Source organism: Adiantum capillus-veneris, chromosome 11, assembly GCF_014529385.1.
Source record: "Adiantum capillus-veneris isolate H3 chromosome 11, ASM1452938v2, whole genome shotgun sequence".
In the NCBI taxonomy this organism is placed as follows: domain Eukaryota; kingdom Viridiplantae; phylum Streptophyta; class Polypodiopsida; order Polypodiales; family Pteridaceae; genus Adiantum; species Adiantum capillus-veneris.
This window is the reverse complement of record NC_140941.1, coordinates 83,648,381-83,792,559: the sequence shown is the minus strand read 5'-3', so window position 1 is coordinate 83,792,559 and position 144,179 is coordinate 83,648,381. Positions and strand designations below refer to the sequence as shown.

General features: G+C 43.3%; 1 protein-coding gene across 2 annotated transcripts; it reads right to left on the bottom strand.

The window, feature by feature from the left end:
• Positions 1-30,094: 30,094 nt before the first annotated feature.
• LOC147447560 (small G protein family protein / RhoGAP family protein) lies at positions 30,095-101,118 on the bottom strand. 2 transcript variants are annotated; one of them, XM_086523289.1, is made up of 10 exons: positions 100,980-101,118; positions 100,738-100,833; positions 100,174-100,484; positions 86,442-86,495; positions 86,281-86,342; positions 69,055-69,170; positions 68,896-68,973; positions 30,854-31,098; positions 30,629-30,773; positions 30,095-30,551 (listed from the first exon to the last, which is right to left on the bottom strand). In XM_086523289.1, exons 2-10 carry the CDS (start codon positions 100,790-100,792, stop codon positions 30,409-30,411), a joined length of 1,209 nt encoding a protein of 402 aa, XP_086379415.1. In that variant the 5' UTR covers positions 100,793-100,833; positions 100,980-101,118; the 3' UTR covers positions 30,095-30,408. The 2 variants fall into 2 exon arrangements, with proteins under 2 accessions (XP_086379415.1, XP_086379416.1); XM_086523290.1 differs by having other exon boundaries at positions 69,055-69,153; positions 86,324-86,342.
• Positions 101,119-144,179: the final 43,061 nt, after the last annotated feature.

Below are 144,179 nucleotides of genomic sequence, written 5' to 3'. Positions count from 1 at the left end.
TTTTAACATGGAATAAGCTTATATTTTTTTGTCTCTTTACAAGTTTTCTTTTAACTCATTGGTTATAATCTATAACAGATGATACCTATGTGTTGTTTAGTTATTAGTGTCTATCATAATGGTTAAAAATTGTATCACCTCTACTCCTTATGGGACTTACCTAACCGCATTGATAATATTGTTTATCTAGAAATGTGATTGATTTAACTATTGTAATGGCAGAAATAATTCTTGCTAGCTTATTGTAATTTTTTCACCGAACAGAGATACTAGCCTAATTGGTTAAATAGGGAATGGGACTACTTTTTAAGTGTCAAAACTCATTCTCTTAGAATGGTACTGATTTTGCAATATTGACAGCCTAATTGTTGAAAAAATATTTATTATGAAGTGGTAGTTATTGTCCAGCCTCTTTAGTTACTGATTGGTTTGGCCTTCATGGTTGGGATTGTGTTCTATGTATGACAATTGCTACATTTTGACCTTCCTACTAGGCTAACTTGGATCAGCTCTAGTGATCTTAGAAGTGTTTTTTACCAGGCTGTGATTTAGTCTACCTAAGGTTGAGCACATCAAATTGTAAGACTCTTGGGAACAACACGTGCAACTCTCCACCCAACCTTGCTATATATAGACTCATATCCTGCTAAAAATATAGCACCCTTTGACTGCATGTGAGTTCTGACCCTTGGCCTTGACCCTCGCCCTAGCCCTTGGCCTAACATTACTCCCCCCTTGGAGAAGCCTTTTTGTCCTAAAAAACAAAAGCAATAATATCTTCGTAAGAACATTAATTTTTTTCATAGTGGCATCCTTCATGGATCCAGTTGTCTCTTTAACCAAACCATGGTTCAATAGGATATTCAATGAAATCAAGAAGAACATCTTGATTTTCTACATTTTTGTCCCTTTAATCGAGTTATGGAACCGGCCTACATTCAACATAGCGTATAGACTCTATTTAGAACTCACTTGAGTATGTTAAACAAGTAATCACAACTAAGAGGTGTCTAAAAGAATACCTCTACTCATTTTCCATGAAAGTAACAAGCAAACACAACTCATCAACAAAGAATAATTCCTTGACTTGTTATCATTCTTCATTAGTAGAAAACCCACCATAACTGGTGTTCAAGGCTGAGAGCACAATCGAAACATGATGAGACTAAACTTAGTCGCAACATGCTTTGCCACATGGCAAGAAAACCCCAACTAGAGAGATAACTTTTCCAATTGGATTGCTAGGTGCTAATGTACACACTTATCATATCTTTCATCACAAGACTAGCACTTGTAAACTGCTTATCCACCTCTGGATGTACTGACAATACTGACTTGTGTTTTTCAATCGTTTTTAGATAGTCATCTAAAAATGACGGGTAAAAGTGGGTCACGATTCCATGCAACATTGATGAGTAATCAACAATGGTATGCGCACAAAGAACTTGGTTAATTGTACAAAGTTGAGTCACTTATCTATCAACATGCAAACCAATCCATGACCGCTATTAGGGATTGATACCAGGTAGACCCACAACTAAGCTCATAGAGATATTGCACATATAGTGTGCATGCCACTCCAAATCAACTATTGCTAAACAATAGGGCCCATAACACCTAGTGTGCACGCCTTTAGCAAAAACTAATCCAAACCTGCATTTTCATTACTATAAATGCCAATATGTATGGCAAATGTGATGTTCATAGCACACATCAAAGATGAGAGCAAGTAGTTCTGAGAAGGACTACATGCTTCCTATTACAATCACTTTCAAGCCATGCTAAAACGTTTGAACCGTAATAGAATGTGAAACATAAATCACATCTTAGTACAAAAAATGGAACATTTTTACTGATAGTACATAGCCTTGCTATATACATAAACAACCATTTATTAATGTTTTTTAGCTACACTTGTAACCTTAACAAGTTGTTGTAAGTACCCAAAAAATTTTGGCCACTGAAGTTGTTCTTGATACTATGTGCTCAAAGTGGTCTTCAAAATGAATGTGACTACTTGGGGACTCTATCACGACACATAATGTAAATAACAATAATGTCAATCCCAAAGACTCATATTCTCCACATGTGGGATATGTCTTAGCTAAGGAGGTCCTGAAAAATGACATCCTTCAAGTACGGTTCCAAAATTCTTGCACCTACATGACCTTGTAATGTGTCTTAAGAGAAAAATAGATAAAATAATTCTATCATATTTATCCCACTTGGAAAATTGAATCAAATCATATGCAGTATTGAAATGGAATCAAAACATAGGCTTACCTAAAGGTTGAAAATAGTGTCCATTTACTCTGGGGTGCTTCCTTGGCAATCCAAACCCCTTGGTTAAATTTTGCATGTAAACTGCTGAAATGATGACCAACTCAGTGTATCGTGTCCAATAATATTGTAATCAAGTTGTAAATTTGAACTTATTGGCTATCCCTTCGCAGATTTTGGACTGCTTTTCTTGAAAGTATTACTGTGAAGAAATCAATCAATGATCATCAACACACATGGATTGATTTGGTATTAGCTAGGTCATACCAAAATACTACTCCTATAGCCACAATCAAGGCTATATATTCCGCAAAAGACCTTTGCAAGTTGGAATTGTATTCACAGCTAGAGCCTGAAGGAATCATAGCTCTCTATGAACAAAAGAGAAGAATTGTCAACACCCCAAAAAATATAGTCATACTAAAGTTGCTTGGGTCTTCAAACAAGAGACCACTTGATCTCTTAGTCTATTCATGTCATCCCATGAATTACTTACTTGATAGCAAGGCCATGCCTACCTTCTTTCCACACAAAGCATCATTTCATGTGTATTGCCAACACCTTGTGCACAAAAATTGCTCGCTACTATAGTTATATACAATATCACAAGCAAATATATCAGCCTCAACTCTTTGTGAATAGAGTAGTTGATGTTATAGCGAAAGCATAAATCATGATTTAGTGGAATGAATTTACACTATTGGCATGCCATGCATGCATATCAGAAAAATAGTGTGATAAGCCCTTCGCTTCATGACGATATCCACAATGTGACCAAATGCCATATGTACCTTGTGCGATGTGTACTGGCATAAATACATCACAATTGGTCATTGAAAACCATAATTGTGATTTTATATCCTCTTATTGCCAAACTTGTTTACCATTATCCTTGATCCTAAGTCAATGGATAGTATCGTGACATGGAATAGAAGGATTGCTTCTTCATAGTAAGTCTATCAAAGCACTTTGCTTTGCACAACAAGAAATCTTATTCAAATGAAAATTGAAAGATAAAAAAACAAGTAGAACTTGAAATTTTCTAACCTTGTCGCCCCTCTGAGGTAGTTTTCACTTGAATCTGGCTCGTAGCCATGTCTGCTCAAAAATTTAGAGTTGTCGGATGTACAGAGCACCTCTTAGCTATTTAGAGTATTCAAGCTCCATTATGTCTCATCTCCTAGATGAACTTACATGAAGCAAGGCTTCACTTTATGGCATATTTCTTAGAAGCTTCCAAAGCTTGGAATATGCTAGTACCATACGAACTTGGGGAAACTTGGCAACATGTCTACCTGCTTTTTATTGGAGGTTGGTAAGATCCAACCCCCGAGGGCATACAAGGTACACACAAATGTCAAAGGCAAAGAGAATCAGCATTGTTGATCTTTCATAGAGGAATGGCCTTGCAGAATCATGCAGCTTATTGAGAATCATGAGATTGCCCAATATTACAACAGATAGCTCATGAAGCTTAGCTATCAAATTTCATCTAATTGTCAAACTCCGCTTGACCAAAGTAACATTTTCTTGTCAATTTGGCATTGTAGAATCCTGCAAGATGGAATAAGTTCAAACATGAAACTTAAATTTAAGGTACTTACAAATTTTATGTGACCACCACGTCGTAGAAAACGTGGTATGGTTGGCTTGTACAGAATACTGCATATGTGTAGAAGCCATGGTGCACCTTGGACCATTGTCTTGATCAAATTAAGTGCATAAACATTTTGCCTAGGAGTCATACCCGAGAAAAAAAGCAAACCCCAAACTCAAAGATGGAGAAAGAGAGACTATTGCCAATTTCTTGGGTTGCAAAAATCCGATCATGCCCAACATTTTTGTACCCATTAGAAAGTCAAGCAATAGGCCTTGCCATACTAACAATTGCCAATTATCTTTGACCTCTCTGGGTCAAGAGTTATCTCCTTGAGATACTAAAGCTGTTCTGGATAAGGGATATGTACATTTATTACTCAAGTGCTCATTACGAGCTATGGTCATTTGTGTCGGCCGTTCAATGTGTATTCATTTTGGGCATTGAAGAATCTATAAATAAATACGTGCAAGAGGGAAATGCTCACTCTTGCACGGGGGGAGATTGTACCCATTGCTTGTGTGTTTCTTCCCTCCCCTCCTCTCTTCTCTCTTGCCATGTGCCGATGTGGCACTCTGCTCTAGGAGGCGCATATGCACGTGCTCTTCTACTCTCTCACGTGCTCTATATCTATGTTGGCGTACGACTTCTATTCTGTGCTCATGGTATTAGCTACGTATGCATATTAGTCTATTTTATGGGTTGCAGTATGTTGTCTTGTTGGGTATTTTGCAGGGTCTTCCACACATCCATTTGTAGCATTGGTATCAGAACGCAACCTATGATCTTGTCTAGGACCAGCAATCGTGGACGTGAAGAATTCACCTCCCAGGAAAATAGATCTGTGCAATTATGCACCCGAGATAAGTGCACTTATCAAATTATTTTCTTTTTTTTTTCATGTCTTCTTATCCCTCCTTGATATTACTTTGTTACTTGTAAATCATGGGATATCTTAACGTTAATCCTTCATTAATTTGTAATTAGTGAAAGTGATCAAAATAAGATATAGGAATCATGATGTTTTTATATTGAGCAAAGTCTAAATACTGCTAATTTCCCAATTACCACTCGATAAATATTGGTATAACTTGTTAACACAATAGTAGGTTGCACGTGTGATTAGAGATGATTTAAAATCATGCTTCATTAAATCAAGGATGTGTATAAGACAAGAAGGGATTTGTTAAGTATGGAGCCTGATTTACCCTTGTAATTTTCTGTGGTAAAAGCGCACATTTGTAAGGCCCCCATTATGAGGAGAAGCCATCGTGCGTGAAGGAAAATCACTCACCGGAAACCAAAATTTTCACGGACAAGAATCAGGGGCAACTTTAAAGGCCTCGGGGGCGAAGGCCCCCGAGACTTTTTTTTCGCCCGAATATTATGATCGGACGGCGGCCGAAAAGTGGTTGGAAAACAACCCGTCGGTTGGCCGGTAGTCAATGGCCGATGGCCGGTGGTCGGAAGTCGATGGCCGGTGGCCAGTGGCCGAATTCAATGGCCGGTGGCCGAATTCAAAAGCGGACTTGTCTTCTCAAGGGCGGCCACACATGGGCGGATTGGAGGGTCCGATTTGGACTTATTCGCACAAGGGCGGCTACACATGGCTGTCTCTCATAAGAGAGGGCAGCCCTTTTGGCCTATAAAAGGAGGCCATTTCTACACACATTTCATAGTGTGAAGTTGATGCAACAAGGTGAGTGTGAGGTGGTGAGAGTGAAGCAAGGCGGGAGCTCCATTAAGGGTATAATCCCTTTGTAAACTACTTCTTGTTTTGAAGTACTAAAGCCATTGAGTGGCTGCTTTCCCGTGGACGTAGCCCACATTGGGTGAACCACGTATATCGTGTGTACTCTCTCTCTCTCTCTCTCTACTCTATAATCTCGTGTATATAAATCTGTCTCTCTCCATTAAGTAATCTACTCAATTATCTATTTAGCTACGTCTTATTTCCTAACAACTGGTATCAGAGCAAGGTTTGCTCGTAGCTAAATTATCTCAAGGAAAGGATTCCTTGAATTGAGTGGGAGTTATGGCGGAGGAAGGGAAGCTCAAGATTGAGAAGTTCAACGGCAAAAACTACCAACATTGACAGATGCAGATTGAAGACTATCTCTACCAGAAGGACCTCTATTTGCCACTAGGCGGTCTTGCGAAGAAGCCCGCAACAATGGCAGATGAAGCATGGATTGTCCTTGATCGAAAGGCACTGGGAACAATCCGGTTAATCTTGGCGTCAACGGTGGCCTTCAATGTTTCGGAGATGAAGACCACGAAGGACTTGATGAAGTCACTTGACGACTTCTACGAGAAACCATCGGCATCCAATAAGGTATTTCTTATGAAGCGCTTGTTCAATCTAAAGATGGCAGAGAATGGTTCAGTTGCAGAACACCTAAATGACTTTAACACAAACATAAGTCAACTTCGATCAGTGAAAATCAATTTCGATGACGAAGTGCGAGCTCTCCTTATACTATCATCTCTACTGGATAGTTGGGACAGCCTTGTGATGGATGTAAGTAATTCTATCTCTGGCACAAATACTCTTAAGTTTGATGATGTTGTGGGTGTTCTCCTAAGCGAGGAAATGCGAAGGAGAAGCACAGGAGAATCATCAAGTGCTGCACTATCAGTGGAAACAAGAGGAAGGCATAAGGAGAGGTTCAAAAACCAAAAGGGTCGTGATCGCTCAAGGCGGAGCAAGTCACGCACAAAGTCAGTTCTTGAATGTTGGAACTGCGGCAAGAAGGGCCACGTCAAGAAGGATTGCTGGTCCAAGAAGAAGAAGGAGACAGAGTCTCAAGACAACAAGCCAACATCGGAGGCCAATGTGGCAGTTAAAGTAGAGCAAGATGCTCTAATTCTCTCATTAGACAATGTGTCTAATTCTTGGATAGTAGATTTCGGGGCTTCATTCCATGCGACACCACACAAGCAACATTTCCAAGACTACACCAAAGGTAATTTTGGGTATGTATACTTGGGAGATGATGAAGCTTGTGAGATTGTCGGCAAAGGTACAGTTTCTGTCAAAACTGCTAACGGAAATGAATGGAAGCTTAAATATGTTAGGCATGTTCCTTCTCTTCGCAAAAATTTGATCTCTACAGGACAATTGGACGATGAAGGTCACAACATTGCATTCGGAAACGAACGGTGGAAGATCTCAAAGGGATCTTTGGTGGTTGCCAAGGGTGAAAGTCGGTACACTTTACTTGTGTACTGTTGGCACGCAACCTTCAGCTTGTGCAGCAACTACAGAAGTTGACAGTGCGGTGTGGCACTACCGACTTGGGCATATGAGTGCCAAAGGAATGCAAATCCTTCAAACAAAGAAGCTTCTACCAGGTTTGAAAGAAGTGGACTTAGAGTTCTGTGAAGATTGTGTTTATGGTAAACAAAAGAGGGTAAAATTTCAAAAATTAGGAAATGAAAGAAAAAATAAAAAACTTGAGTTGGTTCATTCTGATGTTTGGGGTCCTGCAAGTACACCATCACTTGGTGGCTCATTGTACTATGTAACATTCATAGACGATGCGACTAGAAAAACATGGGTTTATGTCATGAAGAATAAATCCGATGTATTTTCCATATTTCAAAGGTGGAAAGCCTTTGTGGAGAATGAAACAGGTACCAAGGTTAAATGCCTTAGATCCGACAATGGAGGCGAATATTACATCCAAGCTTTTGAAAGCTTTTGTGCTAGCAATGGCATTCGGAGGCAAAGGACAACCCCAAGGACACCTCAACAAAATGGGATTTCGGAAAGGATGAACAGGACAATCATGGAACGAGCACGAAGCATGCGGCTACATGCAGGCCTACCGCTTGAGCTTTGGGCGGAAGCTGTAAGTACGTTTGTGTACTTAATCAATCGGTCACCCTCAACGGCATTGGATGGGGGAGGTCCAGAAGAGGCATGGACAGGTAAACCGGTGAATTATGCATTTCTCAAAGTGTTTGGGTGTGAGGCTTTCATGCACATAGATAGAAGCCTAAGATCAAAGTTAGATGCAAAGTCCAAAAAGTGTTTCTTCATTGGCTATGGAGAAGGAGACTTTGGGTATCGCCTATGGAATCTTGAAGATGATAAAATCTTAAGGAGTAGGGATGTAATTTTTAACGAACAAAATATGTACAAAGATTACTTGGAAAGAAAAAAAACAAAAGAAACAGGTGATGAGTACATGGAGCTTGAGGACGGTGAAGACTCAAGGACTGCAAACGGTGACAATGAGCAACAACGTCAACCAAATGAGGAGCCTCAACCTATTCCCCGAAGATCTACAAGAGAAAGTAGACCTCCAGAAAGGTTTGTTCCTTCCTTCAACCATCTCTTGATCTCAGATTCTGGAGAGCCGGAATCATATGAAGAAGCTATGCAACATGAATCCAAAGAAGAATGGGCGAAGAGCATGCAAGTGGAGATTGACTCACTACATCGCAACCAAACATGGGAGTTGGTTGAGTTGCCTAAAGGTACGCGGGCACTTCAAAACAAATGGGTGTACAAGCTAAAGGAAGAAGAAGGTGGGAAGAAAAGGTACAAGTCTAGGCTTGTGGTAAAAGGTTTTTCTCAAAAGAAAGGTATTGACTTCAATGAAATATTTTCTCCTGTTGTAAAAATGAACTCAATTAGGCTTGTCTTAAGCCTTGTGGCTTCTCATGATCTAAATCTTGAGCAAATGGATGTAAATACGGCATTCCCTCACGGTGACTTAGAGGAGGAAATCTACATGCTTCAACCAAAGGGGTATGAAGTAAAAGGTAAGGAGAAAATGGTTTGCAGATTAAAGAAGAGCTTGTATGGTTTAAAGCAAGCATCAAGACAATGGTACTTGAATTTTGATCGATGGATGGTGGATCATGGATTCACAAGATGCAACTCGGATCACTACGTCTACACGGAGAATTTGGGAGATGGGAAATTCATCATCCTAATGTTGTATGTTGATGACATGTTGATTGCAAGTGCTAACATGCAGGACATCAAAGACCTAAAAGAGGAGCTGTCCAAATCTTTTTCAATGAAAGATTTAGGTGCTGCAAAAAGGATACTTGGTATGAAAATATCAAGGGACAGGACGAAGAAGACAATAAAGCTATCTCAAGAAGATACTAGAAAGGTTTGCAATGCAAAATGCAAAACCAGTTTCTACACCTTTGGCTGGTCATTTTAAACTAACGAAGGATATGTGTCCAAAGACACAAGAGGAGATAGCCTATATGTCTAAAGTTCCATATGCTGCAGCGGTAGGTTCTCTAATGTATGCTATGGTCTGGACAAGGCCAGACATTGCACATGCAGTGGGAGTTGTGAGTAGGTTCATGGACAACCCAGGTAAAGAGCATTGGCAAGCTGTGAAGTGGATACTTAGGTATCTAAAAGAGACAACAACAAATGCTTTGTATTTTGGAGGAACTGATATTTTTCTAGAAGGGTATGCTGATGCAGATATGGCAGGTGACAAAGATACTCGAAGGAGAACTACTGGCTATGTGTTCACGGTTGGAGGCACAGCAGTAAGCTGGGCTTCAAAGCTGCAGAAAGTGGTTTCACTTTCTACCACGGAAGCACAGTATGTAGCAATGACTTTCTTAGAAGAGCTTGGATGCAAACAAGACAATTGTGTCTTGTACAGTGATAGCCAAAGCGCTATCCATCTTGCGAAGAACTCAGCCTTTCATTCAAGGACAAAGCACATTGAGGTGAGATATCACTTCATACGCACTCTTTTGGAAGAGGGACAACTAAAGCTAGGAAAGGTGCATACAAGTGAAAATCCTGCAGACATGTTTACAAAGGTGGTCACCAAGGAGAAAGTTGAGCTTTTGCTCATCTTCAGTCGGCATTCAAGGATAAGAAGCCAGAATGGAAAGCAGTCACAGGTTTGGTTTGGAGATCAGTCTCCAAGTGGGAGATTGTTAAGTATGGAGCCTGATTTACCCTTGTAATTTTCTGTGGTAAAAGCGCACATTTGTAAGGCCCCCATTATGAGGAGAGGCCATCGTGCGTGAAGGAAAATCACTCACCGGAAACCAAAATTTTCACGGACAAGAATCAGGGGCAACTTTAAAGGCCTTGGGGGCGAAGGCCCCCGAGACTTTTTTTTTGCCGGAATATTATGGCCGGACGGCGGCCGGAAAGTGGTTGGAAAACAACCCGTCGGTTGGCCGGTAGTCAATGGCCGATGGCCGGTGGTCGGAAGTCGATGGCCGGTGGCCAGTGGCCGAATTCAATGGCCGGTGGCCGAATTCAAAAGCGGACTTGTCTTCTCAAGGGCGGCCACACATGGGCGGATTGGAGGGTCCGATTTGGACTTATTCGCACAAGGGCGGCTACACATGGCTGTCTCTCATAAGAGAGGGCAGCCCTTTTGGCCTATAAAAGGAGGCCATTTCTACACACATTTCATAGTGTGAAGTTGATGCAACAAGGTGAGTGTGAGGTGGTGAGAGTGAAGCAAGGCGGGAGCTCCATTAAGGGTATAATCCCTTTGTAAACTACTTCTTGTTTTGAAGTACTAAAGCCATTGAGTGGCTGCTTTCCCGTGGACGTAGCCCACATTGGGTGAACCACGTATATCGTGTGTACTCTCTCTCTCTCTCTCTCTCTCTCTCTCTCTCTCTCTCTCTCTCTCTCTCTCTCTCTCTCTCTCTCTCTCTCTCTCTACTCTATAATCTCGTGTATATAAATCTGTCTCTCTCCATTAAGTAATCTACTCAATTATCTATTTAGCTACGTCTTATTTCCTAACAACTGGTATCAGAGAAAGGTTTGCTCGTAGCTAAATTATCTCAAGGAAAGGATTCTTTGAATTGAGTGGGAGTTATGGCGGAGGAAGGGAAGCTCAAGATTGAGAAGTTCAACGGCAAAAACTACCAACATTGAAAGATGCAGATTGAAGACTATCTCTACCAGAAGGACCTCTATTTGCCACTAGGCGGTCTTGCGAAGAAGCCCGCAACAATGGCAGATGAAGCATGGATTGTCCTTGATCGAAAGGCACTGGGAACAATCCGGTTAATCTTGGCGTCAACGGTGGCCTTCAATGTTTCGGAGATGAAGACCACGAAGGACTTGATGAAGTCACTTGACGACTTCTACGAGAAACCATCGGCATCCAATAAGGTATTTCTTATGAAGCGCTTGTTCAATCTAAAGATGGCAGAGAATGGTTCAGTTGCAGAACACCTAAATGACTTTAACACAAACATAAGTCAACTTCGATTAGTGAAAATCAATTTCGATGACGAAGTGTGAGCTCTCCTTATACTATCATCTCTACCGGATAGTTGGGACAGCCTTGTGATGGCTGTAAGTAATTCTATCTCTGGCACAAATACTCTTAAGTTTGATGATGTTGTGGGTGTTCTCCTAAGCGAGGAAATGCGAAGGAGAAGCACAGGAGAATCATCAAGTGCTGCACTATCAGTGGAAACAAGAGGAAGGCATAAGGAGAGGTTCAAAAACCAAAAGGGTCGTGATCGCTCAAGGCGGAGCAAGTCACGCACAAAGTCAGTTCTTGAATGTTGGAACTGCGGCAAGAAGGGCCACGTCAAGAAGGATTGCTGGTCCAAGAAGAAGAAGGAGACAGAGTCTCAAGACAACAAGCCAACATCTGAGGCCAATGTGGCAGGTAAAGTAGAGCAAGATGCTCTAATTCTCTCATTAGATAATGTGTCTAATTCTTGGATAGTAGATTCCGGGGCTTCATTCCATGCGACACCACACAAGCAACATTTCCAAGACTACACCAAAGGTAATTTTGGGTATGTATACTTGGGAGATGATGAAGCTTGTGAGATTGTCGGCAAAGGTACAGTTTCTGTCAAAACTGCTAACGGAAATGAATGGAAGCTTAAATATGTTAGGCATGTTCCTTCTCTTCGCAAAAATTTGATCTCTACAGAACAATTGGACGATGAAGGTCACAACATTGCATTCGGAAACAAACGGTGGAAGACAACCGTTCGGTTGGCCGGTGGCCGGTAGTCAATGGCCGGTGGCCGGTGGTCGGAAGTCAATGGCCGGTGGCCGGTGGCCAAATTCAAAAGCGGACTTGTCTTCTGAAGGGCGGCCACACATGGGCGGATTGGAGGGTCCGATTTGGACTTATTCGCACAAGGGTGGCTACACATGGCTGTCTCTCATAAGAGAGGGTAGCCCTTTTGGCCTATAAAAGCAGGACATTTCTACACACATTTCATAGTGTGAAGTTGATGCAACAAGGTGAGTGTGAGGTGGTGAGAGTGAAGCAAGGCAGGAGCTCCATTAAGGGTATAATCCCTTTGTAAACTACTTCTTGTTTTGAAGTACTAAAGCCATTGAGTGGCTGCTTTCCCGTGGACGTAGCCCACATTGGGTGAACCACGTATATCGTGTGTACTCTATCTCTCTCTCTCTCTACTCTATAATCTTGTGTATATAAATCTGACTCTCTCCATTAAGTAATCTACTCAATTATCTATTTAGCTACGTCTTATTTCCTAACAGGATTATTTATATTGAAAGAGGCTTAGTTAATTTTTGCGGTAGAAGAATAGGAATCATCACAAATTTAACACTTTTAGAATCACTCCCCAAAGACTTCAAAGGCACTCTTCGACTAGTGTTCATCTCAAGGCCGATACTCACAAGAGAATGGGGCTAATCATTCTATAGAACATTATCGCTCACGACTATCGGCGGTGGCGGACATAATCCCACTCAATGAAGTGACATAGGGCAACAACCACTTTTCCCACCCGTCTTGAGGCTTCTGTAGTGTGGGCATACACCCCACTAATAATAAAAAAAACCAATTCATCCGCTAGCAAGGCCCAATACAGTTGAGAGGCGGTAGTGAGATAGTATGCTGCATATGGCAGAGGCACTAGATGATGACAGCATGAGATTGATGGGTAGCAGCAATGTGTACAACACAAGATCGATCGGCCAAGCATGTATGGCATGAGATTGATGGGTGCACCAACAACATGTACATCACCAGCTTGGAAAAATGACAGTGTAGGAGAAACAAAAACTATAGGCATAGTAGCAATGACATCATGAGCCACCACCAGAGAACACATGTAGTCCCACGATGATGGCTTAAGCAGTCACACCTACATTGGGAGGCACCTCCATGCCACTGACCTTTCCCCTACCCATCACCTCTGTTGCATGCAATAACGGCTAAAAGGAAATTGGAAAAACCACACCCCCCTTCGATCACTATCGCTCCCACCCAAATGCCGAGTTCTTCACCCACCCACTGCCCACATGCAAAGGGTGGCAGTACTCTCTCTCTCTCTCTCTCTCTCTCTCTCTCTCTCTCTCTCTCTCTCTCTCTCTCTCTCTCTCTCTCTCTCTCTCTCTCTCTCTCTCTCTCTCTCTCTCTCTCTATCTATCTATCTATCTCTCTTGCTATGGATGCGAACCAACCCCATGCACTCTCTTTTTGCAATGCCAACTAATGGCCATGGATGGTATCTGCGGCACACCACAAAAGACTCTTAGTTGTCCATTCAACCCACCTTCAGATTGTGACGCCCACCAAGAAGCCCATCTTGCCCTAGCCCAATCAACCTTCATTCACTCTCTCTCCCATTAGCCGCCATGCACCTTTTGCGGCTATAGTCACTTAATGAGGAACAGCAGTGAGCCTGCCTCTCTCATTTTCATCACCTAACAACCACACACACATGCTTCTAGTTGCATGGTGTGCATACCAACCACACACACACTTGCTTTCACCCACTCTCTCTCCCTTTGCACTTAGCACCGTCTACCTCACTCTCCTTCTCAACTAGAGACACCATTACATGCCGCCCTTGCGTTTTTCTCTATTCTCGGTCCTCAATAGCCATCCAGCCACCACTGCTGCAAGCAGAGACGTGGACAAGCCTGCAAAGTATACCAATAATATGCTACATACAACAAAATACCCAAATTTTCATAAGTGGCAATTGCACATACACTGCACAAATCTGAAAGATAGAGAGGGTGAGAGAGAGGAACATGCATGTGCAAGTGCACCTCCTAAAAGAGAGTGCTACACAGGCACGGCAAGAGAGAAGAGAGGAGGAGGGAGAAGAATCGATGTAGACACTGGGTACAATCTCCCCTCTGCAAGAGTGACCATTTTTCTCTTGCACTTATTTGATTTGTAGATTTTCTGAATGGTCAAAGTGAGTACAAACTGGCTGGCCGGTCATAAATGGCCAAAGCTCATAAAAGAGCACTTGAATAATAGAATGTATATATATATATATATATATATATATATATATATATATTGGTTTGCATAGGTCTAGATCGGTCAAGCCTCTTTCCATGTGTTAGCTGTAATAAATAGTAAAATATCAATTCCATAACATACCTCTCCGTTGGAAAGTAGTTGTCCTCAATAGAAAAGATAAGAAATCTATGTCAAGAATAGCACATAGTAAAAGAAAAAAATTTATGTAACGAAACAACATTGCTCATGTCTACCAGCATCCACATACTACCTATTCTAGTGTCCCATACCACTAGAATAAGTAGTATATGTTATGCCCTGATGAATCAGGATATTATTGGTCACAACAATCAAGAGGCATAAACGGTTTTCATGCTTAAATGACTAAGTTCTTGAAGTGTTCAATTCAAACATGATATCTTAAGTAGCACAAAAGATACATGTCAAGATCCTCCACATGTGGCCCTCATGATGTGCTTGCCATCTTCTTCTTCTTCATTACTATGCTATTATGCTATGCTAAGCAAGAAGAGTGATGATAAGTGAGGAACTATTTCTTTCTCCTATGGATGATTCTTCTTCCTCTTCCCTACCCTCATTCCCCGCTAGCTCTCTCCACCTTCGAATGTGTTTGAGGCCTTGGGACTGAGGCTTGGGATAGTTAATGCTTTTTGCAAATTTTATGTTATGCTCATGATGCATGAAGCTTTCCATCTTCATAGCATCACCAAGGTCACAAGGTACACAAAGATTGTATTGTGCCCAGTCTCTCTTGATGGGAGAATCTATTATACAAAAATCTTTTGGAGGGGAGACCGGCTCCAAATAAATCCGGTCCTCAACTATTGTCATGTTTCTCTAATACTCTCTCTCTCTTGCAAAAGTAATATGCATGCCAAGTTAATTAAGTACTATGTTTATGTTGCTACCATCAATTATGTTCACCCTCTATGTTCTCAAAGTGATCTCACAAAAATGCTCCCTCTGATTCTCTTAATTCCGCTATCCTCAAAGTTCATAGGCCATTTCCATTACATTGGTATCAAAGCATTTGGTTTCTCTTTTCTTGCTTGATAAGAAAGGTCCTTAAGTAGCCTATTAATGGTTGATTTTGTTAATTATATTGGGTAAGTGGGACTGGGATCTATTATCGGATTTGTTGAGTCCACTATGTGGGATATGTTGCACACCTCTGGAGCTTTTTAGACTTGCCTACGGCTTTACCATTATTGAGCCATAAGAAGTCCAAAAGGAGCTATCCCTTGGCAATTCTACTATGCTAGACCCACTCCACTACTCTCTATAATTTACCAATTTGAGCCGTGGGTGTAGATACTTAAGTGCTTATTTTCAAAGGCTAAGAGGAGTAGCAACTAAGGTTTTGAAGTGCCAAAGAATACACTAAGTAAACACATAAGTATAACTAGCATGGCTGGCAATAACCAAGAGAGTAAAATGAACATTGATACTTTGATTTTTCACATGAAGGTGCTAATGATGATGCCCCCATGTTTATCAATTATCTTGTTACTAGGTTGCATTAAGCTATGGGCAACCCTACTTTGCAAGCCAAAGTTACCCAACAACTTCGTTCTTATGGAATTTCCCTTCCTGTCCAAGAGGAGAGAGAGTTTAGGAGGCCTCTTGATGAGACTCCTGAAAGAAGACTCTCTTCCATAAGACAGGAGGAATCCAAAGAACGAGAAAGAAGCAAATCCCTAAGCTCCTTTGAAGATGTGGCTCCGTGAAGACAGCGGTTTAGACTTTCGCCAACTCCTCCCAAGAGGAAACGGTCAACCCTTAGTTCTTCTCCTCGTCATTTTGAAAGGGAAGAGAGGGAACAAAGGAAGAAAAATGCAAGAAAGAGGTCGTCCTCTTCTCCTTCTTCTTCACCTTCTTCCTATTTTGACAAGAGCAATAGTTATTCTCCTAGAAATACAAGAGTAGAGGACATTGCAAAACTTACCCTGCATAGCGAAGGTCCCAAAAGCTCAAGAAATTCAAAGATAGAGGAAAGAATCTCTTTTCTCACCTATGATGGCACCTTTGGTGCCACCAAAAAAGTATTGGCCTTCATCCAACAATTTGATGTGGCCTTTGGAGACGAAGGCTTCACAGAGTCCTCCAAGCTACTCCATGTAGCTATGCACTCCTAGACGTCTGCTCGTCAATGGTGGGGTGGCCTTCATGGTAACAGCAGCAAGGCCCCAAAGACATGAAAAACTCTACGAGTTTCCATCATGAAGCAATTCCTTGCAAGCAATGTAAAGGACAAAGTGCTTACCAAATGGCAGAACTTGAAATTTCTCTTCAATGAGTCTATCCACAAATGTAGAAAAGTTTTGGGATTTACATCTCAAAGCTACAATCTTTCAAAGGAAAGACTTTGCCGAACAAAAGCAACAATTTTGTGCGGGATTACCTAAACAAATGGCCAAGTATGTCAACTCACAACGGCCTAGCACTATCACCAAAGTCATCCACCACACTATGGTTGCTTCAAGGATCAATTTTCAACAAGGGGCGGGAAGAAATTTCAAGCCCATGGAAAACAAGGATCGAAATAAAGCTAAAGGAAAGAGCAATACACAAAACTCTTCCCAAGGCAATACCAACACCAACAACAACAAGGCCAAGAAGAAAGGAGCTTACAAAGGTAAAAATAAGCTCTCTCCCGAAGAATTAGAGGCCTTTCGTAAACAACGTAAATTCTTTAAGTGTGGAGAGCAAGGACATGGTTATCATTCTTGCCCCAAAAGAAATGTATGCAATGACACTCCTAGAGCTTCCATGGTTGAAGGTCCAAAAGAGAATACTCATTGCAAAGGCTCATCCCTCTCCTATGCCTGGGGAAAGGTAAGGGAACATGATTCACTTATTCTCTTTGACCCTGGCTCTACTCACTACTTCATATCAATGGAGTTGGCCACTAAGTTGGGCATTCAAGCTTTTGAGATGGGAGATACTGTAACTACCGAAGCAGCTTTCAAGGGAGAGCAAGCCTCCGTTACTCCCTTGATTCTAAAGTTGAGGCTTCATGTCCAAAGCTACATCAACAAAGAAGACTTTTTTATCTCTTTTCTCCAACATAAGGATGTTATCCTAGGGGCACCATGGTTCAACCGCATGGCTGCCAACATGAAGCTCCCTGAAAAGGAGAATTTATTTCACCTACAGGTAAAATAGCATGTACATAGATTCTCAACAAGTCAGGGAACGCCATATCCCTGGTAAATACGCCTGCTAAGTCAATGAAAAGCTCTATTTTTGTGTATATGATTTTTCTTAGAGAATCTGTAAATGACTCTAATACTTTCATAAGTAGAAATAAAGGGAATCAAGAGGAATGGATTCCAAGATGTTTTCATTGATGACATCCCTAGGAGCTACCACCAAAATGAGGGGATGATGACCATGCAATAGAGCTTCTACTAACAAGCTCACCACCTAATAAACCTCCTTATTGAGTTTCACAAGCTCAACAAGAGGAGATCATGAGGCAAGTGCATGAATTGGTGGAAAAAGTGATGGTGAGTCCTAGCTCCTCTCCATTTTGTTCACCAGTACTGCAAAAGAAGATGGCACATATCACATGTGTGTCGACTATAGAGCACTAAATAGGATCACTATTATAAAAAAAAGATTTCCCATAGAAGATCTATTTGATAAGTTACAAGTTTTGGCCTGACAAATGCTCTAGCCTCATTCAAAATCACGATGGACAAAAATCTTCAGGCCATTCAAATTCTCATGAGGAGTACAAGTGACACCTCCAGGTAATCTTTCAAGTTGTGAGAGAGAATAAGCTTTTCATTAATCAAAAGAACAGTGATTTTTTTCCTACAAGAGATTCAATATTCAGATCACATTATCTCTCAAGATGGTATCCGTATGGATCCATCAAAGTTGGAGGTAATAAAAGCATGGCCTAATGCAAGGAATCTACATGAGCTAAGAAGCTTTATTGGTATGTGTGCATACTATAGACGCTTCATAGCAAAAATTTCTCAAATAGCAAGACCAATACATGATTTAACAAAGAAGAACGTTAAGTATTAATGGTCTGCTAAGGAGAAAAATGCTTTTAACAAGCTCAAAGAGAAGCTTACCTCTCAACCAATCCTCATGCTTCTGGATCTCTCAATGACATTTGAGGTCCAATGTGATGCTTGTGGTGATTGCCTTGGATCAATCTTGCTTCAAGAAGGGCATGCCATAGCATATGAGAGTTGAAGGCTCAATATGAATGAACGGGTCTTAGGCATTTATGAGAAAGACCTTTTAGTTTTTCTACATGCCCTAGACACATGGAAGCACTATCTCTTGGGGGGAACCATTCATCCTTCACAAAGACTCAAGAACTGCATAACGAAAACCAAGCTCTCCGACAAAGAAATGAGGTGGGAAAATTTTGTTTCTCAATTTAAATTTCATATTGCTCACATTGATGGCAAGCACAATCAAGTGATCGATGCACTTTCACGACGGCCAAGGGTAAATGTGGTGTCTATAGCAACTCAATGATCTACCTTTTATGATAGATGAGTATGCTACTGGCCGAGACTTTAAGTAGGTAATTACAGTGTTTGCACTAGGGAAGAAAAAAGAACCATTCACCTTGAAGGATGGTTATCTTCCAAACGGCAATAGGCTATGTGTTACTCACCCATACAATAAAAAAGTCATGTTTGAATCCCATGCTTCTCCTTATGTGGGGCAAAGAGGGATTCCATCATCTACTCTTCAAGGAGTAGAAATGTATTTCTATTGGTCTACCATGAAAAGTAAACATATAAGAGTATGTTTCAAAATGCGTGGTATACCAAAAATTAAAATTTGATTGAGGAAAGCAACTTGGATTGTTTCAGTTGACAGGCTTAGCAAATAAATACACTCTATGCCTGTCAAAAAGACTATTAAGGCACATCAAATGGTAACCCTCTTTAGAACTCAAATTTTCAAGTATCATGGCTTGCCAACATCCATAGTGTCAGACAAAGATCCTAAATAACCAGTAATATCTAAAAGGGTCTCTTTGAGAATCTAGGAAGTAGATTGAATTTCTCTTTCGGCCTATCATCCACAATGGATGACCAAAGTGAAATAACTAATCTAACGATTCTTGAATCTACTAAAAGCCTATGTAATGGAAGTAGATCAATGTTCTCAATAAGAGAAGTACCTACCTCTTATAGAGTATGCGTACAATGACATTGTACATACTTCTATGGGGAAAGCACCTTTCGGGGTTAAAGAGGGAAGATCCAAAAGTCCCTTACTACTTAAAGTACATGGGAAGATCTTCGCTCTGCTAATGAATATAGCCGAGACTCACAAGAATCTATTCCAAAGATATCCATCTCAAAGAAAAGGCAAAAAGGGATGTTGTTAATAAGCACAGAAAGGCCTTAGCCTTTAAGAAAAATGATTGGGTCTTGCTAAAGTTTCTCAAGGCTCATCTAAGGCATACTACGGGCAAGAATCATACAGGCCACCAAGAGTATTATTCTAAACTAGCAAAAAGATATTGTGGTCCTTTTTAAATTCTTAAGTCAATCGATGAGATGGCTTATCAATTAAAGTTGCCCAACCATTGGCTCATTCACAATGTTAACCATGTGAGCCTACTCAACATTACAAAGGAGAGCCACAAAAAGAACCAATAATTGAGGACCCCCCAAAGTTCAAAGTTCAAGAAGAGGTGTTGCAGTCCGAATCGATTCTTCAACATGAAGACAAGGTACTAAGAAACGGTTAGATTATCCAATGATACCTTGTTATGTTTAAGAATTATCATTTTAAAGATGCTAGATGGATGGAAGGAACCTAGCTTAAGGATAATATGAACATTATCAATGCTTACAATGCTAAATTAGAGTAAGCAAATGAAAATGCATTTTAAATGAACAACATGTTTGTCTTATAATATTCATTCTCTTTCTTTTATTGTGCACAAAATTTAAGAATTATGGATACTTAGGATCATGTTTGTGGTGACGACGTCTCCCAAACACCACCTAGAATTTGTCACTCTACTTTGGAAGTATGATATGACTAAAGAGCATACATGCTTGCGTCAGCTATGTCTCTCGAGCACAAAATGGATTAGTCATCCATTCTGAAATGATGTCGTAGGGTAAAAAAGTGACCCTCTACCCGCTAAAAAACATGGACTAATGACTAGGTTTTATCTTCTCTACCTCATAGTCGAGAACTACTATGATTTTAAGAGAGAGGTAATGTCATAAAATATAATATCTAACTTTACTAAATGATTTTCTCATATGAGACTGATCATTTAATATGGGAATATAAAAGGGGAACAAGAGTTAGCACATAGAGCTTATAGACCTATCTCAACAGGGGACCAAAAGGGGAAATAGTTGCATTTCAATAGGGGTCCAAAAGGAGACAGTCTACCAAAGAGGAATGTGCAATAAGTGCTTCTAGATACCGGGTAAGGGCCCAAGAGGAGAGATGGTTACATCTCAATAGGGGTCCAAAACGAGGTAGTCTATCAAAGAGCAACATGCATCTAATGGAGCTTACAAGACCTTAGGGTTAGCTTCATTAAAGACCTCCAAAAGTTAGTGTTTAAAAGTCCTTTGACAACCTTAGGCAAGCTAGGGATGACCTTGAGGTGGGAATCCTACCCAAACATGAGGTGCTTGTTGGCTTGCTAACTAAAGTGCTTAAAGTATTTGTGGGAACCTTGCCCAAGCTTGAGGTGATTCTCGTGTTTAAATGACTACGGTTCTTGAAGTGTTAAATTCAAAGATAAACTCTCAAGAGGCATAAACGGTTTCCATGCTTAAATGACTAAGTGCTTGAAGTATTCAATTCAAACATGACATCTTAAGAAGCACAAAAGACACATGTCAAAATCCTCCACATGTGGCCCTCATGATGTGCTTGAATCTTATTGGATAGTCTTTAACGGGGTCCAATGAGAATTTAGATGCATTAAAATAAATATTTAAGTTCTTTCTATCAAAGAGGACACATATTCAAATGATATAATTAAATAATACGAGAGAGAGAGGGGGGGGGGTGGACCAAGCATGAGAGGGGGTATACTCTCCCACATACACTCTCTCTCTCTCTCTCTCTCTCTCTCTCTCTCTCTCTCTCTCTCTCTCTCTCTCTCTCTCTCTCTCTCATTGTGGGAAGTGCAAAGTGCAAGTGCAAAATACCAAAGACAACATACTGCAACCCATAAAACAAACTAATCTGCATACCTTGAAAATACCGCAAGCACAGAATAGAAGTTGTAAGCCAACAGAGAGATATAGAGCGTATGAGAGAGTAGAAGAGCATATGCAGATGTGCCTCCTAGAGCAGAGTGCCACACAAGCATGGCAAGAGAGAAGAGAGGAGGGGAGGGAAGAAACACACAAGCACTGGGTACAATCTCCCCCCGTGCAAGAGTGAGCATTTCCCTCTTGCACGTATTTTATTTATAAATTCTTCAATGATCAAAATGAATACACATTGGCCGACCGACACAAATGACCATAGCTCGTACTGAGCACTTGAGTAATAAATGTACATATCCCTTATCCATAACATACTCCAGGGTTGAGAAAGCAACTGCCCTCAGTTGCGAGGTACATAATTGGTGGAGTTGAGTGAGAGGTACAAGATGCTAGGTACATGCCTGCATAGCACTATGAGTAAGTGAAAACCAAAAGAGTGAAAATGATTAGTAGGAAGCAATTCAAAAGTGGAAAAATGTGTAGCATGTGTATGGTGTGATGGGAGTGCATAAAACGAAGTAAATGTGCATAGGGACGGAGTGCAACATTGGTCAAAAATGTTGTTCCAAATAGACCATCAGCTGTCACCCTTCCACCTTGTCATAGCAAACCATCATATCCTTTCATATCAATCCATACCAAATGTGTTGGTCCAATCCCACATATAATGTAACCACGTAGAGTCTTGTTGTACCAAGCGTAGGTACTCTAGTACACATTTATTGAAATCCATAATTTTCCATAACATTATTGCAAAGCAAAGAGTCCTACCTCACTAGGCGTAGGCACTCTAGTACACATGTCAATAACCATAAGTTTCCATAACAAGGTGTGGAGCAGAGAGTCCTACCCTCTTTAGGTGTAGGAGCTCTAACATGTGTAGAAATTTTTCCATTCCCATTCAGTCTAACCGATAAGATCCTTACCATAACAATGTGAAGTCGCGGAGCGGAGCGTAGATCGACTCACACACACCACACACACACACACAGATACACAAAAAGCTTACACAGTACGCAGAGAAGTCGTTTGAAGGGTTATCTCCCAAACCTTATTATCCATAAAAGTATAGTGAGTATATACAAAGAGTTAGTAATAAGTGAGTTAGGCGGGCGGCCGGCCATATCCATATAAGAGGCCAATTGGGCTTTAATCCCAACAACCTCCCACTTAAAGTCCAATGTGGAACTTTAAGTAACCGTAAATCTATGAACATAAATGTACAAAGATTTACATGGCTGCCATCTATCCAATGCCCAATAACTCATGACAATGCACAAAGCCCTCTCCTGGAAGTCCCTTTGTGAGTAGATCAACAAGATTGTCCTTGGTGTGGATCTTCAGCAGTTGTATCTCCTTGTCTTCAAGTACTTCCCTAATGAAGTGATATTTCACATCAATATGCTTAGTCTTCGAATGGAACACTCGATTCTTTGCCAATTGTATAGCACTTTGACTATCACAATATAACTCTCGCATATCTACTTTGATTCTCAAGTCTGCTACAAATCATTAGCAAATCTTCATCACTATCTTCCTCTTCAACACTGGTAGAGCCTTTGTCATAAGTCGACTATGTCTTATACTTGTAATTGATGCTTGAATCTTCTTTATCACCCTCTGCTTCTGGATGAAAGTGACTCTCTCTGGTCTTCAAGTCAAGCACTATTTTTCCACCAGTCTCTCCATTTGGAAAGGTAAAACCCCCCTTTTCCCAATCTTGCTTGGCCCCAATTGCCAGCATCACGACCTCCCTAAGATGACTGGATAAGACTTTTCACCTACTTTCATCACAAAGAAATCAATGAGGCATTCAATTCCCATAAATTTTACCTTTACTTCATGGGCCACTCTCAAACATCGAGCTTTGTCATGATTGGCCATCCTCATCTAAACATTGGATTTGACCACAACCTTGATATTGGCCAATATCCTTCATAACAGACTCACTTAGCACACAAACTTGGGCACCACCATCAATATAGGCCTACACCTGCTTCTTTCTTTCAATCAAAACATCCACCACTAAAAGCACATCAATTGGACTCCCCACCTTTAAGGCTCAATTCTGTATCACATGCACAATACCTCTTACATGTGGAAGCCTCGTGCTAACACTGGTAGACCACTGTCTCCTCAATTTGGGGTTCAATGCAAGCAATTGCCCAACAGTGATATTAGTCTTTTTATTTTGAACATCACTCACCAGAACATACTCTGGGTGACAACACCCCAACTAGAAGTCCGTTTGTCTAATCTTCAGGCGCCGCCTTCTCTGGCTGCTCTTTGCCTTCATTCACTTTCTCTTTGCCCTTCCTCGACCTAGTTTCTCGTTCCGTCTCGGTCTCCCTTTTTCCTCTTTCCCTTTTGTTTGTCATAACATCAACCTTATGCTTGTCAACTATTAACTCTAGGCACTTCATCATTACTTGGTGGAGCCGGCGGTACCTAGTTTTTGACTATCACTTGCTCCCTTTGACCATTGAACTGTGCTTTTCCTCTACCTTGATCAAATAGAGATTACATGCCGCCTCTTTTCCTTGGTGGATGAGGGTATTCTGGAGCATAGTGTCTATCTTCTCCGTAGTTATAACACATGCCAGTGGCAATTGCTTGGACATGCCTCTTCCAGCTCTTGGCTATCCTCCTCTGTCCATTACACTAAAAAAAAGCTCTTGTATTTGCTCATTTAAATATTGAATAGTACATACCCATTTTTGAGGAATCTCTACCACTCCCCAATTTGCTTGATTCCTTCCCTCGAACTTGGAAGCGGATTGGGAGCCATCACCTCGTATCCCAATGCACCTTGCTACCACTCCCCAATTTTCTTGATTCCTTCCCTCGGACTTGGAAGCGGATTGGGAGCCATCACCTCGTATCCCAATGCGCCTTGCTCATTTGAAAGTTTTATGTTCTCACCTCTAACAATTTGTTTCCTGAAGTATTGCTTCATCTCAAGCCGAGAAGGCGGATCAGGAAGTGGGTGCTTGAGTTGCAAGAGTTGGAGTTTGAGGTCAACATTGATCACACAAGTCACCATTTGGCAAATATTTTGGTCAACAACGAAGCATATTTTCCGATCTATCCAAGAGTGGTGAAGGAAGCTATTGCACATGAGCTGGATTTAAAGGAAACTTTCACTATGTGTTTTGACAGTGCTTATAGGAGAGTTGTGCAGAATGCAGGTGGAGGTGTGATCATCTAGGATCCCCAAGGTACGATAATTTCTCTACTTTGGTGGGAGAACATTTGATGACATATGGTCACGATGGTGGGTTGTGGAGAGTCCTCTACAAAGAGGAAATTGGCATGTTACTAGAGCAACATCATGAGGAGAGCTGACATCAAGGAAAAGACTCAGCAAAGATCATGTATTGTTTCATATTTTGAGAGGTGGTTTTTGGTGGCCTTCTATTGTACGAGATGTGCACTATTGGTGCAAGATGTGCCACTAACATCAAGCAATGGATATGTGTGTGGGTGTGTGTGTGTGTGTGTGTGTGTGTGTGTGTGTGTGTGTCCTATTCTCTCTCTCTCTCTCTCTCTCTCTCTCTCTCTCTCTCTCTCTCTCTCTCTCTCTCTCTCTCTCTCTCTCTCTCTCTCAATCAAGATCAAGATCAAGTGGGAGCTAACCGTTGACTTGAGCTTGAGCTAAGTCCTCTCTCTCCCTCTCCCTCAAGCTCAAACTCAAATAGACACTTATCTAGGGATTTCATTACCGTGATCATAAACACGCAAACATGTTAATAACATCGAGTGATCACTTTTTAAAACACATGATCACATTAAATAGTCATGTGACCTTCCTATTAACCTACAAAAACCACCCAAATCGGTAGTCTCACCGAGGTTTTTCATAGCTTGGCAAGCTTGCTAACATGTTTTTGCCATATCCAAGTGGGTGTGCCACGAAAAAATAATAGCTTGGTAGGCTTTTGTTGGGTTATCATATCACCATTCATCGGCTTAAATGTGATCACTTAAAGTGTAACTATATGAATATGATAATAACACATGGTAATAGCAAAAACATTCGGCCTGTGACCATGTGATTATTAAATCATGGCGCTTAGTACCCACTTGAGCCTGAACTGAGAGAGAGAGAGAGGGGGCCGGGGGGGGGGGGGGGGGGGGGGGGGGGGGGGGGGGGGTAAAGAGAGAGATGGATAACAAAATTAAAAAAAAGATCTCTTCCAAAAGCTTGCTCCTAAAGCTCCAATCGCCTCATGAGAGAGCATTTTCAATCAAATATAGCATTTAGAAAATATCCAAAAAAAGCTTGCGGAAAAAGCTTGCTCCATTCCAATCCCCAAATTAGACAAGTGCATCAAAACTTACGCAACCTAGTGCAAATGTCTCCAAATAAAGTTTTTTCCCCTTAAAAATTGGAAAACCTACACGCAAATTTTTTTAGACGTAATTTAAAGGTTTTTACACTAAGGTTCTCTAAACTTTGTATGTTTTCTTACCTTAATCACATGGTGGAGGAAGAGAGAAATGTCATATGGTTGCCTTCTTGTATGTTTCTTTTATGCTTCCCCTCTATGTGGCCCCTCTCTCTCTCTCTTTGTCATACACCCTGAACATGCTTTTTCAAATTTGTGAGTGTCCCAATTCTTGACTGCCACCATCTTATCCTCATGTGAAACTTGAAGGTCTCCATGTCACAACCCTTGTGTCCCAATTCTAGACTGCCACCACTAGCTTATCCTCATGTGAAACTTAAAGGTCTCCATGTCATAGCCCTAGTGTCCCTTCTTGGTAGACTAGGGGTGTCCCCTCTCTCTCTCTTTGTCATACACCTTGAACATGATTTTTGAAAGTTGTGTCCCAATTCTATGTTGCCACCAACTTATCCTCATGTGAAACTTGAAGGTCTCCATGCCACAGCCCTAGTGTCCCTTCCATTTACTTCTTGTACAACATGCTAGGTCTTCCCCAACAGAGTGTCCCAATTATATATTGCCACCAACTTATCCTAACGTGAAACTTGAAGGTCTCCATGCCACAGCCATAGTGTCCCTTCCATTTACTTCTTGTACAACATGCTAGGTCTTCCCCAATAGAGTGTCCCAATTATATATTGCCACCAACTAATCCTCATGTGAAACTTGAAGGTCTTCATGCCACAGCCCTAGTGTCCCTTCCATTTACTTCTTCTACAACATGCTAGGGTCCCTAGTAGTGTTTCTCTTTTAGGCAATTGGGAATCGATGCGGATTGGTCTCAAGTCACAAAAAAGCAATGTAGTAGAGTCCAATACATCAACCTTGTTGTTTGGCTTCTTTAGTTGGAGCGTATGTTGGCTTCCCTTGTAGTAGCTCCATTGTTGGATATCTTCACCTTTCATTACACTGCTCACCCAATGGTTATCCCTATGGTTTGTAATCATTAAATATTCCAAACACCCCCCGATTTTACCTTGTAATTTTCCTTTTGGGATTGTTGGCACGCCCCAAAGGAGTGAGGCCTTAGTGATGCCTCCCCTTTTTATAATGAAGAAGGAGAGGTTATTTTTTTAAAATGCACTATGTTTTGATTGGCTCGAAGAAACTCCTTGCAAGGACAAGCACATATATGCACATGTGTTGAATTATGGAAAGGAGACATGTAAATCATCTATTCTAAGATCACCTATATAATATATATACAAAGTTAGTGACTAGACCGTGGTATTCACTTGGTGATGTCCACTCATTAAATACATAACCTATGTGGCAACAGAAATGCTTTCCACCCTAACGTAACAGTCAATATTCAACCTCCCTATCTAATGCAGCAGACCAAGCACTTGTGGTGCTGCCCTACTGCACCCCCTTTATCTCTCCACCCAATAGATACTCTACAGTGATGTGACAACCACATTGGGTGGCAACTTGAGCTATTGCTTGGTCTTGAGTCATTGCTCAAATTTGGTACCCACCTGCCGCATCTTTGCTCTCCGCCATCTAGCAATCCATGTTGTGTGAGTTCAATGGCATGCTCGTCTACAGCGTAGCCTTGATTGTAGCCTACAAAACAAGCTTTCACATGCACTATCTTTGCAGCTCATGCTCTCCCCCATCTAGCAGCCCATGCATTTTGAGTTCAAAGGCACGTTCGTAGTCAGAGTAGCCTTGCTTGTACCTACAAAACACGCTTAGGTTTGTGGCTGCCCATGAGTCAAAGTTATGGTTGTGCTCATATATTTCGCCTACCCCAAAGGGCTGAGGCCTTAGTGATGGTTACCTTTTTTGCTAATCGAAAAGAAGAGGTCGTTTTTGTAAAAATACAAAATTTTTTATTGATTGAAAAAAATAGAAGATACTCATTCACTAAAACAAGCAAATTCACATGACAATTGAATCATGAGAAAAAACAATAATGCACAATGTTATGTGCAAGAGCAGCCAATCTTATATTCCGTCCTCCCTCTAGTTTCCAAACCTTTGTACAAATGATAGCCTTGTGTGCATACATTCGTCAGTCCTCTCAACACCCCATGGAACCATTGGGTTGCTACCTATTGTCTCTCTATGGTTCAATCAAAGAAGGAGATATACATACTCATATTGCAAATGCATGTGTAGTTTAGTGACTACACTAGCACGCATGTACTTTTGTATGTAAACCGTTGAGTGTTTGTGCAAAGAATGATTCATTTTCTGTTAGTTTTGGTCATACATTGTGTTCTATGTCAAACCACGGAAACATGGTGTTTCAAACTTCGAACTAATATCGAACATGTTGAAAATTTTATGTGTTCTTGCTTTAGATGGCTCATTTGATAGCTGCCTCATTGTTGGTGTCTTTGAACCAAATAGATGGAAGACTTAGATCATATTTTTCAAGCATTGAATATTATGTTAAACACTTTAAATGAAGGCCAATATGATACATTTATTTCTTCTTTTGAATAGCTCTAATCTCCACACAAAGCAATAGCTTAAGTGTGTAATGATGAGAATATACACCAAGACATTTACACTACAAACAAGGGTATGTAAGCACCTAATGCCAACATGATTGTGATAGTACCTATGGGGTTTTGATCCATGTTCTTTAGTTTTAGCTACAATTCTATGCATATTCTTAGTGTTGAATTTGCCAAAAAAATACTATTAGATTACCACCATATCATACCATATTAGCATACCAGTACTAAAAGGTGTTCCTAATGGTTTCAAAAAATTTAAAAGGTCAAAAACTCAAAGATAACAAAAAATTCAAAAAAACTTAGGTTCAGTGTAATCCCACCTACAAACCTACAAGGCAAAGTATTATTGATATGATTTCACGACCTTACATAGCGCAAGGAAAATCTACCTACATAGTGCAAAGAGTAGGAAATGCTACAAGAACGGTAAGTAATGGAGAAGAAATGCACTCGACCACTTATTTTATATGGAGATGAAAAGTATTTTGACTTTCCATTTTAATGGGGCTTTTCGTTTCCTAATACTTACCCTTCACTTATGCATCTGAAATGTTTTGAAAGAATTCTTACTTTTCTGAGATCGGGGGGCCCTACTGTAAAGAAATTCAAATTCTTGAATTTCTTTACTAGATGTCGCCCCAATATAACCCCCCCCCCCCCCCCCCCCCCCCCCCCCCCCAACACACACACACACAAATCCACGCCAAGCCTCGAGACAAACTTGGTGGAGCTTTCTACACATGACATAGAATTGACGGGCCTCTCAACACCCCCAAGCTCCAATGAGACCTACGAGCCCGCTTCCCCCTCCACCTCACTCGCCCCACCTACGCATGCCCCCTACTTGCTCATCCCAAGCTCCCTCTACCTATCCCCGAGTGTGTGTGTGTGTGTGTGTGTGTGTTTGTGTGTGTGTGTGTGCGAGAGAGAGAGAGAGAGAGAGAGAGAGAGAGAGAGAGAGAGAGAGAGGATTGCACTCCCCACCGGCTCAACAACTCGACTCTTTATATAGAGGGATAAGTTGAGAGCTGCCCGCCGCCTCCTACTTTCCAACAAGAGAGTTCCGAGAGCGTTTGAGACACAACGAGATGTCCTTCTGCTAGAGAGAGAGAGAGAGAGAGAGAGAGAGAGAGAGAGAGAGAGAGAGAGCCGTAAGACTCTGGATTTTCACGATTTGATTGAAATCGACCAAACATACCACCATTTCTTAAAAATAAAAAATTATTGCAAAACATTTAATATACTAGTAGACATCATATCCTAATTTTTTTGTACATAGATCTCATGGCCTTGTAGAGCGATGGAGGTGTAGTGCATTCTCTTGCTATCAAATGCTCTCTAGATGTCACCACATTCATGCTTCCGGACTCCTATATTTTTTATTATATATGACTTGTTATGTTTCATGTAAAGGAATCAATTGGTTTTACTGGTTGAAAGGATTTCATAAAGCAACATTTGACACAACTACCTACATGGATGTGTAATTACATTTTGTAATAGCTTCAGTTAGCTACATGGATCTATAATCAGATTTTGTAATGGGCACAAGGCCCCATTACCTTGCCCTAACTTTGGCAATATTTTGCCAAAGATGTTCCTTTGTTTGCAAAAGTTACTTGCCCCTAGTTTCTTTCTCTTCCAATTTGAAAACCCATGTCTTAGAAATACAAAAACAATTTGACTTTCTTAGGTAAGAGTTCATATTGGTTTACTTCGTTACTATATGCACTTTTATGTAGGCAAGCCTCGCGATTTTATCATGTGTTGTACCATGAAAGCTATTGAGAGAGAGAGAGAGTCAAAAAAGGAATAAGCTCACCCAATGCAAAGGCAACCATGTCAGCACTCCAAAAAAAAAAAAAGCAGTATATACTATTCATGTACATTACAATATGCTATACTGCACCTTGCACCCAAATCCCATGAACAAATTTTCTATGAAACACTAGCTGCCAGCTTGCAATGGGAGGTGATGCTCATCAGGTGAAAAAATGTGACTTTTTTTTGTTTCTTATTTTACAAACTATACCGCTTTATCTAAGTGAGATGGGCTTTAGACTCTAACATATGCTTAAAAATACAAGCTCCACAACACCGAGAGGAGGAAGAGGAAAATGCGCCACGTTACTCTCCTGACTCATCCCATATAGCCTCTGTTGGCTCAGCAAAAATGACTTTCTGCTGCTCAATAAGGCACTGCACAGCCTCAATGATTGCAAAATCAGCCATCATTGGTTCATCATCCAAAGGTATAACACTGTCCACATCTGGAAGAGAAAAGCTTTGATTATGAGGTCAGAAAATATTGGAAGCAACCTGCACAGAAGCAAGTCATTGAATTTACCTCGAATATCAGAGTTTTGAACACGAGAGGCGCTTAACGACCTGCCATCATGTGAGATGTGCGGCTGATAATCAGCATGAGGACCAATCTTTTGCTTCCACAAAAGGTAAGGAGCAAGTTCAAAAGCTAAATTGTGGGCATCCATCTACAGCCAATGGATAATTAAGTTATGAGACAGATTACATTTCTTGAAAATCAAAGGGAGTAAGATAGAAGATTCAAGACCTTATTCAGTGCCGATTTTTGAGAAACCCGCAGAAGAAGTAATGTTATACACTCTAGAGTAGAATAGTGTGCATAAGGAATAGTCCTCAAAAGATCTGCAAGCTGCTGAACATTGCCTCTGGCTTCTTTGATCTCATTGTACACAGGATAAGTAAGTAGAGGCTCTGGAAGCATCTGGAGGTACCGTTTCAGTAACGCTGCGACATCTAGCGGACTGGTCCCTTCAGGAATTACTGTATTCCAATCTGATAACATCAAGATACAAACACTTATACTCGGCCACGTAAAATCCCCTCAACCTTTCCAGCATAAAGTGAAAACAATCAAACATATCCAACATGCTCATTTGCATAGTGGGGATAATGGAAATAGTAAAATTCCATTAATGTCGAGAAAAGGCCGGGATTAGTGTACAAAGACCACTTTGTCTCTCCGCATCATTGATAAACAACTTATACAAATGTGTGTGCCACATGCAAAATTTTGAATGTCCCATGCACATACTAGCATCCTATAGATGTATAAGTATGTTCAACTAGAGCCTGCGACAACGCGGGCAGCCCCTGTGAGCTGAGACCTGCTGTGTCTATCCCCTCACACCCCAACTAAAAAAGTCGCCTATCCACTCACAACCCAATCCATTGGATCTACCCTTTGCAACTCAGCATGCGCAGTTTCTTGCAGCTACCTTACACAACTCAGCCACACCTCCATTCCATTTTGTCTGTAGCCAGCCCGTTAATATCTCAGCCTATAGGGCCTTTGCCCCTCAGCCAGTAGCAGCCCTAGGCCTTACCCTCGCCCTTCAGCCAATAGCAGCGGTAGCCCTTCCTCACCCTTTACACGATAGCAGTCACAGCCACCTTATCCCTCTCACTTTTACAGTTCACCACCAGATTGGGATAGCTCACAGCAAGGTTGGCAGCAATAATCAGGTTCACTTCTGTTGGTGAATACCGGTCAGCAAGGCCAAGATTCGGATGTTCTTCTGCTGCATTTGCTCCATCTATTGAGCGTGCGCCCGGTTGGCTCACTCTTGCATTCATTCATGACGAGTTATCCACTATTCACTGCTTCACAAGTACTCAACATGACAAGGTATCCACTAGCCGCTGCTTCACATGAGAATTCTCATTACTGGTGGTCATTACCCCGGGATATTGTAATAACTCTGTGGTGTGGCATTCATGGACAGAAGAGTACAGTTGGCAGCTGTATAACACGGATATTTACGGAAAAAGCTGACATGGCAGTGAGCTTTTTGGGCAGAGGGAGGTACTTCTAGGAGTCATTACTCACAGGCAGTCACGGATTGCTTCTTGGCGTTTGGTACCACCGAAGAAGAGGGCCTTTCTAGCTGGACTAGAGCAGGATTTATATTAGTTGTTTTTAAGTCGGGATTCAGGCGAAGCATGGCGACCTTTCCATGAGCACTCTCCCCCACCAGTCATCACTTCTACGGAGGTATGGGGTCAGTATGCATCATCCCTCTACACAGTCTCAAGGCAGCCACCTCTTCCAGATCCACCAGAGCCATGCCCAAACACATGTGCTTTCTTTACCGCCGAGATGGTAAAGAAAGCCATTGACAGAATGAAGACCAGGAGAGCATATGATCACGATGGCCTGATAGCAGAGCATTCTATACATGACAGAGATCTGCTTACAGAACTTCTAGCAATGATGTTCAAATGGGCCAGGTGCCAGGGCCTATCTGATACTTGGGAGTTTTTCCACTATCGTACCTATTTTCAAGTCAGGGGACCCTATGGAGCCTCGGAACTACCGTGTTATCATGATTGGACACACATTGGCATGGTTGTATGCATCCATCCTTGAGCAAGAGTTGAGTAGATGGGCGGAGAGAGAGGGTGTACGGGCAGCACGACAGGCAGGTTTCAAGAGAGGTTTCACTACTCTTGATCATATTCTGACACTCAGCCATTGTTGAGGAGGGGAGATCATGTGGGAGACGGCTCTATTGTTGCTTTGTGGATTTCCGCAAAGCCTTCGACACAATGCCCAGAGCTAGATTGATGCGCAAACTGAAGGAGAGGGGAGACGGCTCTATAGTTGCCTTGTGGATTTCCGCAAAGCCTTCGACACAGTGCCCACAGCTAGATTGATGCGCAAACTGCAGGAGATGGGAGTACCCAAAGAGTTGATTTGGGGGATCATGGCTCTATACAAGTCAGTAGTGGGACGTGTACACACTCCAAAGGGGATTTCTGATTTGGTTCACTCCAGTATTGGGGTGAAACAGGGCTGCCCGCTATCTCCTAACTTTTTGGCATGTATGTGGATGAGGTTGCTGACTACATCAAGAGGGATGGAGACAGAGGAGCACAGTTGGCAGGGACATGGATCCCACTATTGTTATATGCTGATGATATTGTGTTGATTTCTAACTCCCCGGAGGGGATGCAACGTCATTTAGATGCTTTGTACACATTTGCCCACGATACCCAAGGTTATGGTGTTTAACACCACACCACAGTGGGCTTGGAGGTCAACACCCACTTTTACATATGGCCAGGAGATGGTGGAGCATACAAATGCATACACCTATCTTGGAGTAGTCTTCAGCGGACAGGTGTTTTCATTGAGGAGAGCAGCAGAAACAAGATTGATGAGAGCTTATGCAACCTTGGGGGGGTTGGAGAAGATGTGTTCGCAGGTTTAGTTTCAAGAACCTCGAACAAAGTTGTGGCTTTTTGACACTCTAGTGGCTTCAGCTATGCTATACGGGGTTCAGATATGGAAACCCTTAGTGGACCACCATGGCAGATTTGGTAGCACTGATGGATGGAGATGAATGGAGAGGCCTCGAGTCTCTATGATCTCTCAGTTGTTTCGGGCTAAGGCGTCAGTGCCACATGAGATATTCGAGCCAAGCTAGCTGCCCCCCCTCTCGTGGTCGAGGCCCTTACTAGATCAGTATCCTTCATGCATAATTTATGGGACCTTCCCAAAGATAGATATGCTCGACTAGCCCTTGAGTCATCTCGACAGCTAGCGCCAGGGGGGCACAGCATGCTGGTATGGGAAAATGACATCATGGTTTCAGTCACATGGCTTCAGCATGGATAGACTGCCTCCACTCCTTGGATGCACCCTCCCTATCTCTCGGACAGAGATCACTAGACTCATACATCACGATTTGATTCAGCTAGATACCAAGAGCACATGGATACAGCCGACACAGAAGTTGGGAACGAAGATGGCTTTCTATAGAGAGCATCTTCTCCAACTAACAGAAGATGGATATGTGATCAGACCGGCCTATATGGACACTCATTTATCCTATGGGATACGATGTGCTATTGGTCAGATGCGCACATCATCTCACCAGCTAGAGATTGAGACTGGCAGATTTAGGAGAGTACCAGCAGAGGCCAGTATATGCCAGTTGTGTCATTTAGAGCCAAAGTCAGAGTTACACCACATTGTCATTGGCCGGTATACTATGAGATACGAGGCCGCTTTCATTGTCTATTCAGAGAGGGCTTTGGACCATTGGCTAGAGTCATGAGATATCAAGATCGGAGATGCCTCAGGTTGTTTTTGCTAGAGCTGCGTAGACACAGGGAGAGTCTCTTGAAGACATTAGGCAATGGGAGACATTCACAGAGGGAGATTACTGACTTCTTTAGAGCAAGGGCTCAGCAACCAGATGAGCATGCTCCAGAGCAGACTTCACATCCCACTTATACCAGAGGTATATTAGTTGACAGAGCCATTGAGCTCGAGAGAGCTAGAAGCCCACATCTACGATGGCGACCATGACATCGACGGAAGCTCCATCAGAGGATCAGGACTATTCTAGCACGACATGCGAGACGTCGAGTACGACTATTTACAGAGGTGGACATTGACGAAGCTCTTCAGCGACCGATGTAGTACTTTCTCCGACAACGCTCGATGTCGGGCATCCTCGGGCACTGATGATGATGATGATGATGATGTTTTTAGTCTTTCGTTGTACTTCACTTTATTCACTTTATTTTATTTTTGTACCCAGACATTGGATTAGATCCACCAAGATTGTATCAGTTTGGTCTCATAGGTCATTTTGGCCTTTTGAAGACATTTAATATAACATTTCATTTCTCTCAAACTCGGCACATTTGTTAAAGAGGTCATGTCAGTAATCAAAGAGAACGAAAGGGTCGAGGGCATACAGAACCTAATCAGAATAGGTGGGCTTCCCTTAGGCTCGGATAGGGAAAACATTTCCCTAGAGCTTGAAGATGATTATTTATTGGAAACAGATGTTCTTAAAGCACAGCTGAGCAAGGTCGTACCTTTCGTGAACCTAGGGGGACTCACTTTCATTGTATTCATAGGCACACAGGCAAAGGTATCATGCTATGGAAAATCTAAGAAAATAGCAGTCATGAAGTAGACAAGGTCCCTCCAGGGGACAAGGGTATGGATAGCTGATGAACTTACCCCATTGTAGCTTAAGAATAGGCCCATAGAGCTGGCCAAAGTCAAAGAAGCAAGAAAGAATAGCAAATGGGCAGTGTACAGAGGCGGGAAAGCAATCATGGGAGATTTCCACACCCCACCCCCAGAAAGGGGACAATCCACCTCCTACTTAGATCTATAACTATTTTCACACCCCCCGCCCCCCACATCCAATGTAATGTAATGTAAACTCTTACGAGTCATTAGAGTTCCAAAGAAGACACTACCCCCTCTTTTGATTACTATTATGATCTTCCTTTTATCAACACCAGAAGTGGAATGTAACGAGTCATCTTTGTTTGCCCCATGGGTCGAGTTCGGCCTCCCGTGGACGTTAATAGATCTCCCCGTGCGCAAGAAAAAGAGGCTGATTCTATTACTGGAAAATCTCCAAGAACACCCAAATGGTGACTATTCTAAGAGCAAGTGTCACAAGCTTGGGCACCCCAGAGACGAGAATCTGACATCACACACAAGAGAATCACTTAAAATACTTCACAACTGTAAAATCACAGTTCAATTTGGTCGACACAGCCCAACATAGTTCTGTGTCCAGAGGTGTTGGCCCCAAAACCTCGCGCCCCTTTCGCTATTTCTTTATTATATTATGCTTGAGCAAAGTTACAACACTCGAGGTGTCACCAGCGTGTGACTACTATCTATCCTTTTTGTTGATTTCTTTCTTATTATTTATTCATTTTCACTTTTTGGAAACACCCTCTGGAAATCTAACTGCCCTGCATTGCATAGCTAGTGTGGAACTGTCTAGAGGGAGTCCAGGCCTGAGGGCAAGAGAGCACTAAGGTTGGACAAAGACTATGGTTAGCCAAAGTGGGGTCATTGACTAGCCAAAGTGGAATCCTTTGCTACAGAGGCTACATTTCAGTTTTGGGTGTGGCTGCAGTGTACAAAGGGGGTCAGATGACCTAGAAAGATACAATGGCAGCATCTCCTAAAATTTAGGGAACTGCTATTTTGGGACCTGAAAATGTGTTTGCGTCATTACCTCCGGAATGACAAGGAGAACATTTTCTTACTCTGCCGTGAAGTCAACTGGGCAACCGGTTGGGAGATTTTTAGGCGGCAACCCCGAAACGGAAAAATGCTTGTAAATGCGCCAAGTGGCACATTCTGGTGCACTTTCCTCATGCAAGAGAAGGTGGCGCTGAATTTTAAGCTGGGAGAGGCTCATTTTCAGATTTTGTCACAGGTTAAGAGCTATGGAGTGCTTGCTTTCCCTCCTATGTACAGTGCGGTGCCAGGAGTGATGCCCTGCACGCTACGCACTGCTCTCTCTCTCCCCTATGGCAGTATGTTATGCCCCTCTAGTGGGCTTTTCAATTGACCAATGTACAGTTGTGTGGGTTCATGCGCGATTGCCAAGGCAAGAGCCTCTTGCACAGGTACTGGATTAGCTAGCGGCTAATCCCCCGTAGGTACAAGTGATTCGGAGAGGTTTCACGTGTAAAATCTCGTCCGATTCAAAGGGCAAGTAGCCCTATAGGTGCGGGAGCTCGAAGACTTGCTACGGATGCGACCGGCACGCAAAACGGAGCCCGAAACAACGAATTACAGCCTGCTGTGTATTTTTGCAGGTTTGGGGTTTTGGCCCTAAACGGACCCTAATACCCCTAAGAGGTTCGGGGACGCGAGGGGACCACTGTACAAGTGATCTGGCGCATTTTCGGGGCAGAAAACAGAGAATTCAGCGTGCTGCAGATTCTCGCCAGGTTTTGCAAAGTGTCCGTATGCGTCGGGAAAGTCATCCAATGCGTGGGAATATTGACTGTGAAAGTTCCTAGTACAGTTATGCTGCCGAAATCGGACCAAAAAAATTGAAATTCAGCCAAGGTTGTGCGGGGCAGCTTGTAGGGAACCACAACATTTATTCCCTCTTTTAAAGAATAAAGAAATACCGAAAGGGGCGCCTATTTAGGGGCCAATCTGGTGTCGGTCTTCTCATACAGGTGCAATCTAGCAGCCTGTATCCCTTTCCCCTTTTGTTGTGTCTTGAAAGTACAGGTAAAGTGGGCAACAAATTAAATGGGTGAAAGCAAATAAGGTTTAAGTCTAAGGTCTACCGCCCTTTTTGGATTAAACAGGCCGGTTTCATGGTTCCATCGACGGGATTAAATCAAATTTTCCCATAGAAGTGAGCCTTGGTCAGTTTGGGCTTGAAGACGCAGGGGATCATAGACCAGACACAGGAATTGCAATTATTGCTGACCGACTAGATGATTCTTCACAGGGTCAACAGACACATGAAGTGGGTGAGTCTTCAAGACCACCACAGACGGATGATGATATATTCAGGACCCACTTGGCTACTACTGTGGCTATGTTCACACAAGTAATGCAGAATCCAAGGTTTTTAGCCTTTCTACAACCTCCTCTTCCGTCTCAGCAAGTTGGGTCACTGATCGTATTCAGAAGCCTGTTAAGGCTCGAGCACAGGTGATTCATACTGCACAGTCAATGGAAACACCTGTGCACTTGACGGAGAACATGCAGTCTCCACAACCTATGCCTAAGGTGCAAGAACAGGTGGCTGAAATGCCAGTCTTTCAAGATGTGCCAGTTCAGCCAGCCACCTTTCAACAGCCTATAGCTGGTTCTAATGGGCAGGGAAGCAACCTACAGGCTATGCAACAAGTCTTCCCACCACCTTCAGTACATCTTGGCTATTTTGGAGGTGGATCGGTATTCCAGAGCATGGCTGGTCATGCACCTGGAAATCAGTTTTACACGCCAGGAACAGTGTTCGGGGGTGCTCAAACGATGATGCCTAATCCCATGTATGGTGTCACGGGCATGCTACCAGGGTTTCAAAGCACTCAGGGCCAATTTGGGATGCCACAGGCAAATTTTGGTATGGCTGGAATTAAAAATCAGCAACCAAATATGGCATTTCTAGGTCAACTAAATTGCGGTCAGTGAACACAAATGAACCCTAACAGTGTTCCCATGTTTCAGTCACTTCCATATGACAATTTAACGCCGCTGGAGAGGCCAACTCCGTACAAAAAAGGTGACAAATGTGTGACATTCACGACCTTTACAGGGTTTGATGACAGGAAGAAGGCTCTCTCATTCCTCCAGCAGTTTGACAAGGCCTATGCAAGGGAAACTTTACAGAGGCTTCAAAGGTCCGTAAGGCAGCCACTTTCTTGACAGGGAATGCGGGACAATGGTGGACAACTTTATTGCTGCAAGGGCAAGCTCCGTCCACATGGATTTACTTCAAGCAGATTTTTGTAGCAGCATGGTTATCTGATGACTTTGAAGCAGATGTCATGACAAAATGGCACCAGCTTAATGCTGCTACTTGCAAGAATCGGGATGACTACAATCGAAAGTTTTGGAAAGCTCTATTCCAGTAACTTCCTATAGGTTTGTGCCATTGACAGAACAGATTGAAAAATATTGTTGTGGCCTATCCAAAGGATTGAGAAAGTACTGCACGAAGACCAAAGTCACTACTTTGACGCAGCTCATCGAGGTAGCAAACACTGGCAATGGTTTTCTCAAGGGAGAAGATTGTGAATTTAATACTGGCGTCAAGGAAGGATCAGCCAAGAAAAATTCAGCGAAGAAGTACGTTCCCAATGAGGTTCCTAAAGGGACTCAGGAGCCAGCCAACACAGGGAAAGGCAAAGCTAAAGCTGGATCAGAAAAGGGACCAGCAAAGAAATGGAACAGACGTTTTCCTCACAAGTCGGAAGAGCAAAAGAAGGTCCTGAGGTCAGAAAACAAATGCTTCATCTGTGAGCAACCTGGCCACATTGCTTACAATTGTCCTACAAAGAAAAGGCCAGCTGATTCTGAAGACAAGGAGGACAGGAAAGGAAAGAAGCCCATGGCTGGTCTAGTGCCAGATATGGTGGACGACAAGCCAAATTCAGATGCAAGTGAGCTTTGCAGAGCATGGGGAAAGGTCAGGGATCAAACAGTGCTTATCTTCTTTGATCCAAGTGCCAAAGCCAACTTCATTTCCCCATAATTGGCTTCAAAGTTGGGAATCAGACCTGAAGAGATGGGGTATACAGCAGAGGCAGGTTTGGAATGTCCTGGCCATACAGAGGCTGTGACACCCATCATCGGAAAGTTGCGCCTACATATCCAGTCCTATGTAGATGCTGAAGAATTTTACATCATGCCACTGGACGGATGTGGTGTGTTGTTAGGTATTCCTTGGTTATTTCGTGTACAAGGAATTATGGATGCCTACAACAAAAAGATCACTGTACAGAGCAGGGGAAAGACTCACATTCTGGATGTAAAGCTTAAAGGGGAGTCTATTCCCACTGTATCAGCTTCTGCTATTACTTCTATAATAAAAAAGCATCTTTCTGCATACTTGGTTTTTGCACGTGAAGTGTCAGATTGTGATGAATCAAATTTATCTCTGTTAGATAAAGAAAGGTCAATGTTTTTACAACAGTATAGTGACTGTTTTTCCGATTCATTACCGTCTCAATTACCGCCAGAGAGACCCGAGGACCATGCGATAGATTTGGTGCCAGGCAGTAGCCCACCAAATAAGCCTCCGTACAAGGTTAGTGCGGCTCAGCAGAAAGAGATAATGAGCCAAGTACAGGAGCTATTAGAAAAGGGGCTGATTCAGCCCATTTCATCTCCATTCTGTTCTCCAGTGTTGTTGGTGCAGAAAAAGGATGGCTCATGGCGTATGTGCATCGACTACTGTGCACTGAACAAGAATACCATCAAGAATAGGTTCCCTATACCTAGAATTGATGATATTCTGGACAAATTAGAAGGAGCAGCTATGTTTAGCAAGATAGATCTAAAGAGTGGGTACCATGAGATCCGCATTAGATCAAAGGATGTGCACAAGACTGCTTTTAGAACAACGTTTGGCCTTTACGAATTTTTAGTGATGCCCTTTGGTCTCACAAATGCTCCTGCTACGTTTAATAGGATGATGGACAGAATTTTCCGTCCACACCAGCAGTTTGTTGGTACATTCTTTGATGACATGATAGTCTACTCAAAGAATGAAGAGGAGCATAGGCATCACTTGGCCATTGTGTTCAAAGAGCTACGCAGCCATAGGTTGCTCATCAATGCAAAGAAAAGTGAATTTTTCGTGAAAGAGATTCACTTTCTGGGACACATTGTCTCAAAGGATAGTGTCAAAATGGACCCTGCTAAAGTTGAAACGATCACGTCATGGCCAGATTTGAAGACGGTGCACGATGTCTAAAGCTTCTTGGGACTATGCTCCTATTACAGAAGGTTTATCCGAAATTTCGCTGAGATTGCTTCACCTTTACATGCTCTTCAAAAGAAGGCAGTCACCTTTAGATGGACACAGAAAGAGATTTCAGATTTTAATCTCTTAAAGGAAAAGATGACTTCAGATCCAGTCATTGTGTTGCCAGATCTTAGGAAGTCATTTGTGGTCCAGTGTGATGCCTGTGGTAGTAGCATTGGTGCAGTGCTAATGTAAGATGGTAGGGTAGTAGCCTATGAGAGCAGAATTTCGCAAGGGCCAGAGATGACCATGCAGGTCTATGAGAAAGAGTTACTAGCTGTGATTCATGCGCTCTTAAGTTGGAAACACTACCTGCTAGGTGCAGATTTCGTTGTTCAAACGGACCATCAGACCTTGCGATACTTCTTGACACAGACAAAGTTATCTGAGAAGCACATGCGATGGGCAAATATCTTGTCCATGTTCCATTTTCAGATTGTGCATGTGGAAGGCAAGAAGAACGTTGTGGTTGATGCCTTGTCAAGGAAGCCACAAATTTCAGCTATGTCAATTCCTTATCATCATGAACTTGATGATATGAGGGAACAATATGCAAATGATGAAGATTTTGCAAGGGTCTTCGAGCAGCTAATGGATGGACAACGTCATGAACACTATCTTCTCAAAGGTGGGTTCATGATGATGCATGGCAGATTGTGTGTCACAAAGCCATTGCGACGCAAAGTTATGGAAGAGAGTCATGTCCCACCGTATGCAGGGCATCGTGGTATCGATGCTACAGTTAAAGCGGTTGAGACATTCTTCTACTGGCCTACACTAAGAAGAGATGTGGATGCCTTTGTGCGAGAATGCCTAATATGCCAAAAGATCAAGTTTGACAGGCAAAAGGCACCAGGGCTATTGCAACCACTACCTATTCCAGATAAACCATGGGAAAGTATTGCTATGGACTTTATCTTTGATCTTCCAAGACGCAAACAGGAAACGATGGTATTTGGACCATCATTTGCAGATTCAGCAAGCAGGCTCATTTTATTCCTGTCAGGAAGAAGATAAAGCCAGATCAGATGGCACGCTTGTTTATGAGCAATATTTTCGAGTATCATGGCATGCCACAGTCGATTGTTAGCGACCGTGATCCACGCATGACAAGTTTGTTCTGGAGAGGCTTGTTTGAGAATATGGGCACGACGCTCAAATTCTCTTCATCATTTCATCCTCAAACAGATGGGCAGTCAGAAGACGCAAATTCTATTGTCCTAGATCTGTTGAAGTGCTATGTGTCAGAGCATAAAGGAAAGTGGGAGCAGTATTTGCCATTGGTGGAGTATGCATACAATAATATAGTGCATTCATCAACTAGCAAGGCACCTTTTGAGATAGTTGAAGGTGGCAAGAAAGTTCCTCCCATACTGCATACAAAGGACAAGATATTTGAAGCAGACAAGTATGTTCAGGACATGGATGAAATGTATAAGAAGGTCAAAGTGGCCTTAGAAAAGAGTCAGGAAAAGCAAAAGAAAGCAACTGATCGTCACCGTCGTGAAGTGGTATTTTCACTTGGTGATTGGGTGGTGCTTCTACGCTTTGAAAAGGCAAGGTTAAAGAAGATGAAGGGCAAGGAAAGACTGTTTCCAAAGCTCAGCATGCGTTACTATGGACCTTTTCAAGTATGCGACATAATCAATGATGTTGCATATAGGCTGAAATTGCCTGAGAGTTGGAAGATTCACAATGCGTTTCATGTGAGTCTTCTCAGACTCTATGTGGGTGATGTGCCAGAGGATATGCCAGCTGAAGATCAACCGGAAGTCGAGGAACTTGACGAGATCTTGGTCCTGGAACAGATTTTGGCACATAAAGAAAGAAAAGTGAAAGGCAAGGTTGCTAGGCGTTACTTGGTAAAGTTCAGAAACTATCCACCAATGGATGCTAAGTGGATGGAAGAAGGTGAACTTGCAGAGTCACCAACTGTGTTATCACTTTACCTTGAAGCCTTCGATTTGCAACCTACCTTGACCCCTTGAGTTTCAAAGCTACATGGATTGTCAGTGTGACAATGGCTTCTGAAAGAAATGATGTACATGTTATTTAAAGTGAGCTTAAATGAAGTACATGTTACATGAATGTTAGAGGTGTACAGATTGTCAGTTTGGCAATTGCTCTTATGGAAAGTCCAAAAGTTTGGTTAGTGCTATAGAAGTGAGTATTTCTTGTCAATTTGTCAATACAGTAATTGCTTCTATTAAAGGGTACATGTGTAACTACATTCTTTAACTGTCAGTTTGGGTATGCTCGAAAGTGTTACTGGATCCAAACGTGTACTAAAAGATAGTGGCAAAATGCGTAGCTACCATTTTGTCATTGGAAAATTAATGACTCAAAGCGATGGCAGAGTGTGAAGCTACCACTATGTCATTGGGACAGGGTTCACACGCAGACAATACATGTGTCGACGAGGTGCTGAATACACCAGGGTTGACAATGAGCATGTATGTGTCGTACATGTGTCGACAGGTGTTGAATACACCAGTGTTGACTGTGAGCACGTACGACATAGAAGCAAACGAGGACGTTTGAGATTTCAAGAGGGGGGTATGTCACCAGCGTGTGACTACTATCTATCCTTTTTGTTGATTTCTTTCTTATTATTTATTCATTTTCACTTTTTGGAAACACCCTCTGGAAATCTAACTGCCCTGCATTGCATAGCTAGTGTGGAACTGTCCAGAGGGAGTCCAGGCCTGAGGGCAAGAGAGCACTAAGGTTGGACAAAGACTATGGTTAGCCAAAGTGGAGTCATTGACTAGCCAAAGTGGAATCCTTTGCTACAGAGGCTACATTTCAGTTTTGGGTGTGGCTGCAGTGTACAAAGGGGGTCAGATGACCTAGAAAGATACAATGGCAGCATCTCCTAAAATTTAGGGAACTGCTATTTTGGGACCTGAAAATGTGTTTGCGTCATTACCTCCGGATTGACAAGGAGAACATTTTCTTACTCTGCCGTGAAGTCAACTGGGCAACCGGTTGGGAGATTTTTAGGCGGCAACCCCGAAACGGGAAAATGCTTGTAAATGCGCCAAGTGGCACATTTTGGTGCACTTTCCTCATGCAAGAGAAGGTGGCGCTGAATTTTAAGCTGGGAGAGGCTCATTTTCAGATTTTGTCACAGGTTAAGAGCTATGGAGTGCTCGCTTTCCCTCCTATGTACAGTGCGGTGCCAGGAGTGATGCCCTGCACGCTACGCACTGCTCTCTCTCTCTCCCCTATGGCAGTATGTTATGCCCCTCTAGTAGGCTTTTCAATTGACCAATGTACAGTTGTGTGGGTTCATGCGCGATTGCCAAGGCAAGAGCCTCTTGCACAGGTACTGGATTAGCTAGCGGCTAATCCCCCGCAGGTACAGGTGATTCGGAGAGGTTTCACGTGCAAAATCTCATCCGATTCAAAGGGCGAGTAGCCCTACAGGTGCGGGAGCTCGAGGACTTGCTACGGATGCGACCGCCACGCAAAACAGAGCCCGAAACAGTGAATCACAGCCTGCTGTGTTTTTTTGCAGGTTTAGGGTTTTGGCCCTAAACGGACCCTAATACCCCCAGGAGCTTCGGGGACGCGAGGGGACCGCTGTACAGGTGATCTGGCACATTTTCGGAGCAGAAAACAGAGAATTCAGCGTGCTGCAGATTCTCGCCAGGTTTTGCAAAATGTCCGTATGCATCGGGAAAGTCATCCAATGCGTGGGAATACTGATTGTGAAAGTTCCTAGTACAGTTATGCTGCCAAAATCGGGCCAGAACAGTTGAAATTCAGCCAAGGTTGTGCGGGGCAGCTTATAGGGAACCACAACGTTTATTCCCACTTTTAAAGAATAAAGAAATACCGAAAGGGGTGCCTATTTAGGGGCCAATCTGGTGTCGGTCTTCTCATACAGGTGCAATCTAGCATCCTGTATCCCTTACCCCTTTTGTTGTGTCTTGAAAGTACAGGTAAAGTGGGCGACAAATTAAATGGGTGAAAGCAAATAAGGTTTAAGTCTAAGGTCTACCGCCCTTTTTGGATTAAACAGGCCGGTTACACGAGGGGTCCTCTGCTCTCAGACTCAACGTCCACATGCTTTGAAGAGTGAGGACCCTTGGGCTTATTTATTCTTACAAGAAATGTCCAAAAGCAAAGCCCCAAAAGCTTCCAAACTTAAAAGCAAAAAGTCCCAGAAACATCTGGTCAAAAGTCTGGCAGAAAAAGCACTCAACACAATTTACGAAAATCCGTACAAGCTGCCACATGAGCACCTGTCAGCACAAAGGCAAGAAATCCGTACTATTCTGTCCACATAAGCAGTCAGCACAAATCCAAGAAATCCGTACTGTTTTGTCCACGTCAGTAGTCAACGCAAATCCAAGAAATCAGTAACATTGCCACGTGGCACTGTCAACGTGAAATTCGGGCTGCCTGCCCGTACAGTATTTTGCCACGTCATCAACTTTGTCCACGGGTGGTCATGCCACATTACCATTTTGTGACACACCCACCTCTTGAAAGAATTGTAATCGCCCTCGATTACATCTACAAAATCAGACACAAGCCATAAACCAATTCAGTAGATATCGACTCTAAGTACCAACACACTAGACGACACAAATCCAGCACTTGTACAAAGACGACAGTCACATCACATTCAGATTATATAACATAGAGTCTAGGACCGTGATTCCTAGCAATGTATTTAGCAATCGCATCTAGATCCGCACAGGATGTAACAGACTTGGACACTCCAAGTTAAGAATCTACCGCGACAGCACCAAATAACCACTTCAAAACAATTCACAGTTCACAATTTATTCGACACTGGCCCGGCGGAGTTCCGTGCCTAGAGATATTGGCCCCAAAGACTGGCGCCCCTTTTGGTATTTCTTTTTATATTAATCTGAGTTCAAAGTACAAGAGTGCGGGCAGGCGCTCACACTCAGACTCTGCGTCCAGATGCTCTAAGTTGTGAGAGGCCTGCTCACATATTTAAAGGTACAAGGGATGCCAAAAGTAGAGCCCACAAAAGCTTCAAAAGCTGCTTTGAAAAATAAAACAGAAGGGCTTTTTGTCCCCTCTCTCTCAGCCCTTGCCTAAATAAAGCAAAAAGGGTTCTGTCTCTCTTTCTCAGCCATTGCGTAGAAAAAGCAATGCCAAAAATCTGTCCAAAAGTTGATTTGCCGCAGCTTGATTTTCCGCAATATGCGTCGCTTTTTGCGGACGTCCGTACTGCAGCCACGTGGCAAGTTCTCTGCGAATTCCGAGACTACTGTACCATGTCAGCATTTTCGGCAGCCACGCCAGAATTAGGGTTAGGGTTTTCAGCCTTTTACGGTTAGGGTTTTTGCAATCTTTTAGGGTTAGGGTTTCACTGCAACGTCATCACTTTGTGACATACCCCTCTTTTGAAAGCATTGTAATCGCCCTCAATTACGCCTACAAAACAGACAGAGGCCATAAACCGTCTTAGCAGACACTGACTGTTAGTACCTACGTACTAGGAACACACATCTAGCACATGTACCAATCGACAGTCACATGACACCACATCACATGACATTCAACATTCATTCGGATCTTAGACCATGATTTATCGGCAATGTAGCTAGCAATCGCATCTAGATCCAGTCGGGACCTCATCGATGCCCGATTGACTAACCCCTATTGCAACCATCTCTATTCGAGATCAATTAGACCAAAATGCTACAGCCATTTCATCTATCAGTTCCTGCACTTAAAAACAAGTCAAGAACAAATCAGTTTCATATTCAGGAATTCCATTTCATAGTCATACAGCAGAATATTGTCAGCTCTCAGTATCCCTGAAGCTCAAAGAGACATTAATGACTCTAGTATTCTAAAATCAAGGCATCTGTTGACAAACGAGCGCAGTAACTCCCCTCTTGTGCATCCCACTGCACCAGATCTGCGGCCAAGCTGAATTCTGGGTTCCCTTTGGAGTAGACTATGCTAAACCAAAAGCTTCGAGGTAAAGTTTCACAATCTGAGGAGTATCTGCTAGGTCCTCCTCCTCCATCCACTTCGCATCCAATGCAGGATAGTTCTTGAATTTAACCAAGAACCGCCTTCGTACTTTACCCTTATTCTTTGTGTCTTTATGTGCTAAAATATGTTCAGGAACAAGGATCTCCTCGTTTTCTTCCACTTCGGGTTGCTCATCGGGCTCCCCATCATCAGGCACATCACCTTTAAAAGGTTTCAAGAGACTCGCATGAAATGCATTGTAAACCCTCCAAGTGTCAGGCAATTTCAGTCGGAAGGAGACATCGTTGATCTTTTCAGAGATCTGGAAAGGTCCGTAGTATCTCATACTAAGCTTTGGAAAAAGCCTCTCCTTTCCCTTTTTCTTTCTCAGGCGAGCCTTCTCAAAACGTAAGAGTACCCAATCATCCTCCTTCAATTTCAAATCGTGACGATGGCGATCCGCTGCCTTCTTTTGTCGTTCTTGCGATTTCTGCAAAGCCTCGGGGACCTTGGCAAAAGTTGCGTCCAAGTCACGCGTATACTCATCAACTTCAAAAATCTTATCTTTCGTGCTTAGGAAGGGTGGAACCCTCGTAGCACCTTCAACAATCTCAAATGGCGCCTTCCCCGTCGAAGAGTGTATCGTGTTATTGTAGGCAAATTCCACCAAAGGTGGATACTTTTCCCATTGAGTCTTCTGATCCGAGATATAAGACTTCAATAAATCTAAAACCACTGAATTGGCAATATCAGATTGCCCATCAGTCTGCGGGTGGAACGATGACGAGAACTACAACCGCGTGCCAGTGTTCTCCCAAATTGCCTTCCAAAACAAACTCGTAAATCTGGGGTCCCTATCGGAGACAATCGTCTCAAGCATGCCATGTAATCTGAAAATCTGGGCCACAAACAGTCTCGCTAAGTGATCCGGCTTGACTGTTGTCACGTGACACATCCAACCATATGTGTCCATGGACAAGCTACAGCATGATCAGGGTTCGGTCAGTCCAGTCAATCTAGATTAGAAGTGATCTGGCACTTTTGTGAGTCTATTCGTAGACTGTGCATGCCCAGTTACCTAGCATAGATGCATATCCTCCGGTTGCACACGGCATGATCATCAATATTCCCTTCAGAATCCATTAGATTCAGTCAGGGGAATTTTCCAGTGCATTTAGCCTATTTTCCTATTTTTGGTTATTTTCACTTATTATTTTTAAGTGACTTTCCAACAAAAGTAGGTAGGGCAATTTTGCTAAGTTAATATATAAGCAAACCCAAGTTAGCAGTAATTGGCAGAAGAGGCAACAGGAGCTTCCCGCTCAACAGGCAACTTCTCAGCAGTACCCCCCCTCTCAGCACCCCTAGCGTTTTCAACCCTAGGCCATCCTCTCCCATCTCTTGGCGTTTTCCTTCCACAGTAGAGCCTCGCCATCAAGCACTCTTCTTGGCGTATTTCTTGCGACCAATAGCCCCCATCATTAGCGTTTTTGACATCAGCAACATCAGCGTTTTGACTCATAGTTTTCAGCCAAGAGCAGCAATTTACTAACGCTATCACTGCTGCACACTTCAGCGTTTTTCCGGCATTGGATAGACCTGCTGTCCAGCGTTTTTCAGCATAGGATATTGCCCTAAAAACGCAGCCAAAAGTGCAGATCTTCAGCGTTTTTCACCTTCAGCAGGAACCCCAACAAATGCCATCATTCTCAGCCATAAGGACAGCAGTACAACAGTCGACTTCAGCCCCGAAACAGTCCATGAAATTCAGCCAATAGAAGATCACAGATTTCAGCCTAAGTCGTCGTCGTCATCACCGTCGTCGTCGTCGGCAGAGTTCCATTGCATACGCATTGTACACCTTTGTGCAATCAAAGTAGACCACTCTCGCTGACGAGAGTGGGGCCTTCCGAGGAGGGTTTTACAACCTCTCGGGTGTCGTATCTCTTTTCTCTCCTTCTCTCAGTCTCATTCACTTGCACGCACAATATCCACTCACTTTGTTCGTGATCATAGCACTCCATAAGACGGAAGGCTCTCTCCTTCCCTAAGAACTAAAAGGAACCTTGAGCAATAAGGATCACTAATCTTGAGGAAATACAACATTCATTCCGCTGCACCTAACATTGGTATCAGAGCTTTGGAAGTGTTCTGCATTACTCAAGGAAAGAACCACAAGAACCACAAGAATTTTTTTTGCTTGTTGCAAGTGCACAAACCCAAGTTCGCTTGGGCGTGTCGATTCCTAATCGTGTTTTGTTGAAGAGTGATAGGAATCCCAAGAAAGAAGGGCTTGTCCAGCCTCCCCTTGTGTCTCTTTTCACTCATTGAGAACGGACCATGCACTTAGCAACCGGCCAATCGACGTGAGGTGGGAAAAAGCAACCTTGGTGTGAGCGCAAGGCCGCCAAGGCGTACGCCCGCGGAAAGGAGTAGAACTCAGGTGAAGAGAAGATTCTTCTTAGACACGGTTTGCAAGCGAAAGAAAACCTCAAGAACCTCAAGAACCCAAGAACCCAAGTTCCTCGTGAACTTAAGAACCCAAGACCTGCAAGAACCCAAGACCTGCAAGAACCCAAGTTCCTCGTGAACTTAAGAACCCAAGACCACAAGAACCCATGACTTCAGTGGATGGTCATCACTCAAAGCGGAATGGATACTTCGCTTGGAGGTGATGAGTTTGAGAGAGGCGAAGAAGAATTTTCTCCACCGGGAGGTTTTTCCGACCCTCCCCCTTCCCCATCTACGTCAAGGATTGCACTAACTCCTAGGAGTTGAAGCAATTGTTTAAGGAAAGACAGTTAGAACGCGAAGAAAGAAAAGCAGAAAGGAAGGGCTACGAAGAACGAAGGGCAGCCATAGATCGTGAATACGAAGAAGGAATGGCAGCCATAGAGCGTCAGTACGACTTGGAAGAAAAAGAAAGTCAAGCCAAATTTGATCGCGAGAACAAAGCAAGACAAGCAGAATTTGATCGCGAGAACAAAGCAAGAATGCAAGAGATGTTGCGACTCTTTTCTCAAGCGAAGGTACAGATGCAAGAGATTCAGGAGAAGGAGACTCTCTCAGTCTCTTCTTCTCCAAAGCATGATACACAGGATTTGCATGATGATAAGCATGATGTTTTGGATGATTATGAGAAGCATGATGATGATTTGATTGACAATGATAAGCATGATAATGATGAGCATGATGATTTGAATGACAATGATTTGCATGATCAAGATGTGATTTCTCACAAGCATGATGATTTGCATGATCAAGATGTGATTTCTCACAAGCATGATGAGTTGCATGAAGATGATGTGATTGTTCACAAGGATGATGTATTAGTGGATGCTTTTTCTAGCGAAGCTAACCTCGTTGTAAATTCGATCAATCACGATGATCTGATCTTGGCTTTCGAGTCGAGGTCCAAAGAACCCCCACAGGACGATTCAATCATTCAGGACGAACCGATCTTGGCTCTCGAGCCTTGGTCCAAAGAACCCTCACAGAAAGTATTGTGTGTTCGCATGATTGATATGCACGCATTGTTCGAGTGTTTCATTCGTGACAGTTTCCTGTATTTTAGTCAGCATCGTTATGTGATCCCTTTTACTAGGCATGACATATTGTATGTTGAGAACATTTCTATCATGAATGCTCACGAATGTATGCGGATTGCTCATGAAAAGCTGAAAAGTTTGTATGTACGGAAGTCACATTCCATGTCTCTTCCTTGGCATGACACAGTTTCCGAACGAGCACATGATTGTATGAGCACCACGCATGGGCATGTCCATTGGGATTTGCCACAGTTGATTGATTTCAATCAAACAGAAAAGATTCGAGCGCATTGTTTGCATGTGTTTGATGAACGGGTTGTCACTCCGTCTCTATGTTCATCTACATTGAATACACGGTCTTTAGAGAAGACAAGATTTTTTTCCTTCACTTTACATGGAATGGGTATGTTCATGGTTTTGTGTTGGAAATGGTTTCAGGAATTTTCAGCCATGGAGATTCTTGAAGACGAAAGAAGCAGGTCTCTAGACAAAGTTGAAGCAAGGAAGGAGATTCAGAAGATTTTGTGTCACTTTCGCCACGGCCCAAAGAAGCAAGCGTTGCAGACCTTTATGAAGTTCAAGTACCGCACGACCCACACATCAGAGTGGGCCGGCGAAGAGTCCCTTCCAGGATTCCGGATGCTATTGGCGATCTCCCTCGACGCCATACAGTTTGGTACCAATACCTCACTTTGAAAAGGAGGGGATGTCATGTGACACATCCAACCCTATGTGTCCGTGGACAAGCTACAACATGATCAGGATTCAGTCAGTCCAGTCAGTTTAGATTAGAAGTGATCTGGCACTTTTGTGAGTCTATTCGTAGACCGTGCATGCCCAGTTACTTGGCATAGATGCATATCCTCCGGTTGCACACGACATGATCATCAATATTCCCTTCAGAATCAATCAGATTCAATCGGGGGAATTTTCCAGTGCATTTAGCCTATTTTCCTATTTTTGGTTATTTTCACTTATTATTTTTAAGTGACTTTCCAACAACAGTAGGTAGGGCAATTTTGCTAAGTTAATATATAAGCAAACCCAAGTTAGCAATAATTGGCAGAAGAGGCAGCAGGAGCTTCCCGCTCAACAGGCAACTTCTCAGCAGTACCCCCCCTCTCAGCACCCCTAGCGTTTTCAACCCTAGGCCATCCTCTCCCATCTCTTGGCGTTTTCCTTCCCTAGTAGAGCCTCGCCATCAAGCACTCCTCCTTGGCGTATTTCCCGCGACCAATAGCCCCCATCATTAGCGTTTTTGACATCAGCAACATCAGCGTTTTGACTCATAGTTTTCAGCCAAGAGCAGCAATTTACTAACGCTATCACTGCTGCACACTTCAGCGTTTTTCCGGCATTGGATAGACCTGCTGTCCAGCGTTTTCCAACATAGGATATTGCCCTAAAAACGCAGCCAAAAGTGCAGATCTTCAGCGTTTTTCACCTTCAGCAGGAACCCCAACAAATGCCATCATTCTCAGCCATAAGGACAGCAGTACAACAGTCGACTTCAGCCCCGAAACAGTCCATGAAATTCAGCCAATAGAAGATCACAGATTTCAGCCTAAGTCGTCGTCGTCATCACCGTCGTTGTCGTCGGCAGAGTTCCATTGCATACGCATTGTACACCTTTGTGCAATCAAAGTAGACCACTCTCGCTGACGAGAGTGGGGCCTTCGGAGGAGGGTTTTACAACCTCTCGGGTGTCGTATCTCTTTTCTCTCCTTCTCTCAGTCTCATTCACTTGCACGCACAATATCCACTCACTTTGTTCGTGATCATAGCACTCCATAAGACGGAAGGCTCTCTCCTTCCCTAAGAACTAAAAGGAACCTTGAGCAATAAGGATCACTAAACTTGAGGAAATACAACATTCATTCCGTTGCACCTTACAACTGTTTTCTTCACTGGAATGAAATGAGCCTTTTTTTTTAAATCTGTCAATAACAGTCTAGATACCATCGTAGCCTGTTTGCTAAATCTGTCAATAACAGTCCAGATACCATCATGACCACTCTCTGTTCTCGCGAGATAAAAAATGAAATCTATTGCAATACTTTCCCATCGGCGGGTGGGTATGGGCAAAGGCTGTAACAATCCCTGTGCTTTATGCCTATCAAACTTGACCTTCTGGCATACCAAGCAACTGCGCACAAACTCTTCCACATCTTCTTGAGTCTCGGCCAAAAGAAATATCTCTCTACCCCTTTCATGGTGGTAGCAATGCCGCCATGACCCGTAAAAGGTGGACAGTGGCATTCAATCATAACCTTTTCCCTCAACGGTTGTGTAACGCACAATATGGTTTTCCTCATCAAGTAGCGATTCCTAATGGAATATCCCGCTACTGTCTCCCCATCCCGTATCTGTGAGAAAACGTCAGCAGAATCTAGATCTGTGGCATACTGGTCGACCATATCCTCGAAGCTCCTATGATTTATCGCGGAAATAGCCAAAACCAACGGTTTCCGAAACAAAGCATCTGCCACCACATTCTTTTGTCCCTGAACATGGACAATTTGGAAGTGAAACTGTGACAAGATGTTCGCCCACCGCATCTGCTTTTCCGATAGCTGCTTCTGTGACAAGAAGTAGTGTAAACTCTGATGGTCTGTAAAGACAGTAAAATCCGCTCTGAGTAGGTAATGCCGCCACTGAGTAAGAGCATGGATAACAGCCAAAAGCTCTTTCTCATAAATTTGTGCTGTCATTTCCGGCCTTGAGAACAATCGGCTCTCGTAAGCAATGACATGGCCTTCTTGCATTAAGACCGCACCGAGACTATGACAACAAGCATCACAATATACTTCAAATGACTTCTGCAAGTCCGGCAAAGTCAAAACTGGTCCCGTAGTCAATTTCTCTTTCAAAGTCTGAAAGGCAATCACCTCTGTGGGTCCCCACGAGAAAGGGACTCCTTTCTGTGCCAAGATATACAAAGGGAAGAAACCTCTGCAAACGTTCAAATGAACCGCCTGTAATACGAACACAGTCTCAAGAAGCTTCTAACTTCATGGACATTCTTCAAATCAGGCCAATCACGGATAGTCTCTATCTTGGCCGGATCCATCTGCACTCCTGCTACTGCTGAGACAATGTGTCCCAAAAAGTGTATCTCTAGTAGGAAAAATACACTTTTCTTTGCATTAATTAATAACTTGTGATTTCGTAATGCCTGAAAGACCTGATGCAAATGATCTCTATGTTCTGCCTCATTCTCAAAGAAAACAATGATATTGTCAAAGAAAGTGCCAACAAATAGCCTGTACTCTCAAAAAATCATGTCCATCATCCGGTTAAATGTCGCAGGAGCATTGGTTAAGCCAAAAGGCATCACCAAATACTCAAATAACCAAAAGTTGTCCGAAAGGTTGTCTTATAGACGTCTCCCGGCGCGATTTGGATCTGATGATATCCACTTTTTAAATCAATCAGCACGAGGATCCCTGTAATCTGTCGAGTATATCATCGATCCTACGAATTGGAAATCTGTTCTTGATGGTGATTTTGTTGAGAGCTCTATAATCGATGCAGATTCTCGAAGATCCGTCTTTCTTCAAAACCAACAACACTAGAGAGCAATACGGTGAAGTACAAGGCTGGACAAGACCCTTTTCCAAGAGGTCTTTCACTTGGTTCATAATCTCTTCGTTATGTGCTCGGCTCACACGGTAAGGTGGCTGGTTCGGTGGTGTGCTTCCAGGAATCAGATCAATGGTATGATCTTCAGGACGAACAGGTGGTAACTCGCCTGGTAGGCCCTCTGAGAAGCAATTGGCATGAGAGTGGAGAAAATCTTGGCGTTCTTTATCAAGTTTAGACATATTTGTCCTATCCTCATCACTCAACTCTTTTATAAAGATCGAGTAAACAAACAGACTAGATTTCATTAATTTAGAAATGGCCGAACCGATACAATAGGGACAGACTCGCCCTTCAGTTTAATGTCAAGTACAATGGTTATGCCCTTCTCTATAGTCAAAGTCGCTTTCCTCGCCCGATAGTCGACCACGGCGTTGTTCTTGTGGTACCAGGGAATTCCCAAGAGAACATCACAACCTTCCAAAGGCATTATGTAAAAGTCCTCATGCCCCAAATATCCCTGACAATGCAACCAAAGTTTGCCAATAAAAGGTGTAATGGCTACGTCCCTGCCGGGCGCCGCTAGAACTGCCTCCACAAGTGGTCCCATCCGATCGGGAGTGAAATGAAGTTGGCCTTGGCTCCTCCATCAAAGAAGATCAGGGCCTCTTGGTCTTTCACTTTGCCCCAAGCTCGGCAAAGTTCTGTACTCTCGTCCAACGTGCTGGATCCGGTCGCCACGCAATCTGGAACCAATCCTGTTTTCATCTTGCCTTTTCTTCCACGTTCCTCAGCTGCTCTTGAACTCTCAGGCCTTTCGTCGTCCTTATTGTTTTGTTCTTTTTGTGCCTTTTTAGGGCACTTCGCGGAGATATGTCCACGTTCCCCACATCCAAAGCACTTCCCCTCCCTGATGAAGCGAGCTCTCTCCTGAGGAGCAAGCTTGGGTCGTGCATCTTTCTTTTCTGAGTTCCTCTTTCTCTTTCTACCTTCATTTGTCGAAGTCTGTTCAGCTCTTTGTGTCATGATCTCATCGGTGGGGTAAGTCAGACTGCCAGAGTGGATAGCAAAACCCCGTTTCCCATGACTCGTCAAGTCCTTAATAGAAGCTGACTTCTGTTCCAAGCAGTGATCTCGGATCTCTATAGGTAGACCCAAGGTAAACCGCTCAATCTGTTCCTTGAACGAGATCTTCTTAAATGAAGAGGCGGGTAGAAAAGAGCTCCAAAATCTCTCGCAATAAGCGTCCACTGTATCTTTCTTGGTCATCCGAAGATGGTTCCAAGCAATTCGTATATCACGTTCATACTCTCGAGTCAACCAAGAAGAAATAAAAAGCCTCTTGAATTCCAGCCATTTAACTAGCGCAGTCTTGCTTAATAGAAGCGTTGACCACCAAGTTCAAGCATTCCCCTTAAAGTAAGAGGCAACTCTCTCGAATCTTAGAGTGCTCTGAGTAATGTCCTCTTGCAAAAGCGATGTCAAACTGTTGTACAAAAGACAGCCTTCGAAGCATCTCTATATCCCAAAAACGTGTCAAATTTAATTGACTGTCCACCTTCTTTAAAATCTCGGACTTTCTTGCTTTTGTCTTCCAGAAAGTCATACTGGTTGGTTTTGTAAAAATTCTTCTTCTTTGCATAAAAGTTGCTCTCATCAGAGTCTGAACTGGCTGTAGACGAGTCCTCTGTAGAACTGTCACTCACTGGGCTAGATTTAAACTTCTTTGCCTTTTTCTTGCCCTTTCCGAAGCGTTGTTTCTTGCTTCGCTTTTTGCCTTTTCGGTCTTCTTCGCTCGAGTCAGATGAGCTAGAAGAACTGTCAGAAGAAGAAGAAGAAGAAGAAGAATTGGGTACTCCTTCAAATCGAACACGCTTCTTCTGTTTCTTTGCCTTTTGAAATGTCGACTGACGACCCAAATAACCCGGGAAGTCAGTGCCTTTCTTCTGCTTTTTGCTGTGCTTTTTAGCTTTGTTCTGCGCGTCAAAAAGCTGTGCAATGCGTGCATCAACCACCTCTTCTAATTCCTTCTCTGAATACTTCTTGTGAGCAGAAGGTTTCTTGAGAGTGGGTTTTGGGGGTGGTGTTGTGGTTTTCTACCACTGCGCATGCACTTCCTAGAAAGAAGTCTCGCTCATATATTTTGCAAATTTTGGGTCCTTCGCAAAATTGAGCATCATCTTTGTTGCATCACCGATCAATTGACGACGCTCCATCTCTCGACGCTCTGCCTGAGTAGGCCGAGGCAGGCCATACTCCATGCCGGAATCTTCGTTGTGATCCCTTCCCGCATCTCCGGATGCAAAGGAAGACAACTGATCTTTGCCTGAAGCCATAGGTGCCGCGGAAAAAAAATTGGGATCGGATTTCCCATAGAAGAGAAATCGGCCGTGCTCTGATACCACTGTAACAGACTTGGACACTCCAAGTCAAGAATCTACCGCAACAGCACCAAATAACCACTTCAAAACAATTCACAGTTCACAATTTATTCGACACTGGCCAGGCAGAGTTCCATGCCTAGAGATATTGGCCCCAAAGACTGACGCCCCTTTCGGTATTTCTTTTTATATTAAAGTGAGTTCAAAGTACAAGAGTGCGGGCAGGCGCTCACACTCACTCTGCGTCCAGATGCTCTGACTTGTGAGAGGCCTGCTCACATATTTAAAGGTAAAAGGGATGCCAAAAGCAAAGCCCACAAAAGCTTCAAAAGCTGAAATTTTAAAAGCTTTGAAAAATAAAGCAAAAGGGCTTTTTTCCCCTCTCTCTCAGCCCTTGCCTAAATAAAGCAAAAAGGGTTCTGTCTCTCTTTCTCAACCATTGCGTAGAAAAAGCAATGCCAAAGATCTGTCCAAAAGCTGATCTGCCACAGCTTGATTTTTCGCAATATGCGCCGCTTTCTGCGGGCGTCCGTACTTCTGCCACGTGGCAGGTTCTTCGCGAATTCCGGAATTGCTATATGGCCAGCCACGTCAGCATTTTCCGCAGCCACGCCAAAATTAGGATTAGGGTTTGCAGCCTTTTAGGGTTAGGGTTTCTACAAGCTTTTAGGGTTAGGGTTTCACTGCCACGTCATCACTTCGTGACACAGGACCTCACTCATGTCGGATTTATTAATCTCATATTGCGATCACATCCATAGAGTTCGTTCTAATCTAGGACCATGATTCCTGGCAACGTATTTAGTGATTGCATCTGGATCCATTCCGAATCTCACTGATGTTGGATTAACCAATCCCATATTGCGATCATGTCCATAGATTTCCGAGACTGCAGTCATTTGGTCAATCATTCCATCTGCACTCAAGCACTTCCGTGTGTGAGTAATCATTTCCGGGGATCCCAATCCATCACTAAGTTCATACTAAACAGAGTGGTTCAATCAGTTCTAGCTGTGTGGCCATCTCATCCTGCAAGAACTCTTGATGCGCTCACGACAATTCCATTGAATCAGTCGTGATTCACGATTCGATATCAGGTTCATTCGGGAGCTGTCACTGCTCACAAATCATCATCATCTCATTCTTAATCCTGTTATCTGTTCGCAAATAGCAGGATCTTACATTAGTTTCATTCAAAATTCATGATACTTATCGGGTTCATTCTAGAGAGGTCATTGCTCCCAATTCGTCATCCATTATCATCGATTTCACATGTTATCCCACATCATCTCTTTCTTAATCCTGTTATCTATTCGCAAATAGAAGGATCTTACATTAGTTTTATTCAAAATTCATGATACTTAACGGGTTCATTCTAGAGCGGTCATTGCTCCCAATTGGTCATCCATTATCTGCACACATCTAGCAAGTTCTTCCAAAGAACATTAATCTCATACATAAATCATCTTGGGAAATTCTTATTTCAAAGTTCTTCATTCACACACTTAGTTCATACTGAACACTTTTTCGATCATCTAGTCATCTCATCCGTCTAGAAGTCTTGATGCACCTAGATCTTTGTGTAGCCATCTCATTCCGCAGGAACTCTTGATGCGCTCACCACAGTATCCAGTCATCTCATTCATCTTGATGCACTAGAATCATCATCACTCGTTCAAAGTTCACGATTCTTATCTTAAATCGACGGACCCACTCTTGAGCTTCCATCGCTCCCGATCTCACCATCTCATCCTCGATTTCACCTCCAAAACAGGCAAGGAGATGGCTCACCTCATTGCAAAAGAGTGGATGTCCAGCTACATGCTTCCCAATCCATACAGATGCGAGTTTCTTGCTCCTATTTCCGGTTATCTATCACAAACAACCAAATTGTCAGTACATCAGTATCCCTTTCAGCTCTCCAGTATTTGGTTCATCTTCTAGTCAACAGTTCTGTTCCAACTCTTCCTGCGAGTAAAGCTTCGGCTTTTCTGCATTCATCTGTCCTTTGAGCTTTCCACCCCGTCCTAAGAGGAGACTCAATGGTCTCACTCCATCTCGAGTGAATCTCATCAATCGGATAATTCTTCAGGTGTTTCGCAAATCTCTGGTTTTTGGGGTACTTGATCAATCTTTTCACACGTGTCAACCTACACTTGACTCTTGTGCTTCGCTCTGACAAACTTCTCCGTCGAAAAAAAAAATGACCAAATCTTCAGTCTTTTCTTCAGTTCCTGCGTCAGATTTCAACTTTTCTTTGCCCTTCGCTAAGAGGTGTTATCTCGTCAGATTCTCCACGAGAACCCATGTGTAATATGGGATTCGTTTTTGCTTATGCCCTGTAAGACACAGCAATGAAAACGGGAGCGGCATGAGGGTGGGAGTGGCTAATAAGTCCGGGGTCAGGACACGAAGATTCTTCGATAACAATTTCCAAGGTTGTGCCCAAGTGCCCTGTCTGCTCTTTGATAGGACCGGTATGCTTTGAGAAAAGCACACGCCTCATGCTCTAATACCACTGTCACAAGCTTGGGGACCCCAAAGACAAGAATCCGATACAACACACGAGAAAATCACTTAAAATACTTCACAACTTTAAAATCACAGTTCAATTTGGTCGACACAACCCGGCGTAGTTCCGTGCCCAGAGGTGTTGGCCCCAAAACCTGGCGCCCCTTTCGGTATTTCTTTATTATATTAATGCTTGAGCAAAGTGACAACACCCGAGAGGTCCTCTGCTCTGAGACTCATTGTCCAGATTCTCTGAAGAGTGAGGCCCCTTGGGCTTATTTATTCTTACAAGGGATGGCCAAAAGCAGACCCCCAAAAGCTTCCAAACTTAAAAGCAAAAGTCCCAAAAACATCTAGTCAAAAATCTACCAGAAAAAGCACTCAACGCAATTTACAAAAATCCGTACAGGCTCCCACATCTGCACTTGTCAGCACAAATCCAGAAATCCGTACTGTTCTGGCCACGTCAGCTAAATGGAGAGAGGATGGCGGTAGCCTCTAACAGATAGACACTTCGACCAAAAGCCCATTCAGCAACTGTAACTCAAGAACCAAACACACCAAAAGCCACCAACTGTGAAGAAGACAGTGAGCAGCTACGCAAAGCTCGGAGACGTGCAAAGCCCACCAACTAGTAAAATCTGACAACAAAAGGTAATGGAGGAACAGAAGGGAGAGAGAAGTTGGGGACGAAGGTGAGGGTGAAGAGGCAACTGACATCACCAAGAGACTTTGGAAGGTTTGCACAAGGTGGGTAACAAGGCACTGCACCCAAGCAGACAGGGAGCTTTCATCCCGAAGAGCGAGCAGTCCACTTGTTGAAGGTGGCTTCTGAAGACCATAATTGAAGAGGGATCTCCAAGGAGACAATGCAGGAGGCTATGAAAATTGCATCCAAGTGAAAACCGTCCGAAGAATCCTGAGAGAGCGAGGAGAGAGAAGAGTAGGTTTCCGACCACAAAACAAGCCACAACCAGCAAGTCACAATAGCAAGCAAAGCCAAAATAACAAAACCCATGTGTACAAATGTAACAGACTTGGACACTCCAAGTCGAGAATCTACTACGACAGCACAAATAACCACTTCAAAACAATTCACAGTTCACAATTGATTCGACACTGGCTCGACGAAGTTCCGTGCCTAAAGATATTGGCCCCAAAGACTAGCGCCCCTTTCGGTATTTCTTTTTTGTATTAATCTGTGTTCAAAGTACAAGAGTGCGGGCAGGCGCTCACACTCACCCAGATGCTCTAAGTTATGAGAGGTCTTGCCTGCATATTTAAAGGGATGCCAAAAGCAGAGCCCCAAAAGCTTCCCATAAAAAACTGTCCCAAAAATAGGCTTACAAATTTTAAAGCATCTATAAAATTTAAAGCTCTTTCTCTCTCTCCAGCTTGCGTAAAATAAAGCAAAGGTCTCTCACTATCTTTTGCGTAGCCAAAACGCAAGTAAGGCTTCCGTAAAAGCTCCACGCAAAAGCACTGCCACTAGCCGTACGGAATCCCGCGTTCTGCGCCGCATTTTGCGGGCTGTCCGTACACAGTAGGGCCACGTCAATTTTTTTCCGCAGGCTGCAGCCACATCAGCAATTCCAGCGTGTGTGTGTGTCTAGTAGGCAGGCCACGTCACCAATTTGTGACATTCCCCCCTCTTGAAAGCATTGTAATCACCCTCGATTACGCCTGCAAAACAGGCAAAAGCCATATACTGCCTTAGCAGGCACTGACTGTTAGTACCTAGGCACTAGGAACACACATCTAGCACATGTACCAATTGACAGTCACATCACAGGACATCACATGACAAATCACATTTGGGGGGGGGGGGGGGGGGGGGGGGGGGGGGGGGTGGAGCCGAAGCTCTCTCAATGGGACGCTGACTTTGTTTTCACTACACAAGGGAGAAAAAGGGTTTTGGATTCGGATGATAATTCTTCAAATCCGGAAAAGTTTTTGAAGCTGGAAGCGACTTTTGGTGATGGGGACAATGGGCCCTACCCATTCAGCAAGCTAGATATTGGGTATACTATCTGCTTGACTTGGTTCTTCTTTTTCACTACAGAAGGGAGGAAAAGGGCTTTGGATTCAGATCCGAATCCAAAGAAACCGACAAAGGTTTTGAAGCCAGAGGCGACTTTTGGTGATGGGAACAATGGGACCCACCCCTTCAGCAAGCTATTGGGTATACTATCTGCTTGAATTGGGTTTTCTTTAACATTCATTCAGATCTTAGACCATGATTTATCGGCAATGCAATTAGCAATCGCATCTAGATCCACTCAGGACCTCATAGATGCCAGATTGACTAACCCCTATTGCAACCATGTCTGTTCAAGATCATTCAGACTAAAATGCTGCAGTCATTTCCTCCATCAGTTCCTACACTTACAAACAAGTCAAGAACAAATCAGTTTCATATTTGGGAATTCCATTTCATAAAGTCATACAGCAGAATATTGTAGCTCTCAGTATCCCTGAAGCTCAAAGAGACATCAGTGACTCTAGTATTCTAATAATCAAGGCATCTGTTAAAGGAGCGGAGTAACTCCCCTCTTATGCATCCCACTGCACCATATCTGCGGCGGCCAAGCTGAATTTTGGGTTCCATTTGGAATAGACTACTAAACCAAAAGCTTCAAGGTAAAGTTTCACAATCTAAGGAGTATCTGCTAGGTCCTCCTCCATCCACTCCGCATCCAATGCGCGATAGCTCTTGAATTTAACCAAGAACTGCCTTCTTACTTTACCCTTATTCTTTTTGTCCTTAAGTGCCAAAATCTGTTCAGGAACAAGGATCTTCTCGCTTTCTTCCACTTCGGGTTGCTCATCGAGCTCCCCATCTTCAAGCACATCACCTTTGAAAGGTTTCAAGAGACTCACATGAAATGCATTGGGAATCCTCCAAGTGTCAGGCAATTTCAATCGGAAGGAAACATCATTGATCTTTTTGGAGATCTGGAAAGGTCTGTAGTATCGCATACTAAGCTTTGGAAAAAGCCTCTCCTTTCCCTTCTTCTTTCTCAGGCGTGCCTTCTCAAAACGTAAGAGCACCCAATCATCCTCCTTCAATTTCAAATCACGACGATGGCGATCCGCTGCCTTTTCTGTCTTTCCTGAGATTTTTGCAAAGCCTCGCGGACCTTGGCAAAAGCCATGTCTAAGTCGCGCGTATACTCATCAGCTTCAAAAATCTTATATTTTGTGCTTAGGAAGGGTGGAACCTTCGTAGCACCTTCAACATTCTCAAATGGCGCCTATCGTGTTGTTGTATGCAAATTCCACCAAAGGTAGATACTTTTCCCATTGAGTCTGCTGACTCGAGATATAAGCCTTCAATAAATCTAAAACCACTGAATTGGCAATCTCAGATTGCCCGTCAGTCTGCGGGTGAAAAGATGACGAGAATTGCAACCGCGTGCCAATGTTCTCCCAAATTGCCTTCCAAAACAAACTCGTAAATCTGGGGTCCTTGTCGGAGACAATCGTGCCATGTAATCTCAAAATCTGGGCCACAAACAGTCTCGCTAAGTGATCCGGCTTGACTGTTTTCTTCACTGGAATGAAATGAGCTTGCTTGCTTAATCCGTCAATAACGGTCCAGATAACATCGTTACCACTCTATGTTCTCGGAAGATCAAAAATGAAATCCATTGCTATACTTTCCAAGGGGTGGGTGGGTATGGGCAAAGGCTGTAACAACCTCTGTGCTTTATGCCTGTCAAACTTGACCTTCTGGCATACCAAGCATCTGCGCACAAACTCGTCCACATCCTTCTTGAGTCTCGGCCAAAAGAAGTATCTCTCTACCCCTTTCATGGTGGTAGCAATGCCGCAGTGACCCGTAAAAGACGGGCACCACGCGCCAATAGAAAAGAACAGACTGAACAGACTTTTAGCACTTCAATAACAACTGAACTAAGAGAGAGAGAGAGAGAGAGAGAGAGAGAGAGAGAGACGACACGCGACACGGAGTGGCGGAATTCCACCCCAAAGAGTATTGGCCCCAAACCTTGGCGCCCCTTTCGGTATTTCTTTATATTGCATCAACACAGTACAAGCAAAGTATTCCAGACTCTGCACATTCTCCAGGAAGCATGCCAGAGAATGAACCCTTAGCACATATTTAAAGGCCCTAGGCCCCAAAAGCAGTTTACAGTGAAAAGCCTTCAAACTCAAAAGCTTCTGGTCCCAAAAGCAATGCCAAAAGCTGCCAGCGTAATTTAAGGAAATCCGTGCAGCTGCCACGTCATCAATCAGTGCAAAACACGAAAATCCGTACAATCTGCCACGTCATCATGCCAACGCAATTTTCAGAAATCTCCAACATCATCAGTTTTTGCGTGTGGATCTTGCTTTATTTTAGTTTGTTTATGTCATTGGCGGGTTCCCCATAAGTTGGTAGGACTTCTTCTTCTGTTACTTGTTCTTCTTAGGGTTTAGGCCCCTCGGCTGGCATCTGCAAGTTGGCTCCTTCAAGGCTTTGACACGTCAACAGTTTGTTACATCTCCCCTTCTTGAAAGAGAGTAATCGTGCGCGATTACAGAATATCTGCAAAACAACTCAAGTTAGCTCAAAAATTTCCGAGGATCATTCCGAGGGACAATCAATTTGCTCTTTTTGTTAAGGAGTTAGCTTCTTGGGACTGTGTTCGTATTATAGGCGGTTCATTAGAAAGTTTGCAGAGGTTGCCTCCCCTTTGCATATCTTGACACAGAAAGGAGTCCCTTTCTCGAGGGGACCCACAGAGGTGACTGCCTTTCAGACTTTGAAAGAGAAGAAATTGACTACGGGACCAGTTTTGACTTTGCCGGACTTGCAGAAGTCATTTGAAATATATTGTGATGCTTGTGGTTGTAGTCTGGGTGCGGTCTTAATGCAAGAAGGCCATGTCACTGCTTACAAGAGCCAATTGTTCTCTAGGCTGGAATTGACAGCCCAGATTTATGAAAAAGAGCTTTTGACGGTTATCCATGCTCTTACTCAGTGGCGGCACTACCTACTCGGAGCGGATTTTACTGTCTTTACAGGCCATCAGAGTTTCGCTACTTTTTGTCACAGAAGCAGCTATGGGAAAAGCAGATGCTGTGGGCGAACATCTTGTTACAGTTTCACTTCAAGATTGTCCATGTGCAGGGACAGAAGAATTTGGCGGCAGATGCTTTGTCTCAAAAGCCGTTGGTTCTGGCTATTTCCGTGATCCATCATAGGAGCTTCGAGGATATGGTCGATCAGTATGCCACAGATATAGATTTTGCAGACATTTTCACACGGATACGGGATGGGGAGACAGTAGCGGGATATTTCATTCGGGATGGCTACTTGATGAGGAAAACCATGTTCTGCATTACACAGCCGTTGAGGGAAAAGGTTATGACTGAATGCCACTGTCCACCATTTACGGGTCACCGCGGCATTGCTACCACCATGAAAGGGGTAGAGAGATGCTTCTCTTGGCCGAGACTCAGGAAGGACGTGGACGAGTTTGTGCGCAGTTGCTTGGTATGCCAGAAGGTCAAGTTTGACAGGCATAAAGCACAGGGATTGTTGCAGCCTTTGCCCATACCCACCCGCCCCTGGGAAAGTATTGCAATGGATTTCATTTTTGATCTCCCGAGAACACAGAGTGGTCACGATGGTATTTGGACTGTTATTGACAGATTTAGCAAGCAGGCTCATTTCATTCCAGTGAAAAAACCAGTCAAGCCGGATCACTTAGCGAGACGGTTTGTGGCCCAGATTTTCACATTACATGGCATGCCTGAGACGATTGTCTCCGACAGAGACCCAAGATTCATGAGTTTGTTTTGGAAGGCAATTTGGGAGAACATCGGCACGCGGTTGCAGTTCTTGTCATCTTTCCACCCGCAGACTGACGGGCAATCTGAGATTGTCAATTCAGTGGTTTTAGATTTATTGAAGTCTTACATCTCAGATCAGACACTCAATGGGAAAAGTATCTACCTTTGGTGGAATTTGCCTACAACAACAAGATGCACTCTTCGACGAGGAAGGCGCCATTTGAGATTATTGAAGGTGCTATGAAGGTTCCACCCTTCGTAAGCACGAAAGATAAGATTTTTGAAGCTGATGAGTACACGCGCGACTTGGACACAGCTTTTGGCAAGGTCCGCGAGGCTTTGCAGAAATCTCAGGAAAGAGAGAAAAAGGCAGCAGATCACCATCGTCGCGATTTGAAATTGAAGGAGAATGATTGGGTGCTCTTACTTTTTGAGAAGGCACCCCTGAGAAAGAAGAAGGGAAAGGAGAGGCTTTTTCCAAAGCTTAGTATGCGATACTATGGACCTTTCCACATCTCCGAAAAGATCAATGATGTCTCCTTCTGACTGAAACTGCCTGACACTTGGAGGATTCACAATGCATTTCAAGTGAGTCTCTTGAAACCTTTTAAAGGTGATATGCCTAAAGATGGGGAGCCTGATGAGCGACCCGAAGTGGAAGAAAACGAGGAGATCCTTGTTCCTGAACAGATTTTGGCACATAAGGACAGAAAGAATAAGGTTAAAGTGAGAAGGCGGTTCTTGGTTAAATTCAAGAACTATCCTGCATTCGATGCAAAGTGGATGGAGGAGGAGGACCTAGCAGATACTCCTTAGATTGTGAAACTTTACCTTGAAGTTTTTGGTTTAGCATAGTCTACTCCAAATGGAACCCCGAATTCAGCTTGGCCGGAGATCTGGTGCAGTGGGTTGCACAAGAGGGGAGTTACTCCGCTCCTTTGTCAACAAATGCCTCGATTTTAGAATACTAGAGTCACCGATGTCTCTTTGAGCTTCAGAGATACCGAGAGCTGACAGTATTCTATTGTATGACTTTATGAAATGGAATTCCTGAATATGAAACTGATTTGTTCTTGACTTGTTTTCAAGTGTAGGAACTGATAGACGAAATGACTGCAGCATTTTGATCTGAATGATCTCGAATAGACATGGTTGCAATAGGGGTTAGTCAATCGGGCATCTATGAGGTTTTTGAGTGGATCTAGATGCGATTGCTAACTGCATTGCCGATAAATCATGGTCTAAGATCCGAATGAATGTTGAATGTGATTTGTCATGTGATGTCCTGTGATGTCCTGTTATGTGACTGTCAATTGGTACATGTGCTAGATGTGTGTTCCTAGTGCATAGGTACTAACAGTCAGTGTCTGCTCAGGCATTTTATGGCCTCTGTCCGTTTTGCGGACATAATCGAGGGCGATTACAATGCTTTCAAGAGGGGGGTATGTCACAAATGGGTGACGTGGATGCTGCTGGTACACACACATACCCGCCTTGGCTGCTCAGTGCACGCTCACAGACACCCTTCTTGGCCAAATGCTGGCGTGGTAGATTCGGCAGAATATGACGTGGCTGCAGGGTACGGACACGCCCGCAACTGCGGAAAACCTGACACGTGGCAGGGTTGTACGCACAGCTTTTGGGTCAGCTTTTGCTACATACAAGTTGAAGGCTGAAAGTTACACAAAGCTTGCTTTTATTTTACGCAATTTTAAAGAGAGAGGGAGAACTCTTTTGCTTTATTTTTTAGGCTCAAGAGAGAGAGAACTTGAGAGAGAAAAGCACAAGCCTTTAATTTCAGTTTTTGGGGCAGCTTTTTATGGGAAGCTTTTGGGCCTCTGCTTTTGGCATCCCTTCTACTCTTTAAATAAGCAGGCAGGGCCTCATAACTCAGAGCATCTAGACGCAGAGTCTGAGTGTGAGTGCCTACCCGCACTCTTGTACTTGGAACACAGATTAATACAAAAAGAAATACCAAAAGGGGTGTTAGTCTCTGGGGCCAATATCTCAGGCACGGAACTCCGCCAGGCGAGTGTCAAATCAATTGTGAACTGTGAACTGTTTTGAAGTGGTTATTTGTGCTGTCGCGGTAGATTCTTGACTTGGGAGTGTCCAAGTCTGTTACACTCTTCCCATCAGTGGGGATGGCTCCAATGCCAGAAGCTACTTGTATGTGGATGATGTCGCCATTAATACATTTGACTTGATCTTGCATGCACCAGCTGACCCGAGGCGACCCCTTCCAGGGCACAATAAATCGATCTAAATCCCAACGGTTGATATTCGGAGAACATGTAAGTCTTGACCATTGAAATCTCTCCAGGAGGTCAACGTCCCTTGCTAGGGCACAGGAGATTAGCAATAGGACGTCGATGACGCCAACCAGGGCACAAGAAGAGGAAAGTGGCGCAGGGAAGGCGGTTGAGGGAGGATAGAGCGGTTACGCTTGAGGGTTTGCAGAGCGTATTGAAGAAAGCGAATCTAGACTGGAGAGAGAGAGAGAGAGAGAGAGAGAGAGAGAGAGAGAGAGAGAGAGAGAGAGAGAGAGAGAGGTGCTTCTGCAGTCACGACAGGTTGATAGGATCAGTGGTTGAGGACGCAAGTGTGGGTGCAGCAGGGTTGGGAAAGTTAAAGGGGAGAGGCAAGGTGTATGCATGACAGAGAGCCCCCAAATGATGGGTGATCATGAGTAGCACAGAGAAGGCCGATGGGGTGACCGAGGCCAGAGGTTGATGGTAGAGTTCCATGAGCAGCGCCGCAACACCTGAAGCTTGGGTATGTTTGAGGGCGCATGCAAAGCAGTGAGCAGGTGTATAAAATATAGTAGGTTCCCGCATATCAAGGCCGAGCTGGAGCTTCACAGCCTCACAGGCTGCCCTTCAAGACCTGCAAATCAAGGCCAAGCTGGAGCTTTGCAGGCTGCCCTTCAAGAAGTTAGCGCTCACTTCAAGGGCCGGTCAAGGGGAGGTGGTCGAGTGGAGAAAGTGGCCCAAGTGGGGAGCAAAGGAGGGGTGAGGCTGTGTGGCTGGATGCATTTACAGAACGTGGAGCCTCACTCCTGTCCTTTTAATATAGATATAGATATGGATATAGATATAGATATAGATGTCACACTGAGCGCAGGCCAAGAAAGCGAACCAAAATAGGGAAGTTAGTCTCCTCGGTGGTTGCATCAACTGCAAAATCGGAACCATGGGGCCACCGCCAAAAGTAAACCGGCGAAGCACCCAAGGCCATTGGGCCCATTTAAAGCACTTTGGCCACCACCTCTGGGCCCTCGAACTCATGATAATATTCCCAGACAAGAATCTACAAACAGATGATAGCCTGCACCAAATCCCCAACTTCCTCTCTGCTGGGGTGTGTACCTACAATCCTGCAAGTGACTGCTTTTGTCTGGAGCCGGTCGACCCCAGCTACTAGGCTCACTTTCTCTTCCAGCGACAAAGAAAGCCAAACAGTGGGCTCAGCAGGGGCAGGCAGGGGGATTCCATCAGAGTTCCTCCGAGGCAGAGAGGCTGAGTTCATCCATCCAAAACTGCTGCTGCTGTTGCTGCAAGTGGTGCAAATGTGTCTGAGAGAAGAGTGCAGCATGGGCGTGCATGTGAGATTTAAAGAGTAAGCGAAGACGGGGGCTGAGAAGCAGGCGCACAGTTGGGGTGGGGTGCTGCAATGAGCGGCTGTTATTCTAAGCCTTATGAACAAGTTCAGAAAAATGTCCAACCCCCCTTGTTGACGGTTGAGAAGCTGCACAGTGCACATACAAACAAAACTAAAGGCAGGAAACCTCTAAAGGAAAGCTGAGACACCTATGGTCACTATGCATGGATCTGCAAAGTTTCACACATCACTTCAAATAGAGAGAAGCCTGTCTGCTGCCTCTTCTATAACATGCTTTTAGCCCTCCACATGCTGCACCCTGACACAAACATGACAGTCATCTCAATTATTCAATGTAGAAGGTACTCTTAAAACAAGTTCATCCACCAAGTACACAAGCTCATCTACAGCCTGTTGTTAATGCCTACAGTTTGTTCTAAAAACAATATATAGGAAAACTAAATGTGCAAAACCCTTTATTTCTAAAATTTGACAGGGAGTATCAGTCATTTCACAACTACCTCTGCCTCAGTATTTTCTCAAAACGGCGCTCTACAGCTATGTAGTAGAAACCAAGGATGCTTAAGTTTCAACTTGTCACTTGCAATTTTCTCCTACTTTAGAGTTATCAATAAGTAGCCCTAGTGGCAGCAGTAGTAATAGCTCTGGAAATCTCTGCAGGCCTTCACAGACAAGAAGAGAGGCATGCACTTATTGATCAAGAAAAGGTACTGCCAAATAACAGTGATTCTAAAGAGAATGTTTTCCACCTTCCTCGATTTCCATTGGCATGGCGGCTTACTTTTTGAGTCCATAAAACTACTGCACTAGGTTCTGTTTGTTGTCTTTGAGGACAAGAGAATATAGCTTAAAAAGGCACAAGACACCAATAAGAATATGACTTGCCTTCCTCAAAGCAATATCTGAGATTCTGCACCACATGTTGATTCCCATGGGACTTGAATATATTTTCTGTACTAAGGCCTGCAAAGATGATAATTTGGAGTAGTTAGTTAGACCAAAGCATAATACTGCATCACAGGCATTCGAAACTGATGTCTGTACCTGATGTAGTTATATAATCAACACAATTGATTACTATTTGGGGCACAGCTCTTGAACTTCTTTGTCTTTGTACAAGAGACTCCAGTGGGATCCCGAACACTGCAACAAATATACAACTGGATATGCATGAGTTGCACAAAAGCTTCATCAATGTCTCCACAAGTCCTAAGACTTGGCATGGTTAAAAATTCCAATCATGTGTATTGTTGGTCCATAATCTGAATAATATTCTTTAGGAATTTTGCTCATTAAGTTTTGAGTTTTTTTATTTAATATCGTGTTCAGATGTCAAACTCAACATGAACCAGCAGCCAAGAATGTGTCTATTCTACTCATTGGCACGTCTAGTAGCTGATACCAACATAAACTCTGGCAAGGATTCTTGTTAGTCCCTCACCGGATCCACCTTGCACACATGACATGACGCAAGCCAAACTCACACCTAGACACACGTAGTGAGCGGACATCGGGCTCACCTCCCAGCCATAGAGCCTGTACGGGCTCACCCCTGAGCCTGGGAGCCTGTAGCCAAGCGGGCTAGCCTCTGCCACAAGGACCAGTCTCCCATACCACCAAGCCCACACCAGTGCGGGTGTGCGGAAAGGGTTACCAAGGGCCAAGAGTCCACGCGTGGTGATCACACCAGATGTGTCGCAAATGAAACTCAATTCCTATTTATAGGACTTCATAACCTAAGGGCCATGTTCACACTGGCTGGACATACTGTACGTGCCCATCTTGATGTCTGGGGACGTAACACTTCCCCCCTTATTTTTAATTGTTGTTTTCAGCGATATCCTTGGTTATAAAACCGGGAAAGCGATTCTTTAATGATCTGGAGGACTCCCAAGTGGATTGGGATTCACGATGGTGTGTCCACTTGATTAAATATTCGGGATACGAAGACGTGTGAGACTTGCGGACCCTTTGATCGAGAACTGATTCGGGTTCAAGTGGAATATCTTGCAAGTTCAGGACTTCCTCAGGAGGAATCACTAAGTCATCCTGCTCCGACCGTTCTTTCAGATGGCCCACGTGGAACATAGGATGAACAGCAAGGTCGGAAGGCAAGTCCAGCTTGTGAGACACCCCACTTATCTTCTTTGTGATCTGAAATGCACCACAATAGCAAGAAGATAATTTCGAGCATGGACCAGTTTGGATAGTTTTGAAATCCTTTGGTACCCTAAGGTATGCCCACATGCCCTTCTGGAGTTCGCGGGGTAGTCGATGCAGATTAGCGTAAAAAGTGCGGTCTTTATGCTCTCTTTTGCAATCTAATGCATTTTTTGCATATCCTGTAAGAAATAGGCTACTGATAGCATCTTGATCCCCTTGAACCCGGTGGCGATTGGTGGTTTCAGCTCATAAACATACATAAGCATAAACAAGCTATAGCTAGTAGCCGAGTTCTTTGTACTGTTACAAGCAAACTCAATCTGTGGGAGATAACATTCCCAATTAGATTGACGTCAAGAGACATATACTTGTAGCATGTCCTCCATAGTTTGATTTGTGCGTTCAGTCTGTCCATCAGTTTCAGGATGATCTAAGGACGACATGCACAGATGAGTCTCCAAATTCTGGAACGTGTAGGGATAAATCGCGCCATCTTCGTGAGTCGATCGACAACGACCCAAATGGCATTGTGACCACAGTTGGTTCAAGGTAACCCAGCTACAAACCATAGAAATGCTTTGTCCATTTGCTATCGGGAATTTGCAAAGGATATGATAATCCTACACATTTTTGACGTTCAACTTTGTTGAGCTATCATTGCACGCATTCCCGCACATACTTTTCAACAAAAGCTTTCATGTGCGGCCAATAAAAATACTGGCCAACCAAGGCCAAAGTATATTGTATGCTAGGGTCACCTGCACTTGGCGCATCATGACACTCGAATAAAATCTACTTGCGGATAGTAGATATCCTCATTAACGGGAAAACACTTTGCTTGAAAAGTAATCCATTACTTCTTCGCTATCTTTCTCTCCGTAGCCAACTCAAGGGCAACCGGATCACCATAGCTTTTCAGGCTACATGTTCTTTCTCGAACTCGTTGCCAAATTGCACCAAGCTGACAATCATTTTGGCAACGCCCCTTGAGAGAAAGATAGAAGTCAATTGAAATTTCAGCAAATGAAAGAATATTTACCTCAGAGATCCTACTAACAGCATCGGCTACCATATTGGTAGCACCCTTGCGGTAGCGTCTCTCGAAATCAAACTCTTGCATGAGTTTGGCCCACCTTGCCTTTCGACCACGAAGGTTGGGCTGATCACAAAGATATTTCAAAGAATGATGGTCCATCCATACCACAAAGTGGGCACCAAAAACGTGATGGCGCCAAACCTTCAAGGCATGAATGACCGCCAACCATTCCTTCTCTTGTGTGAAATAATGTGTCCACGTTTGTGAGCTTGCGACTCTCAAATGCTACAAGCCGCTCATCCTGGCGCAGAGTCTGAGAGCAAAGGACCCTCTGGAGTTGTACTTTGCAATGAGCAATAATATAAAAAAGAAAGGGGCGCCAGTCTTTGGGGCGAGTGCATCTGGGCGCCGAACTCCGCCGTGTCCTCTCTCTCTCTCTCTCTCTCTCTCTCTCTCTCTCTCTCTCTCTCTCTCTCTCTCTCCTTTCTCAGTGATTTTGCAGTTTCTGTTTATGTGTTGCTATTGAAATCTTGCTTGGAGTGTCCAAGGTTATTACAGTAATATCAAAGCCCAGAAAGATTCTTCTACAGAGGATCCGATTGCTTCTCCAATACACATGAGTTCTCACGGAGAATCCGACAAAGCCAACACCTCTCACTGGGAAGGCGAAGCAAAGTTGAAGCCTGGCTCGGGAACTGAAGAAAACAATGAAAATTTGGGCAAATTTTCGTTGGGGCCAAAGCGGAGTACAAACGTCAAATGCAAGTTGATCAAGTACTCCAAAGACCCGAAATTTGCGAAACGCTTGATGAATTACCCGATTGATGAGATTCGCTTGAGATGGAAGGAAGCTGAAAGGACAGATGAGTGCACAAAGGCCGAACTGTACTCCCAAAAAAAGCTGGACAGAGCTCTTGAAAAGCAGATGAACCAGATAATGTAAGGCTTGAAGCACTCTCGGAAGAAGAGGAAATCGGCGGATTTTCTCGGTTATTTGGCTCTGAAGTCTACTTTTGAGGTGGAAAGCAGATCCAAGAAGCGTGCTCATTTAGAGGATGGCCTTGATTTCTCTTTGTCTTCAAAGAGCTCCGACAATTCGTCGTCCTCTGGTTCCAATGAGGATGAGAAAAGGAGGAAGAAGCGGAGAAAAAGCAAGAAAAGCAGATTACTGAAAAAGTCTAGAAGGCATGGGAGGCCATCTAGCAGTTCGGAGAAGGAGAGCTCGTCCTCTTTTCATCGAGCCCTTGAGTTTAGGCACCTATGACGTAGGTAAAACTCAAGAGACTTTTCACGTCAACTTGGATATCAGAGGAATATGAAGAAGATGTCATCACGACTTGGCATCATCTATGGATGACTAAGAAAGACATGTTGGATGACTACTCCCAGAGGTTTTGGGATACTTATTTGGCAATGTCCTCATTTTGGAAGATTACTTTGAGGGACCAAATTGAGCGGTTTTGTTTTGGTTTGCCGAAAGAGATTTAAGAGTGTTGTTTGGAACAGAAGTCTGACTCTATTCAGAGACTTATGGGACATGCTAAGCAAGGACTTGGAATGCATGCCGGCTCATTGACTTATCTTACGAACAGGACAATATCCACCTCAACATGGCAAGAGTCTTCCAGTGCAGAGAATGAATCAGGGGAACCGGATGACAACTCATCACAGGATAACAAAGAAGTAAGGAAATCAGATGGTAGCGCATCTGAGGGTTCCAATGAACTAAGGGAACTAGATGCAAGTTCATTCGAGGATTCCATAGTAGAAAGGGGATCCGATGATAGTGCGTCTCAGGGTTCCAACGATTGAGACTAACATGCCAGCAGACAAGGGAGGCTAGCAAGCCTACCCACAGGTCCCAAGGCACAAGGGAAGAAAGTAAAGGGAATCAGCTAATGGATCCATACTTACATGGGACGGCGGGTCGGGGTCAGGGACGGGGACGAGGACGGGGACAAGACGGCAAAAGTCAGGAAACAGGGACGGGGTCGGAACGGCAAAAAAAAGAGAGTTTTTTTGGCATTTTTTGACTTACGCACGTGCCACACACACAGAGCATCACTTTGACCACAAATTTACACTAAATAGACCAAAGAACACGAGTCATATAGGCGGAAATGTGCTAATAAAACATCGATGGATACAAAATGAGAAGTGCATGCCACAAGGGCTCAAGAGTCAAAAAGCCTAAAGGACTTAGGACAAGCCTCAAGGATAACAAAAAGTACAAAGGGCTATGTAGTAGGTAGAGTCGTAGACTCAAGAGTCTAGACTCGAGAGTGATCAATGATAATCAAACTCCATAAGTGCTCGCCTGCTGAATCTCCATATCGTCGTCGTAGTCGAGGTCGTCAGCGACGTATGAGGCCTCAGGAGGCTCACATTGAGGCTCGAAGTCCTCCTCTAGCTCCTCCAAAAGTGTATCGGCCATAGATGGATTCTCTTGTGCCATCTCCCACTCAGTGAAGGGATCTGCCTTGTGTGTGACGCTCTTGGCAAGCATGCGCAAGTTGGCGCTCACAAACACCAAATCATTGGCCCTCTCAACCCCAAGGCGATTCCTCTTCTTAGAGGCAATGTGGCTGTACACACTCCATAGTTTCTCCAAGCAACTAGTGGTACATGCTTGGCTAAGGACACGAACAACCAAGCGCTGCAAATGTGGGCCATCTCCTCCATAGTCCTCCCACCACAAAACCGAGCCAATCTTGTTGCGATCAAGCTGTGCATCTACACATCCATAGGAGCCCTTCTTTTGCCTGTAGTTGAGTAGCTCATCTCTAATCTTGCACCTAGTGTCACTGCTAGGCTCAAGGCGCTCCAATGCAAGCCGCCATTCTTTGCTCACCTCCTTGTCGGTCTCTTGACGCCTTCCCTGAAACTCAGGGTCAAGCACATAAGCTGCCGCATGAAGTGGAGAGCAGTATCCATTCCACCTCGACTCACACAAGCCATGAATCTCTGCATACTGAACAGGGTCAGGCACGAGCTTCTCAAGTGCCTCTATCGTCCGATCCATGGCTTCGTAGACTTTGCCAATGCATGGCTGCAAGCCATCCACAACTCGAAGTAGGTGTAGAATAGGCTTGACCATGGCGTCAAGAGTCTTCACCTCCTCCCACCAAGCGATGTCGTCGGCCCATTCTCGGCATTTCAATCTTGTTGCTGATGTAAAGTCCGGCATGGCCTGAAATCATCACGGAGAAAGAGGCCCCTTAAGGCTCCGCCACATGTAGACAAGCGGCCTAGCATAAGCCAATTGAATGCAAATCTTGTCTCTGAATATTTGAGCAAGGACAAGTGGCTCCTCTTTGAGAATTCATGGCGCACTTTTTGATGGTTGAGCACAAAGGAGACAATTCGAGAGGCGTCACCAATGGTGGGTGAAATCCATGACAAGTTCCCTATGTCCTTGAGGAGGTTATTGAGGCAATGCGCCATGCAAAATGTGACATGGATGCTGGGATATATGCCCACAATGATAGCCCCGACTGCCCTATTTGACGCCTCTCCATCTGCAACCATACAAAGGACATTCTCCGGGCCGGTGATCTCTATGGTGCTTGTCCACTCCGCAGCAAGCATCTCCGCGGCCTTGCCACTATCGGATGCATCATGTGACTCCACAAAGTACGTCTCCCCCCGAGAGTAGGCCACCACTCCGTGGATGGACCGCTTGCGGTGTCGCTCCATCCATCTACAAGGAGAGAGACGCCATTGGTCTCCCACAAATCCTTTGTTGCTTGGGCCGCTTGCTCCACGGCAAGCTTCTCTTTGTCAAGGAGGGTGGTGCGAAGCCTCTCCGATGAAGGTGGCACATAAGATGAGCCATATTCCCCTATTTTCGTAACCAAGGTTCGAAAGTATGGAGACCTATCCACACAAAATAGAGCATGTTGTGTTAGTATGGAGAATCGAGAGTCGAGAAGTTAGAACCCATTATGAATACAAAATGGAAGATTGCAATGTGCATATGCCAAGGGAAACTCACCGCGAAGCATGGAAGGCAATGTGATCGTGGAAGAAGAATCGGGCAACCGACCTATCCACCTCTTCCTCCAATTTAGGATTCCAATTTTCATTGAGGGTGCTTTGGCGATGCGGAACGGAAGAGGACGGTGTAGATGCATTTGTCGTGAAGGCTCGAGAGATGTCGTCAAGGTTGGCTTCCCTTTGCTCTCGCGGTGTCGCCGTGGCGGAGGGATCAACGGCAACAAAACGGCCCCTCTTGGCCGCTTCCGCGACCTCATACACCATGAGCTTCTCAAGAAGATCCAACCTCTTCTCGGGAGTTACTCGAGGGCAAAACTTCACCTCGTGACCGGATTCATGAAGAAGATGGGCTCGCACTTTGTTTGAACCACCCGTTCTCTTGTACGGGCATAGCTTGCATGTCCATGGTCTTGCACCGCCACCTTTGCCACGCGTACTAAAGTCGACTTCATCCCACCACGACCATGTTTGCACGGCGGGCCTTCTTCGAGAAGAGCCGGCTTGAGAAGTGGAGTTGGCTTGAGATGACATGATGGTGGAGAGACTCGAGAGAGTAGAGCTTAGAAGTTAGAGGAGTTAGAGGAGAGCTTGTGTGGAGAGAGAGTAGAGGAGAGCTTCAAAGTGGGTAGAAGAGGGAGAGAGTGGAGACTCAAGGGTAGAGTGTAGAGTGTAGAAGGCTTAGAAGCCTCTAGAAGGTAGACCGTAGACCGCGTACGGCGCGTAGTCGTAGAGCTTAAGTAGAGAGGAGAGCTTGAGGGAATAAGAGGCCCAAAGGGGCTTTTATAGCCTCCCAAGGGCCACAACCCCCCCCCCCCCCCCCCCCCCCCCCCCAAAAATATGGTCGTTGGCTGCAACTGGCCGTTTTAAACGGTCAGTTTTTTCAAAATTTGATTTTTTTTAGCCCGCCTGAAAAAATCCGTTCCCAGCCATTCCCTGCCGTCCTCGGTCCGGCAGCCTGCAACCCCTCCGTCCGGCCGAAAATCCATCCGTCCCATTGCGTCCCCGGCCCAGTTAACGGGCGTCCCCCGTCCCCTGTAACTATGAATAGATCAGAGAATTCTACAAATACATATTGAGGTGCCAAGGAAAGGGAGACCGGTAGGTCTACCAACAGGTCACAGGGCACAAGAAAAGAACAGAAAGCTAAGCTACGTCCACCGAATAATTTGGTCAAGGGTACATTTTGGCTCTCGATGCAAAGAGGATAGAGGAGGAGAACCTTGGAAGTTCTCTTCAGAGAGAGCTGCACCTTGAAGCTTTTGGGCTATTAAAAGTGTCTATGCCAAAAGTTACCGATGAATCAGCAGGTTGAATCTGGTGCGGTGTGGATTGCACAAGAGGGGAGCCACTCCATTCCTTTGTCATAAATTGCCTAGATTAAATAAAGTCACTAATCTCTCTTTGAGATTTTAGGGATACTGACGAGTTAGTATTTTGCGGAATGACTTTATGAACAGATGTGCACTGAATTGGAAATTTTCTTAAGTGAATTGAAAACATATGCTCTTTCAAGTGTGTATTGTTAGAAACAAGTAGAGAAAGATGAAATGTCTGCAGCATTTTGTCTAATGAATGATTTGAACTTAGTGCATCTAGACATCTGTTAGAGATCAGCAATATCTGGATGTGATGGCTAAGTGAATGAAATCTGAATGAGAGTCTAGTGCATCAAGATGTTTATCCGAATGAGATGATTGGATACTGTTGTGAGTGCATAAAGAGTTCCAAAAGGATGAGATGGTTGCACAGTGATTTGGGTGCATCAAGAGTTCTGGACGGAATGAGATGGTTAATTGAAATACTGTGTTCAGTGTGAACTAAGTGTCTGAATTTGTGAATTGCATGTTATGTGTGAGGACAGTCATGGCCATGGTTTGCTCGATTGAAATGTGAAATGACACGATATGAATCTAAAAGTAATGAGATTTAGTAGATCAAGACATCTGTGAAAAGGTCAGCGCGGTCTAGATGTGATTGCTAAATAGGTTACAATGATCAGGATTTGTATCGAAGACCCTCGATAGAGTGATTGTGCAGTGATTGATGTCTTAGTAGAAGTGCTAGATTGGTGTAGTTTGGTGCATGAGTACATAGAATCATTGTCTACTGAAGAAAGTTTTGTCCTTTGACTGTTTTTGCAGGTGTAATCGCGGGCGATTACAATTCTTTCAAGAGGGGGGAATGTCACAAAGTGATGACATGGCATACCCAACTGTAAGACAAAAGGTAAAGTGGATAAGAGAAATTGAACCAACCAATTTATAGAACTTCTGAGCACCGGCCGCCTAACTCTAAAAATCCCAAAGCTTGCAAGCTAGAGCTGATTTCCATAAAACACGCTAGCATGCTGATGTGGCAACCAATATGGACGATGCCATGGCAGTACTGTACGGATTTTCGCAAATTATGCTAATAAAGAAATACCGAAAGGGGCGCCAGTCTTTGGGACCACTGCATCTCAGCAAGGAAATCCGTCGTGCCGTTTCGAGACTCTCTCTCTCTCTCTCTCTCTCTCTCTCTCTCTCTCTCTCTCTCTCTCTCTCTCTCTCTCTCTCTCTCTCTCTCTCTCTCTCTCTCAACTGTAACAGACTTGGACACTTCAGGTCGAGAATCTACCGCGACAGCACGAATAACCACTTCAAAACAGTTCACAGTTCACAATTGATTCGACACTGGCCCGGCGGAGATCCGTGCCAAGAGATATTGGCCCCAAAGTCTGGCGCCCCTTTCGGTATTTCTTTTTATATTAATTTGTGTTCAAAGTACAACAGTGCGGGCAGGCGCTCACACTCAGACTCTACGTCCAGATGCTCTGAGTTGTGAGTGGCCAGCCCGCTTATTTAAAGGTTATATGGGATGCCAAAAACAGAGCCCAAAAGCTGTTAAACTCAAAAGCCTTAAAAGTTTCTTGAAAAATGAAGCAAGGTTCTTCCTCTCTCTTGCTTATAAAAATAAAGCAAAAGGGTTCTCCTTCTCTCTCTTTCACTTTTCGTAAATTAAAGCAGTATCCAAAAACTGTCCAAAAAGCAAATCTGCCGCAGCTTTTAGCTTCCGCAATTTTCGCCGCGATTTGCGGGCTGCCACGTCAGCAAGCGTACGGAATTTGCCATGTCAGCAGTCAGCCACTTCAATCCGTAGCCAACAGAGGAAGTATATGTCTGTGTGTTGTGGCACGCCACGTCACGAGTTTGTGACATACCCCCCTCTTGAAAGTATTGTAATCGCCCTCGATTCCACCTGCAAAACAGACAAAAGCCATAAACTGTCTTAGCAAACACTGACTGTTAGTACCTACGCACTAGGAACAAACATCTAGCACATGTACCCATCGACAATCACACCACACGACATCATGGGACATCACTTGACATCACATGACAAATCACATTCAACATTCATTCGGATCTTAGACCATAATTTATCGGCATTGTAGTTAGCAATCGCATCTAGATCCACTCAGGATCTCATAGATGCCCGATTGACTAACCCCTATTGCAACCATGTCTATTCAAGATCATTTAGACCAAAATGCTGCAGCCATTTCGTCTATCAGTTCCTGCACTTAAAAACACGTCAAGAAAAAATCAGTTTCATACTCGGGAATTCCATTTTATAAAGTCATACAGCAGAATATTGTCAGCTCTCAGTATCCCTAAAGCTCAAAGAGACATCAGTGACTCTAGTATTCTAATAATCAAGGCATCTGTTGACAAAGGAGTGGAGTAACTCCCCTCTTGTGCATCCCACTGCACCAAATCTGCGGCCAAGCTGAATTCTGGGTTCCATTTGGAATAGACTATGCTAAACCAAAAGCTTCAAGGTAAAGTTTCACAATCTAAGGAGTATCTGCTAGGTCCTCCTCCTCCATCCACTCCGCATCCAATGCACGATAGCTCTTGAATTTAACCAAGAACTGCCTTCTTACTTTACCCTTATTCTTTTTGTCCTTAAGTGCCAAAATCTGTTCAGGAACAAGGATCTTCTCGCTTTCTTCCACTTCGGGTTGCTCATCGGGCTCCCCATCTTCAGGCACGTCACCTTTGAAAGGTTTCAAGAGACTCACATGAAACGCATTGTGAATCCTCAAGTGTCAGGCAGTTTCAGTCGCAAGCAGACATCATTGATCTTTTCGGAGATCTGGAAAGGTCCGTAGTATCGCATACTAAGCTTTGGAAAAAGCCTCTCCTTTCCCTTCTTCTTTCTCAGGCGTGCCTTCTCAAAACGTAAGAGCACCCAATCATCCTCCTTCAATTTCAAATCGCGATGATCGAGATCCGCTGCCTTTTTCTGTCTTTCCTGAGATTTCTGCAAAGCCTCGCGGACCTTGGCAAAAGCCGTGTCTAAGTTGCGCGTATACTCATCAGCTTCAAAAATCTTATCTTTTGTGCTTAGGAAGGGTGGAACCTTCACAGCACCTTCAATAATCTCAAATGGCGCCTTCCTCGTCGAAGAGTGCATCTTGTTGTTGTAGGCAAATTCCACCAAAGGTAGATACTTTTCCCATTGAGTGTCTGATCTGAGATGTAAGACTTCAATAAATCTAAAACCACTGAATTGACAATCTCAGATTGCCCGTCAGTCTGCGGGTGGAAAGATGACAAGAACTGCAACCGCGTGCCGATGTTCTCCCAAATTGCCTTCCAAAACAAACTCATGAATCTGGGGCCCCTGTTGGAGACAATCGTCTCGGGCATGCCATGTAATCTGAAAATCTGGGCCACAAACAGTCTCGCTAAGTGATCCGGGTTGACTGTTTTCTTCACTGGAATGAAATGAGCCTGCTTGCTAAATCTGTCAATAACAGTCCAAATACCATCGTGCCTACTCTGTGTTCTCTGGAGATCAAAAATGAAATCCAGTGCAATACTTTCCCAGGGGCGGGTGGGTATGGGCAAAGGCTGTCACAATCCCTGTTCTTTATGCCTGTCATACTTGACCTTCTGGCATACCAAGCACCTGCGCACAAACTTGTCCCACATCCTTCTTGAGTGTCACGTGACACATCCGACCTATGTGTCAGTGGACAAGCTATAGCATGACCAAGGTTCAGTTCAGTCAAGTCAATCTAGAATAGGAAGTGATATGGCACTTTTGTGAATCTGTTCGCAGACAGTGCATGTCCAGACACGTAGAGTAGATGCATATCCTCCGGTTGCACACAGCATGATCATCAGCATTCCAATCAGAATCCATCAGGGGAATTTTGTAGTGCATTAAACCTATTTTCCCTATTTTTGACATTTTTCACTTATTTATTAAGTGACTTTTGTTGGGAACTAGGTAGGGCAATTTGACTAAGTAGATATATAAGCAACCTAAGGCTAGCACTATTTGACAGAAGAAGGAGAGCAACAGGCACCCACTGCAGCAAGCCCTCTAGAGAACCTTCTCAGCAAGAACAACCCCCCCATAGCCTGGCGTTTTCAGCAACAGACCTCTCTCACCATCAGCCCTCCACTTAGCATTTTTCCAGCCCCTGCAATTGGCGATTCAGCAGTAGCATACCAACGTTTTGACCAACCAGATCAGCGTTATTACAGCCTGCAGATCAGCGTTTACAGCCATACAGATCAGCGTTTTTACAGCCATACAGATCAGCGTTTTCAGCCCCCTATAGATCAGCGTTTCCAGCCTTTCGGATCAGGGTCTCTCGGCAGTAAAACCAGCAGCAAGCAGCGATTTCAGCAAGCTATTTAGCAAGCGAAACAGCAGCATGTCCAGCGTTTTGGCTATCAGCATGCAGCGTTTTTGAAGGACAGCGTTTTCAGCATACGAGGTCACAGATAGCGTCATCGTCATCTTCACCGTCGTCCTCGCAGCGCACAGTTTTCAGCCATAGCCTCACTTAGACTTGCATCAGCACTTGTACTAGATTGTGCAATCAATAGCATAGACCACTCTCGCCATCGAGAGTGGGGCCCTTGGAGGAGGGTTTTACAACATCTCTGGTGTCGTATTCTCTTCTCCCTCTCTCTCTCAGTCTCAGCACCTTCACACACAGTGTCTATTCACTTTGTTTGTGATCACTTGCACTCTCTCATTAAGGCACGGAAGGCTCTCCCTTCCCTAAGATTAAAGGAACCTTGAGCATAGTTCGGAGCACTCATCTTGAGCAAAGTTCAACATTCACTTCCGCTGCACCTTACATTGGTATCAGAGCTTTGGCAGTGTTCTGTATCACTCAAGGAAAGAACCACAGATTTTTTTTGCTTGTTGTGGTCGCACGTAACCCAAGACCTTTTGGGTGTGTCAATTCCTAATCGTGTTTTTGAAGAGTGACAGGAAACCCAAGAAAGAAGGGCTTGTTCAACCTCCCCTTGTGCCTCTTTTCACTCATTGAGAACGGATCGTGCCAATCGACGTGAGGTGGGAAAAAGCAACCTTGGTGTGAGCGCAAGGCCGCCAAGGGGTGCGCCCGCGGAAAAGAGCAGAACTCGGGTGAAGAGAAGATCCTTCTCTAACGCAGATTGCAAGCGAAAAAAGAACCTCAAGAACTCAAGAACCTCGAGAACCCAAGAACGTCAAGACCCTCAAGAACCTCAAGAACCTCAAGACCCTCAAGAACCCAAGATCCACAAGAACCCAAGTTCCTCGTGAACTTAAGAACCAAAGATCATAGTGTATAGTGTATGGTCATCGCCCAAAGCGGAATGGATACTTCGCATGGAGGTGATGGGCATGAAAGTAGTGAAGAAGAATTTCCTCACCATGGAGGTTTTCCTGACCCTCCCCCTTCGCCATCTACGCCAGGGATTGCACCAAACCCTATAGAGGCCTTGGTCAAGACGATGATGGATATGATGGCACAACAACAAGAAGCGAATCGCATTGCGATGGCTCAACAAGAAGCGCAACGCATTACCTTGGAGCGTGAGCGCCAAGAACGACAGGCAGCCTCCGAGGAACGGATGATTCGCGAGCGTGAACAAGCGCACTTGGTGGACAAGGAACGAAAAGAAAGAAAAGCAGAAACAAAGGCAGCTTTGGAGTGTGAGTGCGATGATGCGCGCTTGGCGGCCGAAGAAAGACGAGCGGCCTTGGAGGCCGATCGTGAGGCACAGAGAACTACGTACGCAAGAATTGGTTCGACAGGTTCTCGCCTCAAAGTCAGAGCCAGCAAAAGATGTTGGTAGTTCATCAAGTGGCGCAAGCCGAGATTCGGACTCCAACAACCCAATCACAGAGAAGTTGACTTTCAGTAAGTATGATGGTAAGATGGATGCCACGGTTATTCATTCTTGGTTGCATAAATTTAATGCTTATTTTGCGACAACTAAGAAGACAGGAAATAGCAAAGTTTTGACGACAGCTATGTACCTTGCCGGTGATGCCATCAATTGGTACCACGCATGGCAAGAGGCACAGTTAGCCGCACACCTAGAGGAAGCCGACGAATTCATGCCCTTTCCTTCAATTGGGCCGATTTCCAAGACAAGCTCAAGGCACGGTTTATGCCACCTCAGTATCTCGCACGATTGAAGGACGATTGGCGCGATCTCAAGCAAAATGGTACGCCAGTTATGTCTTTCTCTAATCGTGTTTTGCAGCTCAGCACTCAATTACACGAATCGGATGCGGAGCGCAAGGAGGCATTCCTTTATGGATTCGACAAGTATATCAAGTATGATGTCAAGGTGCTCGATCCAATGATCTCAACAAGGCAGTAGCGATTGCTCTCGCATAGGAGATGAAGCACGACAAGGGAAAGCCTAAGGAACACAAGACTTCCACAAGTACCTCTCAGACTTCTCAGAACCCTCCAGAACAGTATGAGCGGTAAGAATGGTAACTCTTCTAACCAATCTTCCAATAGTCTCTCAAAAAAGAACTCTCAAAATGAACCCAAGGATAAAGCTAACACAATTGCTAAACCTAAGCTCACTCCATATGAAAAGGTAGAACAAGGAATTTTAGGAGGATACATCACGTCGGAAGAGCAAAGCACTTATTCTAAGGAAGGTCCTTGTTTTCATTGTCACACTAAGGGTCACATAAAAAGAACATGTCCTAAGCTTGACTCTAATGAATCTAAAGAATCCACAGAACCCACTTCCTCTGTCAATGCAATAAATGACAACACGAGTGTGCCCCAAGTTTCTCATGACCCTCCCATTGATGAGTCTCTCATTAAATGTTATGGTCATATGATTTATTGTTATGGTCATATGACGGGGCAGCGTGTAACAAACTGCTGACGTGTCAAAGCCTAAAGAATGGAGCCAACTTACAGATGCCGGCCGAGGGGCCTAAACCCTAAGAAGAACAAGTACTGAAGAAGAAGCCCTACCAACTTATGGGGACCCGTCCAATGGGGCCCCAAGTGACATAAAGAATTAAAATAAAGCAGGACTCACACACACACACAAGAATTGCGAAGCAGGCAGATGGCGTGACAAATTTCCGAAAATCACGTTGGCTAATGACGTGGCATGCTATACGGATTTCCGCGTTTTGCGCTGACTGCTGACGTGGCAAGCTGTACGGATTTCCGTGATTTACGCTGGTAGCTTTTTGGCTTTGCTTTTGGACCAGATGCTTTTGAGTTTGAAGGCTTTTTACTTTGAACTGCTTTTGGGGATTAGGGCCTTTAAACATGAGGTTAGGGCTCATTCTCTGGCATGCTTCCTGGAGAAGGTGCAGAGTCTCGAGTACCGGCTTGTACTGTGTTGATGCAATATAAAGAAATATTGAAAGGGGCGCCAAGGTTTAGGGCCAATACTCTCTAGGGTGGAATTCCGCCACTCCGTGTCGCGTGTCGTCTCTCTCTTTCATTTCAGTTGTTCTTTAAGTGCTAAAAGTCATTGAAGTGCTAAAAGACTATTCAGTTTGTTCTTTTCTATTGGCACGTGGTGCCCGTCTTGTGACATAGCGTTTTGTCATATTGTTTGACCCAGGCAGTATGCAGGATGTGATTAGTCTCTCTTGTGGAGAGAGCCCACCTAGAGATTAGTCAGAAATCTCCTCTTGAGGTCTCTGGCTTCGCTCCTGGTATAGACTCTCTCATCACGAAGGAGTGCCTTGATGTGTTGTTTCAACAAGCTGCTTTCCGTAGAAAATTTTTCGTCTCTCCTCTCTCAGGATGTGATATGATTTTGGGCATTTGATGGTTTCGTGAGCATAACCCTCTCATTGATTGGGTGGAAAATACGTTCACTTTCAATGCCAAAAGTGACTCTCCCCTTGTCATTCGTGGAGAGCAAGTTGTTCATTCTCCATCTATCATTTTCTAATGTGCAGGCGAAGATTGAATGGATTCAGGAGAAGGAGACTCTCTCAATCTCTTCGTCTCCATAGCATGACCCACAAGATTTGCATGATGATAAGCATGATGATTTGAATGACAATGACAAGCATGATGATTTGCATGATGATCACGATGTGATTTCTCACAAGCATGATGGTTTGTGTGATCAAGACGTGATTGTTCACAAGGATGATGGTTTAGTTGATGCTTTGTCTAGCAAAGCTAACCTCGTTGCAGATTCGATAAATCACGAAGAATCGATCTTGGCTTTCGAGTCGGATCCACAGCACCCCCCCAAGCAGATTCGATCAAACACGAGAACCGATCTTGGCTCTTGAGCCTAGGTCCAAAGAACCCCACAAGAAGTACTATGTGTTCGAATGATTAGTCAGCACGCATTGTACGAGTGTTTCATTCGTGATCGTTTCCTGTATTTTAGTCAATGTCTTTATGTGATCCCTTTTCTTGGGCATGACATATTGTACGTTGAGCACGTTTCTCTCATGGATGAGCACGGATGTATGCGGATTTCTCAAGAAAAGATGAACTGTTTGCATTCAAGGAAGTCACATTCCATGTCTCTTCCTTGGCATGACACATTCGTAGCAAGAGCACAAGAAAGTATGAGCACCAAGCATGTTGTGAATTGCCACAGTTTATTGATTTAGATCAGAAGAGAGATTCGATCTCATTGTTTGCGTGTGTGTGGTGAACGGTTTGGCACTCCGTCTCTTTGTTCATCTCCATTGCATGCACAGTCTTTAGAAAAGAGTTTTTCCAATCACTTTACATGGAATAGGTATGTTCATGTTTTTGTGTTGGAAGTGGTTTCAAGAATTTTCAGCCTCGGAGATTCTTGAAGAAGGAAGAAGCATGACTATCGACAAAGTTCAAGCATTGAAAGAGCTACAGAAGCCTTTGTGTCGCAACAAGAACATCGGAAGCTGGGTCAAAACCATGGCGCCACGAGCCCTGACCGCTCGGATGGCCAGTGCGCTCATCGAGATGACTTTGGCAACCATCTCGGGAGTCTCGAACTTGATCTGTGGGTATCCCCGCCCGAGAAGCTGTATGTCAATGATCTTTCCCACCTCTGCAAGGAGACGGGCCTGAAGTAGGTCACACACCTCGCCTCTACTAGGTCGACTGCCAATGATCTTGCAGATGACATAGGTGGCCTAAAGACGCTCCACCTCTGCTACAAGGCTCGCTTGCTCTGTTGGCGACATAGCAAGTCGGATGGTGGGCTCGACGGGGTCGGGCGAGGGAGCTTCATCTCAGTCCGTCTGGGGTGGAGCACGAGCTTCCATCTGTGTCTCCTACGGGCGAAGAGGAGGAAACGTACTCCTACTGGAACGAGCACGCCGAGCGAGTCCGAGGAATTGCTGAAAAGCCCCACACGGGAAGACGAAGCGAGGGGGGGATAGGGCTGCCGGGGTGGGCTGGGCTGCGGGCAGCGAAGTGAGGCAGCAGGCAGCAAAGAGGGGGGGAGGGCAGCAAGGCGGCGTGGCCAGGAGGAGGGGGAAGCGCTGTGAGGCGGCGGGCAGGGAGAGGCGCGCAAGCATTACAGCAGCAGCGAGCTCATGAGGATGACCTAAATTTTTCTTCGTCTTCAAACTTCAGAATGTTTTAAAGAGCCCAATCCCAGAAATACAGGTATGGATGCAGCAGTTGGCAAATTTCAAGGTGCAATCATATCACAGGTCACTCTCTCACAAGCTTGGCTACCAACAGCAAGCTCGAAAGTACAAGAAGTTCATATTACTGCTTCAGACTTTTGCATTCAAGTTTTCATGACTCAATTAGTCATCTAAAAATGTGATGCACCTACACAATCATACGGAGGAAATCATCTTCAGAGAAATAACGCTCACCATTTGTCCCTGACTGTCCCTGTACGAGCCAAAAAAAAAAGAAAATAAACATGTCAACCTTTGCAGACATATACACTGCATGTGCCTTCAATACACCAGTAAGCTACATCTTAAATACCTTTTGCCATTTTTCAAGCATAATTCTGCTCTTTTGGGCTGCACGCTTTGCAACCTGTTCACATGAGTAAATCCAAATTTCTTCAGATATACAATATCAATTTACATAGACAACAATTTTATAGAACCCCCTCACTTAAATTCTATTCATACTTCTCTTCTTTTGTTTACCATTGCTCTGCCTCTCTCTGTCTCCCTTTGTCTATCTGTTTGCGTGCACAAGAGAGGGAGAGAAACAAGAGCCTTTAGTAGAGGCTTGGGTCAAGACAAAGAAACGAACTGCCCTCTTGTTGCAAGGGCGCTCCATGGGCACGTCTCTCTCTCTCTCTCTCTCTCTCTCTCTCTCTCTCTCTCTCTCTCTCTCTCTCTCTCTCTCTCTCTCTCTCTCTCAAACTGTGGATGATCAATGACAACGTTGTATGTACATCAAGGTGGAAACTGGGAAGAATGATGGGCATAATGCCAGGTAATCATGCCTCTATCCATACTGAAAAGAATTGTATTACGCGCCCATAGTCGAAGAAAGTGATGCCGTCTCCTCTCTGCTGCCCTAGAGAGGCCTGCTGGAGAATCCCATTGGCTGCGCAAGGTATGCAAAACTGCAGCCAAAGTAGCCGTCACATGGGAAGGACGACCACCCTGAACCAGAGCACAGCGAGCCTTCCATATAATCCACAATACTATGTTGCATATCGTAGCAAATAGAATATCACGAGGCTGTATGTCAAACCCATGTACTAAAGCACGCACCATGTCCAGTGTGCCCCGTCTGTATCCCAAGGTTGTCAACAAAAATACTAGATCTGTGGAAGATCCCTCATACATGGTATGTGAGCCCGGATGTCGCAAAAGCCAGGTGACGGCCCCCTACGTCACAAAACCCTCCTGAATCCAAGTCTACAAAAAAGGCAGCAAACAGCACGCCATACATAATGTGCATGTGGGCAGATCCAGAAACAATGGTGGGGCGTCTCCCCCACCTGTGTCAAACAACAATGACAAGCGGGATCATGTCGTGCCCGAGCAGCCCCCATCCCAAGTAGGAGATCTGCATGCGCTACGGCTGACATGAAGACTCCAAATGCATGACCAATACTGATACATGAATGCATGAGAGAGCTTCTGCTCCAACCAATATTGTAGCTGGCGTGGCTGATGACGGACAGTCTAGTGGCGAAAAATGATATCTCTGCCAATGCGCGCACTGTACTCAAAAAATGACACCGTCTCCTATGCAATATGTCCCGGCCACATCCACTCTCCCAGATCCCAAACAAGTTGTGCCAGTGGTAAACCTTCCCAAACCCACAACCTCCATAACGCTGCCTCCTTTGAAGAAAATACAGGGTCTACACATAAGCGCTAGCCAAACGCACCTACCACTCAAACTGGCTCATAATGCAAATCAGGCTGCTCATTCAAAGGAAAAGAGCCCTGAAATGTCAGGCGCATGTGCCCTCCACTATGTCCTTGATCTGCAAGTGAGAAGACAAGAGTGCCTCTGCGCACCAAGCGTGGATGTATGTCATCATCAGAAAAAGCCCACCAGCTCTCTCTCTCTCTCTCTCTCAAAGATCATCTCTATAAATCTGAGTACAAAAGAACCCAGGAGATGCTAGAAATAGCCTGTCCTCAAGGTGGGGTATGGGATGAATGCGGGATGAACCACCATGGTGGGGAATAATGCCACTGAATTTGACCTCTGACAAAAATGAAAAACGTCTGGGAGTGAGCCCATCGTCTGAGAAAAAGAAACCTGCACTCCCTAGCTGCCCTCAAGAAACCCACTTCTAAATCCCACTGGCTACGTAGAGTGTGGATAATATCCACCCAAATGTCTGCGAGGATGTCCACAGTAAAGGATGGTGCAGCACTGACAACAAAATGGCAACGAGCTCGCCAAACATTCCACAATGGAATGGCAACTAGCATGCAAAACACCTCATCTTGGAAGCGAGGAGCATTATGTTGTGCATCCCCTCTAAGTATCATACTCAAGGTACCCATAAGATACCCTGAGGCTGTCCGCATGGAACCCGTATCTGTCGCAGCAACTCAAAAAACAAATGACTTCCGAGGACAATGCGTCAAGCACAAGACTACTCCCCATGTAAGATAGCCAAACTAGACCCCTGCTCTAGAAAGAAGTAATGCAAGAGCTCTCCAAACAAGGAGTGATGTGAAGCATCGTGGTTGGGAGTCTCCACAATCCTACCTGTACAGCATATACAGAGAGGATCGAAGCCCATCTGAGCAATCCAAGAGCCATCTAGAAGACCACCATGAGTAAGCAGCCAATGGAATAAGGAACCCTCCGTGCCACTCACAAAGCCCACAATGCAGATCAAAACTGATCTATAAAAGCATGTGATAAACCTGCATGTAACCACTATCTCTGTTGTTTGGACATCCAAGACTTCTCACCCACAAGTAATGTGCAACCTATCCTGACAAAATACTCAAAAAAGGATGTCCTTGTACATTCAACAGCCACTGCCACTGCCACTGCCACTCACCAAGTTCTGTCACAAAGTGATGACGTGGCTACCGACAGCAGAAACCTTAATTTCTGCCAGAAACCCTAAAATTCCTGCAAACCCTAATTTCTGCCAGAAACCCTAATTTTGCAAAAACCCTAATTTCTGGAAACCCTAATCCTAAATGCTGGCTGGAAACCCTAAAAGCAGGCGGCCATGCCACATGGCAGCAGTGTACGGATATTTCCGGAAATCACGGAGGTGAAAAAAAAAACTTTTTTTTTTTTTGAGCAACGCTTTTGCAGATTTTTGGCTACGCAAATGGCCAAGGAGAAAGAGAGAGAATGATCTGCTTTATTTTTAAAACCCTAAAGAGGGTTTGAGAGAGAGATATAGATTCTACTTCTGTTCTGAAGCTTTTGGGGCTCTACTTTTGGGCATCCCTTGTAACCTTTTTATTAGTGGTTTAGGGCTCGCTTCTCAGAACATCTGGACGCAGAGTCTGAGAGTGAAACCCTAACCGCTCTCTTGTACTTTGATGATTGATTAATACATAAAGAAATACCGAAAGGGGCGCCAGTCTTTGGGGCCAATATCTCTAGGCACGGAACTCCGTAGGGCCAGTGCAAATCTATTGTGATCTATGAATTGTTTTGAAGTGGTTATTTGGTGCTGTCGCGATTGATTCTTGACTTGGAGTGTCCAAGTCTGTTACAGTGGTATCAGAGCACGGTCGATTTCTCTTCTACGGGAAATCCGATCCCCAATTTTTTTTTCCGCGGCACCTATGGCTTCACGCGAGGATCAGTCGACTCCCTCTGCATCTGGAGATGCGGGCAGGGATCACAACGAAGATTCCGGCAGAGTATGGCCCGCCTCGGCCTACAGAGGCAGAGCAAAGAGAGATGAAGCATCGTCAATTGATCGGCGATGCAACAAAGATGATGCTCACTTTTGCGAAGGATCCGAAATTGGCAAAACATATGAGCGAGACTTCTTTCCAGGAAGTGCATGCACAGTGGCAGAAAACCACTACACCACCCCTGAAACCCGCTCTCAAGAAACCTTCTGATCACAAACAGTATTCAGAGAAGGAATTACAAGAGGTGGTTGATGCACGGATTGCTCAGCTTTTTGACGCGCAGAAGAAAGCCAAAAAGCACGGCAAAAAGCAGAAGAAAGGCACTAACTTCCCGGGATATTTGGGTCGTCAGTCGACATTTGACAAGGCAAAGAAACTGAAGAAGCGTGTTCGGTTTAAGGGAGTACCCAGTTCTTGTTCTTCTGACAGTCCTTCTAGCTCTTCAGATTCGAGTGAAGAAGACAAAAAAGGTAAAAAGCGAAGCAAGAAACAAAGCTTCGGAAAGGGCAAGAAAAAGGCAAAGAAGGCTAAATCTTGCCCGGAGACTGACAGTTCTACTGAGGACTCGTCTACAGACAGCTAGATTCCGATGACGGAAACTTTTATGCGAACAAGAAAAATTTTTACAAAGCCAATCAGTATGACTTTCTCAAAGATAAAAGCAAGAAAGTCTGAGAGTTTAAGGAAGGTGGCCACTCGATCAAGTTTGATACTTTTTCAGGATACTCAAATGCTTCGAAGGCTTTGTCTTTTATACAGCAATTTGACATTGCTTTCGCAGGAGGACGCTATTCAGAGCACTCCAAGATTCGGAGAGCTACCTCTTACTTTAAGGGGAATGCTCGTACTTGGTGGTCCACGCTTCTTTTAAACAAGACTGCGCCAGTTAAATGGCTGAAATTTAAAAAGCTTTTTATTTCTTCTTGGTTGACGCAAGAATATGAACGAGATATACGAGCTGCTTGGAACCATCTTCGGATGACCAAGAAAGATACAATCAATGCTTACTGTGAAAGATTCTGGAGCTCTTTTCTACCCGCCTCTTCATTCAAGAAGATCTCGTTCAGAGAACACATTGAGCGGTTCACCTTGGGTCTACCTACAGAGATCCGAGATCACTGCTTGGAGCAGAAGTCAGCTTCTATTCAGGAGTTGATGAGTCATGCAAAGCGGGGCTTTGCCATTCACTTTGGCAGTCTGACCTACCCCACAGATGAGAACATGACACAACGAGCCGAACAGACTTCTGGGAATGAAAGTAGAAAGAAAAAGAGCAACCCAGAGAAAAAGGATGCACGACCCAAGCTTACTCCTCAGGAGCGAGCTCGATTCATCAAGGAGGGGAAGTGCTTTGGATGCGGGGAACATGGACATATCTCCGCGAAGTGCCCTAAAAAGGCACAGAAAGAACAGAATGATAAAGACGACGACAGGCTTGAGAGTTCGAGAGCAGCTAATGAAAGTGGCAGAAAAGGCAGATAGAAAAGCAAAACTGGTACCATATGGCGTGGGACCTGCACCGAATCAAATGAATGGAAGTACGAACTTTGCCGCTTTTTGGGGCAAAGTGTAGAATCAGGAAGCTCTTTTGAAGGAGCCAGGGCCAACTTCTTTTCACTTGGAATTGGCGGCTCGATTTGGAATTACGCCCGACAGACTGACGCCACAGGCAGAGGTAGTTCGACTATCACCCGGATGGGATGTTGCCATTACACCGAGCATTGGCAAACTTCGTTTGCAATGACAGGGGTGTTCAGGGCACACGAGTGACGTTCTACTCAGGATCCCTTGGTACCACAAGAACTACGCCGTGGTTGACTACCGGGCCGAGAAAGCGACTTTGATAAATGAAGGGCTCAGAGATTGTACTTGATGAACTTCAGTTTCTTTACTCATGCTTCTGGGAGAGAACTGAACGATGGATAAAGGTTGAATGTGTTTTGACCTTATCAAAAGAACACCAAGATTTTTCTCCACACTCATGCCGATTGCTTTTCAGAGGGCCTGAAGATCAGACCATTGACCTGATGCCTGGAAGCACGCCACTGAACCAGCCACCTTACTGTGTGAGCCGAGTACAGAATGAAAGATTATGAATCCAGTGACAGACCTCTTGGAAAAGAGTCTTGTCCAGCATAGTACTTCACCGTATTGCTCTCCACTGTTGTTGGATTTGAAGAAAGACGGATCTTGGAGAATGTGCATCAATTATAGAAGCTCTCAACAAAATCACCATCAAGAACAGATTTCCGATTCCTAGGATCGATGATATACTTGACAGGTTACAGGGATCCTCGTGCTTTAGCATGATTGATATGAAGAGTGCATAGCATCAGATCCGAATCGCGACGGGAGACATCTACAAGACAGCCTTCCGGACTACCTTTTGGATTATTTGAGTTTTTGGTGATGCCTTTTGGCTTAACCAATGCTCCTGCGACATTTAACCGAATGGTGGACAGGATTTTTCGAGAGTACAGGCTATTTGTTGGCACTTTCTTTGATGATATCATTGTTTTCTCCAAGAATGAGGCAGAACACAGAGATCATCTGCTTCAGAGATACACTTTTTTTTTGGGACACTTTGTCTCAGCAACAGGAGTGCAAATGGATCCGGCCAAGATAGACACTATCCGTGATTGGCCCGATTTGAAGAAAGTCCATGAAGTTGGAAGCTTCTTGGGACTGTGTTCGCACTACAAACGGTTCATTCGAAAGTTTGCAGAGGTTGCTTCCCCTTCTCATATCTTGATACAGAAAGGAGTCCCTTTCTCGTGGGGATCCACAGAGGTGACTACCTTTTAGACATTGAAAGAGAAATTGACTACGGGACCAATTTTGACTTTGCCGGACTTGCAGAAGTCATTTAAGTATATTGTGATGCTTGTGGTCGTAGTCTGGGTGCGGTCTTGATGCAAGATGGCCATGTCATTGCTTATGAGAGCCGATTGTTCTCTAGGCCGGAGATGACAGCACAGATATATGAGAAAGAGCTTTTGGCGGTTATCCATGCTCTTACTCAGTGGCGGCATTACCTACTCGAAGCGGATTTTACTGTCTTTACAGACCATCAGAGTTTGCACTACTTCTTGTCACAGAAGCAGCTTTCGGAAAAGCAGATGCGGTGGGCGAACATCTTGTCACAATTTCACTTCCAGATTGTCCATGTGCAGGGACAGAAGAATGTGCTGGCAAATGCTTTGTCTCGGAAGCCATTGGTTTTGGCTATTTCCGCGATGCATCATAGGAGCTTCGAGGATATGGTCAATCAGTATGTCACAGATACAGATTTTGCAGATTTTATTTTTTTTTCACACGGATACGGGATGGGGCGATAGTAGCAGGATACTCCGTTCGAGAAGGCTATTTGATGAGAAAAACCATGTTGTGCGTTACACAGCCGTTGAGGGAAAAGGTTATGACTGAATGCCACTGTCCACCTTTTACGGGTCACCGCGGCATTGCTACCACCATGAAAGGGGTAGAGAGATACTTCTTTTGGCCGAGACTCAAAAAGGATGTGGAAGAGTTGTGCGCAGTATGCCAGAAGGTCAGTTTGACAGGCATAAGGCACACGGATTGTTACAGCCTTTACCCATACCCACCCACCCCTGGGAAAGTATTGCAATGGATTTCATTTGTGATCTCCCGAGAACACAGAATGATCACGATGATTTTCCGATTACATGGCACGTTTGAGACGATTGTCTCCGACAGAGACCCTAGATTTATGAGTTTGTTTTGGAAGGCAATTTGAGAGAAGATTGGCACGCGGTTGCAGTTCTAGTCATCGTTCCACTTGCAAACTGACGGGCAATCTGAGATTGCCAATTCAATGGTTTTAGATTCATTGAAGTCTTGTATCTTGGATCAGAAGACTCAATGGGAAAAGAACGTACCTTTGGTGGAATTTGCCTACAATAACAAGATACACTCTTCGACGGGGAAGACGCCATTTGAGATTGTTGGAAGTGCTGCGAAGGTTCCATCCTTCTTGAGCACGAAAGATTAGATATTTGAAGCGGATGAATATTCGCGAGATTTGGATACGGGTTTTGCCAAGGTTCGCGAGACTTTGCAGAAGTCTCAAGAACGACAGAAAAAGGCAACGGATCGCCATCATTGCGACTTGAAATTGGAGGAGGATGATTGGGTGCTCTTATGTTTTGAGAAGGCACACCTAAGAAAGAAAAAGGGAAAGGAGAGGCTCTTTCCAAAGCTTAGTATGCGATACTACGGACCTTTCCAGATTACTGAAAAGATAAATGATGTCTCCTTCCGATTGAAACTGCCAGATACTTGGAGGATTCACAATGCATTCCATGTGGGTCTCTTGAAACCTTTTAAGGGTGATGTGCCTGATGATAGGGAGCCTGATGAGCAACCCGAAGTGGAAGAAAACGAGGAGACCCTTGTTCCTGAACAGATTTTGGCACATAGGGATACGAAGAAAGGTAAAGTCCAAAGGCGGTTCCTGGTTAAGTTCAAGAACTTTCCTGCATTTGATGCGAAGTGGATGGAGGAGGAGGACCTAGCAGATACTCCTCGGATTGTAAAACTTTACCTCGATGCTTTGGTTTAGCATAGTCTACTCCAAACGGAACCCAGAAATTCAGCTTGGCCGGAGATCTCGTGCAGTGGGATGCACGAGAGTGGAGTTACTCTGCTCCTTTGCCAACAGACGCCTTGATTTTGATACTAAAGTCACTGATGTCTCTTTGAGCTTCAGAGATACTGAGAGCTGACAGTATTCTGCTGGATGACTTTATGAAATGGAATTCCTGATTATGATACTGATTTGTTCTTGACTTCTCTTAAGTGCAGGAACTAATAGACAAAATGACTGCAACATTTTGGTCTGATTGATCTCGAATAGACATGGTTGCAACAGGGGTTAGTCAATCCGACATCGATGAGGTCCTGATTGGACCTAGATGTGATTGCTAGCTACATTGCCGATAAATCATGGTCTAAGATCCGAATGAATGTTGAATGTCATGTGATGTCCTGTGATGTCGTGTGATGTGACTGTCAGTTGGTACATGTGCTAGATGTGTGTTCCTAGTATGTAGGTACTAACAGTCAGTGTCTGCTAAGACGGTTCATGGCTTTTGTCGGTTGGTACATGTGCTAGATGTGTGTTCCTAGTACGTAGGTACTAACAATCAGTGTCTGCTAAGACAGTTCATGGCTTTTGTCGGTTTTGCAGGCGTAATCGCGGTCGATTACAATGCTTTCAAGAAGGGGGTATGTCACAAAGTGATGACGTGGCTACTGACAGCAGAAACCCTAATTTCTGTCAGAAACCCTAAAATTCCTGCAAACCCTAATTTCTGCCAAAAACCCTAATTTTGCAGAAACCCTAATTTCTGGCAACCCTAATCCTAAATGCTGGCTGGAAACCCTAAAAGCAGGCGGCCATGCCACGTGGCAACAGTGTACGGAAATCACGGAGGTGGAAAAAAAAAACTTTTTTTTTTTTTTTTGAACGACGCTTTTGCAGATTTTTTGGCTACGCAAATGGCCAAGGAGAAAGAGAGAGAATGATCTACATTATTTTTAAAACCCTAAAGAGGGTTTGAGAGAGAAATATAGATTCTGCTTTTGTTCTGAAGCTTTTGGGGCTCTGCTTTTGGGCATCCCTTGTAACCTTTTTATTAGAGGTTTAGGGCTCACTTCTCAGAACATCTGGACGCAGAGTCTGAGAGTGAAACCCTAACCGCTCTCTTGTACTTTGATGATTGATTACTACATAAAGAATACCGAAAGGGGCGCCAGTCTATGGGGCCAATATCTCTAGGCACGGAACTCCGCCGGGCCAGTGCAAATCTATTGTGATCTATGAATTGTTTTGAAGTGGTTATTTGGTGTTGTCGCGATTGATTCTTGACTTGGAGTGTCCAAGTCTGTTACAAGTTCCCTATATAATTGGAGATAAAGGATGACCCTCCCAAATCCAAAGCCTCCAAGAGGTAGTCTCCTTTGCAGAGAGATGAGAATCCACGCATCACTTTCTAGCACAAGCTCGGCATCTGGTGCCTTGCCAGTCCTGTATCCTCTCCATTCCCACCAGATTTCAGCCATATATCACTGCTGTTTTCTCTGTTTTCAGCCCACTGTGGGTTGCTACATTGATTCCCCACCCTCCCCAGACCCTCTGCACCGCTCCGGACCCTGCCGGGAGCGTACGAGCACGCTGAAAATCGCTTGTGTTTTGGGTGGACAGCAGCCTCTTGGCTTGTGTTTTTCACAGAGGATGAAGTTACCTCCTGCCAAGACACCATCCAGTGGTGGTCCATGCGGTCTTTGAGTGACTACTGCAATACACGATATCTTCGACATCGGCTTGATCATCTACAGGCGTACGATCCTTGGGAGATCCATTCATTCCAGCCATCATTCGGCGGTTGTGCACTCCAGAGGGGGTGCTGACTTGTGGTTTGTTTTGGACACACCTATGCACTCATCAGAGGAGTTCACACGAGATATGGCCATGCTCATGGCATATGGGATTCCGACATTCCCAGAGAAGACACCACCATCTTGGGTGGACAGACACTTACCACTTGACCTCGACACGTCAGATCACTTGCTTACACAGGAGCATCTACATGGACTTAAGGAGAGGATCTTGGATCTCTTCTTGAATAGGTTCATTGCTTGGATCTACAGACTAAAGTGGGACTTCAGTGCTTTGGACTCTCTTGGAGAGTTTACCCGCGAGATGCGGGAGATCAGGCATCATCATGCGACTACATTCAGAGTCACCGGGAGCTTTGGCTTGGATGGTAGTGCAGTTGCTCTTTTACACTCCTGATCATTTGGATTGCTACCTTCACGTTTGCTTACACTCACCTTTCGTAACCTTACAGCAGACTTATCCCCCAACCTGGGCAGTAGGCCACTCCCAGCTCATTCACACTAAGAGCCACATCGAGTCGCGGTTTGGTGGCGTTGTTGGCGTGGATTCTGTTTTGGTTGACACTGGAGAATTGGAGGCAGGACATATAGGCAAGACGGCACAGACAGATTGGTCTAGCCTTTCCTCTTCTCAGAGGTTTTTCACAACACAGACTATTTAATCTTGCTTCCCTACTTCTACAGGATGATTACGGTGCAGACAGCTTGGTCTGACAACACCTCTTCTCAGAGGCCCTTCACAGCGCAGACTGTTGAGTCTGGTTTTCCCCTCATCTTGGATTACCCTACCTACTGACAGACACCATCCGGTGATGGTCCATGTGGTCTATTGGTGACTGCTGCAACTTACGGTAGCTTTTACAGTGCAGACTACTTAGTCTGGCTTTCCTTGTTTCGGAGGATGTTTACGGCGCAAATTGCTACATCTGGCCTTCTTGGAGTTTTACACAGCTTAGCCACCTGGCCACACTGGGTTACAGGTTCATGCATTGACAAGCTTCTGGTCATTCTCATGACGGTTCGTGGGCTTCCCTATTTTCTCCAGATAGTTTGACTACAGACACCACAGATCCTATTGGGCAGGACATTTGCAGGTCTATTGGCACTTCTTTTACGAGATCAGGTTGTTTTCACACTCAGTTTGGGACCTTCGCGCAATATTTTCACCCTGTATCGGCGGAGTACAGCAGTTCACTACACTACTCGTGACGGCACTTTACCATGGAGATTTCTTGGCGGTCGTGACACCCGAGACTACTGCTACACTTGCGGAGTTCACCAAAGTATTGTCCTTCAACGGACATTGTAGCAGACATCATTTGCCTCACATCTTCGGCTTCATGCGGTTTGTTCAGCATCAAGTGCTGAGAGGGGGTGTTAGACTTACACCACTCTGCTGCTTCATAGGTCTAGGGCATGCATGTAAGGCTAGTGTGCCTTCGGGCTGGCCACCCTTTGCATATGCATTTAGATTGCATTGTCCGGGCAGCCGGCCACCCACCTTGTTCGGGCGCCCTCATATTTCATTTATTTATTGTTAGGTCGTGGGGGATTTTTCCAGGCATTGCCCTATCCTCACTTCCATCATTTGATGTACTGAGAAGTCTTGTGGTTGATGGTAGTCATGGAGGGCTGATCGCCCCCTCCTCTCTCTCTCTCTCTCTCTCTCTCTCTCTCTCTCTCTCTCTCTCTCTCTCTCTCTCTCTCTCTCTCTCTCTCTCTCTCTCTCATCAATGTCCCATCGTGATCGCCAAAATGGAATTAGTTGGTCACCTCTAATAGCTATTCCAAGTTGGAGAGTGAGTTAGTCAATCTAATCAGACAATCAAACTTTAGACTAAGACTTCAGATAGCATATGATCAGACAAAGATGGAACTGGAAACAGAAGGCAAGAGACTGGAACTAGAACTAGAATATATTTAGATACTGAATGTATACAATTGGAATCAGATACAGCAACGAGAGCCAAATAATGCTCAGAGCGAATGCCAAAAGAGTACACAAGAGTGACATTAGACTCCGGAATAACTAGCCCACAAAATGAAGTAATGGGCCCTATTTATAGATGCCCGACTGGGCCTCCGATTGGCTATGTGTTGTACAATTACTACGATAACTATATCCGGTAACTGCCAGTTCCTACCGACTATGCTGGAATCCAACTAGAGTTTGTTCCCACCCTCTACAATCTACCTGTCTACATTGAGAGATCTCTCTCCATTATGTTCTCTATTAGTTCTAAGAAAGGAACCATCAATAATGCAGAGCATCATTCACTAACACAAAAACACAAAAAGAATTGTGATTGTGTGATTACTCAATTCGGTCTCGTCTCGCAATCCCACAACCTTTGAGACCACATATATAAACTTTACACATGTGACTCAAAACATCATATATGTATCTCCAAACTCTTTTGGTGCAGCCCGCACGATCCTCAAGAAAATACTGTGCAGCTTTCGAGGACAAGCATCCCATAACCATAGTAACAGGGGACGGAGGGGACGGACCCTAGGGACGGGGGACGCCCATTTCCGGGACGGGGACGAGTGGGGACGGAGGGGGACGGACGGGAAAAGACCTACCAAGTGGGAATGCACGCAAAACGTCCCGGGGACGGCAGGGGACGGCAGGGAACGGCAGGGGACGGAGGGGACGACAGGGGACGGGAGGGGATGGGAGGGGACTTTTTTTAAAATTTGAAAACCTGATCATTTCTAGAGGCTAGTTTCTCTCCAATAGCCATATGTTTGAACTTCAAAGCACCCCAATGGCTATAAAAGCCACCCTTTGGGCCCTCATTTCTCGATGTTTTATTAGCACATTTGCGTCTATATGACTCATGTTCTTTGGTCTATTTAGTGTAAATTAGTGGTCAAAGTGATGCTCTATGTATGTGGCATGTGTATAGGTAAAAAAATTCCAAAAAAACTCTTTTTTTTTTTTTGCCGTCCCGACCTCCGTCCCCGTTTCCTGACTTTTGCCGTCCCGTCCCCGTTCCCGTCCCCGTTCCCAACCCCGATCCCGACCCGCCGTCCCATGTAACTATGCCCATAACACCATCCCATGTATATGAGCTGATTTGGATGGAGGGTGTCACAATGGGATGACGTGGCATGATTGTACTGACCGAATGAGGAAAGCATTGGTTGCTTGAGTGCCAGACCGGAAGAGGAAACAAAAACGGGGTAAAAATTCCGGAAGCTGGCGTGGCAGTACAATGGCGGTTGTATATCGACAGCATCATCTCTAAATTAGAGGATGCAAGGACTTAAAAATGACGATAAAAACGTACGCCCGAGAACTTTAGCAAGGTAATCCTGTTTGTAGATGCACAGTTCATTGTCTTTAGCGCAATGAGCATGTAATCCCCCAACCCCTCCATCATAAGGAGGAGAAACCTACATACGCAGCCCTTCCCACTGTACCAGCCCTTGTCGACCTTGACTACTCCAGAGTCTAAGCACATCATGTGGAGAAATGCAAATTACAGCAGGAAGTACCGCTTACTTAGGGGCTCCTGTACAAGGATGGATAGTAATCATAGTAGCCATGAAGTTTTGAAATGTTACATGTGAATGAGTTTCGAAATGGTTTCACTAGATTAAGAAACACTACCTCAGAAGTTTCATCATCAAATATGAGTGACACGCAATAAATATGAATGTGCAAAGTTCACTTATATAATGCCTTGATGCAAAGATTTATAAAGACTAGGAGTCCAAAACTCACCTTGAGTTGAAAACCCAATAAGTGTGTAAGACAGTGTGACAGAGACTAGTAAGAAGCATTCACTTTTGAAACGTTTTGAGAGTAGTTTTGAAACGTTAGAAACGTTTCGTAAGTTTCTTCATCTAATAAATGAATTTCTTGGCAACTACGATAGTAATACAGTGATACTTTATGACCTCAATGAACCAAGAACGACGTATACTTTGAGATGAAATTCCATATCAGTTGGTATCCACCGCACCTGCTCAACTCTTGTCCTTCCCACTGCCACTTTTTCTTTTGTTTCCAGTAAACTCCTCTTCAAAAGCACACTCGTCGATGCTGCCGCTGATATCAGACGCTCTTGCATTGTCTCATCTTGAGAGTAACCTTTCTGTACATTGTGTTGCCTGGTCTGCTGCAACAGAGACCATCGCGATCTCATAGCAATTCCAGCTCGTTCGGCAACGTCCGCAGCGAGCTCAGCCACTTCAGCTACACCAGTTCCTGCATCTTTCGCAACATCCCCAACAAAAATGCCCGCTGTCTGTGTTGCATTTCTAAGTTTAATACCTGCAGGAACAAACTCTCAATACCAGATGCAGCTAAAGTAATATGGGAGGAATTGTGTGAGCATGAATTATGTCAAACTGCTTGTCCTGAAATGATGCATGTCTGTTAAAATGGCTAGCTAAGTGCATGCGACGCAATGCATATAAGCCGCACATGATCTACATCCCGCGGATGCAGACTTGAAATTTCATGGATAGAGAACCTGTCAGTGATGCACGAACTACTCCAGTAAACGAAGAAAGATTATACTCACTGGAGAGTGCAAAAAAGCCACTAGCCCTGTCCCTCCATTCGGCTTTTGTGGCCATGCCTAATTACACGAGCTTCAGTGGGTGTGGGCAATTGTTATCTGCAGACAAAAGTAGAAAACAGCCCGATCTTGGAAGCGTAATTGGAGGCTCTCTCTCTCTCTCTCTCTCTCTCTCTCTCTCTCTCTCTCGCACAAACACATGCACAAATAAGACGCAGATCAACGTAAAGAAAATTTGGGCTGACCTCCAAGGTAGCAGAGCTAAAGAAGAAGGAAACCAGCATTCATGATCAAGAAGGCGCACTATCGCCGAAGGGCTTTGACAGAAATCCAATGCCCCGCGCACGAGAGATGCAATCTGATTTCCTTGTAGTAAAACCTCAAGTATGCAACGTATTAAGGTTGACACTTCGATTTTAACGGCTTCAATTTTACACGGGTGACGGCACATTTTAGAGCGTTTCTAGGAATCTCGATCTCTTAATGCGGCCACTTGGCACCTTGCTATAGGTCAGCTTCGATCTCCTGCATGAATGCTAACTAGAAGTGCACGAAAAGCGCTAGTACAAAGTGGAGAGAGAGAAAGAGTAAGAAAGGGAGAGGACCATCTGACCATAGTAAATAAAGATTCCTTAACAAAAGGAGAGGACCAAAGTAGTTAAGATTCCATAAGAGAGAGAGAGAGAGGACAAGTAGGGGTACCAACTGGTGGAAAATCAAGAAATCTCTCATTGTTCGCCTTGGGGCATAAAGAAACGTGAGAGAAGATCACGCAATTGGGTGTGTGGGGGGGGGGGGGGGGGGGGGGGGGGGGGGGGGGGGGGGGAGGCGGGAGGGGGGGGAGGCGTGGTGGAGGAGGGGAGGGCGGTGTAGAAGTCCTGCAAGCGGGAGGCGGAGTAGGGGAAGCCAAAAAAAAAAAGAAGTTTAAAGAGTTTGCCTCTTAGGAGATGAGCGCGATTGCGCTTGTGGCCTACACCATTTCACATTGGATGGATCACCGATGAGCGCGAGTTGATCCTGGTCACCTATTTTGTTAACAAGCAGGGAGCGCTCTAGATTGGAGATGAGGCTGAGGAGGAATATAAGAAGATTCCTACTAATCTAAATTGAAGGGAGTCAGTAGGAGCCAAAAGTAGTTAAGATTACATAAAAACTAATTTTGAATCGATTGAAATCAATTGAAACTTTTATCACAAATACACCCTTCTTGGTTTTTTGAAAAATGATTAGTACGAATACCCTGTACTAAATCATGAGAGAGAGAGAGAGAGAGTGTGTGTGTTTGTGTGTGTGTGTGTGTGTGTGTGTGTGTGTGTGTGTGTGTGTGTGTGTGTGTGTGTGTGTGTGTGTGTGTGTGTGTGTGTGTGTGTGTGAGAGAGAGAGAGAGAGAGAGAGAGAGAGAGAGAAAGAGAGTGTGTATGTGTGTGTGTGTGTCTTGTCTTACTTTTTAAGTAACTACTATGATGAGTGGTTCAATGGTTGTGTGTGAGAGAGAGTAAAACCTTGCATCTTAAGAAACCACTATTGAAACAATCACATGGACTATGAGATCAACACAAGCTTCAAAGAATGGGGGGAGATGCAAAAAAAAAAGGTTCTTATGGGGTGACGCAGTACTGAGACAACGATTGCAAAATGTCTCACATAGTCGATTGGTTTTTATTTACAATCTTCCTCTCCTTGCAAACATAGACAACAAAAAAACAAAGAAATGATGATTAAGTTTCTATACTTTGTTTATTAGCTGTTTGACTATTGGCCACACTTATGCATGTTTTACACAACAAGCAAGTAGACAGCTCAATGTTAAAAGTCGGTGCAAGAGGAGGTGGCACTATACTCCCCTATTAACAATCATAGAAAGGTGCTCCCTTCTTTCCATTAGCAGGGGGGCTCTTAGTGGTAGGAGTCGGTTTTGTTTCTAATGTTGGAAGCAAGTAGATCAAAAGATTCATACGATACTTGGGTAGAATTTTAACATTTGATGTCGAAATTTTATTTCGTAAATTTGTCTTGTAAGAGTATTGATTACAAAGGAGCTCCCATTTTGTCAGTTTTGAGGGGCTACTAACCAAGTTAGCACGGCATCAACAGTAGTATTATACTCTCATCGGTCATCTAGTTGTCTACTTCCTCTTGCTATGCATAGCAATAACTCAACCACCTTCTAAGTAGGTGGTAGTCTCCATGCACTCTAGCACCCACCATCTTGTCTCTTTCCTCTTGATATTGTAGCAAAAACTCTACCACCTTCTAGGCAAGTTCCTTTTCAATGAACAACATGTGATTACAATTGAACAACAAGAACGATTTATGTTGGGAGAGCATTAATAGACTTGACAAGCACAAATGGCTTAGGAGTCAACTTGGAGGATTCTACAACCAAAGAGTTTTCCTAGCATTCTCTAGCTTAGAAATGCAAGATCGATGAGCCCCAATTTTCCAGGCAAGGTGGCAACATCCTAGGGAACCTTGGAGTGTGCCAGTTGACCATCTCTACTAGACCATATACGCTTCATAACAAGCGGCAAACAAGCAACTAAATCTAGCATATGCAAAAGCTGAGAAGATTGTAAGCTCTAATGTACCATAGCATTTGTCAAAAGTGCTAACCACCACAATCCTTGTTATGAAGGAGAGACGTGCCAAGCTTGAGTGTTAAAGCTCAAGAGGAGGAGGGCGATTGGCTCATAGATGGCATCAGATTGAGCCCTACCTAGCAGCCTAAGCAATACACTGGCATCTTAGAGGGATCCAACAAAAATCATCTCTCGAATTCCAATCAAGAGTGGGTGACCATTTATGCAAGTGACGGCCTATTCTTGTTGTAATGGGAATGGCCTATTAACTTTGAGAGTAGCGGAAATTAGAGAAGTAATTTTATGAAATTACTTTGTGAGCATAGCGGGTGAACTTAATTGATGGTAGCAACATAAACATAGCATTTAGTTAACTTGGCATGAACAATACTTTGCAAGAGAGAGAGTTTAAAGAACATGACAACAATTGAGGACTAGATTTATGTGGAGTTGGTCCCCCCTCCAATAGGCATTTGTATTATAGTTTCTCCCATCAAGAGAGACTTGTTATAAAACAATCTTTGTGTTCCTTGTGACCTAAGTGATGCAATGAAGATGGAAAGCTTCATGCATCACGAGCATAACATAAACTTTGTGGAAAGCATTAACTATCCCAAGCCTCAGTCCCAAGACCTCAAACACCTTCGAAGGTGGAGAGAGCTAGCAGGGAATGAGGGTAGGGAAAATGAAGAAGAAACATTTCATAGGAGAAAGAATTAGTTCCTCACTTATCATCACTCTTCTTGCTAGCATACATAATAGCATAGTAATGAAGATGGAGAAGATGTCAAGCTTAAGCATTGAAGCATGGCTCTTGGTTGGATTTGCATTCAATAGCCAAGAGTGCTGGTGTAGACTCTCAACCTCTCTACTTGCTTGGAGAAGGAGAGGGAGCTCTTACACTTTGCACAATACACAATGAGAGTGTGTGAGTGTGTGTACCCTCAAGCAACCCCCTAGCTTGCTTTGGTCAACCCCCCCTTGTAGCTCATGCTTGATTCTCATTGGACCCCTCCCGGCCTAGCCAATCACAAGCAAGGGCATATCAAGCAACAAGGGTAGCCTTGGAACAAGTGTCCTGTCAGGACAAGGGCAAGGCCGGACTAGACAAGGGCAAGGCCGGGCTAGGCAGTGCGGAAAGGGAGTCCAACTAGGGATTAGGGCTAGGAGCTTGCTATATAGTGGGAAGTTGGGAGGTGGACTCCAAGGCACTAGTTCCCCTAGTCTTACACTGGTACCAAGAGCCAAGTTCCTATAATTTGGGAAAAAGGAAGGCGTGGTGCTTTTTAGCCACACAAGGCCCTTGCATGAATTGTATGCCGTGGTCGAAACCGTAGAGCTTATCTCTTGCTAAGGGACGACGACGAAGTTGAACTTCGTGTGCAGGCGGGCTTGGCAAGGGGAGCCGCCGGGTGAAGCATCACCAAAACGGCCGCGCGCATGCTCAACAGGAGCACACCGGGCTGCTAGTCAGCATTCGACGCAGGGCCGAAGCCCACCTCGCATCACATCGACCCTCCTCAACTTTCTCATGCTCTCGTGCGCTGCCTGCTCACGGCTATGGCGTTTTGAAGTTCTGTTCACATATAAACGCCAAAGGCCAAGGGCCTTAGGACTTAAATTTGATATTAAGGGTGATACACACCCCGCAACGAGCAACAAGCTCCGACCCCCAAATTTCGTGAGCACATACTCGAGTTGGATCGAAACGGGGCCGACAAGTACACGGCAAGTACATAAATTACCTACATGCTGGCTGCAGAAAATCATCAATTCGATAAAGCTTCTCAAGGGGATTCATTGGCGACGGTATTTCTCAAATTAATTGCGGTCGAAAGCAATACCACTCACACTCGATTCGGCTACAACGTGTTCAAATAGAGTACCTGCATGGCTGAAATTTCGGATCAATTTCGACTTGGACAATCGACATAATTAGCAAGGCTAATTAACCTTTGTGGTGGATCCTACATCTACAGGACATCTTCTCGACATCAGGTATTTTTCTTGCTATTCCTTCCACTGCACTGTGTCGCCATGGATTCCGATATCAATATGACTTTTGATTTCGAGCATAATACGCCAGATCCTGTCCGTGATGGCTTGGGGCCGGATGCTCTCACGGAGAGTGCCTGCGACGCTACGACGGGTGACGACGCTTATGAACTACTTGATATTCAAGAATTTCGTGCACTTCAGACACACATACAGTCATGGAAGGAAATTTTGCATCCTTAAATGAAAATTTCAATAAATTATCCACGTTAGTGATACAATTAATGCAACAGCGGTCCAAGGGTCCTGTTGACATGCACATGCATGAGCACGTTGCTACACAGGGGCAAGGCCCTTCTGATCAGGGACAAGGTCCATATGCCGATGCTTTGCACACTCTCACTGCAAAAGAGGTGGATGAGTTGTTGAAAAACACCAAACCACCGACTTTTAAGGGAGAAGACCGAGATCGCAACAAGGATGTAGTGAATATCTTTCTCAACAAGTGGGATGGAATTCACGCCTTACGACGTACTCCGAACGCAGTCAGAGCAATGCAAACAAGTTTAACTCTGGAAGGCAAGGCCTACAAATGGTGGATGTCTCTCAAGGAGAAGAATATCATACCACAGAGTTGGGCAGCTTTTGAAACTATGTTTCGCAAAGAATTCTTGCTTACAAATGAGGCAGATCGGAATTGGACGGCTTGGGACACGTGTTCCATGTGTCAATATCCATCATTACTTGAATATATATCTTACTATCAGGATGTTATCCTCAAGTTGGAAGGCCTCAACACCTTTCAACAAGTACGTGGGTTTATCCGTGGTCTGACGCCAGAGCTTAAGAAGTACGTCAAGACTCAAAACCCTAAAACACTTGAGGAAGCCATAGTGAAAGCACATACATATTCACGATGATCTAGATGAAAAGAAATCACATCATAATCACGTGCCTGCTAATACACATGGTAATACACGCACACAGTACGGGCACAATAAAAGGAAATTTATAGTAGCCAATTCAGAAGCATCTAAAAAACCCAAGGGGTCCAGAGGTCCTCTCTCTCCTGAGGACTTTGATAAAGCTAAGAAAGAGAAATTATGTTTTCAATGTTTAGGAAGCGGTCATGGCAGAAAGGATTGTCCCAAGGGAAATCTGCTGCTCATGGCAAGGAGAAAGCTCTAGAGTCTTCCTCACGATTCTCTACAGTGGAAGTAACACACACCGAGGTGGTGCATGAATGTTGTCTCACAGCTTCCATGTGGCAACAGACCTTCGGACCACATGAGTTAATACATATGCACGGATCTTTGCAAGGGCACAAGGTGCACATCTTGGTAGATGACGGTGCTACTCACAATTTTATCAATTATGGATTGGTGAAAAAACTCAAATTGCCTCAAACTCTGAGTACCCACCGCTACAAGGTAGCAATGATGAATGGACATGATGTCGAAATCTGGGATACTCAAGTCTGAGCTGTTCAATTGGAAGTACAAGGCTACTCCACATCCTTGGATTTTCAGGTTATGAACATGGAGAGGACAGACGTGGTCATTGGTAGGGGATGGTTGCATAGCCTAGGACCATCATTGAAGCGTAGCTATGAGCACAACAACTTGATGTTCGACTCCCATGGCACACATGTGTTGTTGTTAGGAGAGAAGGATGTGCCTTCTTTACCATTGATATGTACAACTGAGCTTATGCAGCTCGTTTTTTATAATGAAATAGATCAAGTTTTATTGTGTTACTCACTGTCTCATTTTCTCTCTAACATTGAATCTGTTCAAATATTCCTCAACGCCGCATGCTTCTCTCTCATCCCTTCCACCAATGGCTACTTCCCAATAAGCAAAAGTTGCTAGTGAGTTAAAAAATTTATTATAGGAATTTCACGATGTTTTTACTAATGATTTGCCACTAGGATTACCGCCGACACAATCGGTGCAACATAGCATCGATGTGGTTGCAGGCAGTAAACCGCCCTATCACATGAGTTACTCTGAAGCTACTAAGGTGGAACGTCAGCTTACTCACTACCTTAGCAAAGGGTTTATACAACCCAGTTCTTCACCATGGGCTTCCCTATCCTATTAGTGAAGAAAAAAGACAGCAGTATGTGCATGTGCGTAGACTACCGTGACTTAATTACAGTTACTGTTAAGAACAAGTATCCATTGTCACACGTGGATGAGTTGTTCGACAAACTCACTCATGCTCGTATTTTTATGAAAATAGACTTGCGGTCACGTTATCACCAAGTCCGTATTCGACTTGCTGATATACCCAAAACTACATTCCGAACAAGGTTTGGACACTACGAGTTTTTGGTTATGCCTTTTGGGTTAACCAATGTGCCCGCGACATTCATGACACTTATGGATAGTGTCTTGAAGCCGTATTTGGGCAAATGTGTCATCGTTTTTCTCGATGACATTCTAGTATACAGTGCTTCTGAAGAAGAATACTTACAAGATCTGAGGCAGGTGTTCAAATTGTTACGAACAAATAAATTATATGCCAAGGAATCTAAGTGTGATTTTCTGAAAGAAGAAATTCACTATCTTAGGCATGTTATTTCAGCTACGGGCCTACATATGGATCAATCCAAAGTGGATACAAATACGACAGTGGCCTTCTCCTAAAAATCTGAAAGAATTACAGTTTTTTAAAGGATTTGCAAGTTTTTATCAACGGTTCGTTAAAAACTACACTAATATTGTTGTTCCCATGACGGACCAACTGAAAGGCAAAGGAAAAGCTTTTCAGTGGGGACCCGCTCAACAGCATAGTTTCAATACGCTCAAGGATGCATTAGCTATAGCTCCAATACTAGCTATTGTAGATCCTTTGAAACCATTTGTTTTGGAAACGGATGCAAGTGACCGTGCTATTAGAGCAGTCCTGTTACAAGACAAGCGGCCAATTGCATTTGAAAGCAAGAAGCTTGATGCAACACAGCAGAACTACTTTACTTATGAACGCAAACTCTATGTAATAGTGTCTGCCTTAAAAACATGGTGACATTCTTTGTATGGTGTTCAGTTTGAGATTGTGTTTGACCATGAAAGCATCAAATGGTTTACACAAAAAACTGATTTGAAGGGTCGGAAAGCTAGGTGGACTGAGATTCTTTAGGAATATGACGCCAAGCTCTGGTATTGTAAAGGACGATACAATGTGGTGGCTGATGCTCTAAGTCGTATGCCGGAGATCAATTCTCTCTTGTTCAGGAAACTTCATAGTGAATTTTTGGATTCTCTAAAGGGCAAATATGAGCATGATGAGGCATATTCCAAAGTGTGGAGCCATGTACAAATGAGGGATCCTTCTCACTCCAATGATGGTAGTGTAGCGTTAACCGCCACACATAGTTCTCCTCTGTTGAGTGATGAACTACAACGATGGAAGCGTTTCACCATCGACATGGGTACCTACTCCATAAGGGGTGAGTTTGTGTATCGACGGACACAGACATTTGGTGCCAAATGAATGTCATGATAGTCCAAGTGCAGGGCACCCGGGTATTAGAAATACTTACTCTCTCGTACGACGACAGTTTTACTGGCCAGGTTTACATAGCTTTGTTCAAGATTATGTCTTGCATTGCCAAAAATGTCAAGTTAACAAAGCAGAGTGCTTGAAAGCAGGAGGACTCTTACATCCTTTGGAGATTCCCAATGGTAAATGGGAAAGTATCTCTATGGATTTTATTGTGCGTTTATCAACCACTGTACGAGGTCATGACTCGGTATGGGTGGCCGTAGACCTGTTGACTAAACTATGTAAGTTTATTCCAACCAAATCAACGATTAAAACTCCAGAACTAGCCAAGTTATTTGTAGACAACCTATACAAGTTGTATGGTTTGCCAAGTAACATTGTCAGTGATCGTGATTCCAAGTTTAACAGTCATTTTTGGAGGGTTGTGTTCAAACGATTGGGTACACAACTAAACCTCAGTACAACCGATCATCCAGAAATAGATGGTCAGACTGAACGAGTTAACCAAGTGCTAGAGGATATGCTACGCGCATACATTAGCAAGAAACAATCAGACTGGGAAGAATATTTACCTATTCTCGAGTTTGCCTACAATAATGCTAAGCATGTCACGACTTGATTTAGTCCTTTCATGCTCACGTATGGTTTTCAACCTAGGTCACCTATTACGATAGGGTTGGCAATCGAAAAACTCCAACGGTTAAGGATTTTCTCCAAGACCACATGGATATGCTGAAACTCGCTCGTCAAAATGTTCGACAAGTGCAAGATCGGTATAAGAAGTACGCTGATGAGAAACGTCGGCAAGTTACGTTTGAGAAAGGGGAGGAAGTATTTTTACATGTGCTAGAACATTCAGAAAGTCTGAAAACTGGGCCAACACCTAAATTATCTCCATAATATTGTGGACCTTTCAAAATACTCAAGCGTGTAGGTGATTGTGCCTACAAATTATTGCTATCTACACATTCTCGTATTCGTCCGATGTTTCATGTAAGCCGTTTACGTAAGCGGTTACATGGGAACGACAATGTCATTGGCCAACAAATTTTGGTTGATTTCGTTGAACCTCCTACCTTACCGCATGAACTTGAACGCATTCTCACTATCATGATTTACGTACGCATCATCATGTATGTCAGCAAGCCTTAATCAAGTGGAAAGATCGACCTGAGGAAGGTGCCACTTGGGAAAACATTAGTGTTCTTAAGAAGAAGTTTCCCACTTTTGTTTTCGAGGATAAAAACTCTTCTTTAAGGGGGGAGTAATGTCAGAACAAGGGCAAGGCTGCACTAGACAAGGGCAAAGGCAGTGTGGAAAGGAAGTCCAACTAGAGCAACGGGCTAGGAGCTTGCTATATAGTGGGAGGTTGGGAGGTGGACTCCAAGGCACTAGTTCCCCTAGTCTTACATGTCCCCCTTTCCCCTTTGAGAGAGAAGACTTGATAAATGCTAAAACAATCAATTAAATCCACTAAAATATCACTGGACCCCTTTGAAGGCCAACCAATAGGCTTTAGGCACACCATGAGGGTAACCTAGCTAGGGGCTTGACATGTGTCCTACTTGCCTCTTGGGCAAGGGGTGCCCTTTGGGAGAGAGAGAGTGGTCAAGCAACCATCCCTCCTTCTTGCATAGCTCGGCCCCTCCTTGTAGGGATTTGGTTTGACTTTTGTGACACCTCAAGCCCCTCAACCTATTCTCACCACAAGCTTGGCCCTTAAGCCCCTCAAGCTTGGGCTGGGTTTCCACCTCAAGCACAACCCTAGCTTACCTAAGGTCAAACAACTTTTAACACTAACTATTGGAGGTCTTCAATGAAGCTAACCCTAAAGTATTTAAGCTCCATTGGTTAGCCTTGCTCTTTGACAGACCATCTCTCATTTGGGCCCCTTTACCATTGGCCTCGTGTTGAGATAGATCTATAAGCACATGTCTATATCCTAACCCTTGTTCCCGTTTATTCTCCCACATTAAATGATCAGTTTAATATGAGAAAATCATTTGGGTTGGTTAGATATTAGATTATGACATTACCTCTCTCTTGAAATCATAGTCGTCCTCGACTATGAGGTAAAAGAGATAAAGCCTTAGTCATTAGTCAATCTTGCTTAGCGGGTAGAGGACCTTTCCAAGATGGACGACTAATCCATTTGGTGCTTGGGAGGCATAGCTACCGCAAGCATGTCTGCTCTTTAGACCATTTCATTCTCCCAAGTAGAGTAACAAATCCTACTTGGTGTTTGAGAGACGTCGTCATCACAAACATGATTCTAAGCATGCGTACTATTTAAATTTGTGCACAATGAAAAGAGAACTAGTCTTATAAGATAAAAACATTGGTCATTTAAAAGAAATTTGTACATTTGCTTACTCTAATGTAGCATTGTAAGCATTGAAAAAGTTCATACTATCCTTAAGCTATATTCTTTGCATCCATCTAGCATCTTCAAAAGGATAATTTTTGAACTTAATAAGATACCGTCGGATAATCTTACCATGTTGTAGTAGCTTGTCTCCATGCCGAAGGATAGCTTCGGGTTGTAGCACCTCTTCTTGGTCTTCAACTTTGGGAGGGTCTTCAATAATTGGTTCCCTTGGTGGTTCTCCTTTGTAGGGCTTAAGTAGGATCACATGAAAAGCATTGTGTATGAGGGAATGGTACGTTTGGGCAACTTGAGTTGGTAAGTCATCTCATTGATGGGCTTCTGTAAAGGACCATAATATCTTTTTGCTAGCTTAGCATAATACTTTTGATGGCCCGTACAATGTTTGCCTGTCGTTTGCCTCAATCAAGCCTTAGGAAACTTAAGTAAGACCCAATCATTTTCTTTGAACGTTAAAGCCCTTCCATGGTTGTCAGCAACAGCTTTTTGCCTTGGGTTAGAGATGGATATAGCCTCCTGAATCTTTTGAAAAGATTCTTGTAGGTCACGACTATACTCATCGGCAACAGCGAAGATCTTTCCATGTACTTTAAGTAGCAAGGGACTTTTAGGTATTCCCTCAATTATAGAAGGTGCTTTTCTCGTAGAAGTATGTACAGTATTATTGTAGGCATACTCTACAAGAGGTAAGTACTTTTCCCATTGTGAGAATTGATCTACTTCTTAACATAAATCTTTAGTAGATTGAGTAACATAAGGTTGGCTATCTCACTTTGGCCATCCGTTTGTGGGTGATAGGTTGAAGAGAAATTCAATCTTATTCCTAGATTTTCAAAGAGACCTTTCCAGAAGTTACTGGTCATTCTAGGATCTCTATCTAACATGATGGAAGTTGGTAATCCATGGTGTTTTAAAATATGTGATATGAAGAGAGTTTCCATTTGGTGTGGCTTAATAGTCTTTTTGACAGGAATAAAGTGTGCTTGCTTGCTAAACCTGTCGACTATCGTCCATATTTCCATATTCCCATGGATAGACTTGGGTAATCTAAAGATTAAATCCATGGATATACTCTCCCATGGTGAATTTGGAATAGGCAATGACTGGAGTAATCTAGGTTGCTTCCCTCTATCATACTTGGTCTTTTGGCATACTACACATTTTGAAACATAGTCTTGTATCTCCACTTTCATGGTAGGCCAATAGAAGTATGTTTCTACTCCTTGAAGAGTAGGTTGAATGCCTCTATGACCTGCATAGGGAGGAGCATGGGACTCACAAAGGGAGTGGGTAACACATAGCCTATTGTTGTGGAGAAGATAACCATCCTCCAAGGTGAATGGTTTCTCTTTCTTCCCCAAAGCAAGGGATGACATTATGTCTCTATAGTCAGGGTCAGTAGAATACTCATCTACAATAGAAGATAGATCATTGTGAATAGCTATATACACCGCATTAGCTTTTGGTCGTGTAAAAGTGCATCAACCAATTGATTGTGCTTACCAGCAATGTGATCAATATGGAAATTAAATTGTGAAAGAAAATTGCCCACCTCATTTGTTTGTCGGAAAGCTTGATTTGCATCATGAAGTACTTGATACTTGGGTGGTCGGTTTGTAAAATAAATGGAGTCCCCAATAAATAATGCTTCCATGTGTCTAGGGCATGTAGAACAGCTAAAATCTTTTTCTCATAAATGCCTAAGACACGTTCATCTGTATCGAGCCTTTGGCTCTCATATGCTATGGCATGCCCTTCTTAAAGCAAAACTGCCCCAAGGCAATCACCACAAGCATCACATTAGACCTCAAATGGCTTTGAGAGATCCGGAAGCATGAGAACTGGTTGGGAGGTAAGCTTCTCTTTGAGCTTGTCAAAAGAATTTTGCTCCTTAGCAGTCCATAAATACTTAATGTTCTTCTTAGTTAAGTCATGTAGTGGTCCTGCTATTTGAGAAAATCTTGCTATGAAGCGTCTATAGTATGCACACATACCAATAAAGCTTCTCAGCTGATGTAGATTCCTTGGATTACACCATGCTTTTATTACTTCTAACTTCGATGGATCCATACGAATACCATCTTGAGAGATAATATGACCTATGTATAGAATCTCTTGAAGGAAAAATTTGCTTTTCTTTTGGTTGAGAAAAGCTTGTTCTCCCTCAGTGCTTGAAAAATCAATTGGAGATATTGCTTATGTTCCTCCACCGACTTGGAGTAGATGTTGATATCATCAAAGAACACTCCAATGAATTTGCAGTAGGGTCAAAATATTTTCTCCATTAAATGATTGAACGTAGCTGGTGCGTTAGTCAAGCCAAAAGGCATGACTAGATATTCATAAAGACCAAACGTTGTGCAAAACGCGGTCTTTAGGATATCTTCATCCACTATCCTTATTTAAAGATATCCACTTTTGAGGTCAATCCTACTGAAGTAGGTAGAGCCTTGTAGTTTATCAAACATATCTTCCACTCGAGGCATGGGAAATCTATTTTTGATAGTGATATGGTTTAGTGCTCGATAGTCCACACACATATGGTATGTACCATCTTTCTTTTGCACTAAAAGGACTAGAGAACAAAAGGGAGAGGAGCTAGGCCTCACCATCCCTTTGTCAACTAATTATTGTACTTGCCTCATGAACTCCTCTTGTTGAGCTTGAGAAACTCGATAAGGAGGCTTGTTAGGCGGTGAGCTTCCTGGTAGGAGCTCAATTCGATGGTCATCATCCCCTCGTTTTGGAGGTAAGTCCATAGGGATATCATCGATGAACACATCTTGGAATCCTTTTAGAAAATTTGACAAGTCCAACTCTTCTTGATTCCTACCATTTACATTTGATGAAACATTAGGACCTTTTGGGGACTCTTTGACAAAAATCATGTACGCAGAAACTGAGCTCTTCATTGATTTATCAAAAGCAAGAGGATTTACAAGTGGTATAGTATGACCACACTCACTAGCATCTATATACATGTTCTTTCCCCTGTAGATGAAGTAGTTTTCCTTTCAGGGAACTTCATGTTGGCAGCCACGCGATCAAACCATGGCGCCCCTAAGATAGCATCCTCATGTTGGAGAGGAGAGATGAAAAAGTCTTCTTTGTCGACATAGCTTTGGACATGAAGCCTCAACTTACCAATCAAGGGAGTAACAGAGGTTTGTTGTTACTTGAAAGCTGTGTCGGCCATTACAATATCTCCCATCTTGAAAGCTTGAATGCCCAACTTGGTGGCCAACTTTGTTGATATGAAGTTGTGAGTAGAGCTAGGGTCAAACAGAATGAAGGCATCATGCTCTCTTACCTTTCCCCAAGCATAGGAGAGAGATGATCCTTTGCAATGAGCTTCCTCTTTTCGAGCTTTGATGGTGGAAGCCCTAGGAGTCTCATTGCGAGCATTTTTCTTGGGGCAAGAACGATAACCATGTCCTTGCTCCCCACACTTAAAACACTTATGGTCCTTGAAAAAAGCTTTAAGCTCTTTAGGAGGGAGTTTGTTTTTGCCTTTGTAAACTCCCTTCTCCCTGGACCAATAGTTGTTGTTGTTGTTGGAAGCGCCTTGGGAAGAATTTTGGGCATTGGTTTTCCTCCTTGCATAATTTTTATCTTTGTTTTCCATGGGCTTGACATTCCGTCTAGCCCCTTGTTGGAAATTGATGCATGAAGCAACCATGGTGTGATTGATTACTTCAATGATAGAACCAACCCGTTGAGAGTTGACGTATTCGGCCATCTCTTCAGGTAATCCTGCATAGAATTGCTGCTTTTGCTCGGCAAAGTCTATCTTTTGGAAGACAATAGCCTTGAGATGTAAATCCAAAAACTTGTCTACGTATTTGTGGATAGACTCATGTGAGAGAAGCTTCAAACTGCACCATTCGATGAGCACTTTGCATCGCTTGCAAAGAATTGCTTTATGATGGAAACTCGTAGAGTTTTCCATGTCTTTGGGGCTTTGCGGTTTCCATGAAGGCTAGCCCACCATTGACGAGCCAATTTTTGGAAGTGCATAGCTACATGGTGTAGCTTGGAGGACTTCGTGAAGCTCTTGTCTCCAAAGGCCGCATCAAATTGCTTGATGAAGGCCAATACTTTGTCGATGGCACCAAAGGTGCTATCATAGGTGAGAAAAGAGATACTCTTTTCTCCCTCTTTGAAATTCTTAAGCTTTTGTGACCTTCGCCATGCAGTGTATGGTTTGTGATGTCCTCCCCTCTTGTATTCTCTAGGAGAATAGCCGTAACTTTTGTCAAAAGAGGAGGAAGGTGAAGAAGAAGGAGAAGAGGATGACCTCTTTCTTGTGTTTTTCTTCCTTTGTTTCCTCTCTTACCTTTCAAAAATAATGAGGAGAAGGATTGTGTGTTGATGTTTTCCTCTTGGGAGGAGTTGGCGATCGTCTACACCGTCGTCTACATGGAGCCACATCTTCAGAGGAACTCCATCTCCTCCAAGCTTGTTGAGAAGTGGAGAGCCTACACCAATACTCTTGGCTATGGAATGCAAATCCAACCAAGAGCCATGCTTCAATGCTTAAGATTGCCATCTTCTTCATCTTCATTACTATGCTATTATGCTATGCTAAGCAAGAAGAGTTTTGATAAGTGAGGAACTATTTCTTTCTCCTATGGATGATTCTTCTTCCTCTTCCCTACCCTCATTCCCCGCTAGCTCTCTCCACCTTCGAAGGTGTTTGAGGCCTTGGGATTGAGGCTTGGGATAGTTATTGCTTTTTGCAAGTTTTATGTTATGCTCGTGATGCATGAAGCTTTCCATCTTCATAGCATCACCAAGGTCACAAGGTACACAAAGATTGTGTTGTACCAAGTCTCTCTTGATGTGAGAATCTATAATACAAACGCCTTATGGAGGGGGAACCGACTCCAAGTAAATCCGGTCCTCAACTATTGTCATGTTCTCTACTACTCTCTCTCTTGCAAAAGTATTGTTCATGCCAAGTTAATTAAGTACTATGTTTATGTTGCTATCATCAATTAAGTTCACCCTCTATGTTCTCAAAGTGATCTCACAAAAATTCTCTCTCTAATTCTCTTAATTCCGCTATTCTCAAAATTCATAGGCCATTTCCATTACAATTTGCATGTTATTTTGTGTAAAATACTGAATCTGTAATTTGTCGATGTGCTGTCTAAATTGGTGGATCTGCCAGGAAACTGGTGCTACCTAAATTGGTGAATCCTCACTAGGATTAGCATTTACACACTGCCTAAACCGACGAATCTATGTGCTTGTGACCAATGGACTAGACAAGACATAAAGGAGAAAAATATTTACTATATTTTTGACAACAATGTGCAGTATATCAGAGTCCTTACAAATTGCTATTCATGAATCCAAAATACCTGAGCTGATGTGAGTAGCTAGAGAGCTTAATGACAAATCATTTGCAAAAAAATGTCATTCAATGTAAGTAGGAGCCATCATGTGTGAGAAGTGTTTGATTTCATAGCGTATAAGATAATATAGACAAACAAAATATAAAAAAGAATTAGTGATGTATGTGTTGTACATGCCTGGAGGATAGACACTTTTTGAAAATACATGTATTGGTGGGTGCGTAGAAAGAGAGTTGCATTGTCTCTTTGAATGGTATTGGTAGACACATCTGGTAGTGTGGCACAATCTTGCATGAGAGAGTGAGTATATTCATGACTATGTAGTAAGGTATAGATTAGTTTAGATATTTGATTGATAAGAAGCACGAAAGATATCATTGAATCTGGTAGAACATGGCTAGTGTTTGATCACTCAAGCTTTTAAAATGAATTTGCAAAATGAAATAAGGAGATGACTTATCTGACTGCATCACATTATGATATGCATCAGTTTTATTTTATTTTTATTTTTATTTAAGTTTATGTTATGGATAAGGGATATGTACATTTATTACACAAGTTCTCATTACAAGCTATGGTCATTTGTGTCGGCCGGCCAATGTGTATTCATTTTGAGAATTGAAGAATCTATAAATAAAATACCTGCAAGAGGGAAATGCTCACTCTTGCACGGTGGGGAGATTGTACCCAGTGCTTGTGTGTTTCTTCTCTCCCCTCCTCTCTTCTATATTGCCATTCTGGTGTGGCACTCCGCTCTAGGAGGTGCATTTGCACGTGCTTTTTTGCTCTCTCACGTGCTCTATATCTCTCTGTTGGCATACCACTTCTATAATGTGCTCACGGTATTTACCAAGTATGCAGATTAGCCCATTTTATGGGTTGTAGTATGTTGTCTTTGGTATTTCGCAGGGTCTTCCCCTGGTTAGTAAGCACTTTCTATGTGATATTAGATGGTTAACTTGTGTGACGCCTAACCTTCACAACTCTCATTATCCTCTGCACTTTGTACTAACAAGCTTCATACATGAGCAACCCTATTTTCCCTCTAGTGATTTGAACTTTATCCCAGCACACTAGTTGAGACATTGTACATTGTGTTGGGATTAAAGCCCAAGTGGCCTCTTATACGGATATGGCCGGCCGGCCGCCTAACTCACTTATTACTAACTCTTTGTATATACTCACTTCTACTTTTGTGGATAATAAGGTTTGGGAGATAACCCTTCAAACAACTTCTCTGCGTACTGTGTAAGCTCTCTGTGTATCTGTGTGTGTGTGTGTGTGAGTCGATCTACGCTCCGCTCCATGACTTCAATTGGTATCAGAGTGAGGTGCAGTGCGGTTTTGCGTAATCGCGCGTGCGCGCACTTTTCAGGTAGATTCTGGATCCGGAGCTTGGAAATTCACACTCGGCGTTCCGGGAGTATTTCCAGCAGGTGACCTGCAGTTTTATCCCCCTTTTGAAGATGTTTATGTCCTTAGAATTTCGTTCTGAGTAGTACATCAGAAGATAGGTTTCAGCCGCAAAGAAACCCGTCTTGTGTAGATTGGCAAGCAGGAGGTGGTCGGCATCGACATACATCACTCATTAATCTTCAAAGCATCATCTATAGACCAGGTACACATATATATCATCAGATATATATATTGCAGTCTGCATTGCTACTTCTTGTGCTTGCCAGGTTCCAGGGGAGGTGTGGCCATACGACGGCTTGACACCACTGGCATGTATTGCAGATTGATGTACTGTGATTGTGGGTATGCTAGTTGTGAGTCACGCTAGCAGACAGACCGCCACAGCGGTCATAGGACAGTGATTGGTCTATTGTAGGATGTATGCTAGTTCTGGGCAGTTTGCTGAGTCATCTGAGATGGTTGTGTGTGAGGTTTTTTGAAGCCAAGCATTGGGGGCTGGGTTACCCAGTGTGAGGTGGATTAGGTTTCTGGAGTTCCCCTCTACACGCATCCTCTTCGGTGACTTTTATCCCATAGGATGTATGACTTTGTGTAGAAACTCGATTGCATCTTATGCGTCAGGCCGTTGAGGCATTGTTCAAGGTTTAGTCTTGAGACAGATAGAGGTTCTGTGATCGCCCAGACAGGAGACAGTGTATGCTTAGAGGACAACATATTACAGAGATTTTTAGATTTGTCACTGGTCAGCTATTTATGATTGTTTTTGAGCTATCTTTTGGTTCCCAGAGCTCATTTTATAGGGGAGACTCTGTCAAAATTTTTCAAAATACTGACAGTTCTTGAGGAGAGGTGTTCAGCTTGTTGTTTACAGCTTGTTTATTGTGTACAGAGGCCAATTTACAGGGGAAACTCTGCCGGATTTTTCCCAAAAGTAAACAGTTTGGAAGATATGGCATCTTCTCAAAGTGAGACTCTTTACAACATAAGAAGCTGGATGGCACAAACTTTCCATTCTGGAAGAAGCAGATTTGGTAGGTTTTGGTGCAGAAAAAAACAAGTGAAGCCACTGAAGCTCAAAAGGGAGAGACCAGAAGGTATGGCTGAAGATGAGTGGGAAGAGCTTGACGAGTTAGCTTGTTCCACAATCATGCTGACACTGGTAGAAAATGTTTACTTCAACGTAGCAGAAGAGACTACAGCGTATGGCGTATGGAAAAAGCTATGTGGTATGTACGAGAAACAAAGTGCCGCTTCTCATATTTACTGGCTCAAGAAATTGGTGGATTTGAAGATGAAGGAAGGGACAGCCATGTCGAATCATCTCAATGAATTTCACACAATTTCAGCCAGTTAACATCACAGGAGATAGTCTTTCCAGATTTAGTGAAGGCTATGTTTCTCTTAATCACTTTGCCAGACAGCTGGGATACTTTTTGTACAACGTTAAGTAATTCTGTCGTGCCAGAAGGTCTTACAAGTGGCAATGTAGAAGGCAGCTTGCTCACAGAGGAAGTGAACAGGAAGAACATTGACAAAGGCAAAGGCAATAGTGCTTTGGTCGTTCGAGGGAGACAACAGTCTAAAGAGAACAAGGGTAAAAAGGTACAAAACCGAAGTAAGTCTCGTGACTCGAAGTCAAAGGATGACATAGAATGCTACCATTGTGGCAAGAAGGGTCACATGAAGCGAGAATGTACGAAGTGGAAACAAGAAAAAGGCAAAACAAAGAGTTATGAGCAAGATGAAAAGAAGAGTTCAGTGAAGATTGAAGAGGTGAATGTCACAGGATCTGGTTCAGACAGTGATTTTGGTATAGCAGCTGGTGACATCTTCCTCATAAGAAATCTTGATTCTGTTTTCTTGACTACAGAGGATGGACATGCTATGAGTGATTGGATTATCGACTCAAGGGCATCTTTACATGCTTCTCCGCACAAAGAGTGGTTTACATCATATGTGACTACTAAAGATTATGTCAGACTTGGCAATGAGCAGGTTTGTGACATACTTGGAGTGGGAGATGTGCAGTTGAAGTTTCAGAATGGCTCTTCTTTATGGCTCAAGAATGTCAGACATGTTCCAGCAATCCGAAAGAGCTTGATCAGTACATGGAAGTTGGATGATGCGGGTTATGTGACAGTTTTTGGGAACAACGCTTGGAAGATCTCCAAAGGTTCGATGTCTGTAGCACATGGCAGCAAGTCAGGAACTCTGTACACTTTACATGTTTCAGAGGTTAAAAACCATGCAATTAATGTGATTGAGCAGCCAAGTGTGTCACTGTGGCATCGTAGGCTGGGACATATGTCAAAAAGAGGAATGGAAATACTTTCTCATTATGATTATTTGCCTGGCTTTTCATTTCAAGATTTCGAGTTTTGTGAGCATTGTGTTTATGGTAAGCAAACACAGGAACCGCACAGATCAAAGAGGAATCGTAGGGACGAATGGTTAGCTCTTGTGCACAGTGATCTATGCGGACCAATGCCTAGTTTGTCACTAGGGGGAGCGACGTACTTTTGTACATTCATAGATGACTATTCTCGCAAAGTATGGGTTTACTTCTTGAAGCACAAGGATGAGGTGCTCAAGGTCTTTAAGACATTCTTGCAGCTTGTGGAGAATCATAGTGGTTAGAAGCTGAAGTGCTTGAGAACTGACAATGGTGGAGAGTACGTTTCCAAAGCTTTTCAAGAATTTTGTGAAGCAAAAGAGATTAAGCGAGAACTTACTGCACCATATAATCCTTCACAGAATGGGGTTGCAGAACATATGAATAGGACCATACAAGAGAAGGTCAGAAGCATGTTGTCAAATGCTGAGTTGCCTGATGGATTTTGGGCGGAAGCAGTGGCTACAGCAGTCCATTTGATCAACAGGTCTCCTAGTAGGGTTCTGGATAAGAGTGAAGTGGCCGAGATGCTATGGACAAGCAAGGCACCTTCATATAAGCATCTCAGAGTCTTTGGTTGTGAAGCTTATAGCCATATTCCTAAGGAGTTCATGAATAAATTAGAACCAAAGAGCAAGAAGTGTATATTTCTTGGCTACGGAGAATCAGGAGAGATGGGTTATCGGCTTTGAGATCCTGAGTCCAGAAAAGTTATTCATAGCAATGATGTGCATTTCAATGAAGCAAGTTTCACGCTAAGCCAAAGAAGACAGAGGAGATAAGAAGAGTTGTCTTTAGGGAAGATGGACCTAGTGCTAGCACATCAAGACAGCATGGTCAGGCTTAGGAACAGCCTATAGTGGCTAGAGAGGCAGAATCAGTTGTGGTGAGACGTTATGAGTGTGTCTCCAAACCACCTGATCGTTATGTGCCATCTCTAAATTATGTCATGCTCACAGATTGCGGAGAACCATCTTGTTACAAGGAAGCATTACAAGTGATTGACTCGAAAAAATGGCAGTTGGCCATGCAGTCAGAGATGACAGCTCTGCATAAAAACCAGACATGGAAGCTAGTTAAATTACCACAACGAAAAAAGGCTCTACCTTGTAAATGGGTTTATAGGTATAAGATCACCGCTCATGATAGTCAGCCAAAGTACAAAGCAAGGCTTGTTGCCAAGGGCTTTAGGCAAGAACAAGGCATTGGCTTTGATGAAGTCTTCTCTCCAGTGGTCAAGATGACTACATTGAGATGCTTTCTTGCATTGGTTGCCATATTGGATTTGGTGTTGCACCAAATGGATGTGAAGATAACGTTCTTGCATGGTGATTTAGATGTGGAAATTTACATGCAGCAGCCAGAAGGGTTTGTTGAGAAAGGCAAGGAAGATTTGGCATGCTAGTTGTTAAAGAGTCTTTATGGCTTAAAACAATCACCGAGGGCATGGTACCATAAGTTCCACAAGTTTATGCTTTCTCAAGGCTACAAACGTAGTGAGTTCGATCACTGTCTATATACAAAGAAGGCTAAGGATGGCAGTTGGCTGATCCTTATTTTGTATGTGGATGACATGTTGATTGCTGGCAAACACTTGGAAGAAATTCAGCTTTGAAGTCAAAGATGGAAAAATCGTTTGACATGAAAGACATGGGTGAGGCAAGTCATATACTTGGTATACGCATTGAGAGAGACAGATCAAAGAAGTTGATTTGGTTATCTCAAACAGAGTATATTGACAAGGTTTTGCAACGTTTCAATATGGAGAAGGGAAAGGCATTGAGTGTTCCATTGCCACCATATGTGAAACTTAGCAAACAAGATTCTCCTGTGTCTGAGGAAGAAAAGGCTGAAATGGATAAGATTCCATATGCGTCTGCAGTGGGTAGTTTGATGTATGCAATGATTGCTACACGTCCGGATATTGCATTTGCAGTGGGAGTGGTTAGCAGATATATGTCAAATCCCGGCAAGAAACATTGGGAGGCAGTGAAAGGTATCATGAGATACTTAAAACATACAAAGAGTATGCGCATATGCTCTGGTAGTCAGGATTTGAATGTCAGAGGATACACTGACTTAGATTATGCAGGAGAATTGGATAAGAGGAGATCTACATCAGGCTATGTCTTTACATTGGTTGGAGGTGCCATATCATGGCGATCTCGATTACAAGATTGTATTACGCAGTCTACTACAGAAGCTGAGTATGTTGCAGCAAATGAGGCATGCAAAGAAGCTATTTGGCTTGGTAGTTGGACACGGATTTGTTTGGGATCAAATGGACAGAAGATGCACAATTAGCCTTTGACAAGGTGAAGGAAATATTATGTGAGTTGTCGGCGGTGTGTCCTCCTAATGATGAGGATGTTTTTTATGTGGCCATGATGGTAGGGACTGTCACCATTTGTGTGGTGTTGATGCAAAAGGTGGGTAAGTGATACATACCAATCTACTATGGTAGCATTCGTTCAGGGGAAAGATCATATATAGAAGATCAGTAGTGGGTGATGACCTTGGTTTTTGCTTGTCACCCACAAGTTCAAAGTGCGCTTCTTGATTTTTTTGGGAAGCGGATTGAGAGCCGTCACCTCGTATTTCAATGTGCCTTCCTCGATCTTCTTCTTCATTTTCCCGCTCTTTGTTTGTGCAATCGCAACAACCCCGTGGTAATTCTAGGGACTTTCATAATCCACCTTCTCTTGAACTTTGAGATGCAAACATGCCATGAATTCCTCCAATTTAAAGTACTCACCATTAGCCAATTGCATGGCCGTTGTAAATTCCTTTCAACACTCTTCAAAACGGTTGAGAAAATTCACCAAACTCGTCGTTCACGTCTTGCCTTAGAGTCTTCATCCTTGCATCCAAATCAACAAGAGACACCTCTTTATAGAAGTCTTGCAAAAGTGAGTCTGTAAAGCGGGCCACATGAATCTTGGTTCTCCTTCCACAGCATAAAACCACATCTTTGCTTTCCCCCCCATCATGAGTGGCATCATTTGCATCTTGCTATCCTCATTTGGTATATGCAGCGATAGCATATACAACTCAAAATATCGGCCATCCACTCCTTCGAATCCTCTTCTTCAGTGAAAATTGGCTCGTAGCTTTGTGCTGCCATCTCTTCCTTGTGAAAAACCCGTTTCTTTGATCAAAATCGATGAGCGATCAAATGCTCCTCAGTGGGGGCACCAGAAGATGGAGAGGGGGAACGTGACTGATCTCACTCTATAGACCAGGGCACTCAAAACACCCCACTTGTCCTAGATTCACCCTTCAAAACAACACAATTTCTCACCAAAAACTCACCACACCGTTTGAATACGGAGAAGCACATACTGGATAATTAGAACTCACACCATGCACTCACAACTTTGATTAATCACACAACAACCACGGACACAATATCCTCTCTCTCCCTCTTTACACAATACCACACCCGGGTTGGGGTATCACTCGACCACACCAACATCGGCGACCAAAAGCAAAGTAATAGAGAAGAGGGGGGGGGGGGGGTTCGACAACAACTTGGAAATGGTAAGCTCATTCTCTAAAAAAATGAGTACATTCCTCCTCCTTCCTCTTTGCATGCTCTCCTTCTTCCAAGCTCTCCAAGAAGACTTCCAAAAAGACAAAAAAATTGGCCCTTATAGGGTAAGCATACGATTTTAAGCACTCTTGTTTTTTTCGAACACTTCTCCTTTTAGCTTACTGCTTGGGAACTCCCGGCCTTACTTGCATGCACCGGCACGTGTGAGCCTACCCCTTGGGGTGGATATCACGGCGCCGTGACAATCCCTCAATGGGACCTGGTCTTCAACTAAAAAGGGGGGCTCGCTTGGGACCCCATGGGAGCATGGCCCATGGCCTGCGATGTCATCGTCTGCATCATAGTGCTGCTTGACGGTTGTCTGACACCGCGATGCCATGCAGTGCGCCAACAACACCCCCATCATATCCACGGGAGGGGAGCTCCCCTCTCTCTCTCTCTCTCCCTTTGTGCACTATGGGAGGCCCACGGCCCCATATAAGTACCCCAACCTTCATCAATGGGCCGTCGCATGTGGGTTCTATGTAACTGCCATGTGGCAGTGCCTCGTCCTCCAAGCTTCAAGTTTTACAAAAAAAATAATCACAAAAGAACCTTTTTCCCCCTCACTTCCACACCTTTGCAACGTGATGCCCAAGGGTCAAAAACCCAAGCCGCAAAATCCCAATAAAAACCCTCCTTGTTGGCTCCAATCCATGCCGATCCCATCGCACTTTGACTTTGTATGGCCCGCAAACTAAGGCTGCCAAAACTGACAAAAATTCATCAGGGACACCGCATTGTCGGCAACTGACACTGACTTCAGTCTTCCATATCTCTGCGACCTGGACTTTGATTGACATGTCGTTGATTCCTATGGACTTCATATACCACATAGCTCTCATACAAACCTTGGAAAGGCTGAGAAAATCCCTAATGGTACACCTACTAAGGCAAACAAAATTGCACATAACTGGCCCCCAATGAAAACTTCAACTGGTCATATACTAGCCATTTGAAATATGAATGCCGATGCAGAAAGACCGACATGCACTGTAAGACAAGAAATTTAAGCACATGCACTCACATTAGCTGTTATCCACCATCTGCAATTGCCCAATCCAATATGGATATGCAAAACACTTTGAATTTCAAGCTACCATAACTTTCACCCTGTAGCTCCGTTTGAGGAACCATCTAGCCCAGCCTATAGACCATACCGTGGGCCATCTTTGGCACTCCCATTTTTGTACTTTTCACAACTTGAGTAGCCACTTTTTTAGGCGGCATAGAATTATGGTCGTGAAAACCCCATAAAGAATACATATCCACTGCTTCTTGCCATATAAAAAGCGAGCACACCGTATATACATGGGCTGGTAAACTTCAAACCAAAATACTTCTATCGACGTTTGTGAGAAAAAACCATAAGGTCAATAAATTTTCATTGGTAAAGCTACCTTAGATTGATGTGCCCTTTTCATTGGCAGGCCTCGTGATTTTATCACTTGTTTTCACTTCTAGCCAACCTTTTGCCTTTTGTTTTTTTTTAGCCAAGGAGATCTTTACAAACACTCCACCACATCATCGTGATTCCACGTACTCGTGCTTGCCAAATAAATTTCCCGTTCATGCCACATGGGAGCCCTGCTTTGCTAGTGCCAAAATCCCAATGCTCCTCCACCATCCAGTGTCAACGTGGCCTTGAACAACACGTCTAAGAGTGAGGAAACCATCCGGTCCCTTTCCGTCATGGTTGTTTATGGACTTGGACCGGGTAGATCTTTGTTCCCATCACTTCGATCAACAAGCCGTATACTGCGGCAAACATCACGCATTGCATGCACCCTTTGAGAACCCTGGTGGGTTCAAAAAGAAAAAAAAAACCTGTTGACATGCCTATCAATGCGGTCAGGTTGGCACACACTCTACCCCCGGTAAATCTTCCACATACCCTATCTTGTACTCTAAAGCTCGGATCAACAATTCGAGAAGACCGACATGCTCTGCAACTTGAGTTCTACATGTCTACCTGCTCACTTCAACTTGGGCCACCTATCCATACCTGCCCTATCCGTGGGGATTTGCAAGACTATCCAACTTTGGAGAGCTCTATCTTTCACACCGTGGCTCTATTTGACGTGCCGTTTGAACGGGATTCTAGAGCATCTTGAGCACTAAATTCTTGATCATTATCTTTTCTCTTGGGATGCTTTGATTTATCATCCCCTTTAGCACTTCTTGGGGCCCTCTTGGACTTAAAAAGCGCATATACCATACATTCCTGTTGCCACTAGCATGCCTAGGGCTCATACACCTGCCCAAGCCCTTTGTCTTGGTGTACCTGTTGGCACCCATAGCCTACCATCGTGCACTAATTTCTAGCTTGGAAAAACTTTAGTTTCACCATCATTGCCAACCCCCTAGTTGAACATTTATGTTCAACCACACACAGGCTTACTACACTAAAATATTGCACACCCAAACAAGCACTCTATACACCACAAAACGCCCACCATATGTAAATGATGTGCTTCCTCTCCCTCCACTTTTGCTTTAGCGGGTTGCCCAACCCGCTGATTTACCTGCTATCATCTACTTGGATCAAACACCTAACACTGGCCATGCCCGTCCACCGACATCATCTTTTTGTAGTGATGTTCTCCAACACATAGCCAACTATCCACACAATCTATCCACATCATAACTACACTACTTCAAGCATCCGCAGGAAAACTTCTCACCTCAAACAAAGCATGACCGAGCACACCATCATGCTCCCAATACACACCACCGCTTTCACAAGACATATCTAACCCTGTCTCCCAACCATATGAAGCGACCTATGAAGGCCACTCCGGTTGATACACATACTCCTCCACATCTGTCTCTGTCGGCACAACCATAGCAGCAAACCTTTCCTCTTCCAAAAGAATCTCCACGTATAGAGGGACAGATCCTTGCATCACCTGTACCCAGGTCAAAGCTTTCCGAGCAAGCACTAGTGTCTCCTCATCCATTTGCATACTTGATCACAAAAACCTGCATCCAAGGCATCACTCAAGCAATCCATAGGCAATTGTACCTGCTCTTTCCTTCCTTCACCTCTTGTCGATCCATTCTCGTGACCTGTTCTTCTTCCATAGCCACAAAATCTTTCTCCTTCTTGGGAAACCTCTGTACATATTGTACAACAAAAGCACATTCTATGGCTACCTTGACGAGCATCGTCATCATCATGGTGCCACACAACATCCTCACTTGCATATGTTCATTCCCAAGCTCCAACACTCTTACCCACTCTTCATTCATAATGGCTACCACCACATCTTTATGCATATAACAAGGTAACTTTACCTTTACCCAGCACATGCTCTTCGGAATCCATCTCCTTGCTCTAGAGTGTGGACCCGTCATCGAGGCTACCCTCTTTACTTGTCTCCCAAAAGCTGGAACTGGCACTTTCATTATCATCACCGTAGGTGGCCTCGATATCAGCATTTTATCTCCATGCTTCTTCACAAAACCTTGACCATCATCTTGCTCCCTTTTGTCATCCAACCCCAAGCTCTTGACACCTATAACCTGGTGACAATCTGCTTCGTTTCATAGAAACACTCCACAAGAACAAGCTCCACCTCTTCAAGTTGCAATGGGCACTTGGCATCTACTATTTCCTCCGCGTATAGGCTCTCGTTAACAAATGGCTCATCTTCATTGACGAGCTCCTCCACAACCGGCATCGAAACCTCACAAACAAGAAACTCCAAAGGAACATAACCGATCAAAGGCCTTACCTTGGCAAGATCCACATTTTGTGCACTTGGTACCATCCTCAATTCATCCATAGAACACCCTGTTGTTGCCATATACATATAATCTATAGGCTTCAACAAGACTAGCTCTAGCTTTTTCTTCACTTCTTGCTCTTTACCCTAGCAATTTTGATAGCCTCTGCATAGCTTCTTGGCCCTTCATAATCAACCTTTTCTCGAATGCACAGATGCAGGTAAGTTAGGAACTTTTCCAACTTGAAAGAGTCCACATCGAACACTTGGGTGACAACAACCAAACCCTTATAGCTTGCTTCAAACTCATCGACAAAAGCATCAAAATTTTCCCTTACTTCTTGCCACAACCCTTTGACCTTGGCATTTTCTTCAGTTGCTGACACCATGAACAACTCAAAATATGTCAGCCATTCGTCCGCATTCTCGTCACCATGGAAAATGAGACTCGAGGTTTCCCACATCTTGAATCACGAACGCATCACCAAGGAGAAATCAATGTGCTCCTCACTGGAGACACCAAAAGATGGAGAGTGGGCAACTTCAATCAGCCCTCATGGACTCCTCTCTGTACCTTTGACTTCTCAAGGCTTCCACCAAGCATTCGACTCTGCGGACACACCCTTCTGTGGGAACGGCCTTCAAAAGCACTTCTTTGGTCTCACAAAAAAAACCACTTGGGCCAACTGAAACTGTCAAGGGACCCCCAAAAACGAGCCAAAAAATGGGCTTTATAGAGGGCCCATCCTTTTTTGAAACTTAAAAAGAAAAACCTTCTAAAAAAGCCCAAGCAGTAGCGTTGCCGTCGCTAGTGCTTTTTGAGCTCTCACTCAAACAACTTCTTCTTTTTCGCCTACCCCAAAGGGGCAAGGCCTTGGTGATGCCTCCCCTTTTTGCTAACAAAAAAGGAGAGGGTTAAAAAAATAAAAATAAAAATCTCATAGTGGGCATTCATTGTTTCTAGCATAAAATTTCAAAAAAATGATGAAACACTAGGGTAAAGCTCGAGACTCGAGAGACATGGAGAAGCAGCACGATAGGCTCAGACTCTCTCTCTCTCTCTCTCTCTCTCTCTCTCTCTCTCTTTTTGCAATGAGGTCCTCAAGGTAGTCACTATGCTCCCCCCCCGGTCACTATATGGCACGGCTCTATGGCTCAAAGGGGATAGAGCCCAAATTTGGGGGCGGCAAGGCGGTTTTAATCTTAGCCGTTGGATCATGCAGTGAACTGGGGGTGAACTAGAGGCGGGTAAACTAGGGTGAGATCATGTGCCATGTCAACATGGGCAGCGACACGTGCTAGCCTGGTGGTAGGGCATTTGTGTGGCAACCGAGTGGTCCCGGGTTCGACCCACACCATTGCGAGGCTAGTCAACTAGGGGTCAACATGGGGGTGAACTAGGAGTGAACTCAGGGCGCCATTTTTGCCTCAAGTTCACCTTTAGTTCACCCCCTAGTTCACCGAGTTGACGAACGGTTAAGATTGCATTGCGATTCCCGCTTCTCTTTCCCACTATAGATCCCCTTGGCTTTGCACCCTCCTAATCGCAGTCCTTGATCTATTCAAGCAGTTGTGGATGCCTACTCGACTAGTTCGCCCTCAACTTTGAATGGGAATGAGCAATATGAACATTTGCCTACTACTGCTACTAATTTGTCCCTTATCGACCCGTCCCAACTACTGACTAGGGCTTGCATTGGTGGTGCGAGGGGGGCCTTGCCAGGCTGTATCTATTCTATTGTAGCAACATTTACTAGTGCACATTCTAAGTTCAATTTTCCTAGCCGTATAACCCTACAATAACTCCAACAGATCTCTAATTCTTCCTCAACTAAGAAGGCGCAATAGTTATTGTCCCACCGAGAATTTTTAACATCAGAAAAGGTAACGTTGCTGCCAAAGCGAGTGTGATTGAAGACACTGGTAGCATCGTCAATATCATAGATAGCAGTTATTTTCTCGACCTGCAACAAGCCAATAATTCATGTCTGGCCCAGACAATGGCGCTAAAATTCGTGTCTACTAGTTGTGTCTACAAGCTGTATGTGCACAAGAAGATTTCATGTAGGAAAACGGAATTTTATACAGTGTTTTCATACAATGAAAAACATCATGAGCTTCTGCTCGAGAGGCACCGCATACCTAGCTAGGTACGATTTGGGGCAGGGGACCATCGGCCCCCCCACCGGGCCGGCAGTCCCCTGCCCCTAATCGTACCTAGCTAGGTATGTAGTGCCTCCCTCACCGAAGCTCATGATGTTGAGGTAAGTCACAATGTGGGAATTATTGTGAGAATTTGTCCAAAACTTCTTGTGGTAAGCTAGCGAGACCAAAAGTGATTATTAGAGGCCAAAGAAAGGATAAGGCTCGATCATTAGAGCCCACACACAAGGTTCCTGCTTGTTTTTGATCGCTTGATTACCTTTTGTTACTCAAAAAGTAATCGCCACATCAAGGGATTGTAGTCTTCGACATAGTTCATGATTTTGGCAGAGGAGCCCTCTTTGCAAGGTGACCTTTTGCCTCATTAAACACAAGAACAGGTGCTTCATTTCCATAGAGGGTGGGTAGTTTGGAATTTCTCTCTCTCTCTCTCTCTCTCTCTCTCTCTTTCTTGTCATTTCCCTCTCTTGAATGACAGGTCTTGAGTTCAACTCTCCTTAGTGGATAGATCTTTAAGGTCTCTTGGGATAGTTTCCTACGATGTTAAAATTCTCTTCTTTTTGGGTGTTTGTGTGTGTTGATAAAAAGAGGAAAATGGTATTAACTTTCTATCACCCAAGTGTGGTAGATTGGTTATGTCATTTCCCTCTTGAATAGAAGGTCTTGAGTTCAACTCTCCTCGTCGGTCTTGGGATGTTTCCTACGACGTTAAAATTCTCCTCTTTTTCTTCTTCTTCTTCTTTTCTTAAGTCAATGTCGAAGACTGATGTAGTTTGTAGGATGCTGAGAGGGTTACTTTAGAAGGAATAAACTTACTATTACAGGCCGTGGAAAGTGAGAACGCACTTTTGTCGCACCATTCTACTCCTCCCAATCATGGGCATGTGAACTTGGGTGTTGCTGAACGAGATAATGCAGGATCTACAAAAGCTGCTAAAAGGAAAAAAATTGTTCCTACTTATAATGAAACTTTTGTTTCAATCATTTTGTATGCTAATGGTGATGGGTAGTGCCAAAAGAGGGGTTATTCAGATGGTCCTGGACATTTCCTGAAGAATTTGTCTTGCTTGCATCAGTCTCTGGACTAAAATTGCACTTGAAATACTCATTTTGAAGATCAAGAATCATGTGCTAGAGGTTTCAACTTGAGGCCTTTTATGAGAAGCATGCTCGATGTGTGTGTGTGTAGCTATTTTACTTAGACAAAAATAAACTTTTACACTCAAAAGACAACTGGCTTTAGAAAAATGACAATGATTAGTATAAAAACGACTCAGTCTTAGAATTATCTTTGTACATGGCTACAAGAATGAAATCTCATTCTAATATGCAAATACAATCACCAATCAAAGAAGTAACTCCCAAATAGTAGTAGAAGCAAGTGAAGTCACGGACAATCATTTTCTTCAAGCCAAAAAATTCCAAGAAAGGATAGAGTCCTCACCTGCATTCAAACAAGACAATAGATACGTTAGTCTTAAATGCGTTTTGCAGGTGTTACTAGACTATATCATCTATTATCCATGTCCAACTTACAACTTTTTAACTTAAAACAAACGTCGAGAGTGTATATGTAATCCACTTTTGTAAAGTATAAGGTCTGTGTATTTTTTAAACTAGTTTGTGAAAAAAGGACAAAATCTCATTGATTTATGGAAGTAATTCTATGTAGTAAGGTTCCTATATATCCCCATAATTTTAGACCCTAAATAGATAATAATATAAATATCATTCTGATCAGAAGGCCACAACCTCTTCCGATCAAAGTGTCTCAAAAATAAACCTCCCCACGCCTTTCCTAAAACATCCAAAATACTTCGTAAGGTATCTATTTAATGTTTAGTCAAAGCAACTCATCGATGCGGTTTTCTTTTTATCGTCTTTCTCCATGAAGTCACACTAGTCTGATATCAAACCCAATCCTCAAAACCCTTGGTTTGGTCTAGGTATCTAATCCGATCCCGCATTTCAAGCCAAAACAAAATACCAGGATCTAATCCAATACGTATAACACTATAGATTATACCAAGCAGTGTCATGTTATAACTACAATAAGATATGGTTTGCTCAACCATAGTGTTGTGATAAGAAACCTGCAAAAAAATCAGTGAGTTGTACTTAGAGAGCGACACCCACATTTTACTCCTTATTTCGTGGAGCAGAAGCTTCATAAAGCATGTCACCAAGGGATTGATAACTACAATATGTAAAAGAAAAACCCAATCCAAAAGTACAATTGATTGGCGGCTTTGTGCAAGAAGTATCCACTCTACTTAACCATAATAGATCAAAGCAACCTTCCGAGCATCCTCCCCTCTCAAAAAAAAAAACGCAGTTTCAACTTAATCATAACTAGTAGCCAATCTCAACATATCAATGGCTGCCCAAAAGAAGGTCCTCTTAAATTAGAGCCTAGTGTAGTAACCATCACTAGTTGTACTTGGCCCTACAACACACCGATGAGAGAATATCTGAGCCCAGAACATTATAAAATAAAAACAAACTCAAAGTTTTGGTTAGCAAGACGCAGAGAATGAACAATAGAGCTAGAAAATATGTTCCTGAAGAAGATTAGTAATCGCATCAAGGAACCATTTTTAGAAAAAGTTCAACACACATTGCAACCTGTAAAATGAGCCAGCCGAGCGAAGAATCCTTATTTAGATGCCCATAGGACCACCAATCATTGTTTCATTATGCTATGCATTCGATTAAAAACATTTGGTGCGATAATTGAAAAAAAAAACCCAATAAAAAGGTGCTTTTTAGTAGAATGCAGACCAGAGAAGCACCATCCTTTTCTATCAGCTCCATAGTTGGACAGTAGGCAGGCCACCAAAAAAGCCCTCAAATATTTCTTTACTCAGACACAACACTACGCAAAAGACAAGGCTAAGTGAGGGGCACATGGCCATCCTCACCTCATTTATATAGTATTCCATCAGTGGAGGGAGTGATGATGAAGGCCAGCATGTAGGATTCCTTCTCGATCTTTGCTCAATTCCCAAAGCCTCTGGCTAGAAACGGCAGCCGCCATGGCACACTACATAGGGGAGAGTGGGAGAGAAGGCGGGACATCATAGTGCATGCAAGTGCAAAGAAATCAAGCGGCAGTAGAGTCGTGGGGGGGTAGAGAGGGTAAGAGGACATGTGTGAAGCACTTACTACGCATGTAACTAAGTCATTAATACACCTAATACGGTGTCGTAAAAAGAAAAAATGGAGCGCCAATTACTCCATTTTTTGGGGTGGTGTCCCATAGTTTAGGCACCTTGTGAAGGGTAAAAGGCCCATGTTCACCGAAAAACAACTTGAGAGGCCAAGAAAAAAACCATCAAAGTGGTATAGGAGAGCCCAGGCCCCATGGGGAGGGAGGGGGGGGGTGTTGGTTGGTGGTGTATGTGGGTTGTGAGGTTTATTTAGGTTTAAAAAAGAAGAAGAAGAAGAAGAAGAAAAAGGAAAAACTAGACATGGTATAGAGTCAAACTTTGTACTAGGCTAACAATTCGTAGTGAATGGGAAAATCTATGCATACAAATAATTAGCTGCATTAGTACTTAGGTGTGTGTGTGTGTGTGTGTGTGTGTGTGTGTGTGTGTGTGTGTATACCCTCCCTGTCCCCGGCACCATACACAATGGCTCGGTAGTAGGCCCATTGTGAATGGGCCTACTACCTATTTAGAGAAATGAGGTTGGCATGGCTGAATTGTAAGCCAGTGCAGTCATTTTGAGAGAGAGTTTTTGTGATTTTTCTTAGTATGTCACTTCTCTTGTATCCATTATGGAAAAACTTATGAATAAGCAGCTTGATGTCTTCCCATACTAAGAAGCAGCCAGAGGAGGAATATAAGATCAAATATAGGAGGCGGACGCAAGTACTAAGAGCAACTTTATGAGGTCGATTACTATTCTTTTTATGAATTGTATGAGAGGAATATCTAATAGGTCTCTTTTCCAAGTGAACCGGTGGTCAAAACCACCATCACATGGGTTATGAAGTGTAATTCTGAAGTTAAGGAATTGTACCGAAGAAGTAGAAAAGAAGCCAGAGGTTGTAGTAAACAAATCACCATAAGTTGGTTCAATCATAAGGCAATCAGGATAAATATGATTAATCTGTTCTAAAAAAGTTTTTTTGTTGAGGCTTAATATGACATCCATATTTCTCTAAGTGTGCTTAGATAGTGAAAGTTTATGATAGTTGATTTTATCACCAATGGTTCTGAGAAACCATTTGTATTCAAAGAAGGCTAAGTATAAATTACACATAAGGGGTAATGACCAAGCATTGGTTAACGCATTGTTCTCCAAAGAGAATAGTGCAGTAATACTAAATAGTTTTTCCTCATTGAAGTGTAAGGGGTGAGAAGATTGGGGTTCTTACCCATCTAGGTTTTTTAGAGAGAGAAATGTGGAAACAACCATTTCTCCTAGCATGTTTAAAAGCTAACCTAATCGTTTGTAGTAGAACATTCACCTTCTAGAGGTATGTTCTCATAACATTGAGTGATATCTGACGTGAAGAGATGGAATATCTATTTGGGGAGGTTAAGAGTAACTTTAGTGGAGTTTTTTACTAGCCAAAATGGGTTATTGTGTATTTGGAGAAAACGAATTTTTTGTTTGGTTGCACAAACAGATTCAAATTTCAAGAGTACAAGGTCAAGGCAAAGGGTGATATCTTTAGTAATGCCAGTAAAAATACCATTTGAAGCATCAAATATCCATCTGAATTTATGCTTGTGAAGTTTATAGGTGGGAAAAATCATTGGAATCTTGGTAGCAAGAGAGCAGCAAAGATTTTCAAGATGTTTGGAAATCCTATCAGTAACCTCACAAGGAGGTAAATTTAGCGGTGTGAAATCCTTCCTATATAGTTGAGAGAAAGCTGCTTTCCAAGCCAAGTTTTTGCACAAAAGAGTGGGATAGTGTAAGGTTTCCAGTTTCTGAAACCTTAAAGGTTGTATAAAGCTTAATCAAATTGATATGATTATTGAAAAAGCAATGTAGAATTGTCCGACCATGGCAAATATTGGTATTTTTAAAATCTTAAGCACAACAAACCCCGAGCTAGAAATTTTCAGAATTGAATTCCAATAAAAACTGACATAGTTATGACCCCTGGAAGTTTACACTGTGAATTGAGTAAAATAGGTAAAATTGAAGGGTTGCAGTAATCATTTAAGCATAGACTTTATTAAAGTCCTCTAGATATTTACAAGATATTTACCAATTAAGCAAAAATAGGTCAAAATATAGCAGAATTGATATTTTTAAAAGCTGGCAGGTAATGGGGGGGTCATCACTGACCTGCCAAGGACTCATTTAGCAGCAGGGGGCGTTTTTTGACTTGCTGGGGGCTGCTTGAACTTCAAGCAACTGCCTTTTTCAGCCGGTGAGAGCTTATGAGTGCCAGAAAACTATAAATAGGACCCCTAGCTTCGCATTTTACACAGACTCGGAGCCTTGATACTCTCTCTCTTATCTAGAGAGAACACTACGCAAAAATCATTAGAGATTAATCTTTAATTGATTAACCTAAAAGGTAATTAGTCGAATCTTTTTTAATTAGAAAGGTTAGATTAAGATATTTGTTAATAAATCAAAGATTAGACCTATGTATGCTCCTCAAACCTCTCTTAATTAATTAAATTCTACTAATTATTAAGAATTAACCTTAGTAATATAATTATCCTATCATAATAGGGCTGAAATTAGCCAAATTAACCATGAATTAATGGTAAATATATCTTTAAGATTAGATTAAGATGAAGTAATTATCAGAGATGCATTAGACAGTTATTAATCTAGAAAAATTATCCTATAATTTTTGTAGAATTTTTCCTAATTAATTAGGCAAAATTATTCTGTTTTTTGAGAAATTTTAATAGGGGAAATTAGTAAATGAATTTCAAATGATGTGATATATTTATCAGCGGTTAGGTAGGTGTTCAAAAACCCGTGATAATTAGGAGAAGCTCAGAAAATTAATCTAGCTAATTAATTTAGCAGAAATACTCTGTTTTTTAAGTAATTTAAATAGGAGAAATTAGTAAATGGATTTCAAATGTTGTGATATATTAATCAGTAGTTAATTAGGTATTCAAGAATCCTTGATAATTAGTAGAAGCTCAGAAAATTAATCTAGCTAATTAAGTTAGCAGAAATACTCTGTTTTGTGAGTAATTTAAATAGGGGAAATTAGTAAATGGATTTGAAAATGTTGTGATATATTTATTAGTGGTTAGTTAGATATTCAAAAACCCGTGATAATTAGGAGAAGCTCAGAAAATAAATCTAGCTAATTACTTAAGCAGAATTACTCTGGTTTTTGAGTAATTTAAATAGGGGAAATTAGTAAATTGAATTCAAATGATGTGATATATTTATAAAGCATTAATTAGGTATTGAGAAACCTGTGATAATTAGGGGAAGCTCAGATAATTAATCTAGCTAATTATATTAGTCAAAAAACTCTGATTTTTAGAAAAATTAAATAGGGGAAATTAGAAAATAGATTCAAATTGAATTGAATAATTTATTAGAGGTTAATTAGAGGTTATGAAATCCCTGATAATTAATTTGATCTCAGATAATTAGTTTAACTAATTATCTTAGTGGAATTACGCTGTTTTTAGGGGTAAATTAAAGGGGAAAATTAGTAAATCATGTTCTATAATTACATTCTATTTATTAGAGATATATTATAGGGTAACAAGGCCGTGATAATTATTTTAAGGTTAGAACAGTAGTATAGATATTTATCTAAGTCAAATTACACTATTTCTAGCTAAAAACTAAAGAGGGAAATTAGTAAATCATGCTATATGATTACATGCTATTTTTCAGAGCTATAGTATAGGATGAAGAGATCGTGATAATTATGCCAAGGTTAGAAAAGTAGTATAGATATTTATCTAAGTCAAATTACACTATTTTTAGCTAAAAACTAAAGAGGGAATTTAGTAAATCATGCTATATGATTACATACTATTTATCAGAGCTATATTATAGGATAAAGAGTCCGTGATAATTATGCCAAGGTTAGAAAAGTTGTATAGATATTTATCTAAGTCAAATTACACCATTTTTAGCTAAGAATTAAAGAGGGAAATTAGTAAATCATGCTATATGATTACATGATATTTATCAAAGCTATATAATAAGATAATTACCAGAGGTCAAAAATATCCTTATCTACTTGTGGTAATTATACCATAGATAATTAGTGAGGATAGTAAATTATAATTGACCAAAAGTTCTATTTTTAGCAAATGATTAATTAAAATAAATAGACTTTGTGGTTAAAAGTTTTTAGCAAAATTACAGTAAGTATAAACCTATGATATCAAATAAAGGAAATAAAATCTCTAAGAGAAATTAAATACAATTAATATTAAGCCCAAAATAAGTAAATTATTAGCTTAAAAGTTGATAGGAAAATTAGAAAAAAGATATAGAAAATTATAAGAAAGTTAGGAGAGTTTAGAAAACCCTTAGGGAAGCGGTGGAAGAAGTTATCATGCTTATATAGACAAATAAGAAATTACTAAGTCAAGAATTTATCAATTAAGACTATAAATTTAACCTTGGATGGGTTGAATACAAAAGTTAAGTCTAGATTTTGAATTATTTACTTAATGATTAGACGTCCTTTTTATAAGGATAAGAAGTTATGGCATCAAAAAGAACCCGAGCAAATCCTACATCTGATGATGAGGAAGTAGCTCCAAAACAAACTAGAGCATCGCACGACGATGAAGCCAGGCCTAGTAGTAGGCCTACGGAGGAGAGTCTTCAGGCGCCAGCGCAGCAGCAGATGGCCAATCAATCCCAAGTGGGTGTTCCATTGTTCAATTAAGTCTTTAATTAGTTTAAGTTATTTTATAAGTTAGCATTGCATACGTAAGAAGGATAATCTGGCTGAAAACGGAAGGTAACTTCCAACGTGCATTTGTTTATAATATAGGAAAGAATTGTTTGGGTTAAAACTGGTTGAATTAGGAAAGATATGTTTGATCATCCTTAAGACAGCTTGTTTCAAGACACCTCCGACTCCTTGATAGAAATTGATGAGAATGATTGGCTTTCTAGCCACGGTTAAGTCGGTTACCCCCATGAACGATGAGTTTCTACTCCGTGTCATGTCTTGATGTTTCTACATAAGTTAGGATACCGTTTTATCCTAGGGGAGCCGCCTGGTTGTATGGGCAACTGGTCTGGTGTATGGGCACCCGGAACCTTGGGTGGGGGTTTATCCACTCCGGATTTGAATAAGGAATGGGTGCCGTTTTTCACCCTTAGGTGGTCTTGAGACAAGAAGAGTACTGGTCATGGTTATTATGGATAATGTTTTGATTGACAGTACCCTGTCTTAAGTTTAAAGATGTTTGTTTTCTGAAAGAATGCTTTCAATGTTGTCTTCAATGAATTACTGTGATGGAACGATAAAAGAAACCATTATTTTAAATGTTAAAACAATGTGATAATAAGATAAATGAATCTTGTGTGAGTGCGGGGTGGTAAGTGGGGATTGACTAAGGTTGTCAATCATGGACGGGTGGACCTGATTAGTCAGATAACTATCCATCCCTGCGCACTAAAATGTTTAGAAAACTTCTTCACTTGGAGAGGAGTCCACCAACGGCTGTGCCCTCACATCTGTTAGAGGGAAAAAAGCGTTGGTTGAGGATACCTTAGCCCAATATGTGGAAGTTATAGGGCCGAAAGGCTTTTGGGATTGTTACTATGTTATCCCGTTTCCGCTGCGAGACAGGACTAGGTCTTCTTCTAAGGCTATAGACCCAAGCCATTGTCAATGGCAAAGGTTTATTCCTTGGATTTTTCTTGTCTAGAGACTCCGATTTTTATAAGGCCTAGAGACCTGTCAAGGATCCCATCCCGATCACGGTATAGGCGGGTTGGGGACCTTACAGATAGTTGGAGCTTTTATCCAGCCCTACTATAAACCACTCTTGTGAAAGCTTCCGAAATTCAACTGCGAGTTGTGGTGTGGTCCAGGAACTCTCAGTAGACAACCATTTATATGGTATAAGCGATTTTTTTTGAAAGATTCATTGTTCAACCATTTTAGCTAAGTCCAGTAGAGCTTTCTTCTCTAGTTGGAGAGTATTGTCAAGGTCAATTAAGCAGCTAAGTAAAGCTGATAGAGAAACATATGGGTTTCTTGGAAAAAAATGGGTATGTGATTTAGTCCTTTAGCTAAAATTTTTAGGATTGTGGTATCTTTAACTAAGTCAAGTTCACAAGTGCAAACATGCTTGCCATAAGTATCAAAATCCTTACAAAAGGAGATATATTCATCACAAGCACATTTTGGAACGGTGTCGTGTCGTAAAAAAACATTATTGTAGACAAAATTTTTAATAGGTTGTTGATACTTCCAACCAATAAGTACATTATCAAGTATTTCATGATTACCAAAAACTAAGTCAAAATACTCACAAAATATTGTTTTTGGGTACACCCAATCCAGAAGTTCATTTTGGAAAAGACAATGTTCGTAAATATACTCCTTGCAAGAGGTCTTCTTAGTAAGATGCATCCTTCCACACGGGCCAAAAGCAACTTGCACATCATAGGTGATCATAAGTCAAGGAGGTGCCTGATAGGAGTGTTTCTTTCTCTTCCCCTGATAAAGCTACGAGATTGTCCTCTAGTAAAATTAGAGGAAGAACTAGGTGTCAAAATTGATGTGAATGTATTATTGGGGGTGGCTAAAGAGTTAGGTATTTTTAGCAAGGGGGATCATCATATTCAATACAAGGCTTGAGTAAACTGGTGATAATCTTAACACCTTTGTAATTGGCATAAGTGGTCAGATCTATCCTTGGTTCATCAGATTTGAGTTCTTTAAGGATATCCAACATAAGCCCACAAAAAATATTGAAATCGATTTGAGCAATCACTAATTGTTTGGCTGGGCCCCCTAATCAAGAATAGATAAGGGATAGATGAAAGTCCACTGGCTTCTCGGGGAAGAATTGGTCAAGATGGTTGAGGATAAACTAGATAGCATGGTCAAACCACATAATGATGGATACGCATGATGATTTAGGGAGAGTCAAGAAACTTGCATGCACATTTAAAATATGGCCAAAATACATTCCAGATTGATTTCGTGTAGAAGTCAGGATTACTTTTAGCAAAATCCATATGCCCTTTTGTCCAAATGTACAATCCTACATTAGAAGAGCATTTAAAATGGTCAATAAAGTTAAGGTTGAAGGGGGCTTTAATGAGTTCTCCTTTGTCTAGGAACTATCCTCCTTTCTGTTGGAATTAGGGTTGCAAAGAAACGCACACAGCTTAGAGAAGACGAAGGAAGCTCAAGGCACACAATAGAGAGTGTGTTGCTTAGTGTGTAATGGAAAGATAGATAGCTCTAGAGTGATGGGCGTATATACAATGCACGGGGGAAAAAACCTCCTAAAGAGGGAAAAAATGCCCCGGTGGTCCTAGTGTGTTCACACACATCACTACCACATGTATATGGTAACGAATCCCCCCTGAAGTGATGCGGTGAACTAAAGCTAGCACATGAGTAAAGGGAAATGCCATGCCCTGAGGACATGATCAGTCCACAAAGGGGAGTAAGCCCAAAGCTTTGCGAAAAGCTTTGAGCTTCTCACGAGACAATGCCTTTGCGAAAAGATCTGTAAGGTTGTCCTGTGTTGGCACATAAGCCAAGCTGATCTCTCCTGCTGAGAGCCTCTCCCTGGCATAGTGGTAATGCACCTCAATGTGCTTTGTGCGAGCATGAAAAACTGGGTTCCTCGCAACTGCCAATGTGCTCTGACTATCAGTGTAGATAGTAACCCAAATCATCCATAACGCGTCTGAGCCATACACACTCAACCATAGCTGTGAAGACTGCCCTGTACTCAGCCTCACAACTCGAAGTGGCCACAATAGGTTTCTTCTTGCTCAACCATGATATACATGAACTGTCAAGCATGAAACAAAAACCACTTGTGGACACTCGCGTGTCGAAACAACCAACCCAATCTGAGTCCGAAAAAGCATGCAAGCCTGGAGGCAATGATCCCCCCTTGGGATAAAACAAGCCAACATGTAAAGTGTCACTAAGGTAGCAGAAAATCCTCTTGATAGCCTGCCAATGCTTAGACCCTGGGCTATGCATAAATCTGCTGACTTGTGAGACTGCAAACTGAATATCCGGCCTCGTGTTGCATACATAAATGAGGCATCCAACAACAGTTTGGTAAAGAGTGACATTTGCAGGATCATCATCATCATGAAGACTCAATTTCAAACCTGTTTCCATGGGAGTGTCAATAGGTTTGCAATCCTCAAGTCCAAACTTACATAGCAATGTCTCTATGTAACTTTTCTGACACAAGGCAATACCACCATTACACTGCTTAAACTATATACCCAAGTAATGATGCAACAACCCCAAATCTTTCATCTTGAAAGTAGCAGTATGTCTCTCATTTGGTCCAGTGATAAGCAAATCATCTACATAAAGAACCACAATGAGAAGTACATCACCCTCACGCTTTACATACAATGTGCTTTTTGTTGTACTGTTACAAAAGCCTTGTTTGATCAAATGAGTGTCAGATTTCTCATACCAAGCACGAGGAGATTGCTTCAACCCATACAAAGCCTTCTTACATCTGCACACTTTGTCCTCTTGTCCTTTCTTGACAAAACCGCGAGGCCACGTTACATAAACTTCCTCAAACATGTCACCATTCAAGAAAGCTTTAACAATGTCTAATTGATGTACATCCCAACCAAAATGAGGTGCCAATGCACATAGAAGACGCACAATAGTCATACGACAAGTGGGAGCAAAAGTATCTTCATAATCTATGCCCTTTTGCTGTGTATAACCCTTTGCAACAAGTCGAGCCTTGTGGCGATCGATCTCACCATCTGGCTTGCGTTTCAACTTGTAAACCCACTTCGTACCAATGGTCTTTTTGCCAGGAGGCAAATCACATAAAGTCCATGTGTCATTTTCTATAAGTGCATCATATTTTGATTGCATGGCAGCCATCCAATTTTTTGAATTTTGTGCTTCATCAAAAGACAGAGGCTCCTCAACATCATGTAAGCTAGACACAGACAAAGCATAACAATCTGATGCATAAGATGCATGGCGAGAGCCTGAACGAGTACGGCTAGACAAAGGTGCATCCAATTTACTGTCACACAATGTATGCACCAGCCATTTTGGCCCACCTCTAGCCTGCCCATTTTCAACCCTTTCCTCATCAAGTACATCATGTACATCTGCATCAGTAATAGGCTGATCTATAACATTTTTGGAAACCCCCATAGGCTGTACATTTGCCTCATTGGAATTTACATTTGAACTTCCACCACTAAAAAGAGGCAATATAGTGTCATATAAATGTCATGTGAGCTTACATTACTGTCTCTAGTACATGACAACAAGGGCTGAACAGAATTTCCATAAACATCACATCCCGTAAAACCAGAATACACTTTTTTTGTGGATGATACAACCTGTAACCTTTGATTTCAACACTATAACCAACAAAAATACATTTGACAGCCTTATCATTCAATTTTCTGTGTTGTGTTTGTGGCACCAAAGCATATGCCAAATAGCCAAAAACACGCATGTGCTCAATAGAAGGCTTTCTATCATGCCATGCTTCATACGTAGTAATAGACCTCAAAGCTTTCGTAGGACACTTGTTTAGTTTATGAGTGGCACACATGATGGCCTCAAGCCAAAAAGAATGCGGGAAAGCTTGACTTTTGACCATATATTGTGCCATTTCCGTAAGTGACCTGTTTTTCCTCTCAGCAACACCATTTTGCTGAGGTGTATAAGGCACTGTACATTGGTGTTTTATCCCACGACTAGCCAGAAATGCATTAAATTCATGAGACATATACTCCCCCCCTCGATTGGAACGGAGGGTGCCCATAGTACATTGTGAGACATTTTCAGCCATAGCCAGAAATTTTTTGAAGCACGTAAAAACTTCGGACATCGCTTTAAGCAGAAATACCCATACATGCCTAGAGTAATCATCAATAAAAGTCACGAAGTACCGGTAATTGCCCAAGGATGGAGTTTGCATGGGCCCACAAACATCACTATGCACAAGTTGCAACCTGCATGTGTCCCTAACTGAACCATCCTTTGGAAACTTAGAACGCTGCATTTTACCCAAAATACAACCTTCACAAACATGTTTGACAGGTGCTTCAAGAGGCGGCAAAGAAGCAACCATACCAGATTTTTGCAAACGTAGCAAACTGACAAAATTCAGATGACCAAAACCTGCATGCCAAAGTTTTGCATCTGAAATAGCCCTTAAATTTGCAAGTGAATTTGCTAAAATTTTTCCACACTTATCATACAAAGTGAGCTTATATAGCCCACGGCACAAAAGGCCAGATGCAACAATTTCATCACCAAAACTGAGATTATGAACTGTACATCTGTCATCCACAAATTTGACTACAAGTCCAAGTCTAGCAAGTGCCGATACAGACAAAAGATTCTTTTTTATCCCAGGTACATAAAGTGCATCAACAAGTGTGAAAGAACTGCCATTTGTAGCAGTAAGGACAACCTTTCCAACTCCTTGAACTGGATAAGAGGCATTGTTGGCACAAGTGACTGAATTCCCATGAGGGACAGACTCGAGAGAGGTGAACAATTCACGATGTGAGGTAATGTGCTTTGTAGCACCACTGTCGAAATACCACACATGTGAATTTGTAGCAACTGACAAGCATGCATCTTCGACATCAGGATTGTAAGTGCACTCTGCACTAAAAGACCATTCTGCATCAACATCAACATCAGTGTCTCCTTTCACAGAAGATTCAACAATGGCTGCATTTGTAGTGGAACCAGCATTTGCAGTGGAACCACCCTCTTTCTTCTTAGCCTCTTTGGACTTCAACTTAGGACACTGCTTGATCAAGTGATCATTAGCTTTACAATAATGGCAACGCATCTTCTTTTTTCCCTTATCACTAGAATTGCCAAACGAAGTGCTGCCAGCAGAAGCGTTAGGAGCAAAAGTTTTGCCACTCACAACAGAACCATAAGAAGTGGCTGCATTGCTGTTACCACCCTTTTTTTTAGAAGCAATAAAAGCCTATTCAACTACACGCTGCCTAGTCTTGTTTTTTTGGAAAGTGACTCTTGCAACAGCAATGTGCATAATGCATCAACCTTGACAACTTCTGGATTTCCTTGGGTCATCAGTCTCCAAGTACTAGCAAAAGTCTGGTATGAATCTGGTAAGGCATCAAGAACGGTCTGCACAAGGGAACTGTCT

Coding starts and splice junctions, on each gene's coding strand:
- LOC147447560 (XM_086523289.1), bottom strand. CDS start 100,792: ATGGCCACAAAAGCCGAATGGAGGGACAGGGCTAGTGGCTTTTTTGCA. Junction 68,974..69,054: donor TGATTATATAACTACATCAG/GTACAGACATCA, acceptor TCATCTTTGCAG/GCCTTAGTACAGAAAATATA. Junction 30,774..30,853: donor AAAAATCGGCACTGAATAAG/GTCTTGAATCTT, acceptor CATTGGCTGTAG/ATGGATGCCCACAATTTAGC.